General features: G+C 49.2%; 3 protein-coding genes across 4 annotated transcripts; 1 reads left to right on the top strand and 2 right to left on the bottom strand.

Annotated features, from left to right (window-relative positions):
- Positions 1-6,888: 6,888 nt before the first annotated feature.
- LOC119441315 (lysosome-associated membrane glycoprotein 1) lies at positions 6,889-62,520 on the bottom strand. 2 transcript variants are annotated; one of them, XM_049661148.1, is made up of 5 exons: positions 62,296-62,520; positions 51,322-51,549; positions 42,335-42,551; positions 37,787-37,969; positions 6,889-7,590 (listed from the first exon to the last, which is right to left on the bottom strand). In XM_049661148.1, exons 2-5 carry the CDS (start codon positions 51,481-51,483, stop codon positions 7,448-7,450), a joined length of 705 nt encoding a protein of 234 aa, XP_049517105.1. In that variant the 5' UTR covers positions 51,484-51,549; positions 62,296-62,520; the 3' UTR covers positions 6,889-7,447. The 2 variants fall into 2 exon arrangements, with proteins under 2 accessions (XP_049517105.1, XP_037561867.1); XM_037705939.2 differs by having other exon boundaries at positions 42,335-42,548; positions 62,296-62,518.
- Positions 62,521-94,773: 32,253 nt separating this feature from the next.
- Positions 94,774-101,716, top strand: LOC125942897 (uncharacterized). Its single transcript, XM_049661147.1, has 2 exons — positions 94,774-97,929; positions 97,963-101,716. Exon 2 carries the CDS (start codon positions 98,095-98,097, stop codon positions 99,100-99,102), a length of 1,008 nt encoding a protein of 335 aa, XP_049517104.1. The 5' UTR covers positions 94,774-97,929; positions 97,963-98,094; the 3' UTR covers positions 99,103-101,716.
- A 13,782-nt stretch (positions 101,717-115,498) lies between these two features.
- Positions 115,499-121,963, bottom strand: LOC125942899 (uncharacterized). Its single transcript, XM_049661149.1, has 6 exons — positions 121,910-121,963; positions 121,575-121,753; positions 118,732-118,886; positions 118,509-118,647; positions 116,992-117,852; positions 115,499-116,523 (listed from the first exon to the last, which is right to left on the bottom strand). Exons 1-5 carry the CDS (start codon positions 121,941-121,943, stop codon positions 117,700-117,702), a joined length of 660 nt encoding a protein of 219 aa, XP_049517106.1. The 5' UTR covers positions 121,944-121,963; the 3' UTR covers positions 115,499-116,523; positions 116,992-117,699.
- Positions 121,964-144,179: the final 22,216 nt, after the last annotated feature.

Consider the following 144,179-nt stretch of genomic DNA (forward strand, 5'->3'; position numbering starts at 1 on the left):
TGGCACCGGGATGCGTTCCGCGAACACGATGACCACGTAGATGCGCATGAGTGAGGTAGAGATCTGTAGAAAACAGGGGGCGTGCTTAACTGCTATACAAGTATCGTTGCCTGCAGCTTCGAATCGCCTGTGCAGCAATGATAGCTCGATCATTCTTGCAACGACTTATATCAGCAGGCCTGCCGCAAAAGGTCGCTGCTGTGGCAACGGAATGCATTCCGCGAACAGGATGACCACGTAGATGCGCATGATTAAGGTAGAGATCTGCAGAAAACAGGGGGGCGTGCCTAACTGCTATACAAGTATCGTTGCCTGCAGCCTCAAATCGCCTGTGCAGCAATGATAGCTCGATCATTCTTGCAACGACTTAAATCAGCAGGCCTGCCGCAAAAGGTCGCTGCTGTGGCACCGGGATGCGTTCCGCGAACACGATGACCACGTAGATGCACATGAGTGAGGTAGAGATCTGTAGAAAACGGGGGCGTGCTTAACTGCTATACAAGTATCGTTGCCTGCAGCTTCGAATCGCCTGTGCAGCAATGATAGCTCGATAATTCTTGCAACGACTTATATCAGCAGGCCTGCCGCAAAAGGTCGCTGCTGTGGCACCGGGATGCGTTCCGCGAACACGATGACCACGTAGATGCGCATGAGTGAGGTAGAGATCTGTAGAAAACAGGGGGCGTGCTTAACTGCTATACAAGTATCGTTGCCTGCAGCTTCGAATCGCCTGTGCAGCAATGATAGCTCGATCATTCTTGCAACGACTTATATCAGCAGGCCTGCCGCAAAAGGTCGCTGCTGTGGCACCGGGATGCGTTCCGCGAACACGATGACCACGTAGATGCGCATGAGTGAGGTAGAGCTCTGTAGAAAACAGGGGGGCGCGCTTAACTGCTATACAAGTATCGTTGCCTGCAGCTTCGAATCGCCTGTGCAGCAATGATAGCTCGATCATTCTTGCAACGACTTATATCAGCAGGCCTGCCGCAAAAGGTCGCTGCTGTGGCACCGGGATGCGTTCCGCGAACACGATGACCACGTAGATGCGCATGAGTGAGGTAGAGCTCTGTAGAAAACAGGGGGGCGTGCTTAACTGCTATACAAGTATCGTTGCCTGCAGCTTCGAATCGCCTGTGCAGCAATGATAGCTCGATCATTCTTGCAACGACTTATATCAGCAGGCCTGCCGCAAAAGGTCGCTGCTGTGGCACCGGGATGCGTTCCGCGAACACGATGACCACGTAGATGCGCATGAGTGAGGTAGAGATCTGTAGAAAACAGGGGGCGTGCTTAACTGCTATACAAGTATCGTTGCCTGCAGCTTCGAATCGCCTGTGCAGCAATGATAGCTCGATCATTCTTGCAACGACTTATATCAGCAGGCCTGCCGCAAAAGGTCGCTGCTGTGGCACCGGGATGCGTTCCGCGAACACGATAGCCTTGTAGATGCGTATGAGTCAGGTAGAGATCTGTAGAAAACAGGGGGGCCTGCTTAACTGCTATACAAGCATCGTTGCCTGCAGCTTCGAATCGCCTGTGCAGCAATGATAGCTCGATAATTCTTGCAACGACTTATATCAGCAGGCCTGCCGGAAAAGGTCGCTGCTGTGGCACCGGGATGCGTTCCGCGAACACGATGACCACGTAGATGCGCATGAGTGAGGTAGAGCTCTGTAGAAAACAGGGGGGGGGCTAGTGCTATACAAGTATCGTTGCCTGCAGCCTCAAATCGCCTGTGCAGCAATGATAGCTCGATCATTCTTGCAACGACTTATATCAGCAGGCCTGCCGCAAAAGGTCGCTGCTGTGGCACGGGGATGCGTTCCGCGAACACGATGACCACGTAGATGCGCATGAGTCAGGTAGAGATCTGTAGAAAAGAGGGGGCGTGCTTAACTGCTATACACCACTTCATCGTTGGGCCTGTTCCTTTCTGGGGTTTTTACGTGCCAAAACCAGTGGTGATTATGAGGCACGCCGTAGTGGAGGGCTCCGGATGAATTTTGACCACCTGGGGTTCCTTAACGTGCACTACAACGCAAGCACACGGGCATTTCTGCATTTCGCCTCCATCGAAATGCGGCCGCCGCAGCCGGGAATCGATCCCGCGATCTCGATCCTTGGGCCTGGCCGACGCGTCGATGGAAACGCCTGCACGTCGATTTTGCAGGTGCCATAAAAGGTGTTTCATACTTAGTGGTAGTCGACACTCATTCGAAGTGGCCAGAAGTATGTCCCATGACCACTACTTCAGAAGCAACCATTGCATGCATTCATGAACTATTCTGCAGATTTGGTTTTCCGGAAACATTGGTGTCCGACAACAGAAGCCAGTTTATCTCTGAAGAATTCCAAGTCTACCTCAAGCAAAGGGGTATAAGACATGTACGTACTGCACCGTATCACCCAAGCAGCAACGGCTTGGCGGAACGTTTTGTCCAAACCTTGAAGGCAGTGCTTTGCAAGACCCATCCGAGGATAGCAACTGCGGAAATAGCAGACTTCCTTTTGGCGTATCGAAATACACCTCGTGCTACGACAGGCGAAGCCCCTTCCACCTTGCTCCTGGGACGGCGCCTACGGACAAGGCTAGACCTGGTGCGACTATCGGTCGAGAACAAAGTGTCACGTCAATTTCGTCAGACAAGGCGTCACCCGTGTCGTGAGAAAATGTTTGGTGTTGGTGATGACGTTTGGGTGCGCAACTTTCGACCTGGACCAAAGTGGCTCTGTGCAACAGTTCTCGCCCGTACGGGACCTGTGTCATACCGTTTAAGTGTAATGACTCCACCTGGTGTTTTCCAGTGGGTACGTCACCAAAACCACATCCGCAAGGGTAACGCCCACACCACAGAGTTCACGCTACCCTTCGTGAGATGCCATCAAGAACCCCCAGTACAGGTCCCAGCTGCCGACTCAACCGATAACGACACCACGGCGATCATTCAGCGTGAACCGGTGGAGCCTTCAAACTCTGCAAACAAACATTGTTACCCACAGAGACAGCGCCGCCCACCTGATCGCTATGTGCCATAAACTGTTGCGGTTATACACGTGCTTCTCAAATAAGTGTGGGGGGATGTCACATATCTGTACACGTGTACTTGCGTCATAGCGTGATAGCGTTGCCTTGCCGTCAGGCGGCCCATATCGCGATCACATCACCCTCGCCCACTATGTGTATATAATCGCTGGCTTCAAGGCTGGGTGTGCATTTTGTCCTTGTATTCCTTGGCTGTCATTCTGCCACTTTAAGTTGCCACCATGCAATAAAGCATGTTCAAGTACAGTCTGCCTCTTCGTTCACGGAAGCCCCGGAACACGAGTTTTACTGTAGCTGTACCCTACACATCTATGAAATCTGTCCGAACCGTTTCAGGGACCCTTTAACTGCACGCTTCTTTTTATTGTGAAACATATTCCAAGCAAATATACAAGCAAGGTCATTCAAAACAATTCAAATACGTCGCAAATAAACTTGTAGTATTAAAATTTCTGGAAACACTATAATATGCGGTGCACTTCTCAAATTGCCACGATGTTGCAAATAATTGGGCAAAATGAACACATATAGATGAAATGCATGATATGCTGTGCCTCAAAGTGCACATGAATATTTATAGCACCCATTTTAGCTGTAGCTTTTGAGCGTATATAGGTATTTAATTTGAAAGAGCGATAGAATGAATGATTCAGTCTCACTGCAAAGTACATGACGGTGAAAGCATAATAAATTGGGAATTAACTTGCGATACTATAGTATGTTACTACTTGATTGAACAGCTGACAGCACAATTGTGACGCAGCTCAGTGTGCAGATTTAGGTAGAAGCGGAAAAACTGAAATATTGCGCTGCTGTGGAGCTTGAACCGGCACAGTGAGAAAAACGCCCCCCCCCGATTGTGACAGCCTGCAGAAAGCTGGCCAGGTACAAACCCGAGTTACAGCACGCTATCTTCTGCCACAAATATACATCATTGGACTTGTGAATCATCTGACCCCTCCTCGCCCGACATCAGTCCTTGGTGTCAATAAAGTGGTTTGCTGCTCCATCTGTCAAACTAGCACTGCTTGCGCAGCTGCTCAGCATAGGCGCACGTTTTCTGTCGCCTGCTGCGGTACCTTAGTGGCTATATCATCGCGCAACTGAGCTTGAGATTGTGGTTACGATAGGAGCGAAATGCAACAAAATTCATCCGCAATCTATCTACGGTCTACTTCATAGATTTGGCAGGTAAAACCCTTGGATGTATTTTTAACGTTTGCAGTTTTCTCAATTAACCTGGTTAAAGGCCTTAGGTCGTGCATGTATGCTCACGTCAGTCTAGCGCTACTTCTTTTTTAACGTTTTCTGCACGTTTTGTTCGTGAAATACACTCTACAACTGGACCTACAGGGCAACGACACGAGCTGCTAATGGAAATGTGCACCTTTCAGGATGGGAAACAGATCAAAGGAAAGGCAGTGCATGTGCGTGTTCTTTAAGTGCAGACTGTGTGGCCAGTTCGGGCGCTAGATATGCTACAACCGTATAAAGCAGAGGAAAGCACCGAAATGGCAATTTTATACGTATATCTGGATAAGGATCAACACATATCTTCTCGACGTATTTACAAAACGTTTTCTAGCCGTGTTAGCAAGATCTAAACTGAAAACAGCTTAACAAGACACCTAGGCGTCCTTTGTAGGACATACTCATGAGGTACATAAAAAGACATTTTGTAGCAGTCTTGAATAGTTGTAAACATCCCAGTCCACGTTGGCTGGTTGAAGACTGCTACTAATGTGTTTCATGGGCAGTGTTTATTACAACACACTTCGAAAAACACCCTTTACATATACATACAAGTGGAAGGCAACGGCAATGCTTAATGCAGTTCACATTCTTTGTGCAAGACAATACTACGAGCACACCACCGTGCCTTATAACTTGTTGCTTTATGTGTCACACGACATGCAATAGAAAAAAAAGTTTGATGTGTTAAAATAAAAGGAAAAGACAACTAGAGTTTTAAAGATGTATGCAACTTTCATGTGCACATTGGTGCCAAACTAAATTAAATTTGAATAGATAGTGTGCCAAGATGGGTACATCAGAGCGTGACAAAAAAAAAAGTAGGAATGTGCGGCAACTTCTAGCGAGATTAGGAACCTAAATGGCTACCCACCAAATTGAGGTCAAAATGTGGTGTGTTGTCATCACCCTAAAACAGCGTTGCATATAGGCTCCCTAGTCGGAGTTCAGTTCGTGAAACTGCTACCTGTGTCTAAAACTGTGAATGTATGACGTGGTGCGTGACGTAGTGTGCGCCTGATAAGGCGACCAAGGGGAAAGGATTGGCTCCCCTCCGTGCAACCACGCTCGTCGTCTTCTACAGCTGGCTCCCCATTGCCACTCATTATTCCAGCGTAAATTTCACTTCTCTTCTGTCGTCATAATGGGGAGGCCGCATGTACGGGGGGTATGAGCCATTGCTTAAAGGGGCCCTGAACCACCCCTCGGGCTTGGTGAAACATTGTAGTCCATGGGTAGCGTACGCTGCTGTGAACATCTCTGCCAAGTTTTGCTGTCGTAGGTGTGTGCGGAGCTCGCAAGCAGAGTGCGAAGTTGCCTTTCTTTCAAACACTCTCGTTTCAACAGAAGTCACGATCCCCACTCTCTTCTGTGTGCTTTATTACGTAATAAAGCATATTCCTATACGCGGCTGCTATTGGTTGTTAGTCGGCCATGCCGCGGCCGCCACAGGGTGCCGCGAAGAGTCCACTGTCTGCTCGCTGTGGACAACCGCGTTTGGCTTGCGTTTAGAGTGTCGTAGGCACCAAAACCGGAAGTCGTGGCATCTACGTTGAACTCGCTGTGGACAATCGCGTTTGGCTTTAGTGCGCCGTAGGCACCAAAATCTGAAGTCCTAGCATCTAAGCTTACATCCAAAATGAACTTTGAACTGCGCGCCACGGTGACATTTCCAAGGCGGAGCATTGTGACCCCACTCCACTCCACTCCGCCGTAGCCTTCGCAGTGTAAGGCATTAAAGGAGGAAGGCGAGCACAGCGGAGGCTGTGTTTGATTGCTAATAACTCTGCTTCTGCTGAACGCATTGAAGTACTTTTTGCAGCAAAGTATTTCTGAAATTTCCTATTTTCACTTGAAACGTCTTTCTCCAATATGCCGGTTCTCAAAAGCCAGTTTCGCCTTAATACAGCAGTGTTACATGGTGAAGCATATGAAGAGTGGGAGGGACAATTGTGATGGGAAATGTATTCCTCAATTACACACACGTGCATCCACCGTTTCCTATCACAGTACGAGCACTAATACGCCTAATAGGTGTACTGGCAGGCCTTCAGAGCTATTTCGGATGTGCCTGTGGCGATTTCAGCCCTTGGGGGCAGTAAATGGCATGTATTCTTTTTTTTTTAACTGCCCAACATTTCGGGCGTTTCCGCGGCCCCTATGGAGTCCGAAAAATCGGGCGTTGACTGTAATGGCTATAAACAGATGAAAATTGCTAGACCCTTGCTTTCTGCCTATCTCGCCATAAATGCACATACTTGGAAATTGGATGGCACGAAGTCCCTAATGTGCTCTAAGGGGGTTTACTTAGAAGCAGGGGCTACCTAACAGCCTTGGCCCATGAGCGTCGGTCGCTGTCCCGCCCTCTTCGGGCTGCTGGACGTCGTCATCCTCTCTCAATAGTTCGTGACCCTCTTCCCCACTACACTACATACAAGCTGAATGATGTGCTTAAACGACACCACGAAACGTTTCTGGGTGCTTCCAATTGGACTAACAGTTAATTTGCTCTACGCCTTTCCTGGATTCATTTGTTTTCTTGATGTGGTTGTGCACCAAAAGGATTTGCAGTTGGGCATTCCGAGAACACATTGTCTAGAAAGTAGTTGTTTATTGACTCTCAGTAAAAACACTCAAACACCCAAAAAAGTACTTCTGCCGGAGAGGATACCACTACACATCAATTGTGGCATGCTACAGCAGCCCCCAGTCGGGAGCAATGTTTTCCCTCCCCTCAAAGTTAAAAACCTAGGAAATGAATAGACTACACATAGGAGCCAACGCTTGTGGCTCCTTCCCTATATGTACACTCTCTGCAGTTCCAGAGGGAAGCACGAGCATATTACCTGAAAAAATATTTGTAGCCACACAAATCAATCGTCGAACTGCACAGATGCGGCCTCTCCAGTGCTAATAAGTGTCTCATGCCGCAGGTGCCAACACGCTCCAATAGGTGTGTTTTAGCTAGGCACCAATGCTACGATGTTCCACAGTCACAAAAATGCACACTCCTGCGTGTCTCATTACAAATAACAGGGAAGGAGTGGGAAAGCAGGCCTCTGGGCATCTCCATTTTCAGTGAGTGTTGAGAGAAACAAGTGAAACGTTAACGAAACGGAAGTGCCAGGAAGGGCATTTGAGAGGAAACTCCTAGACAGACTGGTAGCCCTTTTGCCGGCTCTTGCTGCGGCCAATGAGGTAGGCGATGAGCACAATTATCACCAGGGCTGCCAGTGCAGAGCCAACTGCAATGGGCACAATGTTGCTGATGTCGCCTGCCGAGCATTCCACAGCTGCAACAGAGAAAAGGACCTCTAAACAAACGGCACAGCTCAGATCACGGGTGATCATAGGAACTACGCTAACAATATTCACAGCACAAACATGGGCTAGACAACCATACTTTCCTTTTCAATAAAGGGAGGCGGAACTAAAAAGACGTGTGAAAAACTTGATAAAAGGTACCTCCTTTTTTGGCATACACAGAGGGCATAATCTATGTTCAGTACGTGTAACACAATCGAAACACATGCAATACACAGTGGTGGAAGAGCGGTTTCACCTTCTGGCACCCATCCTGGCGCAGGCAAAACACTGATTTGGCGCAGTCAAATTACAGGCCGGTGTCGGTTCTGCCAGTTTTTTCTAAAGGCCTAGAAAAGATATCTTGCAGGATAATTAACTTCTTGGATAAACATAATCTGTTAACGAACCATCAGTATGCTTTTCGCAAGTATGAATTCACTCCGCTCGCTCTACTAGAGCAAAAAGAATTTATCTTAAATAATATTGAAAAAGGTCTGTTTACACTAGGGGTCTTTATAGATTTCTCGAAAGCTTTTAATTCCATTAACCATGAGCTCTTGTTTTCTAAAATGACATATTATGGCATTCGTGGCAGTGCCCTTGACCTCATTAAATCCTACCTAAATCACAGAAAACAGTTTGTGCAAATAAACAATAAGGTATCTCAAACTCTTTCAGTTAACATTGGTGTTCCACAAGGGAGCATTTTAGGGCCCCTTCTCTTCAATATTTATATTAATGATTTAGTGAACATTGATGGGGACTCACATTTTATAATCTACGCTGATGATACTACGTTATTTCTTTCGTCTAAAAATCGAAATGATTTAGTCTCAAGGGCTAATATCGTACTGGAGAAATTATATAAGTGGTCAGTAGAAAATGGCCTATGTATTAATTCCTCAAAAACTAAAGGAGTGATATTTCAGGCTAAAAATATGCAGGCCATTTTGCAAGAAGACCTGAGGATTAATTTCTCTACGATTGTTGGGCTGATCTACTCACTGAACTTTCTCCCCCGTTCCGTTGAACACTTGATATATGTTTCCTTATTTATTAGCTACTTAAACTACTGTTGCCTTGTATGGGGTACGACTTCTGCAACTAACATTAAGAAGTTGCACCTACTACAAAAGAAAGCAGTTCATGCTGTATGTAACAAGCTGTACGACTTCCCATCTGCCTCCTTGTTTCAAGAGCTTAGAACTTTGAAAATAACTAATCTTATGGAGTACTGTCTAGCAATAGCCTATAAAAAGGAACACAAATGCAATATAAGCCTTATACAGTCAATAGCCCAACTCAACAAACGTAAAGCAACCTACACAACTAGATTTCCAGAATACTGGTACACACCTCACTAACGTACCAATTACGGAAAGCAAATACTATGTTCAAGACTGCCTAGGCTACTCAATGAACTGTTGAGTAATGAAATTGATGTACCGTCGTGTTCACCAGTTGATCTTTAAAACTCTGCATTCGCCGCTCAGTTTCTGTTGAAGCGATAGACCGCACGTACCTTCGCCCGCTGCAGCGTATGCGCTTGCTGCCAGCGTTTTGACAGTCGTCTGCAGTCATTCAGTGTGATCTATTCATGTTTGCTTGTGCACGCTCACACCACGCTTGTTCATTCAGTTAGTAATAGTCGGGCCACATTTTCCAACGCACGCTACACATGCAATGCTGCCCGGATCGGCAGTGCAGCGCTACAGGTGTGTCCCTTCGCACGCGCTGCCCACGGGAAGCGCTTCTCATCAACACCACCGTTTCACACACGCGCCTTCTCGTGGTCATCGAGTCTCTCTTCATGTCGGTCTACTTACGCCACAGCACACCTGCTTACTTAATCAGCTCATGTTTACTAGAATTCATATTGCTACCAAAGCCGCTCACCTTACTTCGTATGACATTGCTGTGTTGCTATCGCATTCATTGGTTCACCCTTAGGGCGAAACTGACATTTTTATATAGTCATTACGAAATATGTTGCTCCACCCTGCTGCTCGGATGTTTCTGGGTTCTTGGGACCAGTCAAGCTGCCATGAGCAGCTTTTTTTCCACTTTCCCACCACAACACTGTATTGCACATGTTTTGTGGAAAATAAACATTCATTCATTCATAAGTATTTTTGGCGCAGTGGCGAACATACATCTATGCACCAGATGGTCTCAATTTTAACTGAAACAGTCACTAAATATAATAACACCAGCTTTATGCACATCAATCAGGCATTTGAAATAAAATTGTTGAATTAGTAGTGTCCTTGCGCGCATTTTGCGGTATAAAGCTGCTTCTACCATTTCGGCTTTTCACAGGCAAGTGCGCATTCGTGGTGCTTGAAGCGAGCAAGAAATAAATCTAACATTGTGGAATAAGGGCACATAAGGAAGACAACGCCCATGGAGGTGCGCTACTAAGCCGAAATTAGAGTGAAGACTTGTTTACAGCTAACATGCGAAATCTCTCCTGCGTAACTTGGTCTTCGATCATGTGAATTTAAATTGGAACCTCTGCTCTTGCAATCATGCAAAGTAGCAAGAAAAGTCCCTCTAATATGAAAATTATGTGCCAGCAGCTGAGCCACGCTAGTACAAGATGTACCCAATTATAGCACAACTAGTGACGGTAAATTGCAATCTATGCTGAAGTGAAATGCAACAAAAGAGCAAAAACAGCCATTCGTCGGCTATGGCCACTCCACTGGTTGCTAGGATGATAGCTTGCTTCCGTTTCATCAGCGAGACAATGGAATGAAGCCTTTCTTTACATTTTCTTTAGCACAGGTGCGGTGCAATTTGAAGCTAAAATGCTGTTTTGGAACAGGATGGCGCAGCTGTTCCATTAGTGCCAGCACTTCCTAGGTACACTTACATGAATTCAATATTTGTTGCTTGCGAGGCAGCATATATACATGAGGAAGCATACAAATTACTTGAACAGGTGCGATACAAACAACTTCATTTCACTGTTAGAATAACAAGATAGGTCAAAGGATTCTTAATGCAACTTCTTTAGTAATCACAAAAGTATAGGATAACGGCCAAATTGATATTTTCCGTAGTTTGTGGGGATGGAGGAGCCTTCCCGTGCCTCGTCCCCTGGCTCGCGCGTTGTGCTTAGCTCGAGCTCTGGGAACCGTAACGGCAACATAGCAGACACGGCTAGCGTGCTTTGAGCCAACTTCCTGCACAAACCATGCTTCTCCCTCCCAGGTGCTGCACGAGCAAACTTCACCGGGACACGCCCAGATTGGCGGCCCCCGAGCGCCTCATTGCCACGGGCCCGCAACAAGTTGGTTACGTGGGAAATTAGCTCAAGCGCTTGGTGGACCGCTACACAGTTAGCCCTAGCACAGCAGGCGTGCGTAATCAATCGGTCTCGCGGTGAGCCTTTGCCCGTAAGCACTGCGACTGTCACAGTGTGCAGTATCTTGCGTGAATAAACCCTTGTCTGTTGGCGAAATGACTCCAGAGCCTTCTCTATGCTGTGTCGTAGAGTCGACGCTCGTAGAGCGAGCCTTGTGCAAACCCATCTCCACAAGTTATTTCTGGCGAGTGGCATACAGTTAACCCTCGATATAACGAACTTCCAATATAATGGAATTCTTCATATAACTAAGTATTTAGCTTTTGACAACCTCTTGTCTATAGAACACAATGTACAGTCGAATCTCGTTAATTGAAACACGCTTAATTCAAACTGCCGGCTTATTGCAACCGACGCTGTGGTCCCATCAAAGCTATGTGTATTTCAATAAGCGAAAACGCTCGGTAATTTGAATGCAAAAGCATTTGCGACAGTTAATTCGAACATACCACAGACCGACAATGCTCTCAGCAGTGCGCCAAATAACGCAGCGGCGCCTCCGACCGGCATTGCTCCGACACCGCCATAGAGCAAAAGCTTAGGAGAGACCCCTTAATGCAGCGGCGGAGGCCCAGTCTGGCCAACGAAACTGCCCACGCCGGCAAACACTTGCTTCCCGATAACGACAGACAATGAAACTTCAGGGAGCGGGTTAAGCTGGCGCCAGGCCGGCTGGACCGGCAGCGCCAGCACCCACACCAGCCAACGCTCGCTTCCCGATAACGGCAGAAAACGAAACTTCAGGGAGCGGGCTAATCGGCGCCGGCAGGCGCTCACGGAGACAGTAGAAGGGGAGGGAGCTGCGAGGGAGCCGAGAGAGAGGGGAGCCACCGAAGCGGCCTGAGTTGCCGAGGCCAAATCCGCTTTCCTGCGCCCTCCTCCCTCACCTTCGACAGTCTCCGCGCGCGTCTGCCCGTCGCCATCCACTCCCTGAAGTTTCGCTTGCTGCCGTTATCGAGAACCGAGCATTGGCCAGCGTGGGCGGCTGCACGCCGCGATATTTCACCACTCGCACCGTTCGTGCATCATGCTATGGTGCTCGAATACTTGAAAAATACGTCCTTTCTTTAATTCGAACTTTTTATTTCGAACAAATTTCCAGGCCCCTTCCAGTTCGAATTATCGAGATTCGACTGCATTTATAACCTTAATATAACAAAGCGTGTTTATACGCAATTTCAATATAACGAAATTTCACTGCCTTTACTGCAAAGGAATTCCGAGACAATAAATTTAAACTTCAGCGGATGCACATGGTCAAGTGAAAGCGGCTGCTTGCCAACACGCCTCTCCACGCCATGCGACGAGCGACCACCGAAGCGAAGCATGCTCCGTGCGGTAAGATCCGATCGCGCAGTGTGTGCTTTAGGTGAGAGGAGTTCTTTTTGGGGTTTTCCATGCCAAAACCAGTTCCGATTATGAGGCATGCCGTAATGGAATGCTCCAGATTAAATTTGACCACCTGGGGTTCTTTACGTGCACTGAAAGCGTGCGAGGGTGAGACAGTAAAGGTGGTTGCTTCACGCCACCGCGCACCCTGCTTTAGAAGTACAGTATAGACCACTTATAACATAACCACTTATAGTGCAGGACCAGATATAGTGCGGTCTTTTCAGACTGCCGTTAATTTTCCCTAGCACTCCATGTATACACATATTGCTTATAGTGCAGTTGCAGGAAACGAAATACCGGTTACAGTGCGGCTGCCTGGGAGTACGGCGAACGGCGAATGCTCCCCTCAAACGGGCGCCCCAAGGAGTGCTCGAGGAAGAAAGAAGAAGTGGAGGAGAAGGGCACGTGGTACGAACAAACAGCCAGTGAGGCTGAAACCGGAATCTTGAGTGCGAGTCGCGAAATATCACGACGCGTATAGAGAGTGAGGGCCACAAAACTGCCAACGCCGGCCAACACTCGCTTCACGATAACGGTAGTAAACGAAACTTGAGGGAGTGGGCGGTGCCAGCAAAGGGCGCACGCGGAGACAGTGGAATGTGATGGAGGAGGGCGGCAGGGAAGCGAATTTTGCCTCGGCAACTCCGTCCCTTTGGTGGCTCCCCTAGCCCTCCCTCGTAGCTCCCTCACTTTCGACTGTCACCGTGTGCGCCTGCTGCTCCAGCCAGCCCGGCGCCAGCTCCCCGAAGTTTCGTTTTCTGCCGTTTTTGGGAAGCAGGTGTTTGCTGGCGCGGGCAGTTTCGTTGGTCGGCCTGGGACAGGGCCGCTGCTTTCCTCTGCACCGTAGCCGCAGCGTGCAAGGTCAACACATGAATAGAAGGTAGAGGAAGCATAAAGGAGAAAGAAGGGTTCACTGCCATTTTCTACACGTGGCTACGGTAGCGTGTCCGAGACGTCTGCACGTACACGCATGTTCCGGCGCAATGCAGAATCGGCAACCTTGCCATTTGAGAGAGGGTGAAATTTCCGCCGCGTTTTTTCTTTTTGTTTCGTTCGCTCGCAACATTGAGGGGTCTCTCCTAAGCTTTTACGGAGCAATGCCAGGTCGGAGGCGCCGCCGCGTGGTTTGGTTTGAATTAACGAGATTCGACTAAATTGAATGCAAACGTTCAAGTCGCATTCGTCGACTGTCGCATATGCGTGGCGTCTCGGTGTACATGTTTTGCATATGTGCGGGCCTTGAAAATTGTTGCTTTGGTTATAGTGCGGATATTCGCGACTCCGGCGACTTACGTTATAAGCAATCCACACTGTAATTTGCCGTATGTGCAAAGAGACGTGCACATACGTGCTGAGACGGCGTGACATGTAAGCTTTCATCCCGCGCTTTTAGTATTGTAGGTTGCATAATCTCGAGTTTCAGAGACCCATTGAAGTAGGAGGCAGACGAAGCATTCACTCCATTCGCACTAAGCCACCTGCTGTTTGGTGTAGCGTTTCTCATTGAAAGAATTCAGCTTCGTCAGTAACGGCGCTGACTCCGATTTTGTCATTCTTGCGGATGGCTTTAAAGTGCAGAAACAACAAGGGTCAAACGTTGCATAATGCCATTTTCTAAAAGTCAGCTGCTCTCCAATACAGCTGTGTTACGTGGCAAAACATGCCAAGAATGGAAGGGGGCCACTGTCACGGGGCAGATTATATTCTTTAATCATGCACCCATGCATTGGCACACCTTCAGATTTATTTCAGATATGCCTGTGGCGATTCGAGCCCTTGGGGCAGTAAAGGGCATGCATTCTATTTTTTTGGATGGCCCGATTGTTCATACATTTTCGTGGCCCTTAGGGAGCCCGAAAAATCGGATGTTCACTGTACTGCACATGCAGCATAGCATAGCATGCCTTCATCAGTAGTCCTGCACACATCGCTCTCGTCTCCATTCCATATCTCAACTCTCGTTTCGAAGAGGCTAGCAATAAGGCAAAGGGCTTGCATTTTTCTTTTTTTGCCTTCTTCGTCCTGGCGCAGACACTCACTAGCCAGATTTAATGGTTATAGCCAATAATACTACTGTGGCGACACACTGCGCACAAACCGGCACAGCCTCCGCCTCGCCACTTGCTAGCCCGGCGTGACACGGCTGCATGCTGCACCACGCCTCCGATAAGGGGCAGCGCCACCGCAGCGTCACCGGAGGCTTACGTCACCGACGGTGGCTATAAAACCAAGCTGCCAAGCTCGAGAGGCTCTCCTTCCTTCGCTAACCGTTCGAGCGCAGCGGCGGTATGCTCGCCCCGCCGCTGCTACTACGCTAATAAACAGTCGTTATGCTTTATGTTGGGATGCGTCCTTCCATCGACACGGCATCCCACACAACCTTTAAAAAACATAAGCCATTTATTTTATCATAGGACACAAGAGTTCATGGTGCCAAGGCTGCTCATTACTGTTAAATCCAGTAATGCCACCATCTTTGTAAAATACCACACGATGGCCCCTCGTTCCAAATGCTGTTAGTAGGCACATAACGGTCTCTTTTTGTAGCTTTGAGTGACTTGTCACAAGACTACTTTTGGAGTGGGCACTGTGGGCTCGAAAATATCACATGACAGCGTGCCGACCCCTGGCTGCCACGCATTTACACAAACGGCAGATGGACAAAGAGGGGTGAACACATCACTTGCCAAGCACCTCCCGATTTGAGAACTTTTTACCATCAGCGCCGACCCCGGTCGACTCGGTGCTGTTGCGTCCTAAATCGGCAGGGCGCCACCCAGACGGCGACAGTCCCGACACCGAACGAGACGGGCAAACAAGCGCCCCAACAGTGCGCATTCCTTTGGTTGCTTCCCCCGATGCCACCCCCTTCATCAGCGGCCGCCTACCTGGCGACACGGCCCAACACCGGCAGTGACGCGATGACAAAGAAGCTCACTTAGAAGTGACAGACCACAACCGCCACCCTTCATTAGAAGCGGGGATTAGCGCGAAGGCCATTCTTCCGACCCTGGCAAGGTGACCGTCGGAGGGCAAGAAACTAAGTCACCGACTTTCATGGAAAGAGTGTGAACCCCGTTTCCAGATTGCCTCGTCCTTGCTTCAAAGGTTGACATCAGAGGCGGAGTTCGGTAAACAATACGACTGCTCTGATTGGCCGCACCAAGGTCATCCAATTCCCTGGTGTAGAGAACTAGAGAAGACGAACTGCTTAAAAGAGGCCTCTCCAAAGTGACTGGGAGAGCTCCAACTAGAATCTGACTACTTGTGTCAATATGTAAATTAACGTTTCCTTTTCGCTCCTACTCCTTGACGTACTCATCCCCATGCCTGGCGGATTCCCGACTTTATAACTCAACCCTGAGGCGCAACAGTGTCGAGTGGCCCGATGCAATGCCCCCGCTTTTGTCTGTCGCACAGATTGGCCTTAACGAGCTGATGATAACCCACAGTAACCGCCTGCCATAAAGATGGAAATACCCTGCTGTTTGCCAGAAGAAAAATTGGAGGACGCTTAAGCTTCACCTTTAAGAGTGGAATGCGATAGCATTCTAAGATCCCCGAATGCTTGTCAGGCTTCCCGACAACTGCAGCTTTTTTTTCTACACCTTCACCTCTGCTCATCGCTGTTGGTATGGTAAAAATGCTGGAAAAGAAGTTTGTGTTTAAGTTTCCTCGTTACAGAATTATGTATTCTCGTACATTCAAATTACAATTCGACGCTATCATGTCTGTAGGGTTGTGGTTAAGTTGTACTTTACAATTTTTTCGACAGATTTTACATTTAGAAATTCAATTTTGTCCACTAACGCCTTGCACCACGTGGAGGGCGTTTCATCAGAGAGTCAAAATCATCCACGGTTCAGCACGATTTTCTCTGCCACCGACGCCGGCGTGGCCATGCCGACACAGGACCCTTAACGCAATTGCGTTAAAACTGAAAAGTAGTACTTTCTAAGCAATAAACATTATAGTTCACCATTAAAAGGACCTTGAAACAGTTGGCGATTTTGCACAAACATACCCAGTGGTTATGGTAGGTCCTTCTGATCACTAGGCGATGCATTTAAGCACTCAGCGTAAAGCGTGTAATTTATTGAGTAAAAGCTCGTAAGTTCTCTACTCCATTCGAAATTTTGGATATTTCGAAGTAGCTGCCGTTCAACAAAGTATTGAAAGCAATATGTAACGCGGATAGTTCACACTGAAATCCGCACCGCCACCGATAATTCCGTGCCATCGTGGATGGAGCGCGGTGGCCACGCTGGTGTCGCTCTTTCCATCTTGGGCGCCCGTTCCTGCAGCAAGCGACTGCAGGGGCTCCAATAATAAAACGCACCTATGCCAATTCGCCGACAGACAGCTTAGTAAGCTGGTAAGTTAGCACACGACTAGAAAGGGTTTTAGGCGCAAAAAAAAATAAGACACAGACGACAGAATAGAAGACACTGACTCAAACTCAGTCTCTTTACGAGGACGAGTTTAGTTTCCTTGCCGATAGGAACATCCTACCTTATGTGAACTTGTACGCACGCATGCCTCAGGGCATATACAGTGGAACCCCACCCGCTTGTATATACAACTTTGAGGGGGCCACGCAAAACCGTTCTATAATCCGGGCGTCGTATAATCGAAGAACTAATATAGGCTCAGTCTTGCTCCACCAAAAAAATGGGTACAGATCGCCCGAATAAGTGCGCAGCATGAACCTGCACTGCTTCCAAGGAAGGTAGATTAAATTATTAAAAAATTACCGTATTTATGCAATTGTAAGGCGAGTTTCTTGTTTCACGATTTCGTTGCTTGAACGACCCTCGCACTACGTTCGAATAAAGACAAAATTGACCATTTTAAAACAAACGCTTTAAATCCCGTGATTTTCAGCGTTACATTGGCAACCTGTAACTTTACGTCTCGATCCAATCCACAGACAAGTCGACAGAAGTCAGAACTTGTTCTTGGTTGGAATTGATGCCGTTTTCGCTGTGCTTGTGGCTTGTTACGATTATGCAACGCTCTACGGCATTTTGCAGTTCGACTGTTCATTTGCGACGTTATGGCGACGCAGCACATTCAGTATGACGGTCGCTTCGAGAGACGAGCAATTTTTATGACCGAGCAGCTGGGAAAGTCGGCCGCAGCTTGGTGTCTCGAAGTCGACGATTTGTGGATGGCGGGACCAGCGGTAGGCCCACTTTAAATGCGAGACCAGTCGGGAAAGCTCTGTGGAAGTGGCTTGGTACTGACCTCGAATGAAATGATAGTGCGTTTTTTTTTTAAGAAGTACTTAGATCTCAAACAAGCTCGACGGCACGGAAGATGAGTCTCGGGCGATCACATTTGGAGATAGTTTCACTTTTGCAAGGCTCTGCTCGTCCCGACACCGAACCCCTCAAGTACACAGCCGACAGCTCTGTTGGGGCTGCTAGTGAGCTTAGGACAGTGCCAGAAACACTTATCAGGGACACTTTCAGTGCCGAGTCAAGCGAAATTTTGCGAAAGTGAAACTATTTACGCAAGTGATCGCCCGAGAAGACCGCCCAAAGAAAGCTCCGTCTCCTCTTCAGACGACCATGATGAGTGAGGAGAGCGTTTCCGAATTGCAATTTCTTGAATAAAGGTACCATTCGTTTTCCCGTTCATCTCGCGTTGCAATTAGTGGTTTTATTTTCTTTATTTCGCGCGACTAGAAAGTCGCCCATCCCTTTACAATCGCGGCCGCGTTACATTTGGGTAAATACAGTATTGCGCAACCGTTATCAGCCACCTGCAGTGTGCTTATGTGCCAGAATGTGCCTGCTTAGAACTTTTTTCTCGGATGGTACCAGAGAGGCGTCGTACGAAGCGAGTCAGCGTAAAATTGCGTTGTATAATCAAGGTTATTAATACATCATCAGGGGCGAAGCTTCTTAGGGTCGAGCCTTGTCCCTTGTCGCGCCGTCGTAGCCACGCTAGTACTCGCCGCTCCCGCTAGAGGCGCAGCTGTGCTCTTTCTCTCGCTCCCGACGCGCTCTCTCGTCCGTAGCTAGGGGAGCTGCGGTGCACAAGGGCGTTCGTTCCCGACGTGCACTCTCTGGTCCGTAGCTAGGGGAGCTGCGGTGCACAAGGGCGTTCGTTCCCGACGTGCACTCTCGTCCGTAGCTAGGGGAGCTGCGGTGCACAAGGGCGTTCGTTCCCGACGTGCACTCTCTCGTCCGTAGCTAGGGGAGCTGCGGTGCACAAGGGCGTTCGTTCCCGACGTGCACTCTCTCGTCCGTAGCTAGGGGAGCTGCGGTGCACAAGGGCGTTCGCGTCTCTCTCGCTCCCGACGTGCTCTCTCTCGTCCGTAGCTAGGGGAGCTGCGGTGCACAAGGGCGTTCGCGTCTCTCTCGTCCGTAGCTAGGGGAGCTGCGGTGCACAAGGGCGCACCTGTCTCTTTCCCTCTTGCTCCCGACGCACTCTCTCGTCCGTAGCTAGGGGCGCTGCGGCGCACAAGGGCGTTCGCGTCTCTCTCGCTCCCGACGTGCTCTCTCTCGTCCGTAGCTAGGGGAGCTGCGGCGCACAAGGGCGTACCTGTCTCTTTCCCTCTCGCTCCCGACGCACTCTCTCTCTCGTCCGTAGCTAGGGGCGCTGCGGCGCACAAGGGCGTACCTGTCTCTTTCCCTCTCGCTCCCGACGCACTCTCTCTCTCGTCCGTAGCTAGGGGCGCTGCGGCGCACAAGGGCGTACCTGTCTCTTTCCCTCTCGCTCCCGACGCACTCTCTCGTCCGTAGCTAGGGGCGCTGCGGTGCACAAGGGCGTACCTGTCTCTTTCCCTCTCGCTCCCGACGCACTCTCTCTCTCGTCCGTAGCTAGGGGCGCTGCGGCGCACAAGGGCGTACCTGTCTCTTTCCCTCTCGCTCCCGACGCACTCTCTCTCGTCCGTAGCTAGGGGCGCTGCGGTGCACAAGGGCGTACCTGTCTCTTTCCCTCTCGCTCCCGACGCACTCTCTCTCGTCCGTAGCTAGGGGCACTGCGGTGCACAAGGGCGTTCGCGTCTCTCTCGCTCCCGACGTGCTCTCTCTCGTCCGTAGCTAGGGGAGCTGCGGTGCACAAGGGCGCACCTGTCTCTTTCCCTCTCGCTCCCGACGCACTCTCTCTCTCGTCCGTAGCTAGGGGCGCTGCGGCGCACAAGGGCGTACCTGTCTCTTTCCCTCTCGCTCCCGACGCACTCTCTCGTCCGTAGCTAGGGGCGCTGCGGTGCACAAGGGCGTTCGCGTCTCTCTCGCTCCCGACGTGCTCTCTCTCGTCCGTAGCTAGGGGAGCTGCGGCGCACAAGGGCGTACCTGTCTCTTTCCCTCTCGCTCCCGACGCACTCTCTCTCTCGTCCGTAGCTAGGGGCGCTGCGGCGCACAAGGGCGTACCTGTCTCTTTCCCTCTCGCTCCCGACGCACTCTCTCTCTCGTCCGTAGCTAGGGGCGCTGCGGCGCACAAGGGCGTACCTGTCTCTTTCCCTCTCGCTCCCGACGCACTCTCTCTCTCGTCCGTAGCTAGGGGCGCTGCGGTGCACAAGGGCGTACCTGTCTCTTTCCCTCTCGCTCCCGACGCACTCTCTCTCGTCCGTAGCTAGGGGCACTGCGGTGCACAAGGGCGTTCGCGTCTCTCGCTCCCGACGCACTCTCTCTCTCGTCCGTAGCTAGGGGCGCTGCGGTGCACAAGGGCGTACCTGTCTCTTTCCCTCTCGCTCCCGACGCACTCTCTCTCGTCCGTAGCTAGGGGCACTGCGGTGCACAAGGGCGTTCGCGTCTCTCGCTCCCGACGTGCTCTCTCTCGTCCGTAGCTAGGGGAGCTGCGGTGCACAAGGGCGCACCTGTCTCTTTCCCTCTCGCTCCCGACGCACTCTCTCTCTCGTCCGTAGCTAGGGGCGCTGCGGCGCACAAGGGCGTACCTGTCTCTTTCCCTCTCGCTCCCGACGCACTCTCTCGTCCGTAGCTAGGGGCGCTGCGGTGCACAAGGGCGTTCGCGTCTCTCTCGCTCCCGACGTGCTCTCTCGTCCGTAGCTAGGGGCGCTGCGGCCAGTGATGCTACTGCAGACTTATGATTTGGAGCAATTTTTGGAGCATCAGAAATTTCATTTTGGAGCACTTTGGAGCAGGCAATTTGGCATTTCGGAGCAGCTTGGAGCAGCTGATTTTTCACATCCTGAAGTATTTCGAAAAAGCGAGTTGCAATTTACATTCAATTACCTGAATAATTGTTATGTTCTCATGAGAAGCTTCATAAACATTTCCATCTATTGCAGATATCGTGGAGAAAAAAATGCACTTGTGTGCATGCGACACACAGACACAAATTCATATCATTTCGTATATTGCTAGTTTTCCCAGATGTCATCGGTAATATCCAGAAACAGAAATGATGGACACATTGGCGGCACGCAGTTATTATAACCACGTCATGCTGCGCTTCAAACAAGCTACTAGTTGCGTTTCCAGAGTAGATAACGTCCGCCGATGAATCGCCAATTAACCTTGAAGCCGCGAGCCTCGGCAGAAACCGCACTTTGCCGTCGAGCCGCCTTGCAAGGCAGACGCCGCGTCAGCGCCGTGCGTGGCACTGCTAAAGTCACTGGAACCTGAAACTTTGAAAGTACCGCAACCGCCGGAGCGAGCGCAGGCAACACTGCGCGGAAAAGACGAGCAGCTCTTTCTAGGTTTCTAGGCTTGCTACAGTGAAGAACAGCACGATGGCTGCCGCAGTGGGCCCTGTGAAATCCACAAACAAAACCGCATTTCGTTTAGCTAGATACGATGTAAATTACAGGTACAGTAGCCGACGGATTTTTCGGACTCCAAAAATTCGGACTTGTTGGATATTCCGGACTTCATAGATGTGCCGGCACGATTCCCACAGAGCTAATGCATTTTCGCGAGCGATTTTTCAGACGAATCTAGGAGCCAATGTTCTATTTTCCGGACTAAATCGCTCGCTCCGAGCCACGCTACCCGATCTTGGAGGCCGCCATGTTGGATTTTCTGCTGGCTTGGCTTCCAGTGCCCTCCTGTATAGCCTTCAAGATCAATGCACGCACGCTATCCCCTCGTCTCCGAGGCCATGCCCGCACTTCCTTGGCCGCCAAAACGTTCTAGAAAGCTGCACTTGCTTTTCTTTTTTTTTTTTTCTTTTTTTCTTCTTTCTTTTGTTCAGTCCGTACGCTGTGTGCGGGTGAAAGCTTGCGAGGGTCAGCCAGCAACCGCAATTTATTCTCATGCACGCTAGAGAGGAAGGCGGCCGGAGCCGCGCGCGGACTTCGTTCGCTCGCGGGGCACGGGGAGAATGCGGCGGAGACGGTGGGGAGTTGCATTCTGCTCTTGCGGCTGCCGACGGAGCTGCCGCGCAGGCACCGTATCTTGAAAGCGATCTACTATGTGACCGAAGTGTGCGCCCGCGATCTGCGATGGGTCCAAAGGGCGTGCGCCGAGTGCCACTAGCTTCGTATGCGCCGTTTTTCTTTTCTTTTTTTTTTTCGACGTTCGCGTTGAAGCGAGAGAATAGACAGCGCGAAGGTCAATCTGCCCGCGGTCATCGAGCGAGATGTGTTCATGTAACCTGTGCACGCGTGACACCGTGCTTATTTAGTTAGTAAGCGCATATTTACAACTTTATACGGCCGATAAAACTAACATCGTGACTTCGTATCGCTGTCTATTAATTGGCTATCGCAATGATGCTCCGCCTTTTGGGCGAAAGTGCGACATTTTTCTTAAGCCGCTCTAAGCCTCATAATTTTTTCCTCCTTGGGGGGGTTCGGACTGCTCGATTTTTCAGTCCCCGCGAAGTCCGGAAAATCGGTCGGCTACTGCAGTCGGAAAGTGAAGCATTCAACTGTGCGCCACCCGTTCTAAATGCAAAGCGATCCCGATGCTCGTGTGTCACACAATATTTTTTTTTCGGATGACTAGGTATCAAGCGCTGCCACAAATCGTTTATACACGTAGATATTATCGCTTTCTAACGTGGCTACTGATTTAACCGCGCACGAAATGTTTCATACAGATCTATTTCTACGAAGATAAACGGTCCTTGACTGCACTACAAGAAAAGGGATGCTACAACAGAATTAACCAAGTCGTGTTCGTGTTTTTTTAAACACACGAGAAAATCTATATTTTAATTTTTAACATTGACAGGTCGATCGATCTTTATTGCAGTGGTTTTCTCACTACACTTTGTTATTTTTGACACAGCCGCCCGTATTCCGTCGCTCTTCGAGCCACATTTTGCTCGGTTCTGCATATTTCTGAGCATCTCCTCGCTTTGTTTACTCAAGGCAAACCGCAGTCTGCAAAGCAAATGCGCGAAGAAGCTTTTCCATCACACTATGGCATTTAGGGAGTTCGATGAAATACCGCAAGGAGCTTCTCAGCTTTGCGATATCAACAAGTTCACCAAGTGGGAGTGAACTTGTCGCTCTTTATCCGGTGCAGCCAGAGATAGCACGGCGCTTGCTGTCGCTCTTTCCGCTTCACTGGTATCGCAAAAAGCATTTTCCCGGACTCCCGGCGGTTGCTGCACCCGAACGTGCACCCGGGCATTTCCTTTCGTTTTGTTTTAAATCTACGAAAGTTACATATACACTAAATTATACAAAATGCAAAATCTGACGTCGTTGATGACTCGTACGCGCGGCGTGTGCGAGCGATGTCTGTCTGCTTCGCGGCTTAGATCCGCCATCTATAGTGGAAAGTGATCACCTGACGGCAACTGACCAATCGGCGGCGCGGCGGCTAATTAGAGAAAAGGGCTGCGGTACTTTCCAGGTTCCAGTGACCTTAATTGGGACGTGCGCGCTAGAGCTTTCTCGTCTCCTGTTTGCAGCTAAGGTTGCAACTAAGGCTCGCCCTATCGTCACGTTGAACGTTTTAATTCCCCGGTGGTGCAATTGGCGATAGACGTCGTCAAATCCGAGACTGTTTGGCGCAGTTAGGCGCAATTTTCGTCGATTGTATCAGGACGGCGCAGTAAATCCCAATTGGCGCACTTTGGCGCAGTTGGCGCAGGAGTGGAATCACTGGCTGCGGCGCACAAGGGCGTACCTGTCTCTTTCCCTCTCGCTCCCGACGCACTCTCTCTCGTCCGTAGCTAGGGGCGCTGCGGTGCACAAGGGCGTTCGCGTCTCTCGCTCCCGACGTGCTCTCTCTCGTCCGTAGCTAGGGGAGCTGCGGTGCACAAGGGCGCACCTGTCTCTTTCCCTCTCGCTCCCGACGCACTCTCTCTCGTCCGTAGCTAGGGGAGCTGCGGTGCACAAGGGCGTTCGTTCCCGACGCGCGCTCTCTCGTCCGTAGCTAGTGGCACTGCGGTGCACAAGGGCGTTCGTGTCTCTCTCTCTTGCTCCCGACGCGTGCTCTCTCTCTCGTCCGTAGCTAGGGGCGCTGCGGTGCACAAGGGCGTTCGTTCCCGACGTGCACTCTCATCCGTAGCTAGGGGCACTGTGGTGCACAAGGGCATTCGTGTCTCTCTCTCACTCCCAACGCGCGCTCTCTCGTCCGTAGCTAGGGGAGCTGCGGTGCACGAGGGCGTTCGTTCCCGACGTGCACTCTCTCGTCCGTAGCTAAGGGAGCTGCGGTGCACAAGGGCGTTCGTTCCCGACGTGCACTCTCTCGTCCGTAGCTAGTGGCACTGCGGTGCACAAGGGCGTTCATTCCCGACGTGCACTCTCTCGTCCGTAGCTAGTGGCACTGCGGTGCACAAGGGTGTTCGTGTCTCTCTCTCGCTCCCGACGCACGCTCCCTCGTCCGTAGCTAGGGGCGCTGCGGCGCACAAGGGCGTACCTGTCTCTTTCCCTCTCGCTCCCGACGCACTCTCTCTCTCTCGTCCGTAGCTAGGGGCGCTGCGGCGCACAAGGGCGTACCTGTCTCTTTCCCTCTCGCTCCCGACGCACTCTCTCTCTCGTCCGTAGCTAGGGGCGCTGCGGTGCACAAGGGCGTTCGCGTCTCTCTCGCTCCCGACGTGCTCTCTCTCGTCCGTAGCTAGGGGAGCTGCGGTGCACAAGGGCGCACCTGTCTCTTTCCCTCTCGCTCCCGACGCACTCTCTCTCTCGTCCGTAGCTAGGGGAGCTGTGGTGCACAAGGGCGTTCGTTCCCGACGCACTCTCTCTCTCTCTCGTCCGTAGCTAGGGGCGCTGCGGCGCACAAGGGCGTACCTGTCTCTTTCCCTCTCGCTCCCGACGCACTCTCTCTCGTCCGTAGCTAGGGGCGCTGCGGTGCACAAGGGCGTTCGCGTCTCTCGCTCCCGACGTGCTCTCTCTCGTCCGTAGCTAGGGGAGCTGCGGTGCACAAGGGCGCACCTGTCTCTTTCCCTCTCGCTCCCGACGCACTCTCTCTCGTCCGTAGCTAGGGGAGCTGCGGTGCACAAGGGCGTTCGTTCCCGACGCGCGCTCTCTCGTCCGTAGCTAGTGGCACTGCGGTGCACAAGGGCGTTCGTGTCTCTCTCTCTTGCTCCCGACGCGTGCTCTCTCTCTCGTCCGTAGCTAGGGGCGCTGCGGTGCACAAGGGCGTTCGTTCCCGACGTGCACTCTCATCCGTAGCTAGGGGCACTGTGGTGCACAAGGGCATTCGTGTCTCTCTCTCTCACTCCCAACGCGCGCTCTCTCGTCCGTAGCTAGGGGAGCTGCGGTGCACGAGGGCGTTCGTTCCCGACGTGCACTCTCTCGTCCGTAGCTAAGGGAGCTGCGGTGCACAAGGGCGTTCGTTCCCGACGTGCACTCTCTCGTCCGTAGCTAGTGGCACTGCGGTGCACAAGGGCGTTCATTCCCGACGTGCACTCTCTCGTCCGTAGCTAGTGGCACTGCGGTGCACAAGGGTGTTCGTGTCTCTCTCTCGCTCCCGACGCACGCTCCCTCGTCCGTAGCTAGGGGCGCTGCGGCGCACAAGGGCGTACCTGTCTCTTTCCCTCTCGCTCCCGACGCACTCTCTCTCTCTCGTCCGTAGCTAGGGGCGCTGCGGCGCACAAGGGCGTACCTGTCTCTTTCCCTCTCGCTCCCGACGCACTCTCTCTCTCGTCCGTAGCTAGGGGCGCTGCGGTGCACAAGGGCGTTCGCGTCTCTCTCGCTCCCGACGTGCTCTCTCTCGTCCGTAGCTAGGGGAGCTGCGGTGCACAAGGGCGCACCTGTCTCTTTCCCTCTCGCTCCCGACGCACTCTCTCTCGTCCGTAGCTAGGGGAGCTGTGGTGCACAAGGGCGTTCGTTCCCGACGCACTCTCTCTCTCTCTCGTCCGTAGCTAGGGGCGCTGCGGCGCACAAGGGCGTACCTGTCTCTTTCCCTCTCGCTCCCGACGCACTCTCTCTCGTCCGTAGCTAGGGGCGCTGCGGTGCACAAGGGCGTTCGCGTCTCTCGCTCCCGACGTGCTCTCTCTCGTCCGTAGCTAGGGGAGCTGCGGTGCACAAGGGCGCACCTGTCTCTTTCCCTCTCGCTCCCGACGCACTCTCTCTCGTCCGTAGCTAGGGGAGCTGCGGTGCACAAGGGCGTTCGTTCCCGACGCGCGCTCTCTCGTCCGTAGCTAGTGGCACTGCGGTGCACAAGGGCGTTCGTGTCTCTCTCTCTTGCTCCCGACGCGTGCTCTCTCTCTCGTCCGTAGCTAGGGGCGCTGCGGTGCACAAGGGCGTTCGTTCCCGACGTGCACTCTCATCCGTAGCTAGGGGCACTGTGGTGCACAAGGGCATTCGTGTCTCTCTCTCTCACTCCCAACGCGCGCTCTCTCGTCCGTAGCTAGGGGAGCTGCGGTGCACGAGGGCGTTCGTTCCCGACGTGCACTCTCTCGTCCGTAGCTAAGGGAGCTGCGGTGCACAAGGGCGTTCGTTCCCGACGTGCACTCTCTCGTCCGTAGCTAGTGGCACTGCGGTGCACAAGGGCGTTCATTCCCGACGTGCACTCTCTCGTCCGTAGCTAGTGGCACTGCGGTGCACAAGGGTGTTCGTGTCTCTCTCTCGCTCCCGACGCACGCTCCCTCGTCCGTAGCTAGGGGCGCTGCGGCGCACAAGGGCGTACCTGTCTCTTTCCCTCTCGCTCCCGACGCACTCTCTCTCTCTCGTCCGTAGCTAGGGGCGCTGCGGTGCACAAGGGCGTTCGCGTCTCTCTCGCTCCCGACGTGCTCTCTCTCGTCCGTAGCTAGGGGAGCTGCGGTGCACAAGGGCGCACCTGTCTCTTTCCCTCTCGCTCCCGACGCACTCTCTCTCTCGTCCGTAGCTAGGGGCGCTGCGGCGCACAAGGGCGTACCTGTCTCTTTCCCTCTCGCTCCCGACGCACTCTCTCGTCCGTAGCTAGGGGCGCTGCGGTGCACAAGGGCGTTCGCGTCTCTCTCGCTCCCGACGTGCTCTCTCTCGTCCGTAGCTAGGGGAGCTGCGGTGCACAAGGGCGCACCTGTCTCTTTCCCTCTCGCTCCCGACGCACTCTCTCTCTCTCGTCCGTAGCTAGGGGCGCTGCGGTGCACAAGGGCGTTCTCGTCTCTCTCGCTCACGACGTGCTCTCTCTCTCGTCCGTAGCTAGGGGAGCTGCGGTGCACAAGGGCGTTCGTTCCCGACGCGCGCTCTCTCGTCCGTAGCTAGTGGCACTGCGGTGCACAAGGGCGTTCGTGTCTCTCTCTCTTGCTCCCGACGCGTGCTCTCTCTCTCGTCCGTAGCTAGGGGCGCTGCGGTGCACAAGGGCGTTCGTTCCCGACGTGCACTCTCATCCGTAGCTAGGGGCACTGTGGTGCACAAGGGCATTCGTGTCTCTCTCTCACTCCCAACGCGCGCTCTCTCGTCCGTAGATGGGGCACTGCGGTGCACGAGGGCGTTCGTGTCTTTCTCTCGCTCCCGACGCGCTCTCTTGTCCGTAGCTAGGGGAGCTGCGGTGCACGAGGGCGTTCGTTCCCGACGTGCACTCTCTCGTCCGTAGCTAAGGGAGCTGCGGTGCACAAGGGCGTTCGTTCCCGACGTGCACTCTCTCGTCCGTAGCTAGTGGCACTGCGGTGCACAAGGGCGTTCATTCCCGACGTGCACTCTCTCGTCCGTAGCTAGTGGCACTGCGGTGCACAAGGGTGTTCGTGTCTCTCTCTCGCTCCCGACGCACGCTCCCTCGTCCGTAGCTAGGGGCGCTGCGGCGCACAAGGGCGTACCTGTCTCTTTCCCTCTCGCTCCCGACGCACTCTCTCTCTCTCGTCCGTAGCTAGGGGCGCTGCGGTGCACAAGGGCGTTCGCGTCTCTCTCGCTCCCGACGTGCTCTCTCTCGTCCGTAGCTAGGGGAGCTGCGGTGCACAAGGGCGCACCTGTCTCTTTCCCTCTCGCTCCCGACGCACTCTCTCTCTCGTCCGTAGCTAGGGGCGCTGCGGCGCACAAGGGCGTACCTGTCTCTTTCCCTCTCGCTCCCGACGCACTCTCTCGTCCGTAGCTAGGGGCGCTGCGGTGCACAAGGGCGTTCGCGTCTCTCTCGCTCCCGACGTGCTCTCTCTCGTCCGTAGCTAGGGGAGCTGCGGTGCACAAGGGCGCACCTGTCTCTTTCCCTCTCGCTCCCGACGCGCGCTCTCGTCCGTAGCTAGGGGCGCTGCGGTGCACAAGAGCGTTCCCGACGCGCCTTCTTTCTCTCTCGTCCGTAGCTCTGGATTGCCCGAATGCGTTCGTTTCTCTTTCTTGACGCGCACTCTCTCTCTCTCTCTCTCTCTCATCCGAAGCTAGGGGCGCTCCGGTGCACAAGGGCATTCGTTACCGACACGCGCTCTCTCTCGTCCGTAGCTCTGGTTTACCCGAATGATCCCCCAGTGCTTCGCCTACTCATCGTGCATGTCGTGGATATGCGGCGATTTTTTTCTCTATGGAGCTTTTGCCAAGACCAAACCAATTTGACGTAAAATGCGGATCGTCGCATGACCGGGGGGGGGGATGTATAATCAAGGTTCCACTGTAAGTGAAGCATCGGGAAAAATTGCGAGAGTGCACCAGTCCATTTCTTAATCTGTCGTCCGTTTCATTTTTTCCGCCTAAAACCATTTCTAGTCGCAGACAGCCGTTGAAAGCAGCGCGCGAGTTTGGGATCGTTCTGCGCATGCTTTGAAGAGAGCAGCTGATGGCACACATGTCGAAGTTGAGAGGGGACGGCATTTCGGCTGGTGCAGCGCAAGCGGCATAGCAGTCTCTTGTGTCCATGTCTGCACGCCGATCTATCGAATTGGCTACCTAGGTGGCGTTATAATTTTTCCAACTTTATGGTGAACAAAGGTTGTCCGTAATACAGTAGAACCCCTCTGTTATGTTCCCGGGTGCTGTGTTTTCCCGGTTGTTGCATCGTTTTCGGCCGGTCCCAGCCAACTCCCATAGAATCCAATGCATTGGCAACTCCACTGTTGCGTTGCAACTTTGGGATCGTTCCCACATCATACGTTGCGAACTGCCACCTCGCGCCGGCCCGAGCGGCCATTTTGACTTTTTATGTCGCTTGGCTTGGTGGCTTGACGATGGCATTGGCCGCCCGAAGTGCCGGGGGCGACAACCGACATATTTTCGGTTGCCGCCAGCAAAAGTATGGCCCTTGAGATCCGTACGACACGTTGTGGCCCTAAAATTGGTTTTGGCTCATAAGTGTTCCGTATAACGTATTAAGTGTTCCGTATAAAGATAACGCCGTAGCCGTGCGCCGTATGCTGTATGCGTGAGTTAAAAGTGTGTGAGGGAACCGACGATCTCGTCTAAATGTCGCGTTGCAAGAAAGAACAGCAGGGAGGAAGCGCGCCTGAGGAACCGGCGAGGGAGGGATAGCGGGCGGCATTGTACTGTACTCTGGCATGAACTGCCAACTGTGCGGCGACGCACGGTCGCTCGAGCCCATATCTTGAAAGCGATCTGCATTGGGGGCAGAGTCTAGGTAGTGTAGGTCCGTCCGTGGGTGGCTCGTAGCTTTGTGCGCGCTGCGTGTTCTGGGCGCTCAGTTTGCGTTAAAGCGATAGACAACAGCATAAAGGTCACTTCGGTCACTTCTGCAGCGACACTTCCTCATGCCAGCGTTTGACAGTCATCAAGTGTGATGTGTTGACGTTTGCCTGTGGGCGCTGACAAAATGCTTGTTGATATAGCTAATACGCAAATCTTTACTTGTTACTAAGAAACTCTCTCTCTTATATGGACGATAAAACTACTATCCTTACTTTGCATAGCTGTCTACCAATTTGCTATTGTAATCGATGCTTCGGCTTTCGGGCAAAACTACAACTTTTCACATGTAAGAATTAAAATACATTGTGTGCAGTTCAACACTACCCCCAATGCTAAATTTTTCCCGTTTCTCGGCTCTTGCGTTTCCCGGCTCTGTCAGGTTTTTTTTATGGTCCCGTGAAAAACGCATCAGCGCGTTTCTACTGTTGGAGTGTTGGTTAATGTGTTTATTAACAACAAAAAGGGAAAACCATGACAATTTATCACTATGCTGGACTCCAGCACCTCAGGCACACAGCAAGTATCGTCTGTTACAACATGCTCCTTGTTGACACAACAGAAAGTTGAGTCAGCGCTGTGTTGTCGTTTTTCCTTCTTATTGCCCGCATCTTGTGTTGCGCTGTTACAAATCTTACGATGCATCCCAACCAACTGGCCCAATTTTGCCGCCTTGCTGACACAAGTCAGTGTTGGTGTCGACCTTTCTTTACACGAGCACCATGAAGTGTTGTGGGCTCAGAGCATTGGGCACTCTATCTAATCAGTGCCAGCATCTATACACGAGTTTTGAGTGTTAGGCAGGTGGACTGGGCATTTTGCTAGATGAGCGGAGGTACAAGTGTGAGAGGCCTGCAGGGTGCAGGCACAGAACCAAGTGCTTTTACTGCTGGTGTAAATTTTCGGCAGCAGTGCAATCGTGGACTTGTCTTGAAATGTGTTCCAACACCCATTAGTTTAGGCAGCTGCACTGTGCATGCTGCTCACGTTTATGCCTAGAGCCCCTTCCTCACACCAGTACGGAGGGGCTTTAGAAGGGGCCGGAAACTCCCTATACCTCCCATGGGACGCTCGGTCCCATGCCGATGCGTGGCGGCTGCCGGATATCCTACTGGAAATAATTCACAAACAAAACAATGCCTCCATGACGTCACTGCTGAGGTCACATGGTAGAGGGCACACAGCCGGGAGGGAGGTTGCCGCTGAAGCCCTTCTTTCCCACTTCGCATGCAAGCGGACCGAGTTCGTGCTCCCTTGCAGGTCCGCTGGCTGTGCGGCGAGATTGGCCAAATCGCGGAGCGTGTATTAGAAAGCGCTTTCTTCCTACCAGGTTTACCTTGCAAGCTGCTATTCATTTTCTAAACCCCTGAGACATTGCTCGTATGCACCAGTGCCAAGCAATTATAATGAATATTTATCTAGCAAACCGTTCTTAATTACCAATATTCGAGGTTAATATATTACATTTCGTCATTTCGTGAAAGTAGTCACTTTGAAAGTGCTAACTTGCGGCTACATTTAGGGCTACACTTCAACTAGTCCACAGATATAGTGGGGGGTACCATAAAGAAAATAACTTCCTGGCACCAACAATCGATACTTTTTTTGTGTGTTGTGAAGTGGATCAACTAAAACTAGCCGATTTCTCGGCGAGCCAAAACTCAACACAAGTAAATGTTGAACACATTCGGTAGTGGAATAAGACTGACCTCCACGCAGTGCGAAAGTGACAATCTACACAAGCAATTTTCATGCGCAACGGAAATTTGTACATAATGAGTGAAAATAGATTCCAGAAGATCCGAACCAATGCGAAAATGATTAACCACTACAGCTGAGTCTTTTTTAACCTTGGCTGTGCATGTCGACAAGGAGTGAACAAAATGTATAGCCCAAAAACACGCACTCAGGCCCTTCATTACAAGTACAGTGTAGACCACTTATAACGTAAGTCGCCAGAGTCGCGAATATCCGCACTATAACCAAAGCAACAATTTTCAAGGCCTGCACATATGCAAAACATGTGCACCGAGCCGCCACGCATATGTGACAGTCGAGGAATGCGGCTAGAATGTTTGCATTCAATCGACAGTCGAATCTCGTTAATTCGAACCAAATTACGCGGCGGCGCCTCCGACCGGCATTGCAAGTAAAAGCTTAGGAGAGACCACTCAATGTCGCGCGCGAACAAAAAAAAAGGAAAAACGCGGCAGAAATTCCACCCTCTCTCAAATGGCAAGGTCGCCAATCCGCCTTTTTCATTTTCCTGTGCTGCCCTCTGCCGCACGCCACCGAAAACGTTTTGGTAGGGTGCCGGGGCTTTCGCCGGTTGATTTGTGAACCTGCGCCCTTGTTGAGTGCGCATCAGTTGTGCATTTCGTGGATCGCGAATAATTATTAATGGCTTCTGCGGGGCAGCATGTCGTTCCTGGAAGCCATGTAGCACTCACCAACTATATATATAGGGTGAGCAGGCGTGATAGCGCTGTTTTGTTACGCTGAGTACCCTCTGCCGGCGCGGCTGCTTTGGAGTTTGTTGTCGCTAACTCCTGCACTTGCACCTCGCTTTTCTTTCAATTCTTTTTGCACATTCTTGAGACATTTTGCATAAACAAGAAGTTTTCGAGCGTGCAGCCTTCCGCGTCGGATTTAGCAGAGCGGTGCGCTTGTTTACATCGACAGCCACACATCGTTAATTGTTAGCGTCCAAAATTGGGAAAAGGTGCATTGCTGATATGAAAAAAAAAATGTCAAAACGTCGAATAAAACACATACCGGCTCATATGAGCCGCGTTATTCCACTGCGAGATGAGTCAGTATGAGCGCCTGAGCTACTCAACGGTGACTGTGATCCAGTTACAAATATTGGGCTGTTAATGTATTACTTATTCCCGCTTTTCTTGAACTTCATCATACTTAGTTTGCGCTTGTCATAAAGCATTATTAGAGAAAAATGTGCTCACATAAGCGCTCATTTAAAGGCCGTGTTGTTCTCCCGCAAAAACTCTGATGCCATCGCTGACACCGTTGGTATATAAATGAGCAAGGCGGCTGTTTATGCTGCTGTACCGAATGTACCGTCTCTTGTTTCGCGTTTGACGCAGAGATAAACAGTACATCTCGGCAATTAAATGCGTGAGCATACCAACACGTAGAAACCGACCCATCTACGTTGCGAATACAAGTGGCAAACTACGGGAACGGTGACCTATACAGATGTTGGCACAGCCGTTGGGCACAGCGCTGTGTCGCCGCTTGCAGATTATTGTGTACGCGTCGTGCGAAGCGAAGAGTAGTTTATTTCAAATCGCTAAGGCCAGAACTGAACTATAAAAGCAGTTTCCTTCGTCCTAACTTGCATACTTTTCAGTACAGGTCCGCCGATAGCGGGTGCACGAACTCGACGGAGCCAGGCCTAAGCTTCGCTGAAATCAACATTGGCTGAAACTTCATGTTCACGGCTTGAGAGGGTCGAAGCCTTGCGCATTTCAACCTTTCAACTTCGTAGGCATGTTTTGACTTACTTTGAGCGCGATTATTTATATATACCAATGAAGGCGTTGCGGCTATCGCATTATCGGTTCGACGGCCTATCGCGCGGGTTTCGATCGAACGATGGTATACAGGCACGGCGATTTTATCGGTGCCGTGGACATGAAAGCCCGTCGCAGTACCAAAGCCAGTCTTTCGCTACGCACGCTTTCAGTACAGCACTGACGAGCTACCAGTGGAGTTTCAACGCGGTACACGGCACGAGTTGTCAGTAGCGCGCGTCTGAGCGCTTTTTTTCGGGGTACGTTTCCCCGAGATGGGGCCGCACGGCCGCGCGCGCGACTCTTCCAAAACATTTAGCAACTAATCCGCCAGGGCAGGGCACATGCGCCGTCGGGCCGTGAAAAAGGCAGATTCTGCGTTGCGCCAGAACATGCGTGTACGTGCCGACGTCGCAGTCACGCTACCGTAGCCACGTGTAGAAAATGGCAGTGAACCCTTCTTTCTCCTTTATGCTTCCTCTACTTTCTAGTCACGTGTTGACCTTGCACGGTGCGGCTACGGCGCAGAGGGAAGCAGCGGCGCTGTCCCAGGCCGGCCAAACCCATTTTCCAATAACGGCAGAAACGAAACTTCGGGGGAGCTGGCGCCGGGCCGGCTGGAGCGGCGGCACCTGCACGATGGCGGGCGCGCACGGCGACAGTCGAAAGTGAGGGAGCTACGAGAGAGGGGAGCCACCGAAGCAGCGGAGTTGCCGAGGCAAAATCCGCTTCCCTCCCTCCCATTCCACCGTCTCCATGTGCGCCCTTCGCCGTGATGTACCAGCGCCGCCCGCTCCCTGAAGTTACGTTTAGTACCGTTATCGTGAAGCGAGCGTTGCCCGGCATTGGCAGTTTCGTGGCCCTCGCTCGCTATGGAAGTCGTGATATTTCACGACTCGCACTCAAGATTCTGGTTTCAGCCTCACTGGGTGTTTGTGAGCACCACGTGCCCTTCTCCTCCACTTTGTCTCTTTCTTCTTCGAGCACTCCTTGGGGCGCCTGTTTGAGGGGAGCATTCACCGTTCGCCGTACTCCCAGGCAGCCGCACTGTAACCGGTATTTCGTTTCCCGCGACTGCGCTATAAGCGATACGTGCATACATGGAGTGCTATGGGAAATTTAACGGGAGTCTGAAAAGACTGCACTATATCCGGTCCTGCACTATAAGCAGGTTACGTTATAAGTGGTCTATACTGTATTTCATGGGTGACAGATAGGCTGCCGTCATGAACAAGTCGAGCGACACTGCTCTGTCAGTTCACTAAGGCTTGCACAGAACTGGTTTACTCATGCAAAATGAATTCCTGCTCGGAAAATAGAGTGCAATACAGTTAAACCTGGATATAACGAAATTGACAAATTCCCGAAAAACTTCGTTATAAAGATGATTTCGTTATATGCAGGTTCGGCACGAAAATTCGAAAAATAAACGTTTACCGTATTTACTCGATTCTAACGCACCCTAAATTGTAACGCGCACCCGTTTTCCGTTTTCGACGAAGCACTCATCCTCGGAATGTCACACCAGGTACCGGATGCCTGGACGCGTGTCGTTTCGCACAAGCGCGAGGCATCGGAAACGAAGAGCGAGCGTCACGATGGTGTCGTATAACGTTACAGTAGAACCTCGCTGTTACGTTCCCGGGGGGCTGCGTTTTCCCGGCTGTTACGTCGTTTTCGACCGCTCCCGGCACAGTTCGCATAGAACCCAATGTATTGGTAACCCCGCTGTTGTGTCGCAACTGTGGGACCGTTCCCGCATCATACGTTGCGAACTGCCACCCCGCGCCGGCCCGAGCGGCCATTTTGACTTTTCATATCGCTTGGCTTGGTGGCTTGACGATGGCATTGGCCGCACAAAGTGCCAGGGGCGACAACTATGACGTATTTTCGGTTTCCGCCAGCAAAAGTATGGCCCTTGAGATCCGTATTTGCTATATAAAGATGGAGTCCATGACGCGTTGTGGCATTAAATTGGTTTTGGCTCGTAGATATTCAGTATTATAAGGGTACGGCCAGGCTAGCGGCAAAAAACGCGCGTCATGCAGCGAGCACCAAGTTGCCGCGAGGCCATCGTGGCACGCGCCTCGCCGCGCGATAAGGGGTGCGATCTTGTACGCGTTCCAAAATGGAACCGAGGCGGTCCGTTCCATCGAGCCACACACGATTGGTCAATTTGATCGTCACGGTTCAAATTGACCAATCGTGTGCGGCTCGATGGAACGGACCGCCTCCATTCCATTTTGGAACGCGTACAAGATCGCACCCAAGATCTCCCGCACTCTCCGAACGGGCGAGCAACACCGCGAGCGCTCGTTTCATGCGAGAGACGACGATCGTCAATTGAAAACCCGGCACGAAGCGGCGGCGTTCCGGTTGTGATGGCTCCGTGACGTCACCCTTGTCGCTCTTGATTGGTTCATCTCGCGGCACGCGGCATTTGCCGCAGAACCAATTTCGCGCGGCACGCCGCAAGACCCCCCCCCCCGATTCCTGCCGCTTTCGCCGCGCGCGGTACGACGCGTTGCTGCGCGTTTCTGCTGCGTGTTTTTGCCACTAGCGTGGCCATACCCTAAAGCCCAAGGGCGATAACGCAGTCGCCGCGCGCCGTATGCTCCATGTGCTAGTGAAAACGTGTGAGGGGAGCAGACGACAGCGTCTAAATCTCGCGCGATCAAGAAAAGCAGGGAGGAAGCGCGCCTTCTTTCGTTGCGCTCGAGGCACCGGTGAGGGAGCGAGGGGGAGGCATAGCGATCTGCGTTGGGGCAGAGTCAGTGTAGGTGTGTCGGCGGCTCGTAGCTTTCTGCGTGCTGTGTGTTCTCGGCGCTCAGTTTGCGTTGAAGCGATAGACAACAGCACGAAGGTCACTTCGCTCGCTTCTCCAGCGGCGCTTCCACATGCCGCCAGCGTTTGACAGCGCGTGTCCACGCTCATCGAGTCTGATGTGCCACACCGTGTACCAGCGCGTTGGCAACATCAGCTCGAAAAGGAGAGAGTGCCAGCTTGGCGGGCGACGCCAGCTGCAGCAAGCGGCAGGATCAGATTTGAATGAAGGGAGGGAGGGGGAAAGGTCACACCCGCGGCGGCAAGATCGCCGGGTCCAGGGATGCAGGGCCGCCTCGCACACGTGCGCTCGCTTCGCATTCCATCGCGGCGGAAAAGGTGCTTCCGGTTGCTGCTCGCGCAAAAATGACAAAATTTTTGACGAAATCTCTAGGTGGTCGGAGGGGAAAATTCGTTATATCGAGGGGGTCTCCCGCTGCCCCTTCGTTACGTAGAGGTCTCAAATACCTGTGCTTCTATGGAGTAACGGCAGGGAATCGAAAAAGTTCGTTATATCCAGGAATTCGTTATATGGAGGTTCGTTATAAGCAGGTTTAACTGTACTTGTGTTTACCCGTGGTCATTAGGAAACCTTAAAAACTTTGCAGAAATGGAATTCCTGGTGTTCGAACACCACAGAGCCATGCAAGACATGTGATGCCCTGATTTAGCCATCTTCGTCTAATGGTTGGTTAACCTGGTTTCCTGCGTCTTCCGTTCGTTGCACGCCCGATCAAGCTTCTCTATCTTTCCCCATCTTCACACTTGGAACGCCAACCAAAGCAGACGACCAAGTGAGATCTGGCTTGTGATATCGCTGAGCGAGTGGCAAGGGCAAGCGGAGGCAAGCTCGACGGACGCACGATGGCGACCACTTCTCGCGCTTCGCCCAATTTAAAATTCACAAAAAGAGAAATAAGAGACAACCTAGGACGTCCGGCAACTGCTAGGAGCGAGCACGTTCCTCGAAACCGAAACTAGCTTTACTTTCCGAGGGCTGGCTTTAGTTTATGCCTCTGCCCATCGGTCGTAATGCCCAGGGCTGCTATCGTGTGCATGTTTGAAAAGCCGACGTTCAGTTTTGCCTCACACGATAGGCCTAGGCCACGATATCGGCGCAACCTGGGTAATCGCACGAGACGAAACCGTAAGTCGGCTTTTCGAACGCGTACAAGATAGCAGCCGAGCTCACCTGTGAGCGCTGCAACAGGACGCTTGCACGCTGCTTGGATAGCTCTTTTGGTCCAAGACAAGCGGAAGTAGATGACGTCGCATCATGGCGCAGAGCTAGTGAAGCCCCGATCGCTCGGCAAATAAATTGAGCAGAAGCATGGCTAGGGAGCAGGGCAACTTGTCCGAAGCTGTCGCTTAAATTGTGGCGCGAATGTTTTACTGTAGCTGTGCCCTACGCATCTACACAGGGACCCTTTAAACTGTAAACCCGATTGGTATTCAGGACAGCTATGCTATTCATTTTCAGAGGGGAAAAAAAGCACTTGATTCTATTTGACAGACATTCTATCGATAAACATGCGAACCGAGTAGTTATCAGTGCCGGCATACTAATTTGGTGTTCCATTTAATAAGAGTACAGCATCTCGATTTGCCTAAGCTACAAGATTCTTTTATGTAATACCATTAGCCTCCTGAGCATATGCAACATTATGCACTAAATTTGGAAGAATACAAGCTTGTGTTAAATTTTTCGATATTCGATTAGATATCTACTCAATACTCGCACACCCCTGGCTTGAGGTATTGCACTTCTGATTAAAATGTTTCGACAGCTCTCATTTTTTTTTTGTGCAACCCGATTATAACAAAGTTGGTTCGACTATAATTTGTTTAGTCTGCATACAAGATGCCAATTGTGACCTCGTTTATGTGATGGGTACAGAGACTCGTCCTGCTTTTTAGTGCCGTTACACTGTTTTGCCGTGACTAATGTGGGGCCACGAACACTTTTAAGCCACATCTTGTGGCTTCTTGTGAATCATTTTCCATGTAGTGTCACGAGAATAAATAAACTTGATTCATTCATTCATTCCTGTGTGAATGAAATAGACTAATGGCCGACTCCATTCGGACACCACAAGTGAGCAAGAACACGTAGCACAACCCATCTGGAGGATGCTGGAGAAGGCACTCACCGTCACCGAACTGTCCCGTTGTCTCCGCAGTAGTGTTCATGAAGGCCTGCAGCTGAATGGTGAGCACATCCAGGGTGACATTTGCACCCACGTAGACGGGCTGCTTCACGTTGCAGTGGTAGGAACGATCCTCGGGCACACTGTACAGCACCAGCGTGTTGTTCTCCACCGTCACGTGCTCCACTGCATGGACACAACGTCTTGAGCTAGAGGGTATCACTTTAGGGGGACAAGACATCACCAAAGTCTGTGGCAACCAACTAGACAAACAATAACACGACGGTGACAGCAGCACGTGCCTACACGCCAGGAGCGCCTTTTCTTGCTAGCATCTTGACAGTCACAGAAAAGTTGATGCGTCGCTACACGCGGACCTGCTCGTGCCAGATATTGGACACGAGGACAACCAGAATGGAAAGTATCGGGGCACTGATATATGATATCGGGAAGGCACTACATGATCTTCATTATTTGGCAACCAGCACTCAATATAAACACCCGGGTATTTCTAGAGGCACCCTGAAAATGGCCAAAAATTGTTATATAACATTCACTCATGCAAGGCCCACACTTGGTTACACTTTACTGGGTGTGGGTCTTACACAAGGCAGACTTATAGTTTCTTACCGAAGCCTCGAATTGCACTTGGACTGCTATGCAAAATACCAATCAGAGGTGGTCAACGATGAACACATTTACAATCGGCAACAGATTTTCAGGACAGGGACAATGCCGCGAAAATGTCCACATAAACAAATCGCGATAGGTTTTATAGAGCGCCAGAACAGCAGAATATTTAGTTTAATGGAGCCCAACACTAGGCATAAGCCTAAAGTTTACTTGAAATTTCGCGATGGCTGTGGCCATTGATGCATTCACCGTTCGCACAACTCGAAGTGCGTCATGGCACATTCCATAGGCAGAACAGAAGCGGAGGCAAAGAGGCTGCTTGCTCCCCCACTGAAATGTTGCATGCGCTCGGAGAGCAAGTACGAGGGCAAAGGTGCAGCGTGCGCCTAATTCCAGTGATTAAAACGTCAACTTTGCTGTCAGCCACCACTGCTACTCCACATTGAACCAAAATAAAAGGATATCCTTAACACTTGTGAAAGTTGGCATGGACTCATCGTGAAAGAAGGCATGCAGACATGTCGCAACACATGTGGCTACGGCGTCTGGTCCTCTCTTGTGTCTGCACGATGAAATCATCACACGACTTCCTTCACTTTTCACGCAGATCGAACTGCTCTCTGTTCTGCCATCGGATCACAGTGCACATGTTCACCCATTGGAATGCAGCTACTCTTGAGAGAGCCCTTTAAGGACACTTTCGAGTGCTAATGTTCGCCCAATAGAATGTGCGCGCCATTTGTGAAATGCAGAGCGTTGCAGCATCGATCCGGTGCATGTGCGCTACTGGTGAAAACGAGGACGAGCTCGGCGCTACAAAAAAGGATCATCGCGCATTCCGAGGACCAAAACAAGGCAAGTTTCCCCTTGGGAAGAACGAAGTTCTGGAATATGTCAAGAGGCTCCGGAGTCGAGGCTGTGCAGTGTCCCACAGCCAGAAATCCCGGCATTCCTGCTTGCGATTTTAAAGCCAGTAGCAGTTGGACGACTAGACTGATGGGCCGAAATGGGCTGTGCCTTAGAAGGCGCATGACGCTATGCATAACGGTTGCACGAGGGACTGAAATCAAAATACAAGATTTCCAGTCTGTCATTGTTCCGACAGGAAAAGCAGATCCTTCTCTCTCAGATTGGGAACACCAATCGGGTGGTTCTGAACTTGGACATGTCACGAAGCAGCACGGTGGAACTGAACGGTGCAAGAAGTGTGCACGTCAAGACAATGGGTGCCAAAAAACGGTGCATGGTGATGTTGGCAGTAACAGCCGATAGCAGGAAGCTGCCGTTTGTCGTTTTCAAGAGGAAGACGCTTCCCAGGAACTCTTGCCGCTGGTATCCATGTGTGTGCTCAGGAGAAGGGCTGGATGTTGGCGGAGCTGATGATGGACTGGTTGACATTTTGGGGACGGTGTCCGGAGGCTCTCCTGCTGTCACTGCTCGTCAACCGTTTCTGCGGTCGTTTGGAGAAGGGGATCCCAAATGAAAGCGCCTGACGTCCGTGCTGCAGCCCCTTGATCAATAAACCTCTGAAGGACAATGTGCGGTGGCCGAGGGAAACCTTACTCCAGCAGGCAAAACAAGGAGGCCATCTGGAGGGATTTCAAAAAGCAGCTTCGCAAATGCCAGAAATTCAAACAGCCTGGACGGCACAAAAGATGATGTACTGTGGACCAACGACAACGAAGCAACAGCAGCGAGCAACGTCAGTGAGGAGAGTGATGAGAGTTGATAGAAAGAGCACCAACAAATGGCCGGCTAGTGACATGAATAATAACAAAAAAAGTGGTTACATATACAGTTAAACCTGGACATAACGAAATTGACAAATTCCCCAAAAACTTTTGTTATAAAGAGGATATCGTTATATGCAGGTTCGGCACGAAACTTCGAAAAAAGAGCTTACCGTATTTATTCGATTCTACGCGCCCTCGATTATAATGAGCACCTGTTTTCCGTGACCAAAAAAAAGAGGGAAAAAAATCCTTTACACTACCACGGACCTCATGCTTTTATACAGAAATACAACTATCGCTCAAGATTTACTTCCAATACACTAAAGTTGCGATGAACAAAAAAGTTGCAGTTTCGGCCGAAAGGCGAAGCATCGATTGCGACAGCAAATTAGCAGACAGCTATACGAAGTAAGGTAGTAGTTTTATTGGCTGTATAAACTTGTAAACATTCGCTGTTTAACTAAATTGGTAGACTAATGCCTAAGCACACGTACTACAGCACATGGTCGAAGCTACGGGAGCTAGGCTCGAAGTGCGTAGGAGGCAGCCATATTGAAATGCCGATGGCAATATGGTAGCGCAAATTTATAATCGTACTCGATTCTAACGCGCAGGCAATTTTTGGAACGCTGAAAAAAAAAAAAAAAAAAATCTCTTTGGCAACATCAACTTGAAACGGACAGTGCCGGCTTGGCGGGCTAGGGCAGCAAGCGGCGGGATCAGGTTTGAATGAAGGGAGGGGGAAGGTCACGCCCGCGGCAGCAAGATCGCCAGGTCGAGGGATGCAGGCCCGCCTCGCACGCGTACACACACGTGCACTTGCTCCCGCCTCGCAGCCGCCGTGAATTCGAGCGTGCCCAGCGCGACGCCGCCACTTCGCATTCCGTCACGGCGGAGAAGGTGCTTCCAGTTGCTGTTCGCACAAAAATTACAAAATTAGGGGCGAAATTCGGTATTCCGAGGGGTCTCCCGCTGCCACTTCGTTACACGTAGAGGTCTCAAATACATGTGCTTCTATGGAGTAACGACGGAGAATAGAAAAACTTCGTTATATCCAGGAATTCATTATATGGAGGTTCGTTATAAGCAGGTTAAACTGTACAGTGGAATCCGAATTATACAACTTTGAGGGGACCACGCAAAACCGTCGTGTAATGCGGGTGTTGTATAATCGAAAAAACTAAGAATATCGGCAGCGACGCTCAGTCTTGTCCAAAAAAGGGGTACGGACCGCCTGAATAAGCCCGCGGCACGAAGCTGCGCTGCTTCCAAGGAAGGTAATCACATTATTTTAAAAATTTCCGTATTTGTAACGAGAGTTTTCTTTTAATTATTTTCGTTACCTGAACTCTATCCTTGCGTTACATTCTAATAACGGCAAAATTGACCATTTTAAAACAAATATTCTAAATCCCGCGATTTTTAGCGTTAAGTTGGCAACCTGTAACTTTACGTCTCGATCCAACCCACAGACAAGTCGACCGAAGTCGGAACTTGTTTTTGGTTGTAATCGACGTTGTTTTCGGTGTGCTTGTGACTAGTTATGGTGCTGTTGCACCCTACAGCCTTTTGCAGATTAACTGTTCATTTGCGACGTTATGGAGACGCAGTGCATTCGTTACGACGGTCGCTTCAAGAGACAAGCAATTTTGATGGCCATGGAGCTGGGAAAGTCTGCCGCGGCGCGGTGTATCGATGTCAAGGAGTCTACGATTTGCAGATGGCGGGACCAGCAGCAGGCCCACTTTAAATGCGAGGCCAGGTACTGACCCCGAATGAAATGATAGTGCGGTCTTTTAAAAAGTACTTAAAGGGATACGGACACAAAAGTTGGCAGGTGGTGTTTTGCGTCGGAACAAATATTGAACTGTTGAAAATGACGAATACAAAAAGCTGCTTTGAAAAAAAAGAACGAGAAACATCTTTTTTTTTTTTGCGATTTTCTGTTGCACCTTTCCTCCAAGCGGCCGCCGGCATAAGCTGAAATTTGACGTCATAACACCCACCTCTGCATTTGTTCAGTATTATTATATTGAGTGCAGTCAGAAGAAAAAAAAATGTGGTGTAACCTACAAAAAACCTATTTTCCCCACGGTATGGCTTATGCACATACACACAAACCGCCTGCCCCAGTTGTTCCAGCAGTGGCACAAAATGCGACACGGCTGTATACGCTGCAACCTACCAGGCTTTGCAGCATGTGGGAAGAGGGCCGGGCTGGTGGTGTAGTCGACGGTGACCCTGTGCAGGTAGACGGTGCCATTCTTGGCAAACACCAAGGAGAGGCTGTTGTTGCCAAAGCGCAGCACAAGGGACTGCTCGCCAAGGGAAGAGCTGCAGCTGCTGCGTTCGCGGTCGACCACCGTCTCATTGTCCAGGACCAGGATGGCTTCCCTCACCTGCTGGGAGAGCAAGCAGCAGCTCAGAGTGCGCTACACAAGTCGCTCGACAATTTTCGTATTGGTAAGCTTGTCCATTTCAACGGGGACACAAAGGCTTGCCTATATGCAAAGCATTGAGCACGCAGTTATCTGAACACTGCTGAAAGTTTGCCTTGTACACACACACACACACACACACACACACACACACACACACATCAGGGGGCTATTCTGCAAGGCCTAAGGACCTTGGTGCGTTCCGTGGCTCAAAAGAAAACTGGACATCACTGCACTTTGGATCGCACAAACTTAAATGCAGGCCAGTGCTATGTCATCTACACCGTGTGGTCATGTGCTATTCCCAAGGTCGCTGCCATTGTCACCCACAGCCGTGACGTGGCTCACCACACATAGTGGCTATGGCATTGCTGCTCAGGTGGAGTGCTCGGTGGGGGTCAAGTGCAAAAACGCTCGTGCACTTAGACTTAGGTGCACATTAGAAAACACCCGGGTGGCCATCAAACTTAATCACTAGGCCATGCATGGTGGTTTTGGCACGTAATTTAGTTTTATATGGCTCATTTTTTTGTCAATTAAGTGCAAGATCAGCAGCCTATATTCTGCTAAAAATCACCTTAAAGGACCCCTCGCCAAGCCCCATTGCAAATTTTAGTTATCCTATCTATGGATTGTTGTACCAAAATAAGTTTTTCCGACCAGTTTATTATTGGATGCTCTCAGCAAGGTCACTCAAGGCCATTTTCAAATTTGTCATGTCACCATAAAAAAAAAATTCCCGTTTACAAATCCAGCAAAATGATGCTGCAAGAACCCTTTGAGGGTCAATACCATTCTGTGTGGATACAAGGAATCTTGTTTTTTGCTCCATAGTCTGTTTTTCATTTAACGGCTTTTTTAAGCTGGGATTTCAGTGACCGCTCGCGGATCGGTACGTTGGACAATTAGTTTTGCTTTCGTCTCAAGGGCTGTTTCCGTTCGCTGCCCTAGTAAAAACTTATGTCTATCTGGTTTCTAACCTCTCAGAGGGTGACCACTAGAAGTTTGCTCGTCTGTTGCTCACAGGGGCATGACTACATCTGTTCATAGCCGGGCGCTGGTACGTATATACAAACGATGCTGCCATGCCCAGATTTCTTTTCTGAAGACTCGACTCGCAAAAACTGATTGCTCCTTAGTGATGGAACGAAGAACTACTGCAAGTTGCCGACTCCTTTGGTTTATTCTACATATGGTTTCGATTACGCTATAAGTTGTGCGCTGCTGCAAGTGAGTCGAGTGGCGATTCTTCCGGTGCAAACTACTTACTACCCAAGCACCCCCCAAATCAGAATATGTCTAATTCAGTGCACTAATTTTTTTGGTTCTTACTATAACAGGGTATTCATACCAGCCAAGTTCGACGAAACCAAATCCGGGAGATCTTCCGAATGGGGGGGGGGGGGGTTACTTAAAGAATTTTATGCAAATAACATTTATTTGTACTTTGTTTAATAAACATTGAAAGCACGTGCATTTACCTTCACATTTATATACTGCATGAGACTAAACTTATTGGCACTCAAACATACAAAAAACAGCCGATTTCCCAGTGGTAAGGAAAAAGTTAGAGGGTTAAAAATGAAGTACTTAATGAAATTTAAAATAAAACAATTCCTTGGTTTTTGTGATAAGCTAACTTCGGAGTTGGAAAATAGCCAGTCTGTATACCCTATGTAGTGAAGGCTCACATTTAAGGCGAGTCGCAGGATAATGTGGGCATTGCCCTCCACATGCCAGAAGCGCAGCTCATTGGTGCAAGCTGCTCCTGGACATGCCTTGACCAAAGGAGGTGTCATGCACCAGAGCAGCCAGGGACCCTCATCACACGAAATAAAAACTCCCCGTATTCTCTTCAACCAAGTGGTGCATTCCCAGAGAGCGTGCCACAATGCTGCTAGACCCGCATTTGTGCATGCCATCTTCTGGTTGCGATTGCGATGCTTCGCCTTGAAATTGCAGCCATTTTCGCAGTACTTTGCAGACACGACAGTGCGTGAAGCATGCTCGTCTATTTAAAGAACGGCCAAACCTTCAATGCGCTGCCGTCGAGCAACATTGCCGAATACTGTCAACTACAGTCGAACACACTTGCAACAATATTCAAGTGCCACGAAAATTCCATTGTTATAACCGGGTGACATGACATGGCAGAGCTGGTGCGAGAAAATAGCAGGCTCCACCTTCCTCCATCCGGCTGCCGATTGTGTTGACTCGTTTAACGACGCTTCCTGCGCGCTCTGATCGCGTGTGACAAGTCGCGGCTGTCGATCGCTTTGATGCGGATAAGTTCCGCTGTCACTGGCTAGGAGCTGGCGCGATGCGCGAAATCCGCCACCTCATCTTCAAGTTCAGGGTGCACCGCGCGGCGCCCGCGAAAAGAAGTCTTCCGAGCGTTGCAAACAGACAACTTGGCTTTTTGCATCCGCCAGTATCAGACGCTTTTTTCGGAAATGCCCAAGTGCCGCTGCGCAGACATGTTTCCGTTGATTTCCACGTATTCAATCACTTGAATCTTGAACGCCGCGGCGACCTGATGTCGAGTACCAGCACTCATTCTGTAGGTGGTCGCCAAATCAATTCCAAGAACAACAGCTGCAGCCTAGAATAAAGACGAAAAAGAGAAGAAGGCGTCGGCCGAACAGCGTCGGGTGTCGGTCAAGATGGAGGCGATAACGATGCAGATGCCAAAAGGTCAGCGGCTCCCACATCTTGCTAGACGACAATTGAGATTGTGCCAAGCACAGGTATATAAGTCGAGGAGTGACCTTTTAGCAATATTTTGAAAAAAAAAAAAAAAACTCAAACTATATTCTGCACCATACGGTATGGTTGGGTTCTGGAGACGAATCTAGTTATATTATCGCGAGAGCGTTAAGGGCCCTGTGTCGCAGAAAATCCGGTGTCGGTGTGGATGTCGGCGCCCCTAGCGGAGAAAATCCTCCCTAACCACCCAGACCACATGGCCCTCCGCATGGCGCAAGGTGTTAGCGAAGGAGAAAATCGTCCCGAACCACCCTAACCGTGCAGGCCCTCCACGTGGTGCGAGGTTTTCGCGAACAAAAATTTAATTTCTCACAGCGACATCTGTCAGAAAAATAGTAAAGTATGACTTAACCACAACCTACAGGCATGATGGCATCGGACTGTTATTCGAATGTACGAGAAAACAGTTCTGTTACGAGGAAACTCGAACACAAACCTGTTTTCCAGCCGTTCTACCATACCAACTACGGCACGTTCAGGTAGTTTACTTGCAAAAATGCTATCCAGATGGCGCTCGCATCCTCGGCAGGTCAATTTGGGACTTTGCCTGACTAATGCGTTTTGGACACGCACGTGCGCGTGGGGGGGGGGGGTGGAGTGAAATAAAAAAGGTCTAATGAAATAAAAAAAAAGGTCCAATGAAATAAAAAAAGGTGCTAGGGTCTTTACATTTTAATAAGAACACTTATACTGCCCCTGGAAAAATGTCTTCCCTATCATGCATTTGTTTAAAAGTGAAGCCAGCTTTACAGGGATCAGTGTAAGCTCGGTCTTTGTAAGCTGGCTTTCCCTTGTCAGTGTTGCAATGAAGCCTACTCGTAAAGAAAAATGCAATGCGAACGGGGCCCGATAACGCTATCACGTTCCAGGCAAAGCTTGGGTGTCCTCCAATTTTTTTCATTGGGAGGACAATTTTACTTCGTTATAATGAGGTTTGAATTCATGAATCTATAAAAATGTCAACAAAAATTTCACTGGCTTAGTTATACAGTTCAACCTGCTTATAACGAACCTCCATATAACGAATTCCTGGATATAACGAAGTTTTTCGATTTCCCGCCGTTACTCCATAGAAGCACATGTATGTGAGACTTCTACGTAACGAAGTGGCAGCGGGAGACCCCCCTCAAAAGAACGAATTTTCCCCGCTGACAACCTAGAGATTTCGCCCCAAATTTTGTCATTTTTACGCGAGCAGCAACCAGAAGCACCTTCTCCGCCACGAAGGAATGCGAAGCAGCGGCGTCGCGCTTGGTGTGCTCAAATTCACAGCGACTGCGAGGCGAGCGCATGCGCATGCTGTGGGAGCGTGCGCGAGGCGGGCCTGGATCACTCGACCCGGCGATTTTGCCCCGCCGCGGGCGTGACCTTTCCCCCCCTCCCTTCATTCAAACCTCATCCCGCCGCTTGCTGGCCTAGCCCGCCAAGCCGGCACTCTCCGTTCCCCATTGATGTTGCCGAATGAAGTTTTTTTTTTTTCCACGCGCTGGCAGCGCCACTTTTGGTTACTGTGCAAGTCTGCACTTCACTTAACTAACCTGACACTAGGTGACAATATATGACACCATCATGTCGCTCGCTCTTCGTTTCCGACGCCTCGCGCTTGTGCGAAACGACACGCGTCCACGCATCCAGTACCTGGTGTGACATTCCAAGGATGAGTGCTTCGACGAAGAAACGCAAGATATTGAACTTGTCTGCAGTTCGCTTTGAAGATAAGCCCGCACGGGCGCACACTTTTTCCACATCGCAGATCGCTTTCACGATGAGGCGGCCACCGCCAAAGTAAACGCCTCCCCTGCCGTGCCTAGCGCAGAAGCGTGCTACCGCCCCCCCCCCCCTTCTCCCTGACGCGCGCGAGATTAGACAGTTTTAGTTTAGCGCGCGCAAAGGCCTTGCGCACGAAACGCGCCAGTGGGGGCACGACTGCGCATGCGCTGAACCAGAGTCCTTCCATGCTTTTCTGGTCACGAAACTGCCGCCTCAGTTTCATATAGAGCCAGCGCCCGCTGCTAGAGGAGCGACCGTGCATGGGAGGGCATGCGAACGCTGCTACCGCTGTGGTTGTGTGTGGGGCAGCCTCGGTTACAGTGTACTAGAAGGTACACTGTACCTCGGTATTCTAGCTTTCTCAACTTCCATAACCGTCGGTTTACTTTCACGTAACTATTTTTAACATTCCACGTGCTTAAATAACTGCCTGATTGCGTCTTCTGCCATGATATGAGCGCCCGGGACGAAAAAAAAGCTGCTCATAACATGGAGCTTGCGGCGGTCTCGGACCAAAAAAAAAAAAAAAAAATTCTGGGATTTTGAGTCAGAACCGCCATACGATTATGAGGCACGCCGTAGTGGTGGACTCAGGATTAATTTTGACCACCTGGGATCCTTTAAAATGCACGTAAATTTAAATAAACGGGTGTTTTACATTTCGTCCCCGTCGAAATGCGTCCGCTGTGCACGGCCGGGCGGTCTCGGTCCATATTTCTTCGTCATCGCCGTTCGCCTCAACACTTCGGTAGGCTCCGCTGTTTAATATTTGCCTGAAATTAGACACCGCGCATTCGCACAAAGCGCCAGTGGTCCCACTTATCACCAGATGAAACCTATGGGCTGTTGCACCCCCGCAAGTAAGCGCCAACTCTCCGTTGCGCATAGCGTCAGATTGTTCACCGAGCACAGCTGTTCACTTTCTGTTAAATTGTGGGCAGTATCTTATCCGGAGATCAAAAGTATGAAATTGTTATTGCAAAAGACTGCTTCTGTAGAATGCTTAATGACAATGAAAAGGAAATTGAGCTGCTCCGAGCGCTTCAGATTTCTCTGCAAAACGATGCCATTTCTGAATGAGATTTAGGTAGGATAAATGCAAGACAAAATTCACTACTAGATGTCTTCGGTGCGACTTTTAGCAACGGATTAAGGCGAACGTGAAGTGTTAGGACCTGCACAGTTGAAACTAACTGTATTGTAATTAGGCAATTGCCTTAGCAAGCAGTCTTTTAGAAGCGTCAGTAAGCCCAACACTTATTCAAGCTGCTCGTGGTTTCGACGCAGAAGCGATGAGACTAGGTATTTTGGTTCTTAATGCGCAACTATTTACAGGATGTTAAAATGTTGTAATCAGCGGTCCTGATATTCTTATCATGGTCGAAAAAAAAAAACTGCTTTATAATTCGATTAAGAAAAGAAATAAAACGTGTTGGTGCAAGAACAACATGCAAGCATGATCATTTATTTATCATGCAAAATAAGTGGAGCGAAATACAAACAGCACAAAGAGGTGTCCGGTCATGAATGTTCCACCATTCACAATGCAAGAAGTTGTTAAAAGCACTGATATAATAAGCATAAAGAAAAAAACATCAAACGTGAGAGATATGTATTAAGGGGCAGGAAACAAACACCAGCAAACGAATGGCAATAAATGCACAATGCATAAGATTGTTTCTATAAACAAGAAAGTGTAAAGCATAGGCATTTCATAACACATGGCAAAACAACTCAAATGAACACAAGTAGCCACATCACAAATACAGCAATTAAAAAAATATGGCTGGTTAGAGATACCACTATTCCACTTCTTCAGCTGTTACTTAAACATGCACACACAACTTGCTCAACAAATCATAATGCAAATATAGGTTTGGGCTTCGTGAGGTACGCTGGAAGGCCTTCAAAAATCCTTGGAATGGCTTTAGTCTTCAGCGTCGGCTGCTCACGCTCCAGGGACACGGCGTCGCCGTTGATGTTGAAATTGTACGCAGTGACGATGTCGGAGGCGTCGAAATGTTTCGCGCATTCGAAGTTAAAACCGCCACCTTCCTGCCGCGGTATGGCCCACTTCCATTTCTCGCGCAGCTCCTTGTCAATAGGCAAACGGAACAACGACACCTTTTCGGTCGTGCCCTTGTAGCCGGAACGGCAACCCGGCACGCAACACGTGTTCGGCATCGTTGTCCCACCCCGCCACTTCAACTAAACAGTCCAGCACTCGAAAAATAGCGCAGCACATGCACAGAACGAACCCGATCACTCAGCTCGCCTCGCACTGCGCAAGCGTTTCGGTACGCGAACGATGCCCTCCGATGCGTAGTGGCGCCGCGTCGCGGCAGCTTTGGGCAGTGTATGAACTCTCCCATAGCGTGACGGCGGAGTTTCGTGACCAGAAAAACAGTGGAAGGACTCTGGCTGAACCTATGAGAGATGCGTGCGTTTGCGCGCTGGGATACGCGGGCTAGTTCTCCGGGCTTGCGTTGCGCTCGCTACAATCGTTGCGTACCCTACCGGCGGCCCTCTCGCAAGATCTCGCGCTGCCGTGAGCTTAAGAACATGGCGGCGACCGACGTCAAAACAAGCGGGTCAGTGGTCATGGCAGCGAGCAAATCCCGCGTGCATTTCGGTATCGCCCTCGATTTGGAGCTCCTTGCCTACGTGAGGAGCTTAAATCCATTCGCGGACCCTGTGCAGTGGGCCGCGATCGCTGCAAAGATGCAGGATATCACTGGGATGCCGTTTATTGCCCGGAATGTCCGCAGTCGAACGGAGCTCCTGCTATCCTATTACGCTGCGAAGGACATAGTCAACCTGAGAAAGTTCCGAGTGCGACTGCGTGAATTTTTGTTCGGCAATTGCTTTCGAATTTGCGCACCACACGATTGTTTCACCATCTGTTTGGATAGGCGAGCCGCCGGAGCAAAAGGCACAGTGCATCACGGCCGACCACCATCACTTTTTGAGCACTGCATATTTTGTAGGGGATCAGCAGCAGACGAACAAGTTCACTCAGATCCCGTTTCTCGAAGCGGAATTGTCGAAACAACGTCGACTCCACTTGGTCCACATCGAGGAGTCGCGAGCGGTATCGCAGCAGCTCGCTTTCACGATTGCGCCTTATTCTATGTCGACAAGGCTGCAGTCACCTTTCAAAAGCCACCGCTCGCGGGTTGCGAGCATCAGATCGTCTATTTCTTGCCATGAAAGAGTAGCCAAAAGGCGGCGATTCCACAAGATGCTTGACGGCATTCTCTTCCCTTGCTGCTGCTCGCCTGAACACAAAATCGGCGCGAACGGCGCAAAAAAGCTTGGCTATACGAGTTTACTGCTTAGGCACTCCGAGGCAAGGGTGTTCCGAGGGTGTGCGCTACTTGGCAAGGGTGTTCCGAGGGTAGCAGCTACTAGGCAAGGGTGTTCCAAGTAGCACTCCACGTTTCAGATGTTGCGCGCGGTAAACTAATGCTGTGGCGGACAGCCTCAACCGAAACGTACGTAGCGCGCCGCACGATGCGTACGTACCCTCGCAAGCTTTCACTCGCACACACAGCCTACGGCGCACGGCGACGATGTTGCCGTGTTTGAACTTTACACAGAACCTCAAAGCGACGTCCACGGTGGCGGCACAAATGCGCTTCGCAATAGGCGAGGCGTAAACTCGTGGGACGCGTCGTCTGCTCGGCACTTCCGGTTCAACCGCTGACGGTTCCGGCGAACGATCTGACAGCAGCTGACAAACTGACAGCAGCTGAGAGTTCAAAGCGGAAGCAAAGGTGCATCAGTTTCCCCATTGGTCGCATTATCTGATAAAAGAAGAAAAGGTTTCTATGCATCTGAATGAGGCAATGTCAGATGGCATGGTTCACTCGCTTTCTTCCCCCTTTGTTCCTTTTTCTTATTTTCAGTGCAGTGTGAATGAAGTCTTGTCAAGCACGAGGTTTCATGCAGCATGATGGCTGTTAACTTGTACGAGTGTCCAAAAATCTAGCATTCTCATCGCTGAAGTGGCCGACGCATGCGTTGAATGTGCATTGTGTCTGGTTATTCAGCAATAAACCGATAATTGCAGGACAGTGCTCTCACTTGTTCACTGTGTTACATCTTATCGAAGTGCGCTGCCCCATCACATTAGTTTATTCGGACTCCTATTCCAAAGAAATATTTATCCAACTAATTTTCTTGAGGTCAGACTCACCTGCTCATCAACTGTGACGTAAGTGACCCCGAGCTGGATGGCTGCCTTGAGCAGGATGCAGGTGTTGTTTGTGCCTGGCACAGTCACATTGTAGCTGTTAACAGTGGCTTCCTTGGGTGGTGTTGTGGTGGTAGTCTTTGGTGAAGCCAGTTGGCGTGGCATTGTTGGCTGTGGTCTCCGGGTGGGAAGTCACATTCTGATGAGAGTCTGGTAGCGTGGAATTTTGCGCTGTAAGGAGGTAGGCAGAAATGCCCACATCACATACAGGGGGTTAAGACATCTCTAGACTGTCCAGCCATCCTACTTAAGGAAAAGGGTTACATTGCCAGCTAACAGCAAAATTTAGTATAAGCTTGCACAGAGGGCAAGAAAATCTCAAAATGGGGCTTGTAATTATAACTGTTACAGTGCCATATTCAAGCGTGAACAGATGTTCCTCATAATTACACACCATACGAGACACACTTGCTAGAATAAATCTCATTTTTCTAGCATACGTTTTACTGGGTTTGTGGTGGCTTGGCAAGAGAGCACATTCTGCAAATAGTATTACAGCTGTGAACATCTTTTGCAAGTCATGCATGGAGTTTACACAAGCGAAGAGCCAAAAGCTCTCGCTCTCCAAACCCTCTTTTAACAAGGAGGCCATTTCAAGGCTATCTCGAGAGCCACCATCAGCCGACACCAAGGCAAGCGAGATCAGTGGTGCTTGTTCACTACTGTTGCTCCATATATTATTTGATGTAGTTAACTACAAAAAAAGACTTCAGTGAAAACGATGTATGCGGTTTTATGACGCAAGGGCCAACGATGGACAAAGAGTGCCAGGACACGGTGTAGTCCATGGTGCGGTCAAGGAACAAAGGTGTCCATGTAAAGTGGCTACTGTATAGCAGCCTACATATATTCACTGTAAATGGCATAAAATACGCTGTATATGTATTAAAACTACGACGACACACAAGGTGTACAATGGACATAAAAGGAACGCTACGAAGGGCGATGCACTAAAAGATGTTGGTGCCAGTAGCCTCACCAGGACACTTGAATACAGACAGTTGGACGTGCTACGAATATCCTGGGCTGATAATGCGAAATGTAGTAACGTAATGTAGCAAGCTTAAAACTGATTTAATGTCAAGAAATGTTTCTGTACCAAAGAACATGGCCGGATGAAGAGGAATGTGTTGTCTGTAGGCTAACAGGAAGTACTTTTCAGGTTTACCACAACATTCTAGCAAAAACATTTGACGACGGTTGGCCTCACACCACATCTACCACAGGTTGGAGGTTCACCACCAGTCAGCAAAAAATGTGCCACATCCCAAGTCGCCAGAATAGGACACAAGTTTCTAGTGAGGGCTCTGGCTTAATTACATGGAGCTTAATGGTTTCAGCGTCCCACAGGAATGGCTTGGTGTCTGTAGCAGGAACAGCTGTAGAAGCATTAATAGCTTTGTGGAGATTGTTGGCAAGCATATTACCCTCGACGCCCAGGAACCTAGCCCATTATGACATGTTGGTGAGATGCATAAATAGTGCACAAGAGGGAATGAATAATTACAGGACTTGCGCTTTTGCAGTTACATTGCTTATGGAGTCTATAAGACTTATTGACTTCCCCAGTGCTTCACCACGAACAGTGCTGGCACATGCTTTGGCCGTAATGTTAGATTCAAAGCAAGAGGGACCAACGTAAGATATGACTGATGCATCAGTAAAATTCAGGGCAAGAATGAAGTTCTAAAAAAGTGCGCTTGAATGTGTGATCCTGGAGCATGTTTTGTCCCTTCAATAAATGATGTGTCACATTCTGCCAGCTGGTGGTAGTAGCTTCGCTGGAGGCATTAGGCAGTTTTCAAGAAGTGGGACACCCACTCTTTCGCTAAGTATCGTAACTTACAGTGAAAAAGGCTGTCACCGAGGGTCTGTCATGGACAAATGTAGCACACGTCAAATCATTCATGTTGGCATAGCAAGTATGTTGAGTTAGAGTGCACTTTGAAGAAATGAGTGAAGCTCACGCATATTCTTTGTGCAGATGGAGTGACACTAATTCGATTCTATGAACAGACTTTGTATAGGACTTATTCTGAAGGCACCCGAGGCCTGGCGGATACCCAAACGGTTAATAGGATCGAGCATTTTTAATGCCCTCGGCGAGTGCTACACCATAGTACCATAATCCTAATGTCCTCGTACGAGGCTCTTGTTAAATGTTAAAAAGGAAGGTGATCCGACGGCGGCACGAGGCGCGGCTACTTAGTGCGACGCTACGCACGCCGCTGCCGCAAGGGGCAGCACCTGTTCTGGGGACCACTTTTTCGCTCGCTTTGCTGGCACTTTTATGGGTGCTTTATTTCAATGAATATATGTCGTTCGCCTGCTTAAAACGACCCTACTTGGTTGGAGGAATGTCCCTTTATATTTCTGATTGACTCCGACACGGCGAGCAGCGGCAAGCGCAGCGCGCCATCTGCTCGAGCAGACGATGCATCTCTCTCGTGTTCGAAATGACGGTATTTTGAGTGTAAGTGGCATAAAACCTACCTGCTCAGGATTTGGCGTCTAAATAACGAAAAATTGCATATCTTTGGGTATGGGTGTTTATATGCTGACGGAGGTCGTAAAATTATCCACTGTTGTGCCGCTTCTCCAAGGCCTCCTCAACACATGCTGCCCCTAGCGGCGGCGCTCACTTCTGGTCACACGAAGTGGCCGCTCTCTCGCCTGCTTTTGCCCCAGTGCGGGCGCGCCGTCGGAGCACCTATCTTCTTACACCGTGATCAAGAGTTAGTGAGGCAGAACCAATGGCCAAATCAATGAATCCGTACGAGTTATCCAGCAAGTTAAAATATGTAGGTTCTTTATTACACAGGAATACACAAGAGTTAACAAAAATTTTCTGCAAGTCGACCTCTAGTGTCCCACCGGGAGTCTCCCAAAGAGACTGTTATGGCCACTGAAATTAACGACTATTATGTAGGGTTCAGGAAGCTGATCGACAAGGCTATAAACATCGGTTTTATGGAGTTCTTGATTAGGTGGCAAGTATAACGAGTAGATGGTGTGCTGTTCCACAGCTGGTGCCAGGGCCGCCAATTGCGGGAGGACGTCCAGGTTATCACGTTCAGGTCACCACTTGTGGGAAAACCTGTGGTTTATGACCTCCGACATATTTCCTCATCGGTACAGCACAGACGAAATCACTGAACGCTGCTGGCCTGCTTGTTCCTTGTTCTGGCTCGAGCACACGGACCTGCATGCCTTGGCGCCACTTTGTTGTCGGTAAAACGCCGGTGGCTCGCCGTAATGGTAATTAACTTGTTCAATAAGGTTGCTTAAACTGACACTGCCTCAAGAGGCGTTTGAAGTTCTAAATACTGACATGCTGCACACTTAGCTATGATGGCTACACTGCCAGATGAGGCGATAGCACCGTCACTATCTTTACCCTCCCGAGCCTGGAACACAACTATGACATAGTCGCTCTTCAAGGTGGTTTTTATTGTCTAGTTATGTTACGAACTTGAAAACAATTTTTAAAATTTATATACCACAGTTAGAGGCCAAAAACTGCGTCTCCGTGTATATCTCATCATTGCTATAGTAAAAACTGCATTTCATTGCTTAAACGCAGAGATGAAGAAAATGTTACGGGGAAAAGGAATAAGAAATGTATTTACAGTGTATTTACAAGACTGGCAGCGGCTGACAAGATCATAGTAAGCACTGCGTAGTCCCGAGCTTCGTCTTCTTCAAGTGCTCTCAAAACGTCTTCTTCATCGCTCTGTCACATGACCCCCGGCGGCTGAAGCACCGACCCGGTGCTAGTTAGGAGGCGTTGGAGTGATACGGCTTAAGACGCGTGACGTGGACTACGTCGGAACGAGGCTGAGCCACGGTGGGGTCAAGAGGGGCGATTTCGTAGGTGACGTCGGTTACTTGACGCAAGACGCGGTAAGGACCAGAGTAGCGTGAAAGCAACTTCTCCGAGAGGCCAACGCATCGCGACGGAGACCAAAGGAGAACCAGGGCGCCCGGTGTGTAGTGGGCGTCACGATGGCGGGTGTCATATAAGCGCCGCTGATTTTCCTGCGAGTCCACAAGTCGAAGTCGGGCAATATGGCGTGCCTCTTGTGCCTGGATTATGGCGTCCCGGGCGTACTCTGATGCGAAATACAGGCTATCAGGCAGGAGGGTGTCGAAAGGTAGCGTAGGGTCGCGGCCAAACAAGAGGAAGAATGGAGAGAAGCCTGCGGTATCGTGGCGAGCAGAATTGTAGGCAAAGGTAACGAATGGTAATGCAACGTCCCAGTCGCGATGGTCAGCGGAGACATACATGGATAGCATCTCAGTGAGGGTCCGGTTGAGACGCTCGGTTAGACCATTCGTTTGTGGATGGTAAGCAGTAGCAAGTTTGTGTTTAGTCGCGCACGAGTGTAGAATGTCATTAACAACTTTCAAAAGAAAGTAGCGGCCTCGGTCGGTAAGGAGCTGTCGAGGGGCACCGTGGTGAAGGACGACGTTTTCTAGTATAAAATCGGCGACATCGGTTGCACAGCTTGTCGGAAGAGCCCGTGCGATTGCGTATCGGGTGGCGTAATCTGTTGCTACAGCAATCCACTTATTTCCCGAAACAGACGTAGGAAAAGGGCCTAAAAGATCAACGCCTACACGAAAGAATGGTTCTGAAGGCACGTCAAGTGGTTGAAGGCGGCCAGCAGGGAGCGTGGTCGGCTTTTTTCGCCGTTGACAAAGGTCACATGCAGCGACATAACGGCAGACGTCACGGTAAAGACCAGGCCAAAAAAAGCGCCGACGAACGCGGTCGTAAGTCCGTGACACGCCAAGGTGACCGGCAGTCGGCACATCATGAAGCTGGGCGAGAACAGTCCAGCGCAGATGCGAAGGGACAACTAAGAGTCGGTCAGGGCCGTCAGGGCGCATGTTACAGCGGTACAAGACGCCATCGTGGAGTTCAAACATTCGAAGGGAAGGGTCGGGCGTCGTTGAAGTCAGCCGTTGAATAAGGTCTTTTAAGAAGTCGTCCCGGCGTTGTTCCGCTCCGATATCGTCAAAAGCACTCAAAGAGAGAACGGTGACAGGAATGCCGGCCATAGAAACGTCAGGTGGGTCGACAGGATGGCGCGACAAGCAGTCCGCATCTTGGTGTAACCGGCCTGTCTTGTATACAACTGAGTAGTTGTATTCTTGAAGGCGCAGAGCCCATCGGCTAAGGCGCCCAGAAGGATCTTTCAGAGATGAAAGCCAACACAGAGCATGGTGGTCAGTAATGACTGAATTGCCGGCCGTACAAATAGGGGCGGAATTTTCCCACTGCCCAAACGAGAGCCAGACACTCGCGCTCAGTGATGGAATATTTGCGCTCAGCAGGGGAAAGAAGGCGGCTGGCGTAAGCAATAACACGGTCTTGTCCTTGTTGTTTCTGGGCCAGGATAGCTCCAATACCATGGCCGCTGGCATCGGTACGGACTTCTGTTGGAGCTGACGCGTCAAAGTGAGCGAGAATGGGAGGGGAAGTAAGCAGCCGGATCAGCTCAGTGAAAGCACGAGCTTGCTCACAGCCCCAAATGAAGGCAGCGTCTTTCTTGAGGAGCTGAGTAAGAGGGCGTGCAACGTCCGCAAAATTGCGGACAAACCGACGAAAGTAGGAGCAGAGGCCCAAGAAGCTGCGAACGTCCTTGGCGCACGTGGGCACGGGAAAGTCTTTCACTGCCCGGATTTTATCTTGATCAGGACGGACACCCGAAGAATCGACGAGATGTCCGAGCACAGAAATTTCACGACGACCGAAGCGGCATTTGGACGAATTGAGTTGTAGCCCCGCCCGACGAAAAACAGATAGGACCGTCGATAGGCGTTCGAGGTGCGTCGCAAAAGTGGGAGAAAAAACGATCACATCGTCCAAGTAACAGAGGCAGATAGACCACTTGAAACCGTGTAGGAGGGCGTCCATCATTCTTTCAAATGTGGCTGGGGCATTACATAACCCGAAAGGCATGACTTTGAACTGATAGAGGCCGTCGGGAGTAATAAAAGCCGTTTTCTCACGGTCCATGTCATCGACGGCAATTTGCCAGTACCCGGAGCGAAGGTCTATGGACGAAAAATATTGTGCTCCATGGAGGCAATCAAGGGCATCGTCAATGCGTGGTAGCGGATAGACGTCCTTCTTGGTTACCTTGTTTAGGTGCCGATAATCTACGCAAAATCGACAACTGTTGTCCTTTTTCTTAACTAGGACAACAGGGGATGCCCATGGGCTACAAGAAGGTTCAATGATGTTACGAGAAAGCATCTTATCAACTTCGTGTTGGATGATGTCTCGCTCGGTAGCAGAGACGCGGTAGGGTCGCCGATGGATTGGGCTCGCATCCCCGGTGTTAATGCGATGTTTCACAACAGATGTTTGTCCGAGAGGACGGTCTCCAAGGTCGAATAAGTCCCAGTACGAGGCAAGGAGGCAACGTAGTTCATTGGCACACTGGGGCGGAAGGTCGGGCGCGATCATTTTCATTAGGGCATTCAAGTCTGAAGGGGCAGGAGGCACAGCAAGAGTTGCACACGAGGAGTCGTCAGCATTTAAACCATTTATACTATGTGTAGTATATCTTCCCGACAAGACAGCACCGTTACATATGCAGTGACCATCCTTAACATCGAAGCCAGCGTCAATGCCACGTCGCTTATGTGCCTTCCCATGCAAGTCAACATGGCGAGATACAATTGATGATTGAATCCGGAGCAGTCGTATCACTCATGAGCTACGAAGACTACAGGAATTCTTTCACCTCCTCCAGTCACATCTTATACAAAACTACTCCGAACAAGTCATCAAGAACTTACGATCTTCCCAGGCAACAGTCCATTTACAAGGCAAGTCTGCATCAGTTAACTTTTAAGTTACTGAAAAGGGCTCGTCGCTTCTGGGACTGGATGCCATCAAAGCACTGGAGATGGTCCATCGGCAGAGAAACTGTCCTTTCTCCAGGTCTCGTCAACCCCACTGGTCTCCGACATTGCTTCGCGGCTGAATATTGTCCGACCTTAGTCAACTTGTATAGTTGTAGCGGACTTTGAAAATGCTCCGCAGGCCAACGCCTGTTCAACTTTGGTGGAGTGTTGGAATGTTCTACTTCAGTGGACTTGCACAGTACAGCAGACCGTGGAACTAGTACCATGCCTTAAATTCCGTCCTACTTCAACGTCAGTGAGGGTCACCCAAGTTCAAGAATTGTGACTGCAAGCTCCACGGAAGATCCAGGTGAAGTGTCACTTATGTGTTGATTTACGTGTTGAGCGCATGACAAAACTAATTTTTTCAATAACTGTACATGTCTTAAAGCATGTATTCCTACACATAATCTTGTTCAGCAGTCAAATGCAGTTACTACAGCTGTTCTTTCAGTGAATTCCCCATTACAATGCAGTTTTTCTCATTCATGAGAATTTTCCTATGCACCTCCTAAATTAGCTCGAATGAGTGTTCCATGTTCGGCCGTAAGGCAACAGAGTCGGGCTTGATTGCCAATGCAGACTGACGTGCCCAGTCAAAATGCATCACTCGCAGCGCCGGCTGCATAGCGCTTCACAGAATGTGTTCTGTTCAGGCACTAATGCAATGTCCGGCTGTGGTAGAGCACTGCACAGGCAGATTTTTTCAGCCCGGGCCTGGCCTGGGCCCGTTTTTACGTTAGGCTGCCTGCCCGAGCCCGACCACAAGTTTTATGGCGAGATTCGGGCCCGGAAATAATCTACGTTACCCGCCCGGCCCAGCCCGCCACCCCATTACCTCAGGCCCGAGCCCGGCTCGAAACCGGCCCGAGACCGAAAAAGACATGTTTTTCAGAGTCGAGACGCGCGAGGATAACTTGCTGCACGTTACATGCACACCACCAGAAAGTCAGAGCCAGGACCGGGCCCGGCCCAAGAAAAAACTGCCCTACCCGGCCCGGCCCACGGGCCGGGCCCGGGCTTTCGGGTAAGCCTGAGCCCGTGCAGTGCTCTAGGTTGTGGTGCCCAAGCAAAATGAAGACACCCGATGGGTGTGTAACTGAACCAAACGGTTCAATGCAGGCACTTTCTCAACAAAAGACTGCTGTGCCCCCAGTCTCTCATTGTTTCTTTTTCCTATACACATATCGGACATGTTTCCGAGCCATCGAGCTGTAAGAGACGAGTGTTCGCTTCCAGTAGTGCACCGATTGTAGTGCACATGGGTTTGCTCAAGTTATCACTTGCAGCTCCACCAACCCCTCAAATGACTGGCAGCAGAGACTGTGGGTGTGCCCACTTTGACCACATTTCACAAAGACGGACAGCATTACCAATTTGCAGCCTGCATAGTATCTCGTACATATTGATGAACTACGGTTGAGCGAGAGCTCACAATGAGTCGCCAATTCTGTATCACTGGCACTAGGAAGGGGCACGCAACAGAATGTGACAACGCAATTATCAGCCAGCGGTAAGGAGCGAAGGCGCTGGAGCGGCTCAGTTCTAATCCGGTCACGTTTCGCTGAGTAGAGCGGTTGAACAGCTAAGCAGGACTTTTCAAAGAGGCACCGTGCAAGTCAAACGCAGACATTGGAGCCAAAACCACGGTATGCCCAATGCGTCCAGAGCAAAGCACGTCAGAATCAAACACTTCATTAGTATTCAAGCTACCATCACTACCCTCCAGATGAAGGACTGCCCTTACGTACAACATGGCCGGTATTTTGTAGCAATGCTCATTCTATGCTAGTCTTATCCACTGCTCACGGCCGACTGATCCTGTTGATAACGTGATCAGACCGTCGCTTTGACTGCTGACCAAGCGCGAAAAGGCATTAGCACCCAGAAAAGGCATTGCTACAAAATACCAGCTGAAGTGTGTTAAAACATGAAAGTCACAGTGAAGGCTGAAGTAAACATATGCAGCAGCACCCCTAACAAGCTTGGCAGACTATGCAAGAGAGTAAAACCAAGCCTAACACAGCCCTGCTCTTACAAGCATGTTTTGTTGAGCCCAGGTTGCGTACAAAATTGTGCTCGCATGCAATCGCTGTTACATAGGCCAAGCAAGATGGCTCATCAATGATCTGCTTCGAATCTTATTGCCAGAGGTGTGGTTGCACCATTATGAATGGCAACATGGCTAATATGTACTGTGCACAGCGCACACGAGAGCCTTCAGCATAGTTGCACGTGGTGCCATATACATGGTGAATATCTGTCGTGCAAATCAAGCATTCGGTTGCAGTCCACGCTCTGTCCCATGGTTCTTTTACTGTTCACTTGAATTTTGTTTAGAATGCGTACCAGCCAGCCTAAACTAGATTCGTTGTTAGGCGGGTTTTAACAATGAAATGTACAGGTAAAAACTGCATATATTAACATATTCTTGTAGAGTTCAGAGCACAACTACTGCAAAAGAAGGACCTCAAATTTCGGCTGAGGTGTCCTCTTTTTCTAGAGGTGCTGGTGTCTGAACCTCAATTTTTCCTTCAATGCAGAACAACCCGTGCCTCAAAAGCTTGCACTCTACTTTCAGGCATGCTTCAAGGTCAGCAAAAAGACAAATGAAAAGGACAGGCGCTACCTTCCAACCAAATTCAAGCCAACTACCCATGCACACGGTTAATTCGACCTTGGAGCAAAATCTTGCACGCGATAGGATGTAACAATATTCATTTGCAGTTACAAGACATGCCGTTTGCTTGCCACTACCTTGTTTTATGGTTCTCGCGACAAGCTTTGCATTTATGGCTAGCATTCCCTGACCAGTGTGGTTCAACAGTAATGGTACAAACTAGAGGCTGTTGCACACAGCTGAATTAGTTTGGAGAATGACCGTGTCACAGTCATTCTTGCCATGCGTAACAAATGCAAAGCCACATGCAATTGAAGCGTTTTGGAAAATAAAAGCATGTGTGTTAGCCAGCCATGTGACAATGTAGTTCCTTGACTGCAAGAAACTTGTGTGCAAACTTGCATTTAACTAACCCACACATTTTTTTTTTTTTTTTGAAGATCGTTTCACGTGTGTCACCTGCCTGCATTCTCAAGGTTGGCACTCCAATGTGCTTCGGCAACAGCACGACGCTTGCACCAACTGGCGGCAACGACAACACTGACCGCATCCAGTCCAGCCAGCTACCTACCTAGCACGTTCCTGCACCAAACTGGCGACATTACGTCCCGTAATAGCCTGCGCAACTGTTAAAATATAGGCGAAACTACATTCGAGGCGAACTTCCCGCGATTAGTACTCGCCCGGTGAATTACAATGTGCCCTCAAGAAAGCCGCCAAAGTAGCACCAAAATTTAACGAGCAACGTTGCAGCAGTTAAATTTTGGAAAAGCAGATTTCGCAATCATTTGCGATCGACACTGCAGCAATGAAATGAAGTTACCTTGAAAACTGATTTGACGTTGCCTACGAACACCGATAACTATGGCAAGGAAACGAGCTGAACGACCGCGCTTCCACAAAACGACGGCAGCCTTGTGCGAAGAATGGGGGCGGCACACGCCGATAGCCGCCGCCACGTGACCGACAATCGGATACCGCCCGCCCCGGCGATGGACTGCGGGCAGCAAAACAACCCAAGCTCGGTGGCGGCGGCACCGAATGCGCAGGCTCGTCCCGACAAACTCTCGAAAGACAGCCACGAATAAACGCACTTCGATCTTTGCGCGGAGACGGACTAGAACGCACTCGCGCCGACCAAAGTGCGCATTGTTTGTCACGCGCCTGCACGGGGATGTCAGCTGGCTATGACTCGCCCTTGTCGCATGACGCATCCGTCCGATTAGGGATATGACGGCGGCCTTCACACCGCGTCCAACACTCGCCGTTTCTACGACGACGCAATTTAGGCAGGGGCAAAAAGACATCACCCGACGAATTGTAAGCGGACGTGTTGCGAAAACTCCCTCTGCATAGCAAAGCTGAGCCAAGCTCACCTGAAACAATTGCGAGGCAGGCAGCGAAGGCAATCGTCCACTTCATGGCAGTTCTTCAAAAACACCGCTCGAAGGTGTCAGCAGCTCGGGACTATGCTATCGACAACGCTATTACAGCGCACTGCAGACTTTTGTAACTACACCGTAAACGCGCACCGTAACCCTGCCACTGCCAGAGAACATATGATCAACGCTGTTCCCTCGGCTGTTGTCTTATACCCCCTAACCTTAGGCGGTAGCAAATGTGTGCGTCAACTGCACTAAATCACAAATAAAACACGCTAGCTATCCCGTATATGTTTCTGCAAAACTAAAAAAAATTCAGCTATTTTTTAATCAAATTTCAGAAACTACATTTTTTTTTTCATTTTTAGCTTAGATAAAGTGCCCTTTTTTCGTTCTCTAGTCGTTCTAGTACAGTGGCTAGAGTACACTTACTAGTGTGCCGACCGCCGAGCGTTTCCAATGGGAGACGCTGGCACCGCCGGTGATGCCTTCCGCCGGAGGCCACCAGACGGCGACACTCTTTGGGACCGTGCTAACCGAGTGGCGCATCAAGTGCGGGCGCTTGAGACTTGCGCCATGGGTGTTCTGTGCTTGCGCTTCGGAGTATGGGTGTTCTGTGCTTCGGATGCACTTCGCATACGGGTGCGTAAGCGCAGTCGGTTGCGGTGCGTTGTTGCTTTCGAACAAGTAGCGTATGGTGCCTCCACATGTCATTGCTGGGTTTCTTTCTTGTGCGCGCGGTTCGTACTTGTGTCTGTTCACGGATGGAACCGCGAAGTCGTCGCAGAAAACGAGGCATAAAGACGGCACCTGTTCTGTCCCATATTCTACGAGTGGATACCGCACAAACAACGAGCAGGTCTCATTATTCAGCGCGCCTGCTGACCCAGAACGTTTAGCCGAGTGGCAGAAGAATACAAAGAAGGCTGATCGAAGAAAACTCCGGCGGCTATCGTTTGTGAGAAACACTTTATTGCTACATTGAGCGCTCGTTCAAAATTACAGTCGACGGTGTGTCGCCCATGAAAAGCTGGCCTGTTTAATTAGCGGCAGTCGCAATAAGTGCCGTTAGGTGATTAAACAGATCATTAGTAAATTTATGGTAATTAGCTACAAATATTGGTGTGTATTTCGAATTTGTGGACATGTGTCGCATATAATAGTTTACTTTGAAAAAGTTCTACCTCTTCCTCGGAAACCACGTATTTATTTATTGGTATTTTTCGAAGAAACAGCCGGTATCGTGTAGCAGTAGCGTACCCAGGATCTCTGCCAGGGTGGGGGGTTGACAGTTTGCCAATACCATCTAAATAGCACTAATTTCAATTTCCTCACGGGAAATTGTCAAAAATGCGCTCTTTGTGAGTGTGCAGACGACTGCGCGTCTTACATCTTAGTTGCAGTACTCAAATGCGCAAGGAAAGAAAAGGGGTTAAACAAAAGAGGGGGGTTAAGTCGGCCTCAGGGGGGGGGGGGTTACAAGCCCCGAACTCCCCCCCCCCCCCCCCCCCCGTCGGTGCGCCACTGGCGTGTAGCGTACAACTGTGCGTACGATCGTTTGTAAGTGCAACGACATCATATTCTTTCGATTACGCTTTGCGCCACAACCAACGTTACGCAGCGTCGCGAAACTGGCAGGGACAGCCCAACGGCGTGTCTCGCACGCGCGCGTTGGCACCACCGTGCTAGCCACCATAACCGTGCTAGAGAGACCGTTTTCACGAGGGCGCTCCCGACGGTCTGGCGTGGAGAGTATGTGTCAGTGTTGCCTGTTCGGTCTGGACTGTGAGCTTGCCTTGCGCTTGCATTGCGGAGTGGTAGCTTCGCTTCGATGTTTCCATTTATTTTTGTCACGAATGACTTACGCTCGTAAATAATGGCATATATCATCAAAAGGCTACAGGCCAGCACTGTGCAATTTATGGGTGGACAAACAACCAGCGGAAAATAACGATTTTGGGGACTAAGTGTGTCCACAACACAGCACTCCGCAAGACCACTGCCGCGATGTGGTATGTTCACGCTTCGCCGGTTTCCTGCATCACCTGAGGACTTGGCATTTCAGTCTAATATGAACCAATGCACAAATCAGTAAAATAACGCATTTTGGTAAACTCTTTTTGGCACATTTCCCAACAGGTTGCGACTCTTCGATGCAATATTTTCTTGTATGTAGTGGCAGAGGCTACATTTGTTATTCTTTCAAACACGACTTCATTCCAGTGCCTAATTTTGGATCGTGATCGAGTCCGATATGGGTCGCATTTCTTGGTCGCGATTGGCTTCTTTGCTCAATCTGCGGAAGGAAGCCAATCGCGGTCGAACATTCCGGTCCAGATCGGTCTCGATCGCTATCAAAAGTGGCCGTGTGACACCGGTATAAGACAAATTGGAGCACTCTGCGAGAGAACTGATCGGTAAATACACTTCGCAACGATCTGGAAAAATCGTGTCCTATGGAAGATGTATGCAGACCCTGTGTCCACCAAAACATTGTCTCTGCATTCACACGCACCCTACGCGGCCCTGCCCAAAAGGTAATTAACTTCAACAGTGTGGTGCTGCATCGAGCTCACCCATCTTTGAGCGTTGTCTATGTGCTTGGCAAGCAAGAGAATGCAAAAACTAACGTCTCAACCTCATCAGTGCGGCCTAGCGCCAGTGTTAGAGTTCGGGAACCGTAATGCGCTAACTGTGCGTGGCGTAGAAACGCGCTAAATGAGCCCGCGCAAGTAAGAACGTAAAAAAAAAAAAAACGGTATTCGCATGAGTACGCGGACAATAGCATCATGCTTGCAAGAATAACAGTAACGAAAAAAATAAATTCGCACAGTCGATCAAGTGAAATACTTACGTGCGTGCAGAGACTTCTTCGCAGACCACTAAGCGCTTTTCACTCACGCTCAGTAGTGGTTTACTGTCATATGCATATGTATTTATTCGACAATTGTTAAGACTCAACATTACTTTATTATGAACATAGCACATTGAGACGGTGTAAGGGAAACAAGAGAAAGAGCAGAGATGGCCCTAACGCTGCAATATTATTGGCTTATTTCGCTTCAGAGATAGCGCACACGAACAATTCTTGCCGTACGCGATATCTTCAATACAAACTTCGCGCACGATCTACGTTAAGGTTCACCGTGAGCGAAGCTTGTTCCAAATTCAGACATTCGAAAGAAAAGCCATTCCAGGCAAACAAACGTAAAACATAGGTAAACAAATATATCTTTATAACAAGTCCTGTTATAATCCATATTGGGATTGACAGGATCTATAAATAAATAAATACTAAAAATAAAAATCTAGCACCTGGGCTGTATCAGTCGCGCTGGCATCTGTGATCACTGCCGCGCGTCGGTTCGCAGCAGGTACCGCGCTGCTCGATGGCCACGCATTATGCTTTGACATTTGGTTATAAGCACCCTGCACCGCACCAGATCCAATAAATTTTGCATGATTGAGCTGTTCAGCTGCGTCGGAAGCGTATGGAGTAACCACCGCATATCTATATACCAACCACTGACACGCGTCGTCGGGCCGCCGGCGCCTGGTTCTATAAGCATTGCCCGACAGCTACGTACGCGCCTGCTTTCGCTAAATGAGGCAACCCTCAATCGCGAAACGTAATGGTGGTCAGATTCAATCGACGATACGGTCACGTGTGCCCAGCAATAACAATGAAATATACCGCTGATTAGCACGCCAGGTAGATCTCGACGAAGCAGACGCGGCTGCCGCCGCTACCGACGAAGAAACACCACATCCACTGGCTGGGCTTGCTGTTGCCATGACACACTACACTGAGCGCTCACGCGAGCACGTGAAACATGTAACAAGTCAAGCGGCACAAGACAAGCGAAGCGGAAGAAAACAATCGAAATAATGCGCGGCGAAGATCACACAACCGACGTGCGGCCGGCCTGCTCTCGCAAGGCGCACAGTCCAAAATGGCGGCGACGCTAGACGTCGCTCGTGTCGGCCAATGGCGCTGCTCAAACATCGGTTTGTGAAAAGGTCTACAGCAAGGAGTTCTTTTATAACCTCCTTGGTCTACAGTCCCTACGGCTATCGCCGTCTGGTGGCCGCCGGCGGAAGGCATCATTCTCCGGGCCATGCTTTTCCTTCCTCCATGCTCCGGGCACGGCCGCCTGATTCTAGCCTGATTCGCGGGCACATCATAATTGGAATTATCCGCTCTTTATGCGCATGCGCTAGGAGTAGTGGGTGCAAGAGAGAAATGTGGGGACTTTCGGTCCCTGAAACTTCTCTTCGTCTAGGTACTTCGGGGACGAAAGTTGTTAGCGCCGTTCGTCCCTAGCCGAGCTGGCAGCACAGAATCGACAGAATGCGTGCCGGCAAGGCGAAGAAGCCGTGTCCGAGGTGAGTTTGTTGCGACGGTAGTATATTAAATTTTTATAGTCGCAGGGGGATAGGTTTGGAAGTGAGGTGTCTTCTCGGATGACTTTAGTGGCAAAGCAATACATCGTGCCGATGCATTGTTCATTAGTGTCGTTGAGCAAGGTCAACATGCCGCACACTTCAGGAGACAATGCTATAACAATGCTTCCCGTAAATCTGAATACAAGGCGCCGGATGGGGCAGATATGCTGCATACTTGTTTGAAGCGGCAAGCAGGAATGTTACATGTGTTTCTCCTTCTGCGTTTCGCAAGACCTACTGATGGAAAACTATATGCCCAACAATACACACGAGAGATACATGCTGCTTGAAGAACGAGAAAAATATTTGTTCTCCAAAGGGAACCGTACAAAATAACATAGTAGAACGAAAGCCGACACTGCGGCCGCAATGCACGCGCATCACCGAGCGGCATTAAAAATAAAATAATATAAAGAGAAAGCAAGGAATTCTTAAGGCATAAATACATGTCATATGCAATTATCAACACCATTTGAGCAGTCTGAACGCAAATATCAGCGCGCGAAGTAGTACGAATGACCCTGCCGAGCTGTTTCGCCAGCAGTTTCCAAAGGCGCGACCTTGATGCGGCCCAATCCACTTCGATCGCAGCGCCGCCACAGTATTTTTCCACATCGGGCGCCTCACTGCAAAGCATGCGCCGCCCCAGCCGCTCGTCCCGCTCGACCATATTCTAGTACACTGTAGTCCCCACCAAGTGGTCCCCACATTTTTCTCTCGCACCCACTACTCCTCGCGCATGCGCAGAAAGAGCGGAGAAATCCAATTATGATGTGCAAGTCTTCGCCACGCGCTCGCACCCCCCGCAATATTTTGTGGCCGAGTGTACAGTGGATAACCACTACTGTAGTGGAAGGTACAGTTGGTTCTTCATTCTATGCCATTAGTGCGACGCGTTTCTCACCAGAGGTACTTGAGGCACCCGCGTCGTCGGAGCACCTGTTCCGTTGGTGCTTTATTCTAATGCCTGTATTCTATGTGCCTGTTCTTACACCGGCGTGTTCCGGTGTTTTGTGCATGGTTTTGTGAAGTCTGTGGGAGTTCCAGTCGGTCGTGCTTTTCGCTTGCCTAGGCGTCCGCTGGACCCACGCTTCGCAGGCTGGGTTTGTGTTAGTATCCTTCGGTTTATTGCAGCATTGATTTTGTTGTCACAGGCTTAACGGCGTAGTAACAAGCTCAAAAGATGAAGCCTGGAGTAGTGGTCGCGGACGAGATGTTCCCCGAAGGTGCCGGACCTTACACCGACCTCGAAGAGGTATGTGTGTCACTTTCGAGTGTTCCATGGAGGGGCCGGAACGACGCGCAGATGACGAGCCCCACACGATGGCGCTTGTTTGTAATGTGTTCTTCACAATGCGCCCCGACACACGGCGAGCTCATAAAGAATGGCACTCGCGTGGCAGCACGAGCCACCGTGTTCGCGGGGTGGGCTGCTTTCGCACAAATGGTGCAGAATCCCCTGGGTGCTCAACGTTATATCGGTTTTCAGGAATGTCAATCCCACATTTACACATAACTGTCACGATTCATTTGGGGCTGCTTTTCTTCACTGCATTTAGTTTTTCGCGCAGATCTGTAGAAACCGTTTTCTATATTTACTCGCTCCTCTGGCAGTCACCAATTTGAAATCATTCAAAATTAATTAGATTGAATTCTAGTGCAGTCTAATTAATAGTGCATGAAGGCAGCACTTGGTGCTGTTACACCAAGTTAGTACAAAGCACCTGTTAGTCTACAAACTGTAGCAGGTGCTTTGTACGTACTAACTTATTGTTAGCTAATACAAGGTAAATAATGTTGTATGGTTTACGATGGCTTGCTTTGACAGCATCTTGTAGTCGTTAAGAACTTCTGTATTGCGTAACACTAGTAGCGATTTTCAAGGTTTGCAAATTTGCTTTGTTGACATACCTATGTGGAGGTGTACTGACTCGAACATGTCCCATTTTTCTTGCTTTTTTAGGTAGCTGCTGACTCCATATTTACAGTATGAAGCCTCAATTACCTGAGAGTAATTAGAGCACCCCTTTTGCAACCCTTTCAAAACATTCACCAAGTGATGCACAGCTTTGGACTTGAAAAAAGAGACTATTGATATTTCTGACAGTGTGGATGGAGGTGGTGGTCATGTGTTATCATAAACAAGTCAAAAGCGCACCAGTCAGCCAAGTGCAGTGTTAGAAGGCCATACAATGACAGAAAGGTGTTACGTTTGCCCTTAAAAATGTGCTTTCCTCTTGGAGACACCGAATAATTTGTTCTCTCCTCTTGAGCGCTAAATGGACTCTGCTTTTGGCAGCATGGTCGTAGTGTGCCAGTGATTGCACGACATCAGGTGTCAGTGACATTCCTTTTTTCACGTTCGAAGCTGCACTGCACTTGGTATGCACTTCGAACCGGACACATTAAAAGGCGAGTGATTATTTGTTGTGCTCTCAAGGCATTAAGGCTCCATAGCATAATTACTGGGTTGATAGATTTTTCAATAAAAAAGAAATTGATCAGCACTTCTTTTGTAATGTGCAACCTTTTCTAAGCCCAAACAACATGTTTGCTCACAGCACACTTTGCTGCATGTCTATAAGGATGCTGTTTTTGCATTTGATTTTTGTGCCTGACACACAAGAACTTTTTAAAGTGGCCTTGCCACTTAAGAGTGTGTAGAAGTGAGGTGAACAAAATATGACAGTGCTGCATGGTACATGCTGAGCACACTCGTAGTTTGCATCTTTAGCGGCCATCATCCATCGCTTCGTCTGCTACTGCCACCACCACGTGAAATCTCAAAGTAACAGATCATGTGCATTGATATTTTTCTGGCTGGCGACTTATGGCACACAATTGGGGAGTGCGTCGGCTAAACCTACAAGCTATGAGAGTGCACTGCCAGAGTGCTTTGCATGTACTTGCGACATGGACTCCTGTGTTCACTGTTGTAAAGCTCGTGGCTGCACACTGAGCTTTAAGAAGCATCTAGCTGCGCCAGCACGCGAAGAGAAATATTTCATTTGTTTAATTAGTGTTGCATAACATTTGCTTTAAAATTTGTGCAAATAGACCGGACATCACATGCCTCCTGTCGAATTTAATGAGGAGTGCGACGAAAACATACTGGGCCCAGCCAGACGCTCATCACGTTTGCTTTAAAAGGCTTTAATTGTATTTAATATACAATTTCCTGTTCTGCGTGGAATTCCATGCCCTCATACATGCCTGATCACAGACTGCGATAGGCGTCGCTTTCACACGCAAATATTTGCACATCATTGGACGGACAGACTCCCCGGAATGTTCATTGTGTGGTGTTATAGAGACTATAGACCATGTGCTCGTGGTGTGCCCTGAGTATGGGCATGAAAGACTCACACTGGCCGTCACCTTGAGGCATTTATATATAATAGCCCACTGTCGGAGGACCTCTTGCTAGGCGCAGGGCCACAGAGTTGGCAGAAAATAGAGGCAATGCACGCTTTTTCACGTTTCTTAGGCGACACGGGCCTGGACTCACGCTTGTGATAACATTTATGCAATGTGACCTTTCACCTAGTTCCTCCCGTTATCATCCCCCATTGTGACCCTCTTTCTTCCCCTTCCCTGTAAGGGGAAGAAAGAGCTGGCCAGATGCCCCATATTCCGGCCAACCTCTCTACATTTTCAAGTCAATAAACTACTTCTTGTGCAAATATTAACACCGATTCCAACGTAAGCCTGTTTCTCAGCCTGCTGAGCGCAGAAAGGTTAACCAAAGTAATATGGTGCTCTTGTCACCAATGACCCAGTGAGATTTCCAACAGATGTCAGGAATGCCTTCAATTTTCTTTAATTGCACGTTTAAGCTACTTTGGAGTATGTCTTAAGAAATGGAGTAATGCATTTGTTGTCGGTCTCGGCATGTGTGGTGCTAGCGGCTTCATTAACTTGGCATGTGTTGTGTTTATAGGGCTGTAAGTGAGAATGGTAGCCTTTTTGGAATGTCGAGCACCTGTGCAACGAAGGGCGGAATAATTTCTGTTGTGAGCTGTGCAGTGCATGATCTTTACAACGAATGATTTCGGAGGCCCCAAGCACTTCATTATGAAGGCATTCAACTGTATTCTTTTAACGGTTCATGAGTTGCAAGTATTGGTCGCTTCCTGTGTGAGAATGCTGCTAACAGGCGAGAGTCCCCGTTTTTTTCTCTCGTGCTCGCCGACGCTTCTTCTTTTCTTGTTCCGCCGGTCAACGCTTGTTTTCTGATTACATACTTCTTTGTGTGGCATGTAATACACCTTGCCTTGCTCAGGAGGGAGGTCGTCGACGATTTCGGCGTGACCAGCTCGTACGTACTCACGTATGGTGTCATCGTATATTTGCAGCAGCCCTTTCTGCCTTGTTAGTCGATTAAGAAGCTTCTGCAGCCTTGTGACAGCAACCTGTTTGTTGTCCGAAAGCTCAAATTCATCCTTCCAAGGCAGTGCTACTTCATACCTTCCGTTGCGATATGTGACGGTGCTCTGAAAATATTGCAGCACCTTGCTGACTTCATTGGTTCTGTCACCTGCATCAGAAATTCCAAGGTGATCAAGTTCCCAAAATGTCCGTAAGAAGTCGTTCTACTCGTATACTTAAGTTTTCAAAACGCAAACCATATTATGCCCGTTGCTGGCAGTGATGTCAAACAGGTGGTGCGTCCTTGAAAAGTCCAACCAAGCTTGGAATTCATGACAATCAGCGATTCATTGCCTTCACAACGTAGAACGTCGCCCGTCAAGACTCCACATTTGATCAGAGCCGATCAGCACGCTGATTCCGCTTTGCATGATGACTGATGCATGTATCGGTTCATCGGCTACGTCTCGTCCCAGTTTCGTAAATGAAGCAACAAAAGACGCTTCCATTTTAGTTTCTTCGATGTCTTGGCATATATGCGGAATCTCAATGGCGCTTAGCACAACCTCGATGTCAGAAAACTGACTGCGTAAGCGCAGCTCCACTATTCGTCGGTTTTCTGCCGCCTGGTCTGAGGCGCTGGCGAATGTGTTGAGAGCTATCTTTATAGATCCAACACACTTGAGGCCCAGGTGCGCACGTAGCAGCAAGTGTTGTCTCTTACCGCCCAGGCTCGAAATGTTTGCAGGAAGACGCAAGTCGATCCATCGTTGCTTCGTCGTCGTCCCCCTACCGATGCGCAAACTGTCGTGCTTGCTCTGTCGTTCTTGAGTCCTTGGTGCGAGCTCTGAGGGATCCTTTGTGGGTCGCACATACTTGAGGCATGGCGACCTTTGCACCTCGAGCAAGCGATCCTCCGTTTGCAGTCGCGTGCCCTATGACCTTTGGTGGTGCATCGGAAGCACCGTTTATCGTTCGATAGCACTTCCTTCTTTTCCTTCTTCTGCATCAGGGGCATATCCGCAGGGCAGGCTTCTGTGGAGTGCTGTCTTGATGTGCAGAACACACACATCTCTTTGCACGGTTGAAACCCACGATCTGAGTTCGTGTGAAGAACAGATGGACGCAGGCTGCTTCCAGTAGTGACTGCGGTATGGCTGGTTTGATGTAAGCTGACCGCCGCTGTCTCGCACGCTGCTGTCCTTATAGTCACTCTTCTCCAGGCTTTCCAGTTCGATCGAAAGGAGTTTGAGTAGACCGTCTAGTTTCGAAGAACCAGCAGCATTGTCCGCGGTAGCACTCTCTACTTGCGCAGCGCATGCACGATGGTAGTTAACTACGACGTCTCGAGGCACCGCCCTAAGGATGATGTCGCAGAGCATGGACGAAAACGACGACCTTTTCACACCCAATGACTCTAGGCCTCAGATGTTGACGAGCACGTGGTCGTAGAGTTGTCGGAGGGCTCTTGTGTCACCAGATGAACGAACAGGAGTCAGGTGTCCTAACCTTGCGAAGTATTCCTGCTCCTGGCGCGTCTTGTCCCCGAAGCGCTTCTGCAGCATGTCTATGGCATCCTTATAGCATCCTTCTGTAGTTGGAAGACCCGCAACCACTGAAGCAGCGTCTCCTTTGAGAAATAGTCGCAAATAATGAAACTTCTCAGTGGCGGTAAGACTCGCATTGTTGTGAACAATCTGTTCAAATTGCTCCCAAAACTCCACCCATTTACACACATCTCCAGAGAAGGGAGCGATCGTGAGTTTTGGTAGCTTGGCTCCCGTCCTGTCCGATGGTGACGCAATGGTATGGGTAGCCGACGTTGAACCCTCGGCTGCGTGCGCAGTGTCACTTGAAATGTCGTCCCGCCTGCTCGTCAGCTCAGCAAGGGTACACATCGCGTTGTTCTCATATTCCAAGACTGTTTCGTACTCGGCTTGGAATTCTTCGTCCGTGATTAGGCTCTCTAGTTCCAAATTTATCTTGTTTAGTTCGTTATTATTTGCATTCAGCCTCTCGTAGATGGAGTCGAGCTGCTCATGCGTTGCGGAGTCGCTACGAAAAAGGACACTTGCCTCGTTGATGATCCTTGTCGGTTGGTCTATCCCGGGTTTTGGCACCTAAATTGTGGAATTATGGCATACAGAAGCCGCAGAATAACTCGATTCCGTTGATCTAATGGAGAAAGGCTTTTAATAGCACTGATACAGGCCGTGAAGACCCTGCTAACAGGCGAGAGTCCCCGTTTTTTTTCTCTCGTGCGCGTCGACGCTTCTTCTTCTCTTCTTGTACCGCCGGCGCTTCCAGTGAAAACAACAAACTTGTGTTTAATCCTCGTAACAAAAATTGTAAGCATCACTGTAGAAGAAGTCTTAATCACTTTGCAGCCAGGACTGTTGCAAGGTGGTCAGACTTTGGCGAGCAAAGCAAATATTTTGTGGTGTGATGCTTCTGCTGGGAGAATGTTCCTTTGGCACTTTGACAGTGGTCTGCTGAGCAGGGCTCTTAACTCCATTGTCGTAATTATCACTCTATGCTGGATGATAAAGAGGAGACCTTGATTTGATTTGACACATTGAGGGGCAGCTTTAGTTGAACTGGGACATGTCTGAAAATGCCCTACCACAGTGGTGGCCTAGCGGTAGAGCATTTGCATCGTAGGTACTGGGTGCAAATCCTGGTAAACCCACCGTGTTTTTTCTGGTGCCTGGTGCCTGGCCTGGTGCTTGGCTTTTTGTGGGGGTTCACATCTCGAAATGGGGCCCAATAGAGATTTTATGTGAGAGGCATGGTCTCTGGGTGCCTCTTGTCCAACCATAGACGGCCTTGTTGAACAGCATCCGCTGCGACTGTGGGAGGGAGGCAAGTGCTGCCACCGGGTACCTAACGGCAGAATAAGTACAAGCGCTCTCCCGGACTGGTGCTCGGCCATTATGGGATCCCAACGCTTGGAAAAGGGACCCGAAGGCATCCCCATCTCAATAGGTGCATTTGCGGTGCCACATGGAAATGGCCGTCATGGGAGCGACCCAAACCTCCTTGTTTTTTGCTCACGAGGGTGTTGACGGGAATTTAGGGCTACACTCCTTTCCCGAGCCCCTGAAGAAAGCCCAACGCCAGGCCATGGTGCGCTTGTGCCCATTTGAACCAGTGGGTGTTGAACCCACAGCCGAGGCAGATGCTGCACAGTGAGTTGGCTGTGCGGCGCAGTGAAGCGGACTTATGGACCGATGGATGCGGTATGGTATGGTATGGTATGAAGAACTTTATTTGGGTCCTGAGGAATCAGTCTGGGACTGATGCGGGCCGCTCCCACGTCGGGACAGAGAGGCCGAGCCCCTCTGCCGCCACACGGGCCCTCTGGACAGCCCCGAGTTGGTCCGCCAGCACTTCACTGTGCAGCATGCGCTGCCACCACCGTTCACCTTGAGAACCATCACCGGCCAACGCCGAGCAGCGCCAGAGCATGTGTTCTAAAAGGATGCGGTAGCATAAGACATTTTTTTCTTGTCTAAAACAAAGATAACTCCGATTAAACTTTTTGAAATAAATTTATTTTGTATACCTTTCCAAATAAATTCGAGCATGCATTTTTACATGGACCGCATCAGCAATCTACACGTGCCGGAACATAGGGCATTTCACACATTTTGCAATGTTTGCACCTGTTCCACTTTGAAAGTCCATTGACCTCAGTACTTTTCTGACATGCTTACTGCCAGCCTTCGAGCCGCATGATACAGTTGCATGGTCCTGTAAAACTTGTAGAATTTTATAAATGTCAAAATTTGTGCAGAATCACCGTATTGCTTCACCACAAAGCACATTGTAAGACAGAGTAGTGGCCGCCAATGGGAGGTAATAAAAAAAGCACAATTCCTTTCCTAGCAACCAGCAGATATTTAAGTCCCCCCCGTGTAGTCTTGTATTTTTGCGGCTGTTCTTTTGCAGCCTAAATTTCGTCCACTATGGGAACATTCAAATCACCAAGAAGTAGGAATAAGTTTCTCCCAAAAATACTTTACGAGGGCAAATAGGGGTGCCAATATGATTGACTACAATTTTTTATAATAGAATCGGAGAGGGTCGAGTGCAGTGTCTAGGACATTTGGTGTGGAATGACCCCTATTGAAGGGGCTGTGAAACAGTTGTTGAACGCAGTAATGCAACATTCCCTATCTGTAGCCAAACATTGTTCTGCTATGCGTGCAGTAGGGAACTTTGCATTTTACTCTCTTCCGCTTGTCATGAGCCAATAAAGGAAGAAATAAAGAAGAAAAAGAAGTTATGAGGAGAACAAGAAGTCACGAGGAGTCAGTGGCAGAAATAAAGGAAAAAGAAGTTAGAAATAAGAGCGTCCAAATAAAAGGAATATAATATGAAAGCAGAAGCGCAAAAGTGCACGCGCAGCTACGTGGCCAATGGGAGAAGGGACACGTAGCCAAAGGGCCCAGCTACGCTCTGGGACGACGAGGGGCAGAACGACCTGGACAGGACGGGTGAATCGCGGAGACGGCGGCAACCCAATGGAAGCTGTTCTTGGCCTGCCGCGGCCACGACCCGCGAGCTGAGTGGACGTCCCACCGGAAGCCGCAGCTACAGGCTGACGGCACCGCTTCCCGGATTCCCTGCGGCTACGATCCGCAGGCTGGCGGTGTTGATCGGGCAATCCAGGCGCCTCGGTCACCCCACCGTCCTGACCCCCGAACCAGGCCAACCGTGGACCGAACGTCGGACACAGCGACTTCGAGTCTACGACGCATCAGCGGGCCCAACAACGTGTCGCCGGAAGCCGCGACAACGAGGTGACGTGGCCATGTCGAGGGACTTAATGTAAATATTTTGGACTTATGAGTTTTAATATCTGAGGACTCTGGGGATTGTGTATAATTAACTCGTGCTGTGAATTGTTTGTTTCATGTTGTTTTCTTTGTCGTTAGTTTTTCAATTATAAATGTTTGTCTTAAATGTGCGACTTGTCCCTGTCTGTCTTTAGTCCACCGAAAGTCGTGACACCGCTGCTTTATGCTGTAGATGCCAGCCCTTTGAGATAATCCACTCATTGCACTTTTGTTGCTCTTGGGTCAAATGCCAGTTTCGGGCGGTTACACCATGGAAAGGGAAACACGCAAGTTTGTCTTTAGGCATGGTCTGTGCCGTGAATAACACAATCCGAAAGAGCGGTTCAGTGAAGCGTGATCTCTTTTTCTTTCACATGTTTTGCCGACAGCCATCTTTGTCACCACAATCACTTCCGAGTGAAAAAAGTTGCAGCAGAACCCATTTGCGATAAGTGTTGACGGTATGCGTTAATATTCAAATCGATATAGTTACGCAAGGTATTGCCACTGTCTGAGGCCTGTAGTGCAGCGGGACTCCTCGGAGCCATCTAGCGCCACCGCTGCTTCCGAAATGCATGGCGCGCCGGTTCATGCAAATGTTGAGAATTATCTTCGCTTGGCCGCACTCTCGGTAGCACCTACTCGGTGACCGACGTTGGCCAAGAGCGGCATTCATGACACAGCTCGCTCAAGCACGTTTATTAAAGACCCCTCGAGTGTGGCGCAGCCTGCTAATGCACGGGGTTGCTCTCCTCCCTTGTGACGTGGGCTCATTTCCGGTCAGAAAGGACCTTTTCCATGGTTGTAGAGCGGCACATACCCATGCTTGCGTCAAATATGTGCATTGAAGAACAACCCAAGTTGGCATCAGGTTCACTAGGAGACCAGTGTTGTCCAGGTCGGCATCAGTGGTGCTTACATAGCCCATGTTGGCGTGTGAAGTGTGCAGACACAAGTGTACAACAGTGAACAACGTTTATTGGAAAAGAGGCTTTTATTGCGATAGCAATTATATGGACACTCAAAAGCAGATTTCTGCCGTCGCCGTCGCCGTGAGGTTCCGTATGACGTCATTTGGAGAAGAAATCGTCGCCGCGCGCCGAACGCTGTATGTGCGAGTGAAAGGGCGCGAGGGGCGCGTCTTTCACGGGGAGTGAACGCACGGCGGAGAACAAACGCGCGTTCGGCGCCGTGCTCGCTTAAGGGCTGCAAAAGTAGGCGTCTCTGTTCTCATTCACAATCACCATGTATGTAGAGCAAACGCGCCTTCTTTCGACGAGCGAGAGGCCGTGGGGGAGGGGGAGGGAAGGGAGCGACGTTTAGCTGCGGCACGCAGTGCCTATTTATATCAGAGGCTCCGGCAACAGTCACCAACGCCGCACGCATTTTGAGCGAACGCGGGCAAAACGCCGATGGCGTCTTCAACAGTTCTGCGTGTTGCCGATGTTGCTGCATGTCCAAGTTTATACAGCTGATAAAGCTAATATCATTACTCCGTATAGCTCTCTACAAGTTTGCTATCGCAATTGATGCTTCGCCTTTCAGGTGAAACTGCGACAACTTTTTTATAGGCGCTGGAAGTATGCGCAGTGGCAAGGAGGTGTGCCAGTGACGATGCATCATCCCCCTCAAGGCTGGTAACGATCTGGCGGTTTCTGGTGGACCTGCGTAACATGTTCTCGCCAGGATTGGAATCTTTGTTGGCATCACAATTTGTGCCGCTGACGTCACTTGTAACTTGATTGTTCTCTGTATCTGGTCTGCTATCTGCGTCTGGCCCACCTGGGCTCTCGTGTTCACTTTCGATCACTGGTGCACCAGGTTCCCAGGGGTGGCACCAGGATCTTTTTCATTGGGGGGGGGGGCTCAAAACACAACTTATGCGTTGTGTTTTGAGTATGTTTAACTCCCTTCCACTTTCCTCTTATTTTATAAATGCTCAATTCAATCTATCGGAAGTCCGAGATAAATCTTGTTACGTGGTCACTCAAGACTCCAATAAACATACACGGTGTTCCGCTTAAATAAGTGCAACGTAATGAGATATCCAGGCTGTGCATGTTCAAAACGTGGCTATCTTTGCTCAGCCCAACGCTTCTGTGCATTACAATGTCTCCCACTATTTCTGAATGTGTTTCTTATTTTCTTATATTTTTAAAATTGAACTATCTGAACTTTGTAGTTATTCGGCGTGCTATCTTTGCGTCAATTAATGAAAATAGGTGAAAAAAAAAGCGAACATTTATTTGGGTATGTTCAACACACTCGTCCGAGAGCTCAACAGGGTTGCGATGCGGATAAAAATTGCTCGGTGTCTAAAATTATTTAACAACAGCTTGAATGCGCTGAAGGCATTCTAAATACAGTCTGAATAAGCTATTCCAGCAATGCAGTAAGATATAAATTAAAAATTAGCACATTTACACAGCAGTGCTCTTGCTAAGAAAATGAAATTTTGCATAGTACATCGTACAGCACAAACATAAAAAGCAGTATTACTAAGTAATGAAAAAAACCAGGTACCCAGCAGCAACAAAATAACATCAGTTATCTAGATCACAATATAACTTCAAAAGAGTAATTTCACAGCAGAAGAGAGAACACTACTAAGCAATGTGCATATCAATTCCAACTTTGGTAAAGACGCGTTAGATTACAAAAAAAAAATTTAAACACCCTTGTGGCGCCGGCTGGTGATTCTAAATGCTGGAAATAATAAAATAATAAAAAGGAGATATACGGGAAATAACAAAAGCAGATAGAAGAGGAGAGAACTGCAAAAATAGAGGACACAGTAGGCATGTCAGTCAGTGTCAATTTTGGCCATACACTACAAGTTTCACAAACGCAAATATTAGCACTGTTCACTACACTAGCTACGGCACAGACGTCGCCTCGGTCAGCATCCTGTGGAGTGTCTTTCAAAGCGATAATGGGGACAGATGAATTCTCGAAGGTTTCGGCACAACCACAGATGTTAGTGCCTGTGCTGCGACAGTAAACCAACGAGGGTGGCGATGTGGGCTTGTTGGTCTGTCATGGAATGGTGATTTGGAATTTGGTCCTGCAAATAAATTTCTTTGTTGAAAGTTAGCGCTTGTCTTCGTTTCTTCTCGTGTCCGTGTTTTTATGCGCTTCCAAATTACCATTTCATGTGACAGTATCATAGCCGGGATTTATTTGATGGTGAAGCGGGTGTTCTGATACCGGTATATGTTTGGGTCCTATGCCCGTGCCCACACAATTTTCCTGCGAAAGCGCCCCAGAGATACGACGGGGTATCATTATACCGTCATACTAGTGCAGACGTAAACGTTGATTACTGTGCGCTGCATCAAACATGTCGAGAACACGCTGAATATATACAGTGGAATCTCGATGATACGAATCTCACGGGGTCACGAAAAATATTCGTATTAGCCGAAATTCGTATCATCGGAACACAATTAAAACTAGCTAAATTGAAGAGTCAGAGGTGAACTCACTCAGGCACACGCACGTAAAAAGCATTTACAGTATAGACCACTTATAACGCAACCGTTTATAGTGTAGAACTGGCTACAACGCAGCCTTTTCCGACTCCCGTTTACCCTCTCATAGAACTCCATGTATACGCATACCGCTTACAGTGCAGCCGCGTGAGACGAAATACCTGTTATAATGCGGCTTCCGCAGGAAAATCTTGCGGACAAGGGCGGTAGCGAGTACGCTTCTCAACGAGGTGCGCCCACCGATGGGAGAGGAGATCAACAAGGGCGATGCGGAGGAGGAGCATGAGACGTGGAGCATGAGTCCAAGGGCGATAAAGTCGTCGCCGCGCGCCGTATGTGCGAGTGAAAGCGCCCGGGGGACGCGTGCCTTCTCAGAGAGCGAACGCACAGCGGAGAGAAAACGCGACTTCCGCCGCGCGAAAGGCTGTGCAGGTATGGGAGGGAGGGGCGGCTTCTACTCTGCCAACAAATGCGTTCTTGTACTTTGCGCCTGTGCTGACTATCGCTGTTGTCGCGCGCACCGTATCTTGAAAGTGATCTCCACACGGCTCTGACCTTTGTATGCGCTGTGCTTACGCCGCTCAGTTTCCGTTGAAGCGATAGACCGCACGAACCTTCGCTTGCTGCGGCCGCCGCAGCGAGCGAAGAGGCAATAGGAAAAGGAACAAAAGCGCCGCCGCTTCAAACTCTTCGCGCCCTGTCTGGCGCCGCGTCTGCGCTTCCGCACCAAAAGAGAAAGGAAAAACGCGCGTGACTGCGCGCTGTTCTCTTTCGCGGCCGTCGGTGGGGCGGCGTTTATTCGTATCAACCGACGCGGGTCGAAAATCGATTCGTAACAACCGTTCTCTAGCACGTTGCAAAGTAATGGGGCTCGGCCGGGACCTCAGAAAAATTCGTATCATCCGGACATTCGTATTAGCCGTGATCATATCATCGAGATTCCACTGTATCTTATTGGCAAGAGATCGTTCGACCACAAGCCCAGTTTGGTCGCTAGGGCGGTTATTCGTCATCTTGCCGCGAAAGTAAGTCTTCAATCTTCGAAGGCACCAAAACGTGCACTCGCAAGATGACGATTCTGGTATCGTCACGGCGAAAACACCTAGCTTGTGCAGTTCGTGGAACGCTAGTTTATGCACAGACGAGCGCAAACTACCGACAAGGTTTATTGACCACCACACGTGTTTATACTATGTTCACCATTACCGCTGCACATGCGCACAATGTCTTCTAAGAAAGGACAGCTCTTTATCGGACAGGTGTACTGAAGGTGTGTCGATACAGGCTGAGCCTAATCAAGATGTCTTTTCGGCTTCTATTATCTCACGGGTGAGCCTATGGTCACTTCTGCTGACAACGGCACACTTTTCAAAAAGAGGTTTACATTGACAGAAACGGCAGTGCATCGCCAATCAACCGTCACGTGTCGTTTTTTTTTACGTTTAGCGCGTGTTCTTTCAAACATTCATTCAAACATCTCCCCGTCTGCCCCATGTATTGCTTGCCACATAGCGGGATACTGTAGACTACATTAGTAGTACGGTGAACAAAAAGGTCCTTGTGCTGCTTATTGCAGCCTCTTTGATTACGAACGTACCTCTGATTGCAGAATTTAATGAGCTTTTGTGGTGCCGAAAACACAACATTAACTTTCGAGCGGCCGGCAATCTTTTTGATATGTGACAGCCCATAAATATGAGGGATGACAGCCACTTTCTGATGTGTGTTGGGGAAGAAACCTGTGACCGATTAATCTCCATGCGCAATTTTCGGAGCAAAGATTCTGCAACAGAACACTGCACATGCAGCATGAAGGCTGGTGTTTTTCCACTGGGCAGAGAGGTGTGGCGATATTGAACGAGAATTCAGTCCAATCGGCCTTGCAGTGTGCCGCTAGCATTCTTGCGAAGTCCCTGCTTAATCGTTCGCACTGCCCTCTCTGCTTACCCGTTTGATCGAGGATGATGAGGCGCGGTGCGAAGGTGGCAAATTCTGTTCTCTTTCATGAACGACTGAAACTGCGCACTACTGAACTGTGGTCCATTGTCAGAAACGACGGTTTGGGGCAGGCCAAACCTACTAAACTGATTGTAATGCTTCGATAGTACGTGCCGCGCTGGCTATCTTCATTGGGCTCACCTCTATCCATTTTGCATGCGAGTCAACTGCGATGAGCAACATCTGTCCGTCAATCGGACCGGCATAGTCTATGTGCACCCTTGACCACTTTTCTCCAGTTTCCGGCCACAGCACAGGCTCCTTGGCAGGTGGCATGCTGCTACACTACACATACAGGGCAAGTGTTTACAACACGTTCAATGTCCCTGTCCAGCCCAGGATACGAACAGGTTGAGCGCGCCAGCTTCTTCATTGACGTCATTCCTTGATGCGTGTCGTGCAGCATGCGTAATACGGCATTCCGCGCGGCGACCGGAATTATTGCTCGGTGGCCCCAGTAGACAATGTCATTACTGCAGACAAGTTCGCGTTTTTTGAAAAAGAATGGACGCAACTCTGGATTTAATCCCGGTAATTTCCTAGGCCAGCCGTCGCGAATATAGCCAGCTACTTGTTTGAGTGTGCTGTGTGCTACCGTCATCCGGGCCAACTCACTTGTCAACATCAGCGTGGTGTCAAGTTGGTCAGCGAAAAGTGCAAACTCACGGGTGTCGTCGTTGATGGACTCCACGGTACTGGCATCGTGTGGGCGGCGTGCCGGAAGGCTGCTCAGGGCATCTACTACCCGAAGATTATCTCCTGCCTTGTACTCGATCTTGTAGGTGTATCCGCTGAGCAGTAAAGATCAACGTTGAATTCGCGCGGCTGTCAGCACAGGTACGGGCTTCTCTGGGCTGAAAAGTCGCAGCAGTGGCTTGTGGTCTGTAATTAGCATGAAAGTGTTACCCAGTAGGTATTCCCAAAATTTGGTCACGCCAAAGACCACTGCCAGCGCCTCGCGCTCAATTTGTGCGTAATTACGCTCTGCGGCTGTTAGAGTGCGCGAGTGAAAGCCGACGGGCTTCGCCTCTCCGTTGACCCGGTGGTATAACACAGCGCCGATGCCGTAAGACGGCGCATCTATTTCTAACATGAGGGGCTTTCCCGGATCATAGTGTGTGAGGAACTTGGTGACCTTTATGAGGCGTTTCGTTGCTTTGACAGAGGCTCCTTGCCTTGCTCCCCACTGCCAACGAGCGTTTTTCTTTAACAATTGGTGGCAGCACGGTGCAGCGCCGCTTCTGCGCCTGCGCGCAGCGTCGACGCTACTAAACCGAGCGCCAGCGTGATAAGAACACTCTCGCCTGACAGAAGACATAAACTGTGTGTGTTCCCGCAATCAGTTCAGTTGTTGTTACGTCTTTCGTGCGGACGCATTAAAGTTATGTGTACCCACATCTGGTGACCCACAAAACTAACTTACCGCACCGCCATGACCGACCAGGAAGCTCTCGCCGCTCTTCGCCAACAAGTACATCTTCAAGAGCAACTTGAGGCCCAACAACAGGTAATCAATAACCAAGAGCAGCAACTCCACTGAACAGCAGCAATGCACCCAAAATGAACCACACTCATCTGACAATTCTGCACAGCCGCGCTCGGGCCATGCCCCCAAAGCTCTGCTCCAGCGGGCGCCACCATTCCAGCGGCCACCGCCAACACGGACGTCTGTTGCGTCGCCGTCAAGCTCCCACCCTTTTGGGCAGAGTCACCTGAGCTGTGGTTCGCTCAAGTCGAGGCGCAGTTTTCCCTGACGCGTATCAATCAGGACCGGATGCGCTACGACTACATCGTCGCCACCTACACTCTCGCTACGCAGCTAAGCTCTGCGACGTACTCGCAAGTCCTCCAGCTCACGACTGCTACCTGCACCTGAAGAGGGAACTAATTCGGCGGCTTTCACCTTCAGAAGACGAGAAAGTGCGTCAGAAGCCTCTCCACCGCCGCCATCCCTTTTCGTCCACGCCACCGGCGCCCCACAACCCACCAACGAGCTCGCTAACAGTATCGACGAAATCGCCTGTCAGGTGGATTCTATTCAAAGGCATCTGGATCAACGCCCGACGTTGCGTCCCGGAAAATGACGACGGCCACTGCTACTACCATTGTCGCTTCGGTGACAGAGCCCGGAAATGCCAACCACCCTGCTCAGTTAGACGTCAGGGAAAATTCAACAGCAGCCCGTAGAGACGGCCGCGAGCTGCCAACTTAGAGGCCATCGCATTTTTGTCACCGACCAAGTCAGTAAGAGAAGGTTCCTCATCGACTGCGGTTCTGACATCTGCTGCTTTCCCCGAGCATTCCTGCACGGCAAGCGCCCTTGCACGTCGTTTGAGCTAAGTGCGGCGAACCATTCTAGCATAAGACCTACAGTGTGCTCCGTCTCAACATCACCCTCAAAAACCTACACTGTGAATTCCCATGGAATTTCGTCATCGCCGACGTCGCAGAGCCAATCATCGTGTCCGACTTCCTGGCGTACTACCATCTTTTACCCGACTGCCGGCATGACCGACTTATTGATGCCACAACAGGCCCCTCCGCGCCGGGCCAATGCACGACCACCCAACAGCCCAGTGTTAAAGCTTTTGCCGTTGAAGATCAATCGCCATACCACGCCATCCTTGAAGAATTTCCCGACCTGACACGACCCAGCGGGCATCCTCGAGAGGTACGCCACTCAACCGTGCACTACATCCGCACTACTCCAGGCCCCCCGGTCTCTTGCCGAGCCCGTCGCCTAGCTCCGGACCGCCTTCGAATCGCGCAAGCAGAGTTTGAAGCGATGCTCCGCGAGGGTACTGCCCGCCGCTCGGAGGGTGTCATGAGTGAGTAGACAGCGTCAAAGCACTGCGTAGGAGCGTCTGCTCCACACATCATCGAGTCGCCGACAAAGACGACGATGTTGGCGGGCGGTGGCACGAGCGACCAGACGAGGGAGAAAGAGAATCGACCAATCAGTGGTCGACACGAAACCACAGGATGTGGTACGAGGAACGAGGAGGAAGAAGAAGAGACTGGGGCGCTCGAAGTGAGATCGCTCGGAGTCGGGGTGCAAGGATCGCTGGTGTCGAGGTCGGTGTCGTCGGGGTCCAGACCCGAACCCGAGAGCCTCCAGGCTGTCCCTGGAGAGATCCACCGAGCGTAAGGCCCGGTTATTCCTGCTCCTCTTGCTGGTCCTGCCGGCGTTCCTGTTCCTGCTGGCGTTCCTGCTCCTCTTGCTGGTCCTGCCGGCGTTCGTGTTCCTGCTGGCGTTCCTGTTCCTCTTGCTGTTCCTGCTGGCGTGCCTGTTCCGGTTGGTGTTCCTGTTGCTGTTCCTGAGCCGCCGTGCGGAGAGCAGAGGTCACCTGGGGGTGACCAGAGGCCTGGAACGACGCTGGCGAGAGGCGCCAGGGCGAAGCCGCGAACCAGGGAACCGGTACGGGCGCCGCTCAGCTGTAGCGGTCGGGCTTGGTCGGTCTTCGACTCCGACAACCTTGGACTCGGACGTCCGGGTTGGCTCTACCGTGCGTCCGCGTCCCTCGCATGCCACTGCCCGCCACGTCACTACTGCCGTCAACGCAAGTGCCCGAGTAACTAAGGCTCGATGATTTTTGTTTCTTTGTTTTGATTGAGACTCTTCTCGCGTGGACTAACGGGGTTAATTGTACTTTTGGTTTTTATGTACTTTCTGTGTTCTGTTTAGTGTTCTTTTCTTTTCCTCCCTTTCTTGCTTTGAATATTAAGTTTGTTTTGAAAAAGAAAATGGCTTTGTCTTCCCTGAACGGAGGCTCTGCCTCAGTGTAACAATTCACTCCCGAAGAACCTGACATCACAGAGGGGCCTTGCGCCTCACCGCTTCATTTGGTGCGGGAGAAGACCAATAGCTGGCGCCCCTGTGGAGATTATCGTGCCCTCAACACCCGTACCATCCCAGACAGGTACCCCGTTGGTCATATACAAGATTTTGCCCACCGCTTACATGGCAGCACCGTATTCTCAACTGTTGACCGGGAAAAGGCCTGCACACAAATTCCTGTGAACCCAGATGACGCCCCGCGGACCGCGATCATCACGCCCTTCGGCTTATTCGAATTTCCTTCATGAGCTTTGGCCTCTGCAATGCGGGACAAACCTTCCAACGCTTCATCGACGACGTCATCCGCGGCCTAGACTTCTGTTTCGTCTACCTAGTCGACACATCCTGGTCTTTTTAAAAACCCCAACGAAAAAGATCACCGCCAACACCTTCGCCAACTGTTTCAACGCCTCGATGACCACGGCTTACTCATAAACGTCCAGAAGAGCACGCTTGGCGCCCCCGTCGTCACGTTTCTTGGCCATCAAATTTCTTCAGAAGGGACTACACGCTTGCGTGACCGTATCTCGGCCCTTAAGAACTACGCGTGGCCTGTCACAGCGAAAGACCTCTGCTGTTTCCTGCGCATGCTCAACTTTTACAGGCGCTTGTGCCTAAAGCGGCCGCATATCAGGCCCCTCTTCATGACGCGTTGACTGACCTACGAGGCAACCATCCTGTCACTTGGACACCACTTTTGACTCAAGCGTTCGAAGACTGCAAAACTGCCCTCTGCAACGCCACCCTACTTTCGCATCCCAAGCCAGAGGCTCCCTTGGGCCTTTTCACAGATGCATCTAGCACCGCTGCTGAGAGAGTATAGCCCCCGTATTCATTAACGCTCCTCTACTCAAGTCGAGGAGCGTTTATGAATACGGGGGTAAGGCGGAGAGGCCAGAGCGTCTTACACCAGCTTACACGGGCCGTAACGCGCTAGCACAAACGCGTTAGAAACGCGCAGTCTTTTGTTAATGTTGGGTATTTATTATCATCGTGGTGCGTGTGTGCCTGAGCGCTTCGTGGCGTAGTGGTTAGCGCCGCGCGTTCGGAATGCGAGGGGTCCCTGGTTCGATTCCGCGCTACGGACACAACTTTTGGAATTTATTTTTTCATAAAAGTAGACGTGGCTACCTACTACGACGACTACTACTACATACTACAGAGGAGGGACAGACCCACACCCTAAGGAGCTTCGCCCCTAAAACGTCGGACAGCTTCTCTTTTAACAACTCCCAGCTGGTGAGCGTGTGTGTAATGCCACGTTTGCGGTGTTACGTCGAGGTAGAACACGACATTGGCCAGCATTTTGGTCAGATCCCACCTGCTCACCTTGCCGACGCGCTCATACATCTTCAACCATCACGGACCATTCTATCAACCATACGTCACCAGCCATCAACCATACGTCAACACCATTGAGGCTGTTGAACTTGCCGGGGTCTTGCGGCTGAGGTAGCACAATGTACTGGGTATGCATAGTCGGTGACGTAGCTGCAGGGTGCCTGCCGCTTGATGCATGTTCCCAGGCTGGGTGAGACGTCCCCTGCGGAGCTCCGTGGCGAAGACGTGAACCCTGCACCTCTCACCAAAATGTCATGGATATAAACTATGAATGCATGTTTCCAGGCTGGGTGAGACGTCCGCTGCAGAGCTCCGTGGTGAAGACGCGTACCTTGCACCTCTCACCAAAATGTCATGGATATAAACTATTTAACCCGCCGTGGTTGCTCAGTGGCTATGGTGTTGGGCTGCTGAGCACGAAGGTCACGGGATCGAATCCCGGCCACGGCGGCCGCATTTCGATGGGGGTGAAATGCGAAAACACCCGTGTACTTAGATTTAGGTGCGCGTTACCCCAGGTGGTCTAAATTTACGGAGTCTCCCACTACGGCGTGCCTCATAATCAGATCGTGGTTTTGGCACGTAAAACCCCATAATTTAATTTTTTAATATAAACTATTTACGAGGTATTTACAGGAGATAAACTGCAGCTCAGAATAGAGAGAGGCTGTTGCCCCTTCGTCGTCTTCTTCGTCGTCGACATTGTCTGCTTTCCTCACCGTAACAATATGAAGAAACTTATTTCTTTGACCTTATGTTTTAGTATTGGCATTTAATATATATGGTAAACCGAGTCATTTATTGCTTTTTTTTATATTTCTTTACAGTGATCATGTGTCACATGCCAAGCATGTTGCAGTTGATTGGTCTGACTGTCATGTGATAATGCATTGCAGGCTGGAGGTTCTGGGGGCCTTCTGATGGACCTGGCTGCAAATGAAAAGTCGGTCCATGCAGACTTTTTCAATGGTATGTCGCAGAAAATGGAGGCATGTGTGTCTCACGATGCTGGTGGCACTGGGCCGCTCTTAAAGTGCAATCTAGAGGGACAATTTATAGAATTTTCTTAAAGGTATGGTTTGGCTGGTCTTGGTTGCATGGTTGCGCAGACGAAGCTTTCTTTGAATTCATGACAAGTCACGGTTCTCCTATAATGAATTCAATGGTGCTTTGTCACGGCTAATAGAGTGTGCAAAATGCTGTTTATTTTTTGCGTTATTTTGCAACCGCTTCATTTTTTAAAGGGACACTAAAGGCAAATATTAAGTCGGTGTGAACTGTTTAAATACCATTCCAGAAACCTTGCAGCGCTTGTATCATGCAAAGAAAAGACAGTGTACGACAAAATTGCATCTAAAGGGTCCGCATACCTTTATGGCAATTCAAATCTGCCATGCCAGTTGGTGGCATTGGTGACGTTGCATGCGCCATCACCGCCTTTTTTTGCCGTCTGTGAGCAAAACGGTGCCTGACAGACGGTACAATGCGCCGCTGCAGCTGCTTTTGGTCAAGTGGTGTTAACCGTTTGTGCATCCCGCGCCATCACATGGAGGTGGAATTCTCTGCTACTTGCAGTTTGTGCGAGTTTCGCGAGCCAGCAATACCAGCGCAACACTACGCGATAACGGAACTACTGAAATGTCAAAGCGCGGGTGGCACAGAGTCGAGCAAAAACTAAGCCTTTTGACCGCCCGTGTCGTCAACGGTGTAATGTCAATGAGTTTTTTTTTTTTCTAAAAATGCAGTAGAACTGGTGAAGTAGCATTTTCTTTCGTCAATACAATGATGCCTTTATAACGAGTGGTTGAGTACTAGCGACAGAATTTAAATGAGGAGTGTCTTTGTCATCAGGCAAGTACTTGGTTGCCCCGGGGGAGTCTCTAATCGTGTCCTGCATTTATTTCAATTTCTCGATTACTAAGGCTCCGTTGGTGATAATATTGATGCCTTAGAGATACTCGAGCGCTAATCCATCACTTTAGCTTGACTTGGTCAATGTAATGTCCTTTAGTGCCCTTTTAAGACATTAGAACTGACACGCAGGTTTATAGTTACATTGTGTGATCAGCGCCAAGGAACCGGAGTAGCAATTTCTGTTTTGTTCTTGGTAGATGGTTGCGAGTGCTGTTCCAGACTATTTGCAGAACACGGACTAGACTCGACTTGAGAATATAGATAGACCAATGTGACTATATAGACTTTTTAGAGTAGTTAGTCTGCGGAACATAATGTACAATGTTACTGCTCACCTTCTGAGTGCAACCAAATGCTTGAATCACCACAGGAAGGCCAGTTGTGTTAACTGTATAGTATAACATTGTGCGAATAGGAGGCGAAATGGGGCGTTGTACAATGGAGAAAGTATTTTATGACACTTATGCGATCTTCGTGTGGTTTTCAGCTTCAAGAAGGGCGCAAGTTTACATGTCGTGCAGACAGCGCCTTTTAGGTGGTCATGATTGACAGCTATCAAATATAAATAACATGGTTGGCTGCTATAGATGAACGGGTATTTGTAAAGATTAGCTACTGAGCTCTTAAAAACAACGTTGGGTACAAAGCCTTAAATATAGAGCAGTGACATCTTTTGTCTCTCCCCCCTGTTGTGCTCTCTTCTTGACCGTGGTTCCACCAACTTCGTTGTGCCGTAGCAGACAATCTTTTGCCGAGCATAGGCATGCATAGCACTGTAAGCATTGTTGGAAGGGTTGTTTTGTAAGTGTGGTATTTTATTTGTTTTAATAAATATTCCATGAAAAGCTATATAAACTGTGTTAATTGCTAGCCACGAATGCATCATGTACACTGCAAGCACGCAATATGTACTGGTGTTTGGAAATACCAGGAATAGTATGAAACAAGTTAGGATTGCTACCGCCCGTCAGCTAGTAAACCCCCATGCATGCTAAATATTCTACATCATCCTAGCTGAGTTAATTCGTGGCACTGTTCAAGTAAGACAATGGTTGTGGTGGAGGCAGGCTGGTAGGAGGCTAGAACTGTAGCTGTGGCAGCTCTGTGCAGATACCTTGAGTGACCACTGTCCTGTCAGCTTTCATGCATGCTTGCTGATCTTCTAAGCACGTACAAAGACTGCGATGATGTGCAGTACTGCTAATGAAGGCTCTAAGGCTAGAAGGTGACACAAATACGCAGTGCCACTCATTGCCTTTTGCATACATGGAAAATGAACTCCATTCCCAAGCATTGGACAAGATGGAATGCTTGGCAAACTGCACTTTGCATAAGCTAACAAAAAATAAATTATGTGGGTGTAAGGCACTGCCTTTCCCACAAATATATAATATAAATATATTAGTATATACCAATCTCAGGCCGATACTGAGGCACCTAGCAACAAAAGAATTCAAGGAAGTATACTTAGCAGCGTACGTTCACTTTAACGGCGACATTGAAAAAGAATATCAGCAGTTCCTCCCCAGTCGAGGAAGCGAAGCTTGTCGCGTTTCTTCGGTGTTCCTTGGAACGAATTGCACTGACGACTACCACGTTATGCTCGAACCACAACCGGTCACATGCACTGCAGCTGGCTCTGAAGTTCCGGTTGCCCCGCAGGGGCGTCTGCGCAAGCAGGCGTTTGGTGAGTTGCGCCACCACGTACCCGAGCACATGGGGGTTGGACCCTCCCGCATGTAGCCGTGCGCGGCTTAGCCGTGTCTGGGGAAAGGGGGATCCTGGGGGTTGAGCCGATGCCGGGTGTTTTGGACCTTTAAGGCCCCCCGGCGGAGGCAACACACCTCTTCGGCCTCTGCTTCACATAGACCGCACCCCTGGGCTGACCCACCCAGGGGAAATCGGCAGTTGCCTTTTCCTGTCCTCCTCTTAAATCTTCATCTTTCTCTCTCACTTTCAATCTATCCTGTCTTCTTCTCACTTCCTTTTACTTCCGTTTTCCCAGGCAGCTAGGGTTAACCTTGTGTGGGTAGCCAACCTTGGATATTCCATATTTGGCTATAGTAGTGGCGTACAGCTGGCGTTTGCAGGACCAATCTTTTCCAGGTATTGCAGCGTCCCCTAGTTGGGCTCCATGGTGGGTGGCTGGCGCTGCTGCCGAACATTCACCTATACTTATGGCAAGTTCTTTTTCCCCACTCACTGATCGCCGTCTGAAACGAGGGTGCACCGAAGATGTTTTCCAGTTTTTTGGACGTCAAACACAGAACTTTCCCCGATTTCATGTGATCCACTCAGAAAAAACAGACAAATCAGTACGAACAATCTCACCTTTCCTTGTGTCAAAGACTGACTGATATTTTTGGACCAGGCTATAAAGCATCCAGGATGGCAAGCGGGGATCTCCTCTTGGAGCTCCGTGATCTGAAACAATACGAGAAACTGCCCAATCTAGTGTCATTTGGAGATGCCCGACTAAGAGTAACCCCACACCGTACCATGAATACCACCCGTGGCGTTGTCTCGGATGATGACCTGTTGCAGCTGAGTTAGGCTGAACTCCTTGAGGGTTTCAGTGACCAGAATGTCATCAATGTTAAATGGATTAAAATGAGGCGGGATGGCAAAGAACTCCAGACCAAGCACTTAATACTTACTTTCAATTCAAGTGTTCTGCCCGAGTCTATCGAGGCCGGGACATCAAACTTCGTGTAAGGCCATACGTGCCAAATCCTCTGAGATGTTTTAAGTGCCAGCGGTTCGGCCATAGTTCCCAGAACTGCCGAGGCCGCCAAACTTGTGCAAAATGCAGTGCTCCTGAACATTCCTCCGAGTCTTGTGAAAGCTCTCTACATTGTGTTAACTGTGATGGGGACCACACCGCCTACTCGCGGTCGTGCCCATCCTGGAAAAAAGAAAAAGAAATAGTAACTATTAAAGTAAAGGAAAACATAACTTTCAAGGAGGCACGCAGGCGGGTATCGCACCTGCCGAAAACCAGCTTTGCCGAAGTGGTGCGTCAGGGGGCAGCGCCACAACGGCTTCCGGCGGCTGTCTGGCACACGCATAGTGAGCCGGCGGTGACGCCATCCGCCCCTTCGGCGGCTGCAGCTAGCGCTGCTCCGCCATCTCGGAACAAGGGGCCATCGACCTCCGGGCTGGTGGCCTCCAAGGTCCCGTCTCTCGAGACGAGGCCTTCACGTCAAATGAACCGCTCGCAAGAGCGTGTGTCCAGCGCGTCGCAAGATGCAATGGACACAACAACCGGCCAGACGGCGCCACCAGCGCCTAAGGAGCGGCGCGATTCTATCGACCGCTCCAAAAAAGAAAAATCTCGTGTCATGGCGCCTGGAAAAGGCCCGTGAGCCAACATTGCATTCTTGAACATACAGCATAAAACACTATTCAAATGGACACACAAATCCTACAATGGAATGTGAGAGGACTTCTCCATAACCTCGACGATATCACAGAACTCCTCCATAAATATAAGCCAAAAGTGCTGTGAGTTCAGGAAACGCATGTAAAACCCCAACAAACAAACTTCCTCAGACAATATGCTATCTTTCGGAGGGACCGTGACGACGCTGTCACCCCGTCCGGTGGAGTAGCAATAATAGTAGATAAGTCTGTTGCTTGTCATAACCTTTCTCTTCAGACGTCCCTTGAGGCGGTATCTGTGCGAGCAATTCTCTTTAAAAAATTAGTAACCATCTGTTGCATTTACATACCGCCTCATCACCAACTTAGCAAAACAGAGTTCTACAAGCTGACTGACCAGCTCCCGGAGCCCTATATTATAACCGGTGATTTTAATGCTCACAGTACTTTGTGGGGAGACTCCCGGTGTGATGCCAGGGGTCGACTTATTGAAAACTTTTCGGTAACATCTGGTGTGTGCCTCTTTAATAAAAAAGAGCCCACATATTATAATATCCACAATAATTCATATTCTTCTATAGATTTAGCGATTGGCACTGCGAGCCTCCTTCCTTACATAGACTGGAATGTTGTCAAGAACCCATTTGGGAGCGACCACTTTCCTGTAATGCCTAACTTAATATAGGAACATGATAGTCCACCCCACGCCCCCCGTTGGAAAATACCGTCCGCTGATTGGAAAAGTTTTAAAGAGTCAACATACTTATCAGAAGATTTTATGAACAATTTTAATATTAAAGACGCAGTAGCGTATTTTACTGGTTTTATAATCGGCACAGCGGAAAAATTCATTCCGCAAACAAAAGGTCTCTCAGGTTAAAGACAGGTCCCCTGGTGGAATGAGGAGTGCAGACTGGCACGAAAGAAACAGAAGCAGAGCATGGGGTGTACTCCGTTGCTCTCCGACTGCGGAAAATCTCATAGAATTTAAACTGGCAAAATCACTGGGAAGACGGACGCGGCGACAAGCAAAGAGGGCTAGCTGGGAGAGGTTTCTGTCTGGCATAACATCTTACACACAAGAGTCTAAAGTATGGAATGGCCTTAGAAGGCTAAAGGGGCAGGAAACCCACCCATTACCACTTGTCAATGAACAAGGGAACGGCTTGAAGGACCAGGCGAATGCTCTCGGTGAACACTTTGAGCGTGTGTCGAGCTCGACGCAGTACTCCGAATCATTTCTGAAGCACAAACAGATAGCTGAACGCAAGGCACTCGACCGCAAGTGCACAAAGAACAACGCTCATAACCTTCCTTTTAGCATCGCTGAGTTAAAAGCTTCTTTGAACATGTGTAAAAGCTCTGCCCCGGGGGCCGACAGAATCATGTATGACATGATTAAAAACCTCCACACAGACACATTAAGGACGCTCCTAGTACTTTTTAATAAAATGTTTACTGCCGGGTACCTTCCAGCTGCATGGAAAGAAGCTGTTGTTATTCCAGTTCTGAAGCAGGGTAAAGATCCCTCCTCTGTAACAAGCTACCGCCCAATAGCGCTTACGAGTTGCCTTTGTAAGCTTTTCGAAAAGATGGTTAATCGCCGTCTTCTACATTTTCTGGAATCGAACAAACTGCTTGATGCGTGCCAGTGTGGCTTTAGGGAAGGCCGGTCGACGACTGACCATCTCGTACGCATTGAGGGCATTATTCGTGATGCCTTCATTCATAAACAATTCTTTCTATCGGTATTCCTCGATATGGAAAAAGCATACGATACTACCTGGCGTTACGGAATATTAAGAGACCTTTCCGAAATGGGAATCCGTGGAAACATGTTTAGCTTAATTGAAAGCTACCTTTCTAACCGGACATTCCGTGTTAGAATTGGAAACATTTTGTCTAGGCAATTTGTCCAGGAAACTGGAGTGCCTCAGGGTGGCGTCCTTAGTTGCACCCTTTTTATTGTCAAAATGAATTCATTGCGCTCCTGTATTCCGCGAAGTTTATTTTATTGCGCATATGTTGATGACGTGCAGATAGGATTCAAGTCATGTAACCTGTCCATCTGTGAGCGACAAGTTCAGCTAGGCCTGAACAAACTGTCTAAGTGGGCTAATGAGAATGGATTTAAGCTCAATCCCCAAAAGAGCTCCTGTGTCCTGTTTACACGAAAAAGATGCTTGGTCCGAGAGCCCATTATTGAACTCCATGGAGAACGCGTTCCTGTGAATGCAGAACACAAATTCTTAGGCGTCATACTAGATTCAAAGCTTACCTTTATTTCTCACATAAAGTACATTAAAGGTAAATGCCTAAGAACGCTAAATATCCTTAAAATCCTGTTGCACACAACGTGGGGTAGTGACAGGAAGTGCCTCATGACTCTGCACAAAAGCCTTATATGGTCGCGGTTAGACTACGGTGCTATAGTCTACCAATCCGCTTCACCCAGCGCTCTGAAGATGCTAGATCCTGTGCACCATCTAGGTATCCGCCTCGCGACCGGTGCCTTCAGAACAAGTCCCATACAGAGCCTGTATGTAGAATCAGATGTGTGGTCTCTTGAACTGCAGAGGACATACTCTAGTTTCTTATACTTTCTGAAAGTAAGTTCCAACTGTGAACATCCATGCTATTCAACGATAAACGATACAACGTCTAGTATACTTTTTCAAAACCGACCTTCAGTGAGACAGCCCTTTTCACTTCGTGTAAGGAAACTGAGTGAGGACATGGGTATTCCGCTCCCTACACATGAAATAATGGCTCCAGCAAAGCCGCTTTTGCCATGGCTGTGGCAGGAGAAAGTGTGTGACTTATCATTTGAGGAAATCGCGAAACACGCTTCAGAAGTACACATTCGTATGCAGTTCCTTGAACTCCAGTGGAAGTATTCTTGTCCACAATTCTACACAGACGCATCGAAGTCACACTCCGGCGTATCATATGCAGCTGCTGGTCCGTCATTTTCAGAATCCGACGTCCTGCACCTGGAAACCAGCATCTTCACTGCAGAAGCTTATGCAGTGATGGCGGCTGTGAAACATATTTCACACATAACGCTTTCCCATAGCGTTATGCGGAAGTTTCATGAGCAGGTAGAAAGTAATGAAGGAGTGGCAGCAGTTGGCTGGCCGGTTCCCAAACAGACGCAACGCAGCGACGTGCCTCTGATTATGTTCTCTGATCCACACCGCTCTCTTCCTATCTTCCTATAACGTTAGATCTAATATTTTTCGTTCCATCGCTCTTTGTACGGTCCTTAACTTGTTCTCGAGCTTCTTTGTTAAACATCCAAGTTTCTGCCCCATATGTTATCACTGGTGGAATACAATGATCGTACACTTTGCTTTTCAACGACAGTGGTAATCTCCCAGTCAGGATTTGGCAATGCATGCCTCTGTATGCACTCCAACCCAATTTTATTCTTCTGTAAATTTCTTTCTCATAATTCTTTTTCATGATTCATGATGGTAATGGATATAACCAAGTAATTGCGGTTCCCCCTTCAACTTTGTTGTAACGAGTTATTTACCCGATTCTAACGTGCACCTTTCTTGAGAAAATTGGGCAGGAAGTTGCCTGCGCAGTGCAGTTGGACATGAAAGCAAAACCGCATTCATGGTGTTCATACACTTTATCACATAACATGGATGTATCGCGGCAAAGGTGATCATAAACCGTGCAGCAAAGTTGAGTTCAGCAAGCTGGCCACCGAAAAATTATGTGCGCATTAGATTTCTACTTTGTATAGGAGCTTTAATGTAATTTCTAGATTGGTTTTCTACTTTGGGCACATAGAAAGTAGGCGCGCCTCTGATTCGGGGGCATGCTATAATAGGGCAAATACTGCCAAATGTATCACCGGTGTGTTCTTTCCGCATCTTGTTTAATTCGGACCGTCGGGGGGCAATTCAGTCAGTGTTGTCAGTCCCATCAGGGTCAAATTAACAGACGTTGACTGTATCAGGCCTTTACTCTTGTCATTGCTGATGCGAAAAAAAGAAAACTCCCAGACCCTTCGTCCATGTCCAGTTTTGGCGTGCTGTGTTTGACAGCCTTCACGGCCTCAGCCATCCAGGAATCTGTGCAACACAAAGGCTCATCCCGGACTGCTTTGTGTGGCCAGGAATTAACGCAGACATTCGATGCTGGGCGAAGACGTGCTGAACATGTCAAGCAGTCTAGGTGACTTGTCACATGCGCACAGCACTGCAGCCATTTCAGCCACCAGAGCGTTCCTTTGACACCCTGGGTATTCTTCCGCCTTCTCAGGGATACAACTACCTGCTCACGTGTGTCGATCGCTACTCATGGTTACCTGAGGCGACGTCGATTCTGGACATCGCTGCCAGGACCGCCACACAGGTGTTTGTGGCCATAGGGGTCTCGCGCTATGGCTGCCTACTGCGCATAACTGACTGCGGCCTACAATTCCAGAGCAACCTGTTCTCTGCGCTAGCAAGGCTTCTGGGAACGCAGCTCCAATACACTACGGCTTACCACCCAGTGAGCAATGGAATGGTGGAGCGTCTGCACCGCCAACTGAAGCGGCCAAGTTGGATAGAGTGCACTGGATGGAGAAGCTCCCTCTCGTTCTCAGCCTGCATGCCGTGGTAAAACAAGACCGTGGAAATGCTGTACGGCTCTACAATCTGCATACCGGGAGAATTCTTTGGTGAGAAACCAAGCCCTTATGCCAACACCTTTACAACACATAGAAAAGCTACATTCCTGGTTGGAGCACCTGCAATCCAACGTGCCACGTGTCAGCTGCAACCAAAGAGTGTTTTTCTTCCCGGCCATGAATGTGGCAACCCATGTGTTCGTGCGATGGGACACAGTGAAAGCGCTATTGACTCCTGTGTACGATGGGCCTTTTCATGTGCTGTCGCGGTCACAAAAATCTGTGACCATTCGTGTTCGCGACAGAGAGGAAGTCTTTTCTCTTGACCGCATGAAACTGGCTCACCTCGACGACTAGCGCACGCATTTGTTCGTTCTTTTTTTTTCTTGCTCCGCCGTCTAGTGCCTGCACAAAAGCCTTATATGGTCGCGGTTAGACTACGGTGCTATAGTCTACCAATCCGCTTCACCCAGCGCTCTGAAGATGCTAGATCCTGTGCACCATCTAGGTATCCGCCTCGCGACCGGTGCCTTCAGAACAAGTTCCTGGAATCTTTTGTGTTGTGTCGACGAAATACCTAATGCCTTTCTCGTCAGGTACACTGAATGCGCTAATACCTTTGCATTATTTACCAAAAAGTTAACAGTCACTTTAGTCACGTTAAAGAGGATGAAGGCGAAAGCCTGCACCCTCATGAGACTTTCATTAAATTACTTGACACCTTCATTCGAATTACTTCCTATTACTCTACCTTAATTAAATGTGTTGCCCTTGTGGCGGTCGCCAATGCCGGGAGCTTGAATTACAGCCCACAGGACGCAACGCAATCCGTTAGATGCCTCCCCTTTACTCATGTGTTTGTGTATATTTGTGCGCTGGCGGCGCATGGGCCGTACGCTGCCAACATGCCTCCATATGTTATCTCCCGCACGCCACGGGAGAGATGCAGCCAACACGCCCCCTTCATGTTATCTTTTCTTTTCTGCAACGTGCTTTCCCTTTTGAAATATACCAGACTCGTCCCAAAACCTTCACGGGGAGCCAACATTTTCTTTTCGTTCCCGCTGGGGGCAAGTACGCTACAGCCTTTCTAGTCTTGTGATAACCATTCAGAACATGCAAAGAAAATTAGTCGATCTCGAAGACGAGCAGACAATAAACTCCTTGTGCTTGGCTTACCAGGACCTGCTGATAGAGCATTCCAATCTCTTACAAATACCGTAGCATTCGAAATATTTGAAAACACGCTTGGGATCAAGGTCGAAAGAATTTACCGGATAGCACAAAAGAAGTGGAACAAGAATAGGCCACTTGTGCTCGGGTCAACCGCCCACCGTGACAAGATTAGTGTATTCAAAAGCCCACCGTGAAAAGATTAGTGTATTCAAAAACTGTTGTAAACTTGAAGGGAAGGATATCTCCATTGCAGAAGATGTTTCGACTGAAAGGAAATAAGCAAATAAGAAAGCACCTATGGGAGTGCACTGCAAATGTAACAAAAGACATCTGAAAAGTGAAGTTTTCACATGGACAAGGTCATCATAAATGGTGAAATGTATGCTCAGCTCAGCCAACAAAAAATCTAAAAAGAAACAGCGAACCTTCTTGTCCACTGAAGGAAACTTCTGTGGCATTAATCTAAATGCTCGCAGCATCGTAAATAAACTAAGAGACTTGCAGAGCATCTTAATGGCACCCAAGCCACATGTCATTGTAATAACAGAAACTTGGCTTCTCTCCAGTATATCAGACTTAGAGATAATACTGCCAGGGTACAAAATTTATAGAAATACAGAGATTATCGAGGAGGTGGAGTTGCTTTGTTGCACAAATCATTACAAGTTCAAATATTACCCGATTAGCAGAGGCATTGAATGCATCATTGTGAAAGTGTTCTTGGATTATTTCCCTCTTGTAATTGCTGGATTTTATCGTCCACTTAAGTGTGACATATATTTTGATAATCTTATTGAATTTTTAGGCATTTTCTTAGATTCAGACATGCACTGGAAAACTCGCATTAAACAGCTTTGTTCCAAGCTTGCCTGCGGATGTTATATTCTTCTTAAGGCTTGTGAAAGTTTCGAATATCCCGTCCTACGCATTCTGTACTTTTTCTTCATTCAGAGTCGCATATCTTATTGTATTGATTCACGGGGAAACACTTTTATAACTTACCTTGATCCTGTATTCCGTTTGCAAAAACGCGCATTAAGAATGATCACTTCTTCTAGGTGTACACAATCCAGTACGTACTTGTATAGCTCATTGCATGTGTTGCCAGTGCATGCATTGTATGAATTGAAAATTGCTGAGGTCATTCATAGTATTATCGAAACCAATGATTCACTTCCAATTACCTTGTTTAAAATCCCATTACGAAATACAAGAGCTGCAACTCAGTGTCTTAATCAGTGTTTTAATCTGCCTCCTTGTAATCTGTACGGGAAAAGGCTCATGGAATTTAACAGTGCACTAATTTGGAATTCTCTGCCAATACATATGAAAGAAGCCCATAACTTCAGGTCCGCTGTGAGGAAATACTTTTTTTGAAAGCTACAGTCGATAAAAGTACACTTCTTTTTATTTACATTCCTGCCTAAGTTGTGCATGTCAATTTCATTGTTATGTATTATGTCTGTTTTGTTAGTTCGTGTGTGTGAAGGATAAAAGAACACCGAGTTTATATTTACCTTCGTGTATGAGTTATGTTAATATTATGCATTATGTCTGCTGTTTCAGTTTGCTCGTGTGCTGCATTTTATACACTAAATTGACTATGGACCCGGGACTAACCAATTGGTCCAGCAATGCTTTCGTATTTTGTAGAATATGTTGTAAATAAAGATGAATGAATGACTGAAACATAGCAAGAATCTTTTGCTTGCTGGCAATTTCAACGTCCCGTAAGTCGGTCAAGCGATTTCCCTGATGCCCTTTGCGCGGCCACAGAACTTTTAAGTGAGATTGTTCTTTTCCCTGGGCTGACTTGTAAAACAATTGACTTGCGCACAGTACTCATTACATCGTTTCCTTGTAAACGACCACAGCCTTGTCCCCAGCTATAATCCGACTGCTGTCATATTCGAAGGAATTTCAGATCACAGAATGGTATGTCTCACGTACCATTCGGATTAAAACCCTCTAAAAGACTAACACTTAATTCCGATGTTCTCACATGCTAGCGATGTCAGTACGATGCATCGGACACCGAGTCCTCTAAATTTGGATCTTTTTCAGAACCTGAGTGTTTGCTGATAGCTTTGGTGGTGCTTCAAAAGTCTTGTTCACAACTGTATCGACACTTATGTACCCATAAAGTGAAAAGGTTATCCATGGATGACAAGAGACCTCGTGCATATAGGGCGAAACTGAAAAGAAATAAGAGAACACGAACCACACTAATCAAAGGCTAACGCTGATAAGCTAACCGACCTGCGTCTACTGCTGAAAAGTGGTATTTCAAAAGCTAAAGAACATTATAAAGATATTTATATGAAAGATTTCTTTAGTCATGCCCGGATAAGTTCGGATGATACTTATCGCCAAAAGACTTGCTCATCCGATACATGTGTTGACGGTACCATACTGACTGATAAACTGAAAATTACAAATGCTCTGTTGATGAAAGTGATGGCAAAACACCGCGCACAATCATTTTGGATGGATAACATTCCACCCATTAGCGACAGCAACATAAACATAGTTGTGTGCTGTATTTGCTTCTTGAGCTTGATGTAATCAAGTCGCCAGGTGTCGACGAAATACCTAATGCCTTTCTCGTCAGGTACACTGAATGCGCTAATACCTTTGCATTATTTACCAAAAAGTTAACAGTCACTTTAGTCACGTTAAAGAGGATGAAGGCGAAAGCCTGCACCCTCATGAGACTTTCATTAAATTACTTGACACCTTCATTCGAATTACTTCCTATTACTTGTTTTCTCCCACCAAAGGTCATAGGTTGGAGTGCCCTAAATAACTCTACCTTAATTAAATGTGCCTTAATAAACTTTGCCCTAAGTAACACCAAGGGTCTGAGTCCTACCAAAGGTTGTGGGTGCGAGTGCCTTTAACTTCACCTTAACACCAAAGGTGAAGTGTTCGACTCCCCCAAAGGTCCCCCAAAGTGCCTGAATTAACTTTTTCATAATTAACTTTGCCCTAACACCTAAGTTCGTGGGTTCGATCCCTACCAAGGGTCGAGGGTCCCTTTTGATCAGCTCTCTGCCTTTCTCTTTCTCTTTCTTCTGCAGCGTTTTGTTCAGCTTTCTCAGCTCTTTGCCTTTCCCTCTCCTCTGCAGCGTTTTGTTCAGCTTTCTCAGCTCTTTGCCTTTCCTTCTGACTCCCGCCAAAGTTCGTGGGTTTGAGTGCCTTAACTCTATCTTAATTAAGGTAAGAGTTAATTAAGGCACTCGAACCCATGTCCTTTGTTCGTGGCACAATTGTGGCACCTTAAAGCCCAAACTGCATGAGAACGATTTTGTGCGCGACGGCTTCGAGCGATGAAATGGGCCGTCCCGCGAACAGATCGCACGTTCTTGTCGCTCGATTGCTCGGTTCTGGAAATATAGAATTCGTCACTCATCTCCCGGAAGTGCTATGAGCGACTAGACAAGAGCACAAAGCCAGAACAGGATGTACATCAGTAAAGTACTACCGACTGTCGCAGGGAACAAGCAAACAACTAAATTTTAATACGTACAAGGATAAGAACTTAGTGCAAGTCCATTAGAAATATTGTGAGCGCATTTTGTGTGAACGCTGCTCTTTACAGGAAAACACATCAACTTCAATTAAAAAAGCACGTGCCACGCCAGTTTCGGCGTGTATTTGCTGAAAAATGAAAACCTATTCTCAAAAGCAACTGGCTGATTCAGTGGATAGAGGCATAACTTACGGGCAAGCGACAGACAGTAGTTTTCAATGACGCAGAATCCAACTCATCTGAAGTTCAGTCTGGAATCCCACAAGGGTCAGTCTTGGGCCCCTCTTTTTTCAATTTTTTATTCATGACATTGTGAAGCATACACCAGTTAAAATTTGAATGTTTGGAGTTGACTGCATAATGTATCGAGAAATTCGCAGTAAGGAAGATCAGGCTGTTGTGAACTCATCCTTATCTGCTATGAAAACATGGTGCTTAGAAAGAAAGGTGACTATTAATCTAATGAAAACAGTATCAATGACGATAACACGCAAAATGAAGCCGTTAACTTTTGTATACAGCATTAGTGGTCATGACCTGTCGTCTGTTAGTGAATACAAATACTTCGGATTAGTGATCACGTTACATCTTAGGTGGACTAACCATGTAGCTTATGTAAAAAAAAAGGGACCATAATGAAACTTGGGCACTTGAGAACTGTGGCTAAATCTACCAGGAACATAAAATTATTAGCATATAAAACCATTACAGTAAAAGCTCGATGATACGATCACGGCTAATACGAATTTCCGGATGATACGAATTTTTCTGTGGTCCCGGCCGAGCCCCATTACTTTGCAACGTGCTAGAGAACGGTTGTTACGAATCGATTTTCAGCCTGCGTCGGTTGATACGAATAAACGCCGCCCCACCGACGGCCGCGAAAGAGAACAGCGCGCAGTCACGCGCTTTCTCTCCTCTTTTGGTGCGGAGGCGCAGCGCTGGACAGCGCGGACTCCGCGACTGGGCGCGAAGAGTTTGAAGCGGTGGCGCTTTTGGTGCTTTTGTACTTCTCCTTTTCTGCGAGCCGTCAGATGGAGTGGCTGCTGCGCTTCGGGCCGCGTTCTTCGTGTTTGCGCCATTTTTCCTAGTCGCAGCGAGCTATGTCTCGCAAGTGGAAAGCATTCTCCTTTAAAGAGAAATTAGACATTCTTCGAAAGGTCGATGAGGATCCCAAGAGGAAGCGGACGGAGTTGGCTAAGCAGCTAGGCCTCGCAATGTCAACACTGAGCACAATTGTTGCACAGCGAGACTATCAGGAAAAACGTGCTTTCGTTCAACGTCAACGCGAAGCAAGCGAATTCGAACGCGCTTATTTCGAACATACCGCGCACCGACAATGCTCTTAGCAGCGCGCCAAATCACGCGGCGGCGCCTCCGACCGGCATTGCTCCGACACCGCCATAGAGCAAAAGCTCAGGAGAGACCCCTCAATGCCGCGCGCGAAGGAACGGAAAAAAAAAAACCCTCGGCGGAAATTTCACCCTCTCTCAAATTGCAAGGTCGCCGTTTCTGCATAGCGCCGGAACAAGCGTGTACGTGCCGACTAGAGTGTTCTAGACAACCGTATTCTAGCACACAATAGTGCCGACGTCTCAGCCAGGCGGATAAAATGGCAGTGAACCCTTCTCCTCTATTTTCTAGTCGCATGTTGACCTTGCACGCTGCGGCAGCAGCGCAGAGGGAAGCAGCGGCGGAGGCACAGTCGGGCCAACGAAACTGCCACGCCCGCAAACGCTCGCTTCTCGATAACGGCAGAAAACGAAACTTCAGGGGGCGGCTAAAATAAGCTGGCGCCAGCACGGCGGCGGGCGCGCACGGAGATGTGCGCACGGAGTCGAAGGTGAGAGAGCTACGAGGGAGTTGAGAGGGAGGGCGAGGGGAGCCACCGAAGCGGCTGAGTTGACGCGGCCAAATCCGCTTTCCTGCCGCCCTCCTCCCTCACCTTCGACGGTCTCCGCGCGCACCCGTGTGCCGGCGCCGCTTTGTTTTCTGTCGTTATCGGGAAGCGACCGTTAGCCGGCGTGAGCAGTTTCGTGGCCCGCGCTTGCTATGCGCTTGCGCGCCGCGATATTTCACGACTCGCACCGTTCGTGCATCGTGCTATGGTGCACGAATACTTCAAAAATACGTCCTTTTAATTCGAACAAATTTTTTGGCCCCTTCGATTTCGAATTATCGAGATTCGACAGTAGTTTTAATTGTGTTTCGATGATACGAATTTCGGCTAATACGAATATTTTTCGTGACCCCGTGAGATTTGTATCATCGAGCTTTTACTGTATTAGAATATGCTGCTCCTGTCTGGAACCCTTACACCCTATCAAACAGAAGCATAATCGAAAACATACAGTGGAAATAAGTTATTCATTTTTATTTCTTATCACCGTCACACATCAGTTAGCGCTCATCTACAGGGTGCGAACCTCGAAACTTTAGAGGTATGGCGGTATCGAGAGAGGCTCAAAATATTATACCTAATTAATCGCTAACACATAAAATAGATAAAAACTTGTATATGAAAACATGTAACCGGCTGCCAATGCATTCATCGCATTCATTAAGGCTAAATGAGTACAGTAGAACCTCATTGATACGATCCCGTTACGTGCGATTTCCCTGCACCATTGTTTGCGATCGAGAACACAAAGAAATACCCAATAGAGTTATGCTTATTTTTTTCATACATTCCCGGAAAACACGATTTTTCAGCACCAACGTTCATTACATCGCCAAAGTGCGATCATACGATACGTTTCCTGCTGCTACGTCCCATGTAAACACGAAAAGGGGAAAATGGGCAAGGTGCTTGCGATTGAAAAACAGCAGCCACCCGCCTCATCGGCTTTCTCGCAATACTCTCCCGTCCGTCTCACTTGAAAATGCCGGCGCGCACTCAATTTCTTATTCCAGTACCAGCAATTCTCCCGGGTCGTTGCACGCCGCCTTCACAGCTATCGCCGCCAATCTTATTGCGATGAGCATCTATGTGTTTTACAGCGTGCAGGGCGTAGTGCGGTTGGTAGTAGGCGAGAATCGGCTACGATAATGTATGCTTTTAGTAGGTGATAATTCAAACACCGCCGTTTCCTGCTGCAGTCGGCGCGATGTGAGCGTCATGTTTCGCTTCGACCACCAGCTCAGTTTCATTTCGGTTTCCCGCATGTCTTTAAACACTAGCAAAACGAAACATGTCTTGGGTTGGCAAAGCCCCACAGGCTTGACACGCTCTGGCGTCTCGTTCCTCTTGCACAACGATTCCCGCAATGCGAAGCGCGGGTGTCAAATACAGTTGAGTCGGTCAAAGTTCTTTAGTTACTTCGGATCTTATGTTTTCTAGGTTAGTACATTTTTCCTCGCATTTTTTTCCAGAATGTATGAACGAGGTTCTACTGTATATGTGCCCAACCAACCTATTCAGACAATTGTTTTTCCCCTTATTCATTCATGACTAGAACGCCCTGCCTGAAAGCCCAACCACATCTTCCTTTGTGCACACACTCGCAAAGCTATGACCTAACCTGTTTTCAAGGGTATCTGCTGTATTCTAGATAGTGTCGTCACCGTCAGACTATTTTTATGTCCACTGCAGGACGACGGCCTCTCCCAGCGATCCCCATTTACCATGTCTTGCGCAGCTGATTTGAACTTGCGCCTGAAAATTTCCCAATTTGAATTTTCTGCCATCCTTGACTGCACTTCCATGCCCTTGGCACCCATTCCATTACTCCCGCTACTGCGGGTTACTATCAGAAAGAAGGTAGAAAACAGAATGTGACAACTGGACCAACCTCACGTGGAACCAAAGCGGCGTGACACTGCAATAGACATGTATAATTTTGCGAAAGCACTTTGCGTGTGGTATGTATTAAATTTGCGGAACGAAAAGCGTCATCTCGGTCTCAGTGATGCTCTGCCCCAATTGCATCATTATTTTGAGAAATAGTATTGCTTTCTATGCCATTAGAACTTTTTCCACTCATAGTTATGACATTTAATAACCACAGACTCGCAATTGTACATATAAATTCGCACGTTTCTGCTTCTGTATTGTATGCAGGCTGCTCAAATGCCTTTTTGTCCTGTCTTGCACCAGACATGCTCTTTAACTGATGCACAAAAAGTGTCATTAATAATAAAGATTTTGAGCATAACTACATTTTTGTAAACTTGTAAACCTTTACGGATGGTCAAATATTGCTGCATGGATAATAAGTAAGCCTCTGCTGTATCTCGCTTAACTGTTCGTGTGCTTATTTGGTTTTGCAGACTTCGACGACCTGTTTGATGATGAAGATCTGCAATGAAGTGAGGGTAATCCTCTGAATTATTGCTCTGCATCTTTCTGCAAGTGAAATTTGAATAAAACACCTTTCCTCCCTCTGGGTTCCTTTGAGCGTTCAGCAGAAACATTTACAGAGTAATTGTCAAATGCTCATGGAGATATTGTTGCGCAGTAGTGCCAAAACTGTGACATTAAAGGGACACTAAAGGAAATATTACGTGGACTGTTAAAATATCGTACCAGAAACCTCGAAACGGTTGTTTCGTGCCAAGAAGAGATTTATTCGAAGAGAAAATTGCGTGTGAAGCATCCGTGTACCTTTAACGCAATTCAAATCGCCCGCCCGAGCGAGGAGTGGTGACGTCATGGCCATATAGTGACGTTGTGCCGCCGGCGAGCAAAACGGCGCCCGCAGATGGCGCTACGACTTTTTTTTTCTTTCGGAAAGCGCAAACGTGCGGCCAGAAACAGAGCCGACGGTAGTGCGAAAACGGAAGTATGGTGGCTAGCCACCATAGCGGAAGGTAAAGCGCGCATCGAATTGTGAACACGGTTATCGTCGACGCTCGTCGCAATAGACCAACTAGTTGACGACCCTGACACATTGGCTCTCGATGCTGGGCTCGATTGTAGCTCCGATGAGCGTGACATGCTGCCGCCGGCGTCGTTGCGTACTACGACGGCGGCCTCGACACCGGCTCTTCCGAGTGCGAAAGCAGCGAGGACTCCAGCAATGCGACGTCGATCGCCGAAGCTGGTCACCGTCTGGACGTGCTGTCGCGACTCTCAAGCTGCTAGCAAATTCAAGTGCGAGTTTAGCGAGCCAGTAACACCAGCGCAGCACAAGTGACAGTTTTTTTTTGAGGAGTGCCTTCGTCATCGGGTAAGTACCGGAATGTCCTTGGGGAGTCTCTTATCGTGTCCTGCATTTAGCTGAATTTCTCGATTACTAAAGCTCTGTTCGCGATTATATTGACGCCTTAGACGTTCTAGAGCATTACTCTATTACTTTAGCTTGACTTTTTATTTAACTTTAGTGTCCCTTTAATAATCTCGCTTCTTATTCTGGGAATGTCTGCCTAGAAACACAAGCAGTGCACGCTCAAATACAATGATAGTAGTTATCATTGGATCGGAACTGAGCAATTCCACGTCCGCTTGTTATTTATACATTAACCAACACCTTCCAGAATCGCTGGTGCTTGCGTACAGCTTTCCAAGACGTTAATAACTTCACTGGAGCATCGACCGACATTCTGGTCAGCGTCATGATGAGGAATGCAGCTACAAAAGTGGCAACAAGTGCATGCACACATGATGCTCGGACTCTTGTCCGAGCATCATGTGCTAGGCTTTTTCGATAAACTCCTCATAGCTGCTGTTGCCAATCACAACAAATGCGTACAGTAGTTACAAAATGCAGTAGCAAATAATAAACAGCAGGGGCTATGCTAGATTCGTTCGGATAGCCTAGCAAATGGTGCTCGTACACTAGAATGTTACACCAGAATGTCTACCCTCGCTACTTTCGCAGGTGCGCTCCGCGGCATGGTGTTGGCCAACGTGCCAGTTGATACTTCTGTAAAATTATTAAAATATTGGAAGACTTGAGTGCTCAGCGATGCAAGCATGGTGCCCCGAACGCATATGGCTGTTAGTGGGTGCTAAGGACACTGAGCTGATCAACTTTAGCATATGATGAAAAACGTCGCAGTTTCGCCCGAGAGGCAAAGTATCAATTGCGATAGCAAATTTACTATAAATAGTAGAGCTATACGGAGTAAGAATATATTTATTGGCTGCATAAACATGGACACATTCGCTTACTAACAGTAACTTAACAAGCATGGCGTCAACGCGCACAAGCAAACATGAATAGATCACGCTCGATGACTGCGGACAACCACTGTCAAAATGCTGGCATGAGCAAGCGCGCAGCAGCAGCGACCTAAGGTTCGTGCGGTCTATCCCTTCAACGGAAACTGAGCGGCGAAAGCACAGCGCATACAAAGGTAAGAGCCATGTGGAGATCCCTTTCAAGATACGAAGTTAAACATTTCAACAGAATTACCTGTCTGGTTGGGAAAATTGATTAAGACTTAGAGATTGACTCCAACCAAATAAGGGAATTTACTAGCCCGACGTTTTGGAACCAATTCGGCTTCTTCTTCAGGGGGTATTCTTCGGAGGTGGCGGTGTGCCACTTTTAAAAGGTCCATCGTAAGAAAGGAGAGGAAGGGGGAGAGAGCGTAAGATGCAGAGACACTTGACAGGGCACCTGTTCTAGACAGACGAAAGAGGGGGGGGGGGCTTCGGCGTCTCAGGTCGGCTGGGTTGACTGATGCTGGGCGCCCTTTAGTCGCGGGAATGCGTTGACGAGGGACGGGGGGGGGGGGGGGGGGGAAGGGGGACGAGATGTTTAGGTGTTGCTGACCTAGAGCGGGGGGTCCTTTCTTCCCTTTGTCACGTCTGCAAGGCCATGAACATACGGCTCCTTCTTCAGAGAGTCTTCTTCGGAGGTGGCGGTGTGCCACTTTTAAAAGGTCCATCGTAAGAAAGGAGAGGAAGGGGGAGAGAGCGTAAGATGCAGAGACACTTGACAGGGCACCTGTTCTAGACAGACGAAAGAGGGGGGGGGGGGGGGGGGCTTCGGCGTCGCTGGTCGGCTGGGTTGACTGATGCTGGGCGGTCGCGGGAATGCGTTGACGAGGGACGGGGGTGGGGGGGGTGAAGGGGACAAATGTTCATGGCCTTCCCGCAGTTTATATTACCCGCCGTGCTCTGAATGTGCCATGAATCCAGTAGTAGCCTTTTTGTCTCTGTTTGGAGGACTTGGGTTTCTTGGAAAGAAATCTTGTGGTCGGCATTTTCGGAATGTTCGGCGACGGCGCTGCGTATTCGGTTGAATGTTCTGACGTCATTTTCATGTTGTCTGATTCTTTCTTTTAGAGTTTTGGTTTCCCCGATGTACGACGCCGAACAGTCGGCACAGCTGATTTTATAGACGCCTTGAGCTTTTTCTTTTGGTGGACGGTCTTTTGGGTTAGGAATGAGGATATTCAAAGTGTTCATCGGTTTATGCGCGACTTTGAGGCGAGGCCTTTTTTCAATATTCGGCTGAGAGCTTCGCTGGTACCTTTTACGTATGGGATGGACACTCGTTTCTGTGGTCGAGGGGAAGTCAACGGTTGGAGGTCTGTTTTTTCTTTTTTGTTGTCGGGTTGTTTTTCGAATGAATTCCGTTGTATAGCCAAACCTTTTGAGTTCGTTGAGAACCGTTCTCCTTTCTTTCTTTTGATCTGATTCCAAGTGCAATGAGTTTCGATTCTTTTCAATAAAGAATTTACGACCGATGCTTTGTGGTTTGCCGGATGGTTGGATGCGAAGTGTAGGTAGCGGCCTGTGTGGGTTGGTTTTCGGTAGACTGAGAATTTTAGATTGCCGTTGGTTCGTTTAACTTGTACATTTTGGATTGCTGTTGGTTAGTGTAACTTGTACATCTAGGAATGGTAACGATCCGTTTTGTTCGCGCTCCGACGTAATCTGTTTATCTGGGTCTATGGAATTTAAATGGCTCTGCAGGTTTTCGACTTGCGACTCCTTCGCGGTACAGAAGCAATCATCCATGTACCTGAGGAAAACTTTTGGCTTCGGGGAAAAAAAAGAAAGTACTCAGAGCTCTGTCTTCGATATTTTCCATATTTAGGTTAGCCATGGTGACGGAAATTGAGGCCCCCATGGGAGTTCCTTTCACCTGCTTGTAGTAGCTGCCTCGGAAGGTGAAGTAGGTATTTGACAGGCATAGCTCGAGAAGGCGGCAGGTCTCGTCTACACTCAAGGGGGTTCTCTCGTCGAGTGTGTCGTCGCGTTCCAGGGCATCCCTTGTTGCGGATATAGCCACGGCCGCTGGATAAAAAAAATCGCAGCATATCCACGAAGTGAATGATGATAAGTGGGCGAAGCACCGGGGGATCATTCGGGTAAACCACAGCTACGGACGAGAGATAAAGAGAGCGCGCGTCGGGAACGAGAGAGAAAATTACACCACCTTCCCCTAGGGGAACCCTGAGTAGTATGCGAAGCAGCCATGGGGTCGACTCAAGGTAGTTTTATCAGCTGTATAATCTTGGACATGCAGCAGCACCAGCAACGCGCAGAACTGTTGTCGACGCCGTCGGCGTTTTGCCCGCGTTCGCACCGAACGCGTGCAAAGTGGAACCGGCAGCGGAACCGGAACGCCATCTAGTGAGCACTTCATAAAACTACAGGTGGCTACATACTACTACTACTACTACAGAGGAGGGAACGACCCACACACTAAGGAGCTTCGCCCCTAAAAAAGGTGCGCCCTGTCGCGCGCATCGAAAACGGTGTGATCCGCCGCGGCGCCACACGCCGGGGTCTGTTGTCTGGCATCGGCATGGCAAATGCGTTAGGAACGCGCTTGGAACGCCGTCGCGCGTGCAAGCCGAAGCGTTCCATCCCCCTCAGCTAGCGCCGTTCGGCACAGCCAAGCGGCCGACAATGCAACTACGGCCGTCACGTTCGCTCCCATAGCAGCGCGCCCGACGCGGCAGGCCGCACCTTTTTGTAGCGTTAGCTACACTGGCCTAGCCAAGCCCGTTTCCTGCGGCACATCAAGAGCCGTGCTGCGCATGCGCAAGGATCAGTGATGTCACACGGCTTGCGCACCGGAGCCACCACCTCTCGCGCACTCCGCCGCCGCCGCGCGCTACTCACCGCCGCCGGTCTGCGCATTCCAGAGGAGTGACGTCGTAGCCGTGGTAGACGCACTGGCGCCGGCGCGCGCTCCCTGTGGAGTCGCCGTCTGACACTGCGCTGGAGCCGCTGCGCTTCTGACTGGCGTTTGCCAGTGTGGTATAGCCACGTAGAAGGAGAACGCAAATGCTGCTCAACAGCGCGAAGAACGGAGAAGCTTGACTCATCGGATCCCGAACTAGTTGCCTGGCAATTAGCGGTTGAGCGTAGGAGACAACCAGGAAAGCTAAGAATAATCAGCTGAACCTTTGCTAACGCTACGTATATCCTGGCATAGCCGAGCTAAGCCACTGCAACTTTTTTTTTATTGCGATAGCAATTATATGGACACTCCAAAGCAGATTTATGCCGTCGCCGTGAGGTTCCGTATGACGTCAATGGAGATGAAATCGTCGCTGCGCGCCGAACGCTGTATGTGCGAGTGAAAGGGCGCGAGGGACGCGCGCTTTCACGGGGAGTAAACGCATGGCGGAGAACAAACGCGCGTTCTGCGCCGTGCTCCCTTAAGGGCTGCAGAAGTAGGCGTCTCTTTCCTCCTTTACGATCACCATATATGTAGAGCAAACGTGCCTTCTTCCGACGAGCGAAAGGCCTTGGGTGGGGGGAGGGGAGGGAAGGGAGGCGACGTTTAGCTGCGGCACCAAGTGCCTATTTATATCAGAGGCTCCGGCAACAGTCACCAACGCCGCGCGCATTTTGTGCGAACGCGGGCAAAACGCCGACAGCGTCGACATCAGTTCTGCGTATTGCCGGTGCTGCTGCATGTCGAAGTTTATACAGCTGATAAAGCTACTATCATTACTCCGTATAGCTCTCTACAAATTTGCTATCGCAATTGATGCTTCGCCTCGCTGCCTCCAATTCCGGATCGTTTCCACATCTGGCCACCAAGTGCTACGCTCTGCGCAGTCACTTCGGATGGACTACAAATATCGCCAGCATGCTGCAATCACTCGGGGCACGCCACCGCGACTATGCTGGCCACGAGAATGCTCTTTTTCATGCATACCGCACTCTTATGTATCGTCACGTGAATGCTGTTCTGCTTTCAAGGCAGCTGTTGCGACCTGGACTATCAGTGGGACGTCTAGCGACAAACCGACATCAAAGTCAACGCAAGCAACGCCAGGCCCTACTCGCTGCCTCCAATTCCGGATCGTTTCCACATCTGGCCACCAAGTGCTACGCTCTGCGCAGTCACATCGGATGGACTACGAATATCGCCAGCATGCTGCAATCACTCGGGGCACGCCACCGCGACTATGCTGGCCACGAGAATGCTCTTTTTCATGCATACCGCACTATTATGTATCGTCACGTGAATGCTGTTCTGCTTTCAAGGCAGCTGTTGCGACCTGGACTATCAGTGGGACGTCTGGCGACAAACCGACAGCGAAGTCAACGCAAGCAACGCCACCGCCACTATGCTGGTCACGACAATGCTCTTTTTCATACATACTGCACTATTATGCATCTCGTCACGTCAATTCTGTTCTGCTTTCAAGGCAGCTGTTGCGACCTGGACTATCAGTGGGACGTCTGGCGACAAACCAACAGCAAAGTCAACGCAACCAATGCCAGGCCGTACTCGCTGCCTCCAATTCCGGGTCGTTTCCACAACTGGCCACCAAGTGCTACGCTCTTTGCTGTCACTTTGGATGGCCTACAAATATCGCCAGCATGCTGCAATCACTCGGGGCACGCCACCGCGACTATGCTGGTCATGAGAATGCTCTTTTTCATGCGTACCGCACTATTATGGATCGTCACGAGAATGCTGTTCGGCTTTCAAGGGAGCTGTTGCGACCTGGACTATCAGTGGGACGTCTGGCGACAAACCGACAGCAAAGTCAACGCAAGCAACGCCAGGCCCTACTCGCTGCCTCCAATTCCAGATCGTTTCCACATCTGGCCACCAAGTGCTACGCTCTGCGTAGTCACTTCGGATGGACTACAAATATCGCCAGCATGCTGGAATCACTCGGGGCACGCCACCGCGACTATTCACGAGAATGCTCTTTTTCATGCATACCGCACTATTATCGATCGTCACGTGAATGCTGTTCTGCTTTCAAGGCAGCTGTTGCGACCTGGACTATCAGTGGGACGTCTGGCGACAAACCGACAGCAAAGTCAACGCAAGCAACGCCAGGCCCTATTCGCTGCCTCCAATTCCGGATCGTTTCCACATCTGGCCACCAAGTGCTACGCTCTGCGCAGTCACTTCGGATGGACTACAAATATCGCCAGCATGCTGCAATCACTCGGGGCACGCCACCGCGACTATGCTGGTCACGAGAATGCTCTATTTCACGCATACCGCACTATTATGGATCGTCACGTCAATGCTGTTCTGCTTTCAAGGCAGCTGTTGAGACCTGGACTATCAGTGGGACGTTTGGCGACAAACCGACACCACAGTTAACCCAAGCAACGCCAGGCCGTACTCGCTGCCTCCAACTCCGGATCGTTTCCACATCTGGCCACCAAGTGCTACGCTCTTTGCTGTCACTTCGGATGGACTACAAATATCGCCAGCATGCTGCAATTACTCGGGGCACGACACCGCCACTATGCTGGTCACGACAATGCTCTTTTTCATATATACTGCACTATTATGCATAGTCACGTCAATGCTGTTCTGCTTTCAAGGCAGCTGTTGCAACCTGGACTATCAGTGGGACGTCTAGCGACAAACCGACAGCAAAGTCAACACAAGCAACGCCAGGCCCTACTCGCTGCCTCCAATTCCGGATCGTTTCCACATCTGGCCACCAAGTGCTACGCTCTGCGCAGTCACTTCGGATGGACTACAAATATCGCCAGCATGCTATAATCACTCGGGGCACGCCACCGCGACTATGCTGGTCACGAGAATGCTCTTCTTCATGCATACCGCACTATTATGCATCGTCACGTGAATGCTGTTCTGCTTTCAAGGCAGCTGTTGCGACCTGGACTATCAGTGGGACGTCTGGCGACAAACCGACAGCGATGTCAACGCAAGCAACGCCACCGCCACTATGCTGGTCACGACAATGCTCTTTTTCATACATACTGCACTATTATGCATCTCGTCACGTCAATGCTGTGCTGCTTTCAAGGCAGCTGTTGCGACCTGGACTATCAGTGGGACGTCTGGCGACAAACCGACAGCAAAGTCAACGCAAGCAACGCCAGGCCCTACTCGCTGCCTCCAATTCCGGATCGTTTCCACATATGGCCACAAAGTGCTACGCTCAGCGCAGTCACTTCGGATGGACTACAATTACCGCCAGCATGCTTTAATCACTCGGGGCGCGCAACCGCAACTATGCTGGACACGAGAATGCTCTTTTTCATGCATACCGCACTATTATGTATCGTCACGTGAATGCTGTTCTGCTTTCAAGGCAGCTGTTGCGACCTGGACTATCAGTGGGACGTCTGGCGACAAACCGACAGCGAAGTCAACGCAAGCAACGCCACCGCCACTATGCTGGTCACGACAATGCTCTTTTTCATACATACTGCACTATTATGCATCTCGTCACGTCAATGCTGTTCTGCTTTCAAGGCAGCTGTTGCGATCTGGACTATCAGTGGGACGTCTGGCGACAAATCGACAGCAAAGTCAACGCAACCAACGCCAGGCCGTACTCGCTGCCTCCAATTCCGGATCGTTTCCACATCTGGCCACCAAGTGCTACGCTCTTTGCTGTCACTTTGGATGGACTACAAGTATCACCAGCATGCTGCAATCACTCGGGGCACGCCACCGCGACTATGCTGGTCATGAGAATGCTCTTTTTTATGCCTACCGCACTATTATGGATCGTCACGAGAATGCTGTTCCGCTTTCAAAGGAGCTGTTGGGACCTGGACTATCAGTGGGACGTCTGGCGACAAACCGACAGCAAAGTCAACGCAAGCAACGCCAGGCCCTACTCGCTGCCTCCAATTCCGGATCGTTTCCACATCTGGCCACCAAGTGCTACGCTCTGCGTAGTCACTTCGGATGGACTACGAATATCGCCAGCATGCTGCAATCACTCGGGGCACGCCACCGCGACTATGCTGGTCACGAGAATGCTCTTTTTCATGCAGACTGCACTATTATGGATCGTCACGTGGATGCTGTTCTGCTTTCAAGGCAGCTGTTGCGACCTGGACTATCAGTGGGACGTCTGGCGACAACCCGACAGCAAAGTCAACGCAAGCAACGCCAGGCCCTACTCGCTGCCTCCAATTCCGGATCGTTTCCACATCTGGCCACCAAGTGCTACGCCCTGCGCAGTCACTTTAGATGGACTACAAATATCGCCAGCATGCTGCAATCACTCGGGGCACGCCACCGCGACTATTCACGAGAATGCTCTTTTTCATGCATACCGCACTATTATGAATCGTCATGTCAATGTCGTTTTGCTTTCAAGGTAGCTGTTGCGACCTGGACTATCAGTGGGACGTTTGGCGACAAACCGACATCAGAGTCAACGCAAGTAACGCCAGGCCGTACCCGTTGCCTCCAATTCCAGATCGTTTCCACATCTGGCCACAAGTGCTACGCCCTGCGCAGTCACTTCAGATGGACTACAAATATTGCCAGCATGCTACAATCACTCGGGGCACGCCACCGCGACTACACTCTTAATCTGGTTCCAGATAAGTTCCAGCTAGTAAGCGGAACTTTTTTGCAAAAAAGTTCCGCTTACTTAAGTGTAACTTGCGCCCCAGATAAAATATATGGAACAGTGTTTTGGTTATTTTTATTGGGTTCTATGCGCAGCAGCGTTCCACTTGTTTATTAGCTGGATCATAGCTCCAGTAATTCCATTAGTGATATGCATAGCACTGTTCCACATACTGTTTGGAACGTTTCGCACACATTTTCTATAATTTTACCTGTAATTGTTTCATGAAAACATATCTGGGCAGCGTTGCAGTAAAGCAACAACTGTTTTATAAAGCAATGCCTTTATATTATAATAAAAATTGTCTTGAAGTTGACAGTTCAGCTATACAACAAATTTATAGTAGTCAATGCTGACTTGTCTAATTTAAATGTCATATCAGTTTAGTTATACCAGACATGTGAATGACGCCAAATGTGGTCTACATAAGCTGGTGGCATGAGATGACCAATCAGTAAGTCACCCATTTATTCGTTGCGCCTAAAAATGGCAACATAAATTTTTAGGTGCATGTGCACGGAAACAGCCATGCTATCAGTGAGTGCTCAATATAATGAATGAAAGAATTTGTGAAGTCTTGAGAATGGCCGCAGTAAAGGCTGCAGCATTTGCATTCGGGTGTCATGCCTAAGATTTATTGTAGATGCATGTCATATTAAATGAAATTGCAGTGCTACACAATCTGTGAGACTACAATCGCGATAGCTGACGCCAATGCTTTACGTGGGCATGATCTGAAGGCTGAATTCTATTTCTGAATGCACTCAACCTTATGAAATGCTACTTACAGAGGTACAGTACTAACGAAGCCTGATATTCTGGCTGACAGTACTGAATAAGTAAACAAGGATGGAAAACACTTTTGAACACTTTATTCCACAGAACACTTTCTGCAGCACGGTTATGTGCAAACAACTATTTATATAATACAAGGCCAGCTTAAAGAATAAACATTAGTACACAACTATACAGAAGTCTGTGTAGCAAGAACATCAAGACAGTTGGAATAAACAGGAAAACCACAATAAACAAGAAGTAAATCAAGTATTGGCATATAGTATTCAGTTCAATGAGTTTTTACTTATACAGATTTGTCAATTGCCAATACAAATGAGCAGCATGCACTGGCTGCTCATATCACCCAAGCAACATAAAAAACATTAAGAGAGCTTGTCTGAAGCAGTCAGCTAGCTACATATTCAGTTTGCAGCCTGGCTAGCCTTCTACCTTGTCTTTGTCAGGTAGCTTTTCAGCTGCTTCAACAAACCTTTCAGCTTTTGGGACATGAAGCACTCCTGAAATGTTTCACTCTTTAACAGTATGCTTTGTAGCAACCCTAAGGTCTGTCCGAATGCATGTGGATAGGAGACATCTAGTACGAAATATATAGTCAAGCATAGGATTAATGCATGCTCAACGGAACATCCAGGCACAAGATGAACTGTCTGTTGCTTGCATAAGATTCTTTCGGCTCCCGGTTCCATGACAACACATGGCCCTGGAAGGAGCTTGCTGGCATCATGTGGGTCCTAAAGAAAAGTTTATTTAGTTCACCTCTATGTACATCATTATCATGCAAGTTTTTTAGCATTTTCACATTAATATAAACAAGCACAGTTTTGTGCCCTTTCTACATGTTTACCCCTTTAAATAATAAAATATATTCGGTCATGCAAAAAAATGTGCGAAAAAAGTAGGACTAAGGAGGTTACTTGTTATGCATTCGTTATTTAGGTCAAATGTACTGCATTTCTTGCAGGCTGCATATGCCATAACACTTAATGTACTGCAAAGGGCTGTTTACCTTAAGGTGTTTTAAAATATTTAAGCTAATATCAGTATGAAACTTATCGGTGTCAAAGTCCTTTTAATGTGTACTTTTAATGTGTCAAAGTCATTTTAATGTGTTTTAATGATTAGAAACTTTAATTACGGAAAGGATTAGGCACCTGAATGCAATGAATTAACGTTGCTTATGTCTCCTCCTAGGTATTCACCACAGATATTAAAGCAAATTCTGCTTTTTTAGGACGCAGATAGCAGTCAATATCAACAAAGCTGTCCATGTTGAGTTTTTCCCGGATTTTATGAAGCTCACTTTCCATAGCGTGCAGTGATGCCCCAAACCTAACTTCAGCCTCCATGCCAAGCTAAAAAGACAGTATACGCAATCATTCAAATGCCACATTCGCTAAGCCCATAGCCTTTTTCTAAAAGTAGTCTAAACAAACACTCAGTACGTTTTTTGAATCACGTTGGTTTGTTTTGGGCACATTTGAACTTTTCAAAGTGCTTTTGTAATGATGAGGCTTTTATTCTTTGTAATGAAATGTCTCAGGCGCCCCTTTTTTTTCCAACACAATCTATATTTTTACAAAAACATGTTCCTTTCAATTCATTTTCTTACTTTCTTGCTTACTGCAAAATAGTCTGAATCATTAGGATTTAGTCTGTTCTGGTGCTGTTTCCTTCCTTGTAGTTTTTATGCACTGTGCTTGCAAAAGTACTATGTACTAAGAATGTCTGCTCTCAAACCTGTCTGCAAATACTTGTCTGCATTGCAAACAAAATGCAGACAAGCGTGCGGCGTGCTGTTTTTGGAAAGCCTAATAAGAATTCAACGTAAAAATTTTCGTTCAATAGCCACTTCAACAGGCAAAACAGATTGAAAAAATGTGAAGGCATTCATGCAAAATGTTACTCGTTTATGTAAATACGCTTACCACAGCTGCATTCAAAAAGTATACAGGGAGTTCCTCGACTGGATTTTTCTTCCGTACTTCAATGGTTGCATGCAGCAACATGTTCATTCTGGAGAGATCAATTCTTTCTGGGTCTGTCACATTTTCTGAAATCGCCTGTGCACCAATAAGCCATATTAGATAAGGGTTATGTAACAACTGCCTGTTCATTAGGTCACATTAATTAATGACATGCAAGACAAGCAAATATACGTGTGGAACAGTGACATATCTGCAGTGCTGAGTGTTAATATAAAATGGGAAGCCTTTTGTAGCATCAAATAAAAATGGCCTGCAAGGCTGACTAAAAACTGCGACCCTCACCTTCAACTCACGCTGTGCTTCATCGCACGAGATATCAATTGATTGTTCAGAAGTGTTTGAGGTCAGCGTCAAAAGGGATTTCATTCGCAATTTTCTTGTCTTTCTTGTGCTGCTGACTGAATGCATAAACTCCCTCTGCAAGTGGACAAGTAATAAATACGAACCTAAAAAAGTCACAAATCTGCCAGATTTCTACAAATACCACAAAACAAAGTATATTTCCTATGGTTACAAGCCGGAAATGGGGTTTTTAATATACTTGGTGCTCACTGTAGCAAAAGCAGCAAAACTATGGCCAACTTATGGTGAACGAGATACAGCCGCCGCAACATTAAATTGATCCTCTCCTATGCTTCATGCAAGCTTTTGTGATCAAGCAGATGTTTCAATCAAATGGCCCACCAAAGCTTTTTCATTCCAACCATAAGGAATGATTTAACCAAGCTCACCCATCCAAGCTGCTGAACTGCTGCAGTTCCTTTTGTTTCCCATACCATTCGTGGATAGGCGTCACTTAGAGCTTCTGCAAAGGCACAGTAGTTCCACCTTCTGACAGCAGAGTTAGAACTTTTAATCAAGTTGTTCTTTCTGAAAGAGAATTTGCGTAATGCTCAGGGAGAGTCCTAATTATGAATATGCCTCACAGGATATGACCATGCAAATTTTACTCACTCAAGGAATTCAATGACCTCATCTCTTAGCTGTGCTGTCATGCGGCGGCGTGCCATAGTAAGCATTTCTTGGCCATGGAGCAGTGGATTTAAGTATGCAGAGAAAGAGGGAAGAAAGTTTTTATCCCACTTCCGACAAGTCTGCTTGGTGGCTTCCTATGGATGGAATAATGTACACAATGAATGACACCAAGTATTAAAAGAAATAAAAGTTCATAGTAATAAATTTTATTTCATTTAGACAAAACACCTAAGAAAATGTTAAAAGGGACGTTTGACAACAGAAATACTTTCATGAGCAGTCATTCCTATATCCCTTATTAAATGAATGCTATAGAAAAAGCTTGCCACTGCTGAAATTTCAAATTTTATTTAGGCTAAAAATGTGTTACTTCATTTTCTAGAATGATTAGAAACGTAAACACATTTTATGCTAGTAACTTATATGAATGCACTTAACAAAATCATGGGTACTTGCAAGCTACAGCAGGTGATGGAAGAGCCAAACGACAGCTAAGTACAAAGTGTTATCCTGGCTAAAAAATGGCAGGTCAACAGTTACGGCAAGGAAGAATAATACCGAGGCAAACAATAAAAAACACTGTCGTGCTTGTATACATAGAGAGGCCAAGACAGCAAGAATTTCTTTTTAGACACAACTAACTCATGGTTTGTCGCCCTCAAAACAAAACAGTTCAAATTTGTGTCAAAAGCTTCCGTGACCATAACATGGCATACAAAAAATACCTGTTTCAAAAACTGGACAATAACAGTGATTTTCAAAAAGCCGGCATCACCAGATACAGTCTGAGTCATCATAATGTCATTCACCTTAATAACAACATTGTCACACATTACTGATTGCACTGATTGGCCAACAGAATCTAGTGAAGAAACTGGTTGAACGAAGGCAGGCGACAAAGGGTAAGGTATGCCGCTTTGGTCTTCATTTGTGCCATCAAGAAAGCTCATTTTTGCTTCTCCGTTCCCATGCCACATTGAATGGGACAAATTAATCTGGAAAAATTCGCTTACTGAAAACGGAACATTTTTGAAATTGAAGAGCTTTTTGGACTTACTTAGGCAGTGCATTTTTCCCCTCATATCTCATAGTCCAATGATGGTGGCCTGGTCCATACTCCTTGATCTGGTCCACCATGTGAATCAACATGTGTAGCTTTGGCGTGAAAGCTTGCTCCCCATAACAGCTGAGGAACAATTTTTGGTGGTTGATAATCAGCGACTCGAGCGTACCCAATGCATAATTTGACAAATAAGAATCAAGCATTCGTATGTCGGCCCCAAGACATTAACAGAAACAATGTTGTTCAAAATAAGCGGGAGGTGCACTACAAGAATGGCTGTTGCACTTGCTGATGACACAAGCTGTAATGACGCATCGAACATGCGTGGGTACTCACTGGTACGGATTGAATGGTGAAACTTGAATGCCTTTAAGGAATCATTTAGTTGTTTTCGACTAAATGAACGAAGGGTGTGTATTTGGTGACGCATAAACAAAGAAATTTCTTTGGGTATTATTCCTTCTAGAAGAATATGCATAGGGTCAAAGAGCACGTCTCGAGTTAAAGAGAACCCTGTAACTAGACCAAGCACAGATGGGCCTTTAATACCTGAAGAAGCTGACACCTCTTTCCGCTCAGCCTTGTTTTCTGTGCTGAGCAACTGCTGCACCTTGGCTTCAATTTCCCTGTCTGTCCTCAAAGGACAATCTGAGTGTAAAAATATATTCGGAAAATCACAAGTGCGTGCCTTACAGCGTCGGCATGCATACCGCACATTTGGTGAAAAAGATTCTTTAAAGCCGGCTATAGCACTGCTTGCGAGACTGTCACCCAGAAATGCTACCAGGCCCCCTTTTGCCCGTATCTCTCCTTCCTTCACTTGGACCGAAATTCCTCTGCCTGCCAGCTCATTCATGGCTTCGACAAAATCCTGAAGTAGTTCAGTTTTAGTGGCTGATGTCTTCAGGTCTCTTGAGTTTGCAACAGCAAGAAGGAAGATAGAATTCAGCTGCGACCTTTTGGAAACTGGAAAGTTTGCAAATGTAACATAAAACAGTGTAAGCTTTCCACATGTCCCCCTCTTCATTCCCAAAGGGTTAGCAATTTCTACGTCATCACAGTAAAGCATGACCCCTAAAGCATTCTCCTGCTTAAACTCAGCACGACTCTTAAACCTGACGCCATCACAAATATCTCTGAGAAAACCATCTTCAGAAAAGGAAAAGCGTCGCTGGAGGTAAGCTGCTCCTTCAGGATGTCGGAATAAATTTTGCAAGAGGGACTTCAATGGTACATAGTATGCCCGACTACCATTTGAAAGAACAATCTCATTGGGTTTGACGTAGATGCAATTCGCTTCATACAAACGTTTTCGTGCTTTGTCACTGTTTAAATTAAAAACATCAAAGTGCAGGCCTTTCGCATAAAACAAATTTGATACACCTTTCACAACAGTATCCACGACTGTTTTTGAACATCTGTGTTTGCCCTCAAGCAGCCTGCACAAATCTGACATCCTGTCCTCATCACTAAGTGCGAGAACATCCGGTTCTAATGAAGTATCCATATTTAAGCTCTCTGCATAGCTTTCTCCAGATTCTAGGCCACTTAATTCAGTATGACCATGAATTTCCTCTGATATCTGTGCAGGTCCATGGCATTCATCATAGTGTGTCTTGTAGCGGCTAAGTGCAGCAAAAGTTACCTTACAAATGGCACAGCTGTATTCCTTAATACCAGGATGATATTCTTTGACATGCTTAGCAAAACGACTGAAGTAATATGACGAAAAGTCGCAGTGTTTACACAGGTAAGCTACCTGAGCTGTGGAGCTCATGGGAGTAGCAGCTGGTTCTGGTGGCAGAGCACTGCTCGTGTGCTGCGTTGTCATGCGGTTCACTTGGCCGTCTGCGGAGCCTTCACCACAGTCTGTTGAAGCCGGAAGGCTTGTTTGCATGGGCAACATATTAGCTTCCTCTTGAAACTGTAGCCAACAGTCTGCGCATTCAAGAAAAATAGAAAGAAAGCATTTGATCAATTAGGTGTAAAATCACTAAAGCCAAAAGTATGTTTACTTCCAGTAATGAAAATTTCTTTTTAAAGTGAGCTTATTGACAGAAGCTTGTAAGAGAGTGTTAAAAAAAACTGGATTACCTTTGTTGTAGTTGTGCTGTCCTTCCAGCTCCATTCGGGTGGAATCTAATAAAAGATTTCATATATGTGTAGATACACATTTTCATTAAATTGCACATACACCTAATACAAGCTCAGCAATGCTTTACATGATGCTACATCAAATCATCCGAGGTGTCTCTTTGCGCTGTGCATACAAGTTGGAATTCTACTATGGTATTGATATTTATTGCTGGTGCATACTAAAATACATTCTGGATATTGCATAGCACATCCAGTTTGATCAGGTTAAAAGCAGTCAGCCTAATCTAATCTGCACCCTAAAGAGCACTTGCATAATATAGTTCTAAATGAGGTAGGCACCTTGGCTACCAAGAATAAAAAACAAGGCACACATGCAGAAATACAATGCACAAGAAGGCATCGAACTGGGTAGAAATTAAATAAAAGCACATTAAACGGAATATTTAAAATTTATGCAAGTTGTTCATGCGGTTGAAGTTGAATGCAGTGTACAAGGCATGCAGAATTCACTTTTGATTTTTTTTTTGCATTAGGTTCAGAGTGCATATTTTTTTAATGCTTTTATTTAAATTATGGTGAAACCAGGCTACACTGCATAGTTTTACCACCAAGTGAGCCATAGGAAACGAAACGGCCAAATAAATTTGCTACTTTGCTAAATATGTGCAGACAAGTGACAGCCATCCTTACTCTCATTAGCTCTCTGACTGAAGGGGGTTAAGGCTCCATGCGCAGCTGGAGAGTGGCCGCAGAGGATGCACCACCCAGGTGGTAGTTTATCATAGCTGATTATTTGAGCTGTTCGCCGAAATCCTCCACATTCACAATCTGTGCAGCGTCCTCTTAGGACACCTGTTATGTCTTCTGACAATGTCGAGCAGGCCATGGCGTGCAAACACGCGGGGAACCTGCACTGCAAATCAGCTTGCATTAGTTCTATAAAAACAAAAAAACAAAAAACTGATAAATTTATGTAAATAAGGTTGATTCGTTATAAAACCCTTGGCAACAAACTTACTCTTATTTTCATGCATAAAATCATTTAATTTGTGGAAATAGACTACAATCCTGAGCATTTCACTAAGCCTTTTCTTTTTCGCAGCCATTCAAGAATGGCTTCGAGTAAGACGAGATTAGCAAACCAAAAATGCAGAAGTATTTCTCAAATTGCCTGTAAGCAATTATACGGAGCAGAATTATTGGAAATTTACCTGCATGCTCTCTGTATACAACCAGGCTTACTTTCTTAATGTTTCAGGTGAAAAAAAAATGCTGCAAGTGCTCATAAAGAACTTTTTATAACTACTTTCACCGCCGATTCTATACTACATAGAGCACAGCGTGAATGAGACGAAAGCACGAAATATATGAAAAACTTCGAAATTTAATTTGAAATGTGGACGAAGTACCCCATATTTTAATGTAAATTTCTTGATGTGATGCTACCGCTAACTTCAGAAGCAGAACATGTGATCTGAGCCACCCCATTTCTCCGACCCATAAATAGTGTGTGTGGATAGCTCGACATGTGGGTAGACGCACTTGGAGGCATCTATTCTCCCTAATGCGAGATCGCATGCTGTGCCACTGGACCTCTTCGATTATCCGTCCCTGACAGCCACGGACTGCCCGAAGCAGTGCTTTCAACCAATGAGTGTTGCGTGTGCAGCTTCTTGGACGGTCCGGGACTGTCAGAGACGGATAATCGAAGAGGCCCACTATCGTGGCGTCCGATAACGATCGCGTTGTCCATCTCGGAGTCCATGGCAGGAAAAATTGAAATGTCTTGTCGGCACCATCGCAGTAAGTTTGTTATTACGTTAACAGTACTGGACCATAACATGTTTACATAAGAACACTCAATATAACCTGAATGTTTCGGGAATGGCGCGCTAAGATCATTAACTTTCGATTATTTTTCTCAGATAAATTAGTGCGAGGGCACTTTTGATGAGATTGCACCAGCAGTTATACCAAACGTCACCGCACAAAACAAAGACGCCAAACAACGCATCAAACCACCACACCGACAACTAGCTTGTCACAGATACTACAAACTAGAAAGCCGTAGGGTGGCTGTGCGCGCTCCGTACTCGTCCGCTGTACACTAGAAAGGTTCCCGAGGTCAGCAAGGAATGCAAAAAAAAGGCATTTGAAAGGTCATCGTGAATTGTACTGGCTCGCTTACGCAGGCCATCCATGAAAGCGAACGATATCATTCATTAAAGCTTGCGTAGAAGGCAGTGTTTTACAAAGACCTCTCAGTGAACCGGGCTTAGAGCTACGCACTACTAGCTGATTTCGAAGTTAGAGTGCCGTAAGGCGCGAGAAAGGTATAATCCGGCGTGACTGAATCCGCACGAGCGCCGCAGGCGCGAGAAAGTCTATGCGACGTACACACAACAACGAAAAAAGCGCACCGCGACTTTTACAACAACTTTTACACCAGTCAGAACCTTGCCCCACAGTGTGTCCCCCCCCCCGTCACGAGCGTCAGATCAAGTTCCGAGATTTCTCGACAGAATCTGCCACATAAAAGAGCTAAATGACACAGAAATTATGCTCATGACAGATGCTGCGTGTATTCATGCGGCCCGCTGCTGCGCGCCGAAACTCTCTTTATCCCGCGGCGGTCGCAGAAAATTTCAAGCCACACAACAAAGACCGAGCACAAAGCCAGCGAGGAGAACGGCGGAAAGCATGCAAGAGATCCCAATTTGTTCTCCGCCTTGTCGCTAGTTAAGAAATAGTACAAACATTCACCACTCACCTCTGAGAAGTGACCGCAGGATGAAACGTCCTAAGCGTCGAAGCCAAACTTGTTAGCGATGGCCCCAGAACATCCGGAACAATCTACAAGCGCGAGCAAAGTTTCCAAACCCACTACCGGCATAGAAAATGGCTGGCTCCTGTAGCGTTCTGTGTGACAGTCTGTGCGGAACTAGTGAAGCACTTGTCGCCGTAACTCCGTAACCACTACAAGGCTCCGCCAGTGAAACTCGGTCGGTAAGAGCGCATGGATATGCTCTTTCATTGCGATAGCAATTATATGGACACTTGAACCGGATTTCTGCCGTCGGCGTCGTCGTCGCCGTCGCCGTCGCCGTGAGGTTACCTATAGATAAAATCGCCGCGCGCCGTATGCCCGAGAGGAAGCGTGCGGAGACGCGCGCTATCACGGAGAGCGAACGCACTCAATCTCCCACGCGCAAGCAAGGAAGCAGGAAGCCAGCGCCGGAGGGAGCAAGGGGGGGGGGGGCACTTCTCTGCCAACAACCGCGCTCGTCGCTCGCTCGCACCGTCTCTTATCTCCACACGGCTCTGACCTTTAAGTGCATTCGCCGCTCAGTTTCCGTTGAAGCGATAGACCGCACGTACCTTCGCCGCTGCGGCGTATGCTTGCTGCCAGCGTTTTGACAGTCGTTGTCTGCTGTCATTCAGTGTGATCTCTTCGTGTTTGTGCGCGCTCACACCACGCTTGTTCATTCAGTTCGTAATAGTCGGGCCACACTTTCCAACGCACGCTACACACGCAATGCTGCCCGGATCGGCAGTGCAGCGCTACAGGTGTGTCCCTTCGCACGCGCTGCCCAGTGGAAGCGCTTCCATTCAACATGGATGGATGGATGGATGGATGAGGCTGAACCCTTTAAATCGGGCGGTGGCATACGCCACCTAGCCATGACCATTAACATAATTTGTACTTTGTGGTGGGTGAAATTTCACCCCTGCCTTAATTTTATCCACCAATCAGATAACCTCTGTTTGGTTATTTCTACCCGCTTAAAGTCTATTTTGCCTTCACTGTCCCTAAACCCCAATGCTTTGAAAAAGTCAGCCCCGTTGCCTTGCACTGTAGGGTTAAGCCCCTTACAGAAAAGTATGAGGTGTTCAGCCGTTTCCTCTTCTTCTCCACACGCACAGCACAACGTGTCTATACCTTGGTACTTGACTCGGTACATCTTAGTCCGCAATACTCCCGTCCTGGCTTCAAACAACAAAGAGCTTCCCCTAGAATTATCGTAGATATTTTCCTTGGCAATTTCTTGCTTGAAAGTTCGGTATGTGCCCAGTGCTGATTTCGTCTGCATCCCTGTTTTCCACAGACCCCTCTCTGTTTCCTTAACCTTTTTCTTAACCGCTGTTTCCTGGTTTGCACCCCTCCTGCAGTCCAAATATTTGATTGACAGTTTTCTGGTCAGCTTCCTCCATTTTGTATCAACATTCCTCATGTACAAATAACTGAAAACTCTCCTTGCCCACCGCTTTTCTGCCATCTCTCTCAATCGCTCCTCAAATTCTATCTTGCTGCTGGCTTCCCTGCCCTCGAATGACGTCCATCCCATGTCACCCTGTACCCCCTGATTTGGTGTATTTCCGTGTGCTCCCAGAGCCAGTCTACCTACCCCTCGCTGCTTAACTTCCAACCTTGCTCGAACTTCTGATCTCATGCACAGGACCGCATTGCCGAAAGTCAAACTAGGGACCATCACCCCTTTCCAAATCCCTCTCACCACTTCGTACCTATTGTAATTCCACAGTGCCCTATTTTTCATCACAGCTGCATTTCTGCTACCTTTAGCCGTCACATATTTTTCATGTTCCGTTAGGTACTCAGCCCCATTGTTTATCCACACTCCAAGATATTTGTACTTATCCACCACCTCCAGCGTAACCTCCTGTATCCTATGCTCGCTGCCCTGATTATCATTAAAAGTCATGACTGCCGATTTTTCTTTACTAAACTTCAAACCTAAGCTATCTCCCTCTTTACCACAGATGTCCATTAATCTCTGCAAGTCTTCCTTGCTGTCAGCCATAAGTACAATGTCATCTGCATACATCAGTCCTGGTAATGACTGTTTAATCCATTCTCCCTGCTTGAAATAGGAAAGGTTGAAGCCAAGTCCGCTCCTCTCTAATTTTTTCTCTAATCCTTGTAAATACAGCATGAACAACAGAGGTGACAGAGGGCACCCCTGCCTAAGCCCCTGCTGTATCTCTATAGGCCCAGATACCTTGTTTTCCCATTTTATAAGCACCTTGTTACTTTTATAGATATCTTTTAAAAGATTTCTTACTCCATCTTCCACCTCTAGAGTGCCCAGTATGTCCCACAAATCCTTTTGGATTACACTGTCATAGGCTCCCTTGATATCCAGAAAGGCAAGGGTGGCGCCAACCTTTCCCTTTCCCTCAAGAACCACTTATCGCTTGGAAGAACCGACCCTTGGCGAGTTACAATGGGTATAGGCGGTGAGCGTTAACACAAGTTTGCGTTGTACCAAAGTGAAAAAAAAAAAAAAAAAAAATTGTGGTAGAGGACGCGCTTCCAGGCGAGACAGCGGGACGGCACCGTTTCACACGCGCCTTCTCGTGGTCATCGAGTCTCTCTTCATGTCGGTCGACTTACGCCGCAGCCACCTGCTTACTTAATCAGCTCATGTTTACTGCAATTCATATTGCTACCAAAGCCGCTCACCTTACTTCGTATGACATTGCTGTGTTGCTATCGCATTCATTGCTTCGCCCTTAGGGCGAAACTGTGACATTTTTTTTCTGAGGAAATCCGCCGGAGGGAGACACGGCGGCGCTTTAGTCGTTATTTTGCCAGCGCCAGTCCACCCTTTAGTGTGCTTTGCCCCGTTGCAGCACTACAGTTGTTTCGTGATCGAAGAAAGGGCTCATGGGAAGGAAAGAGGTAGAGGAGGTCAGTAGAGTGAAAGAAGAAAGCAAAAAGCAACAGCGAGGGCTTGGCGCCAACCTTTCCCTTTCCCTCAAGAACCACTTATCGCTTGGAAGAACCGACCCTTGGCGAGTTACAATGGGTATAGGCGGTGAGCGTTAACACAAGTTTGCGTTGTACCAAAGTGAAAAAAAAAAAAAAATTGTGGTAGAGGACGCGCTTCCAGGCGAGACAGCGGGACGGCACCGCAGTGGCCGGCGTCGTAGCTGACCCTTCGCCGCGTTATTCCGCTGGACGCTCACGCGGTGACGCGCGGTCTTGAACGGTGCTTCAGCGCTTGTATAGCACAATCTTGCGAAAATAATATTGCCTGTTTCTCTTGTGGCGTCTTTGCATGACGCTGTTCTCCATCTTTTCTTTGAAGGTGACCGCACGTGATCCGCAGCATGGAGGCACCGAATATACTTTGATATTCGTACAGGCGCGTACGTTACAGTTCTTGTAGAGGAAGGATACGCCTGCGAAAGATAGGATATCGTATTGTGGGCTCATTCGGTCGTTTTTTTTTTTTAATTTACTTGGGTTGCCACGCGGCATAACTTCACAATGAAATTAAATATAAGCGTGTAGGCCCGTTTCAAGCAGATACCCCTGAAGGGATTTATAAAATGTGTAGTCCATGACCTCATTCGAATAGACACTGCGTTTCTGGTGGGCGTTTGGATTTAGATGTTTTGTCTTGCATATAAGATCAAAGAAAGAAAGCGCGAACTTGTGTAGAAGTTTGTTTACATCGGTTAAGATGAGCACAACTCCACGACGGCTTTTTGGTATACTATTTCATCTGTACAAGTCGGTCAGCGTAAATATTTCACCCTTCTTGCGCGCACCGAATGTTTCCCCTGTGTTGACGTAGTAGCTTCAATTAAGGGTTTAAAATACCGAATTGAAAGTCGCACGTTACAGCATACTGACCCATGAAGTCATTGATATGGTTGGATGCTCTAGACGAAACATCTTGCCAGCAGTGCACTTTGCAGCGTTCCGTCGATCGCATAGCGCTGCTTGGCGCGTTAAAGCCTTAACTTTGCTCAGCCGAAAGTGGCTGGCCGAATCACGCGCCTTCTGGCCGTCAGAATAGGTGGCGCAAACAGCGCTGCTTACAAGCATGTGTCAAATGCGTGAAATTTAGCTAGGGCTTCCACCGGATGAAGCGACAAACGACACGTCACTTGAAATAAATCATCTACATTTCATAACCATTGTAATCTATGTGATTGCATAACGTAGAAAAAAAAAAGAAGAACCAAAGCGTGAGCTGTCATTATAGCGAAATTATAGAGAGCGAGAAAATACTCTTAAGTATGCCATTACCCGCATTAAAATCTGAAAAGAAAATATGAACTTAACAAAACTGAAATTAGTCGTTTCGTTGGCACGTTAAGTAGCTGATACGCATGGACATAAATGTTCATATTGGCATGCATTCAGGCGAAATTCAGTAACGTCCATGCGTGAGGCTGTTCTTATGTAGTGGCCTTCGTGAAATAACAACTTGTGCGTGCAAAAATTTAACTTGCATGAGTAGTAGGCCATGCATGGGAAATGGCCCAAACCACTACCAACCACTCAACTTGTCAAGCCTCTTATTGTTCAGGAATTAATGAGTTTTTCCATAGTTACATACTTCAGGTATAATCTGAGGCATTGTGCACGTGATGGATTGGAGGACACCATATCCTGGCGGACTTGTCACCTCCTCGGTTAAAGGCTACACGGACGCTCATAAGTTATATAGCTGGAACATGAGAACCAGATACGGCGTTGCGTCACAGTCGTAAATGGAACAAATCACAAAACACGAAATTCGGTAACCGGAACAAATCACTGGTTTCGGTTAAGTATGACTCGTTCCAGTTAACTAAGCAAAAAATAAATGAAAAGACAGCTACTGTTTCGGATAAAACTCGCGAATGAACTCGGATCCACATAAAATCCCCGCCGGTTGCGGTTAAATTGTCTGAAACATTGTTTTAACTGGAACCTATGTGGAACAAGATTAAGAGTGTATTCACGAGAATGCTCTTTTTCATGCATACCGCAGTATTATGGATCGTCACGTGAATGCTGTTCTGCTTTCAAGGCAGCTGTTGCGACCTGGACTATCAGTGGGACGTCTGGCGACAAACCGACAGCAAAGTCAACGCAAGGAATGCCAGGCCCTACTCGCTGCCTCCAATTACGGATCGTTTCCACATCTGGCCACCAAGTGCTACGCCCTGCGCAGTCTCTTTGGATGGACTAGAAATATCGCCAGCATGCTGTAATCGCTCGGGGCACGCCACCGCGACTATGCTGGTCACGAGAATGAACTTTTTCATGCATACCGCACTATTATGGATCGTCACGTCAATGTCGTTTTGCTGTCAAGGCAGCTGTTGCGACCTGGACTATCAGTGGGACGTTTGGCGACGAACCGACATCACAGTCAACGCAAGCAACGCCAAGCCGTACCCACTGCCTCCAATTCCGGATCGTTTCCACATCTGGCCACCAAGTGCTACGCTCTGCACAGTCACTTCGGATGGACTACAAATACCACCAGCAGGCTGCAATCACTCGGGGCACGCCACCGCGACTATGCTGGTCACGAGAATGCTATTTTTCATGCAGACCGCACTATTATGGATCGTCACGTCAATGTAGTTTTGCTTTCAAGGCAGCTGTTGCGACCTGGACTATCAGTGGGACGTTTGGCGACAAACCGACATCACAGTCAACGCAAGCAACGCCAAGCCGTACCCACTGCCTCCAATTCCGGATCGTTTCCACATCTGGCCACCAAGTGCTACGCTCTGCGCAGTCACTTCGGATGGACTACAAATACCGCCAGCAGGCTGCAATCACTCGGGGCACGCCACCGCGACTATGCTGGTCACGAGAATGCTCTTTTTCATGCAGACCGCAATATTATGGATCGTCACGTCAATGTCGTTCTGCCGCTCAAGGCAGCTGTTGCGACCTGGACTGTCAGTGGGACGTTTGGCGACAAACCGACATCACAGTCAACGCAAGCAACGCCAAGCCGTACCCACTGCCTCCAATTCCGGATCGTTTCCACATCTGGCCACCAAGTGCTACGCTCTGCGCAGTCACTTCGGATGGACTGTTATCGCTGCAGCGTGCATTGGTGACTGTTGCTGGAGCCTCTGATATAAATAGGCACTTGGTGCCGCAGCTAAACGTCGCCTCCCTTCCCTCCCCCTCCCCCACGGCCTCTCGCGCGTCCGAAGAAGGCGCGTTTGCTCTACATATATGGTGATTGTAAAGGAGAAAAGAGACGCCTACTTCTGCAGCCCTTAAGCGAGCACGGCGCAGAACGCGCGTTTGTTCTCCGCCGTGCGTTCACTCCCCGTGAAAGACGCGCCCCTCGCGCCCTTTCACTCGCACATACAGCGTTCGGCGCGCGGCGACGATTTCATCTCCAAATGACGTCATACGGAACCTCACGGCGACGACGACGGCGACGGCGACGCCGACGGCGACGGCGACGCCGACGGCAGAAATCTGCTTTTGAGTGTCCATATAATTGCTATCGCAATAATATCGCCAGCACGCTTTAATCACTTGGGGCACGCCACCGCAACTATGCTGTTCACGAGAATGCTCTTTTTCATGCAGACCGCACTATTATGGATCGTCACGTCAATGTCGTTTTGCTTTCAAGGCAGCTGTTGCGACCTGGACTATCAGTGGGACGTTTGGCGACGAACCGACATCACAGTCAACGCAAGCAACGCCAAGCCGTACCCACTGCCTCCAATTCCGGATCGTTTCCACATCTGGCCACCGAGTGCTACGCTCTGCGCAGTCACTTCGGATGGACTACAAATACCGCCAGCAGGCTGCAATCACTCGGGGCACGCCACCGCAACTATGCTGATCACGAGAATGCTCTTTTTCATGCAGACTGCACTATTATGGATCGTCACGTCAATGCTGCTCTGCTTTCAAGGCAGCTGTTGCGACCTGGACTATGAGTGGGACGTCTGGCGACAAACCGACAGCAAAGTCAATGCAAGCAACGCCAGGCCGTAATCGCTGCCTCCAGCTTCGGATCGTTTCCACATCTGGCCACAAAGTGCTACGCTCAGCGCAGTTACTTCGGATGGACTACAATTACCGCCAGCATGCTGCAATCACTCGGGGCACGCCACCGCAACTATGCTGGTCACGAGAATGCTCTTTTTCATGCAGACCGCACTATTATGGATCGTCACGTCAATGTCGTTTTGCTTTCAAGGTAGCTGTTGCGACCTGGACTATCAGTGGGACGTTTGGCGACAAACCGACATCAGAGTCAACGCAAGTAACGCCAGGCCGTACCCGTTGCCTCCAATTCCAGATCGTTTCCACATCTGGCCAGCAAGTGCTACGCTCTGCGCAGTCACTTCGGATGGACTACAAATACCGCCAGCAGGCTGCAATCACTCGGGGCACGCCACCGCAACTATGCTGGTCACGAGAATGCCCTTTATCAAGCAGACTGCACTACTATGGATCGTCACGTCAATGTCGTTTTGCTTTCAAGGTAGCTGTTGCGACCTGGACTATCAGTGGGACGTTTGGCGACAAACCGACATCAGAGTCAACGCAAGTAACGCCAGGCCGTACCCGTTGCCTCCAATTCCGGATTGTTTCCACATCTGGCCACCAAGTGCTACGCTCTGCGCAGTCACTTCGGATGGACTACAAATACCGCCAGCTAGCTGTAATCACTCGGGGCACGCCACCGCGACTATGCTGGTCACGAGAATGCTCTTTTTCATGCAGACCGCACTACTATGGATCGTCACGTCAATGTCGTTTTGCTTTCAAGGTAGCTGTTGCGACCTGGACTATCAGTGGGACGTTTGGCGACAAACCGACATCAGAGTCAACGCAAGTAACGCCAGGCCGTACCCGCTGCCTCCAATTCCGGATCGTTTCCACATCTGGCCACCAAGTGCTACGCTCTGCAGAGTCACTTCGGATGGACTACAAATACCGCCAGCATGCTGCAATCACTCGGGGCACGCCACCGCGACTATGCTGGTCACGAGAATGCATCTTTTTCATGCAGACCGCACTATTATGGATCGTCACGTCAATGTCGTTTTGCTTTCAAGGTAGCTGTTGCGACCTGGACTATCAGTGGGACGTTTGGCCGACGAACCGACAGCAAAGTCAACGCAAGCAACGCCAGGCCGTACTCGCTGCCTCCAATTCCGGATCGTTTCCACATCTGGCCACCAAGTGCTACGCTCTGCGCAGTCACTTCGGATGGACTACAAATATCGCCAGCATGCTTTAATCACTTGGGGCACGCCACCGCAACTATGCTGGTCACGAGAATGATCTTTTTCATGCATACCGCACTATTATGGATCGTCACGTCAATGTCGTTTTGCTTTCAAGGCAGCTGTTGCGACCTGGACTATCAGTGGGACGTTTGGCGACAAACCGACATCACAGTTAACGCAAACAACGCCAGGCCGTACCCGCTGCCTCCAATTCCGGATCGTTTCCACATCTGGCCACCAAGTGCTACGCTCTGCGCAGTCACTTCGGATGGACTACAAATATCGCCAGCATGCTGTAATCACTCGGGGCACGCCACCGCAACTATGCTGGTCACGAGAATGCTCTTTTTCATGCATACCGCACTATTATGGATCGTCACGTCAATGTCGTTCTGCTTTCAAGGCAGCTGTTGCGACCTGGACTATCAGTGGGACGTTTGGCGACAAACCGACAGCAAAGTCAACGCAAGCAACGCCAGGCCGTAATCGCTGCCTCCAATTCCGGATCGTTTCCACATCTGGCCACCAAGTGCTACGCTCTGCGCAGTCACTTCGGATGGACTACAAATATCGCCAGCATGCTTTAATCACTTGGGGCACGCCACCGCAACTATGCTGGTCACGAGAATGATCTTTTTCATGCATACCGCACTATTATGGATCGTCACGTCAATGTCGTTCTGCTTTCAAGGCAGCTGTTGCGACTTGGACTATCAGTGGGACGTTTGGCGACAAACCGACAGCAAAGTCAACGCAAGCAACGCCAGGCCGTACTCGCTGCCTCCAATTCCGGATCGTTTCCACATCTGGCCACCAAGTGCTACGCTCTGCGCAGTCACTTCGGATGGACTACAAATATCGCCAGCATGCTTTAATCACTGGGGCACGCCACCGCAACTATGCTGATCACGAGAATGCTTTTTTCATGCAGACTGCACTATTATGGATCGTCACGTCAATGCTGCTCTGCTTTCAAGGCAGCTGTTGCGACCTGGACTATGAGTGGGACGTCTGGCGACAAACCGACAGCAAAGTCAACGCAAGCAACGCCAGGCCGTAATCGCTGCCTCCAGCTTCGGATCGTTTCCACATCTGGCCACAAAGTGCTACGCTCAGCGCAGTTACTTCGGATGGACTACAATTACCGCCAGCATGCTGCAATCACTCGGGGCACGCCACCGCAACTATGCTGGTCACGAGAATGCTCTTTTTCATGCAGACCGCACTATTATGGATCGTCACGTCAATGTCGTTTTGCTTTCAAGGTAGCTGTTGCGACCTGGAATATCAGTGGGACGTTTGGCGACAAACCGACATCAGAGTCAACGCAAGTAACGCCAGGCCGTACCCGTTGCCTCCAATTCCAGATCGTTTCCACATCTGGCCAGCAAGTGCTACGCTCTGCGCAGTCACTTCGGATGGACTACAAATATCGCCAGCATGCTTTCATCACTTGGGGCACGCCACCGCAACTATGCTGGTCACGAGAATGATCTTTTTCATGCATACCGCACTGTTATGGATCGTCACGTCAATGTCGTTCTGCTTTCAAGGCAGCTGTTGCGACCTGGACTATCAGTGGGACGTTTGGCGACAAACCGACATCACAATTAACGCAAACAACGCCAGGCCGTACTCGCTGCCTCCAATTCCGGATCGTTTCCACATCTGGCCACCAAGTGCTACGCTCTGCGCAGTCACTTCGGATGGACTACAAATATCGCCAGCATGCTTTAATCACTTGGGGCACGCCACCGCAACTATGCTGGTCACGAGAATGATCTTTTTCATGCATACCGCACTATTATGGATCGTCACGTCAATGTCGTTCTGCTTTCAAGGCAGCTGTTGCGACTTGGACTATCAGTGGGACGTTTGGCGACAAACCGACATCAAAGTCAACGCAATCAACGCCAGGCCGTACCCGCTGCCTCCAATTCCGGATCGTTTCCACATCTGGCCACCAAGTGCTACGCTCTGCGCAGTCACTTCGGATGGACTACAAATACCGCCAGCATGCTGCAATCACTCGGGGCACGCCACCGCGACTATGCTGGTCACGAGAATGATCTTTTTCATGCATACCGCACTATTATGGATCGTCACGTCAATGTCGTTTTGTTTTCAAGGTAGCTGTTGCGACCTGGACTATCAGTGGGACGTTTGGCGACAAACCGACATCACAATTAACGCAAACAACGCCAGGCCGTACCCGCTGCCTCCAATTCCGGATCGTTTCCACATCTGGCCACCAAGTGCTACGCTCTGCGCAGTCACTTCGGATGGACTACAAATATCGCCAGCATGCTTAATCACTTGGGGCACGCCACCGCAACTATGCTGGTCACGAGAATGATCTTTTCATGCATACCGCACTGTTATGGATCGTCACGTCAATGTCGTTCTGCTTTCAAGGCAGCTGTTGCGACCTGGACTATCAGTGGGACGTTTGGCGACAAACCGACATCACAATTAACGCAAACAACGCCAGGCCGTACCCGCTGCCTCCAATTCCGGATCGTTTCCACATCTGGCGACCAAGTGCTACGCTCTGCGCAGTCACTTCGGATGGACTACAAATATCGCCAGCATGCTTTAATCACTTGGGGCACGCCACCGCAACTATGCTGGTCACGAGAATGATCTTTTTCATGCATACCGCACTGTTATGGATCGTCACGTCAATGTCGTTCTGCTTTCAAGGCAGCTGTTGCGACCTGGACTATCAGTGGGACGTTTGGCGACAAACCGACAGCAAAGTCAACGCAAGCAACGCCAGGCCGTAATCCGCTGCCTCCAATTCCGGATCGTTTCCACATCTGGCCACCAAGTGCTACGCTCTGCGCAGTCACTTCGGATGGACTACAAATATCGCCAGCATGCTTTAATCACTTGGGGCACGCCACCGCAACTATGCTGGTCACGAGAATGATCTTTTTCATGCATACCGCACTATTATGGATCGTCACGTCAATGTCGTTCTGCTTTCAAGGCAGCTGTTGCGACTTGGACTATCAGTGGGACGTTTGGCGACAAACCGACATCACAATTAACGCAAACAACGCCAGGCCGTACCCGCTGCCTCCAATTCCGGATCGTTTCCACATCTGGCCACCAAGTGCTACGCTCTGCGCAGTCACTTCGCATGGACTACAAATATCGCCAGCATGCTTTAATCACTTGGGGCACGCCACCGCAACTATGCTGGTCACGAGAATGATCTTTTTCATGCATACCGCACTAGTTATGGATCGTCACGTCAATGTCGTTCTGCTTTCAAGGCAGCTGTTGCGACCTGGACTATCAGTGGGACGTTTGGCGACAAACCGACAGCAAAGTCAACGCAAGCAACGCCAGGCCGTAATCGCTGCCTCCAATTCCGGATCGTTTCCACATCTGGCCACCAAGTGCTACGCTCTGCGCAGTCACTTCGGATGGACTACAAATATCGCCAGCATGCTTTAATCACATGGGGCACGCCACCGCAACTATGCTGGTCACGAGAATGATCTTTTTCATGCATACCGCACTATTATGGATCGTCACGTCAATGTCGTTCTGCTTTCAAGGCAGCTGTTGCGACCTGGACTATCAGTGGGACGTTTGGCGACAAACCGACAGCAAAGTCAACGCAAGCAACGCCAGGCCGTAATCGCTGCCTCCAATTCCGGATCGTTTCCACATCTGGCCACCAAGTGCTACGCTCTGCGCAGTCACTTCGGATGGACTACAAATATCGCCAGCATGCTTTAATCACTTGGGGCACGCCACCGCAACTATGCTGGTCACGAGAATGATCTTTTTCATGCATACCGCACTATTATGGATCGTCACGTCAATGTCGTTCTGCTTTCAAGGCAGCTGTTGCGACCTGGACTATCAGTGGGACGTTTGGCGACAAACCGACAGCAAAGTCAACGCAAGCAACGCCAGGCCGTAATCGCTGCCTCCAATTCCGGATCGTTTCCACATCTGGCCACCAAGTGCTACGCTCTGCGCAGTCACTTCGGATGGACTACAAATATCGCCAGCATGCTTTAATCACTTGGGGCACGCCACCGCAACTATGCTGGTCACGAGAATGATCTTTTTCATGCATACCGCACTATTATGGATCGTCACGTCAATGTCGTTCTGCTTTCAAGGCAGCTGTTGCGACCTGGACTATCAGTGGGACGTTTGGCGACAAACCGACAGCAAAGTCAACGCAAGCAACGCCAGGCCGTAATCGCTGCCTCCAATTCCGGATCGTTTCCACATCTGGCCACCAAGTGCTACGCTCTGCGCAGTCACTTCGGATGGACTACAAATATCGCCAGCATGCTTTAATCACTTGGGGCACGCCACCGCAACTATGCTGGTCACGAGAATGATCTTTTTCATGCATACCGCACTATTATGGATCGTCACGTCAATGTCGTTCTGCTTTCAAGGCAGCTGTTGCGACTTGGACTATCAGTGGGACGTTTGGCGACAAACCGACAGCAAAGTCAACGCAAGCAACGCCAGGCCGTAATCGCTGCCTCCAATTCCGGATCGTTTCCACATCTGGCCACCAAGTGCTACGCTCTGCGCAGTCACTTCGGATGGACTACAAATATCGCCAGCATGCTTTAATCACTTGGGGCACGCCACCGCAACTATGCTGGTCACGAGAATGATCTTTTTCATGCATACCGCACTATTATGGATCGTCACGTCAATGTCGTTCTGCTTTCAAGGCAGCTGTTGCGACCTGGACTATCAGTGGGACGTTTGGCGACAAACCGACAGCAAAGTCAACGCAAGCAACGCCAGGCCGTAATCGCTGCCTCCAATTCCGGATCGTTTCCACATCTGGCCACCAAGTGCTACGCTCTGCGCAGTCACTTCGGATGGACTACAAATATCGCCAGCATGCTTTAATCACTTGGGGCACGCCACCGCAACTATGCTGGTCACGAGAATGATCTTTTTCATGCATACCGCACTATTATGGATCGTCACGTCAATGTCGTTCTGCTTTCAAGGCAGCTGTTGCGACCTTGGACTATCAGTGGGACGTTTGGCGACAAACCGACAGCAAAGTCAACGCAAGCAACGCCAGGCCGTAATCGCTGCCTCCAATTCCGGATCGTTTCCACATCTGGCCACCAAGTGCTACGCTCTGCGCAGTCACTTCGGATGGACTACAAATATCGCCAGCATGCTTTAATCACATGGGGCACGCCACCGCAACTATGCTGGTCACGAGAATGATCTTTTTCATGCATACCGCACTATTATGGATCGTCACGTCAATGTCGTTCTGCTTTCAAGGCAGCTGTTGCGACCTGGACTATCAGTGGGACGTTTGGCGACAAACCGACAGCAAAGTCAACGCAAGCAACGCCAGGCCGTAATCGCTGCCTCCAATTCCGGATCGTTTCCACATCTGGCCACCAAGTGCTACGCTCTGCGCAGTCACTTCGGATGGACTACAAATATCGCCAGCATGCTTTAATCACTTGGGGCACGCCACCGCAACTATGCTGGTCACGAGAATGATCTTTTTCATGCATACCGCACTATTATGGATCGTCACGTCAATGTCGTTCTGCTTTCAAGGCAGCTGTTGCGACTTGGACTATCAGTGGGACGTTTGGCGACAAACCGACAGCAAAGTCAACGCAAGCAACGCCAGGCCGTACTCGCTGCCTCCAATTCCGGATCGTTTCCACATCTGGCCACCAAGTGCTACGCTCTGCGCAGTCACTTCGGATGGACTACAAATATCGCCAGCATGCTTTAATCACATTGGGGCACGCCACCGCAACTATGCTGGTCACGAGAATGATCTTTTTCATGCATACCGCACTATTATGGATCGTCACGTCAATGTCGTTCTGCTTTCAAGGCAGCTGTTGCGACCTGGACTATCAGTGGGACGTTTGGCGACAAACCGACAGCAAAGTCAACGCAAGCAACGCCAGGCCGTAATCGCTGCCTCCAATTCCGGATCGTTTCCACATCTGGCCACCAAGTGCTACGCTCTGCGCAGTCACTTCGGATGGACTACAAATATCGCCAGCATGCTTTAATCACTTGGGGCACGCCACCGCAACTATGCTGGTCACGAGAATGATCTTTTTCATGCATACCGCACTATTATGGATCGTCACGTCAATGTCGTTCTGCTTTCAAGGCAGCTGTTGCGACCTGGACTATCAGTGGGACGTTTGGCGACAAACCGACAGCAAAGTCAACGCAAGCAACGCCAGGCCGTAATCCGCTGCCTCCAATTCCGGATCGTTTCCACATCTGGCCACCAAGTGCTACGCTCTGCGCAGTCACTTCGGATGGACTACAAATATCGCCAGCATGCTTTAATCACTGGGGCACGCCACCGCAACTATGCTGGTCACGAGAATGATCTTTTTCATGCATACCGCACTATTATGGATCGTCACGTCAATGTCGTTCTGCTTTCAAGGCAGCTGTTGCGACCTGGACTATCAGTGGGACGTTTGGCGACAAACCGACAGCAAAGTCAACGCAAGCAACGCCAGGCCGTAATCGCTGCCTCCAATTCCGGATCGTTTCCACATCTGGCCACCAAGTGCTACGCTCTGCGCAGTCACTTCGGATGGACTACAAATATCGCCAGCATGCTTTAATCACTTGGGGCACGCCACCGCAACTATGCTGGTCACGAGAATGATCTTTTTCATGCATACCGCACTATTATGGATCGTCACGTCAATGTCGTTCTGCTTTCAAGGCAGCTGTTGCGACTTGGACTATCAGTGGGACGTTTGGCGACAAACCGACAGCAAAGTCAACGCAAGCAACGCCAGGCCGTACCCGCTGCCTCCAATTCCGGATCGTTTCCACATCTGGCCACCAAGTGCTACGCTCTGCGCAGTCACTTCGGATGGACTACAAATATCGCCAGCATGCTTTAATCACATGGGGCACGCCACCGCAACTATGCTGGTCACGAGAATGATCTTTTTCATGCATACCGCACTATTATGGATCGTCACGTCAATGTCGTTCTGCTTTCAAGGCAGCTGTTGCGACCTGGACTATCAGTGGGACGTTTGGCGACAAACCGACAGCAAAGTCAACGCAAGCAACGCCAGGCCGTAATCGCTGCCTCCAATTCCGGATCGTTTCCACATCTGGCCACCAAGTGCTACGCTCTGCGCAGTCACTTCGGATGGACTACAAATATCGCCAGCATGCTTTAATCACTTGGGGCACGCCACCGCAACTATGCTGGTCACGAGAATGATCTTTTTCATGCATACCGCACTGTTATGGATCGTCACGTCAATGTCGTTCTGCTTTCAAGGCAGCTGTTGCGACCTGGACTATCAGTGGGACGTTTGGCGACAAACCGACAGCAAAGTCAACGCAAGCAACGCCAGGCCGTACTCGCTGCCTCCAATTCCGGATCGTTTCCACATCTGGCCACCAAGTGCTACGCTCTGCGCAGTCACTTCGGATGGACTACAAATATCGCCAGCATGCTTTAATCACTTGGGGCACGCCACCGCAACTATGCTGGTCACGAGAATGATCTTTTTCATGCATACCGCACTATTATGGATCGTCACGTCAATGTCGTTCTGCTTTCAAGGCAGCTGTTGCGACCTTGGACTATCAGTGGGACGTTTGGCGACAAACCGACAGCAAAGTCAACGCAAGCAACGCCAGGCCGTAATCCGCTGCCTCCAATTCCGGATCGTTTCCACATCTGGCCACCAAGTGCTACGCTCTGCGCAGTCACTTCGGATGGACTACAAATATCGCCAGCATGCTTTAATCACATGGGGCACGCCACCGCAACTATGCTGGTCACGAGAATGATCTTTTTCATGCATACCGCACTATTATGGATCGTCACGTCAATGTCGTTCTGCTTTCAAGGCAGCTGTTGCGACCTTGGACTATCAGTGGGACGTTTGGCGACAAACCGACAGCAAAGTCAACGCAAGCAACGCCAGGCCGTAATCGCTGCCTCCAATTCCGGATCGTTTCCACATCTGGCCACCAAGTGCTACGCTCTGCGCAGTCACTTCGGATGGACTACAAATATCGCCAGCATGCTTTAATCACATGGGGCACGCCACCGCAACTATGCTGGTCACGAGAATGATCTTTTTCATGCATACCGCACTATTATGGATCGTCACGTCAATGTCGTTCTGCTTTCAAGGCAGCTGTTGCGACCTGGACTATCAGTGGGACGTTTGGCGACAAACCGACAGCAAAGTCAACGCAAGCAACGCCAGGCCGTAATCGCTGCCTCCAATTCCGGATCGTTTCCACATCTGGCCACCAAGTGCTACGCTCTGCGCAGTCACTTCGGATGGACTACAAATATCGCCAGCATGCTTTAATCACATGGGGCACGCCACCGCAACTATGCTGGTCACGAGAATGATCTTTTTCATGCATACCGCACTATTATGGATCGTCACGTCAATGTCGTTCTGCTTTCAAGGCAGCTGTTGCGACCTTGGACTATCAGTGGGACGTTTGGCGACAAACCGACAGCAAAGTCAACGCAAGCAACGCCAGGCCGTAATCGCTGCCTCCAATTCCGGATCGTTTCCACATCTGGCCACCAAGTGCTACGCTCTGCGCAGTCACTTCGGATGGACTACAAATATCGCCAGCATGCTTTAATCACTTGGGGCACGCCACCGCAACTATGCTGGTCACGAGAATGATCTTTTTCATGCATACCGCACTATTATGGATCGTCACGTCAATGTCGTTCTGCTTTCAAGGCAGCTGTTGCGACCTTGGACTATCAGTGGGACGTTTGGCGACAAACCGACAGCAAAGTCAACGCAAGCAACGCCAGGCCGTAATCGCTGCCTCCAATTCCGGATCGTTTCCACATCTGGCCACCAAGTGCTACGCTCTGCGCAGTCACTTCGGATGGACTACAAATATCGCCAGCATGCTTTAATCACTTGGGGCACGCCACCGCAACTATGCTGGTCACGAGAATGATCTTTTTCATGCATACCGCACTATTATGGATCGTCACGTCAATGTCGTTCTGCTTTCAAGGCAGCTGTTGCGACCTGGACTATCAGTGGGACGTTTGGCGACAAACCGACAGCAAAGTCAACGCAAGCAACGCCAGGCCGTAATCGCTGCCTCCAATTCCGGATCGTTTCCACATCTGGCCACCAAGTGCTACGCTCTGCGCAGTCACTTCGGATGGACTACAAATATCGCCAGCATGCTTTAATCACATGGGGCACGCCACCGCAACTATGCTGGTCACGAGAATGATCTTTTTCATGCATACCGCACTATTATGGATCGTCACGTCAATGTCGTTCTGCTTTCAAGGCAGCTGTTGCGACCTGGACTATCAGTGGGACGTTTGGCGACAAACCGACAGCAAAGTCAACGCAAGCAACGCCAGGCCGTAATCGCTGCCTCCAATTCCGGATCGTTTCCACATCTGGCCACCAAGTGCTACGCTCTGCGCAGTCACTTCGGATGGACTACAAATATCGCCAGCATGCTTTAATCACTTGGGGCACGCCACCGCAACTATGCTGGTCACGAGAATGATCTTTTTCATGCATACCGCACTATTATGGATCGTCACGTCAATGTCGTTCTGCTTTCAAGGCAGCTGTTGCGACCTGGACTATCAGTGGGACGTTTGGCGACAAACCGACAGCAAAGTCAACGCAAGCAACGCCAGGCCGTAATCGCTGCCTCCAATTCCGGATCGTTTCCACATCTGGCCACCAAGTGCTACGCTCTGCGCAGTCACTTCGGATGGACTACAAATATCGCCAGCATGCTTTAATCACTTGGGGCACGCCACCGCAACTATGCTGGTCACGAGAATGATCTTTTTCATGCATACCGCACTATTATGGATCGTCACGTCAATGTCGTTCTGCTTTCAAGGCAGCTGTTGCGACCTGGACTATCAGTGGGACGTTTGGCGACAAACCGACAGCAAAGTCAACGCAAGCAACGCCAGGCCGTAATCGCTGCCTCCAATTCCGGATCGTTTCCACATCTGGCCACCAAGTGCTACGCTCTGCGCAGTCACTTCGGATGGACTACAAATATCGCCAGCATGCTTTAATCACTTGGGGCACGCCACCGCAACTATGCTGGTCACGAGAATGATCTTTTTCATGCATACCGCACTATTATGGATCGTCACGTCAATGTCGTTCTGCTTTCAAGGCAGCTGTTGCGACCTTGGACTATCAGTGGGACGTTTGGCGACAAACCGACAGCAAAGTCAACGCAAGCAACGCCAGGCCGTAATCGCTGCCTCCAATTCCGGATCGTTTCCACATCTGGCCACCAAGTGCTACGCTCTGCGCAGTCACTTCGGATGGACTACAAATATCGCCAGCATGCTTTAATCACATGGGGCACGCCACCGCAACTATGCTGGTCACGAGAATGATCTTTTTCATGCATACCGCACTATTATGGATCGTCACGTCAATGTCGTTCTGCTTTCAAGGCAGCTGTTGCGACCTGGACTATCAGTGGGACGTTTGGCGACAAACCGACAGCAAAGTCAACGCAAGCAACGCCAGGCCGTAATCGCTGCCTCCAATTCCGGATCGTTTCCACATCTGGCCACCAAGTGCTACGCTCTGCGCAGTCACTTCGGATGGACTACAAATATCGCCAGCATGCTTTAATCACATGGGGCACGCCACCGCAACTATGCTGGTCACGAGAATGATCTTTTTCATGCATACCGCACTATTATGGATCGTCACGTCAATGTCGTTCTGCTTTCAAGGCAGCTGTTGCGACCTGGACTATCAGTGGGACGTTTGGCGACAAACCGACAGCAAAGTCAACGCAAGCAACGCCAGGCCGTAATCGCTGCCTCCAATTCCGGATCGTTTCCACATCTGGCCACCAAGTGCTACGCTCTGCGCAGTCACTTCGGATGGACTACAAATATCGCCAGCATGCTTTAATCACATGGGGCACGCCACCGCAACTATGCTGGTCACGAGAATGATCTTTTTCATGCATACCGCACTATTATGGATCGTCACGTCAATGTCGTTCTGCTTTCAAGGCAGCTGTTGCGACCTGGACTATCAGTGGGACGTTTGGCGACAAACCGACAGCAAAGTCAACGCAAGCAACGCCAGGCCGTAATCGCTGCCTCCAATTCCGGATCGTTTCCACATCTGGCCACCAAGTGCTACGCTCTGCGCAGTCACTTCGGATGGACTACAAATATCGCCAG

Source organism: Dermacentor silvarum, chromosome 2 (assembly GCF_013339745.2).
Source record: "Dermacentor silvarum isolate Dsil-2018 chromosome 2, BIME_Dsil_1.4, whole genome shotgun sequence".
NCBI classification, from domain to species: Eukaryota; Metazoa; Arthropoda; class Arachnida; order Ixodida; family Ixodidae; genus Dermacentor; species Dermacentor silvarum.

What these genes read in the sequence shown, in the direction of transcription:
- LOC125942899 (XM_049661149.1), bottom strand. Translation starts at nt 121,943, where the DNA reads ATGGAGCTGGAAGGACAGCACAACTACAACAAAG. An exon ending in CCATGAGCTCCACAGCTCAG is followed by an intron (nt 118,887 to 121,574) that starts GTAGCTTACCTG and finishes TTCCATCCATAG; the next exon opens with GAAGCCACCAAGCAGACTTG. An exon ending in GAGGTCATTGAATTCCTTGA is followed by an intron (nt 118,648 to 118,731) that starts GTGAGTAAAATT and finishes ATTCTCTTTCAG; the next exon opens with AAAGAACAACTTGATTAAAA.
- LOC119441315 (XM_049661148.1), bottom strand. Translation starts at nt 51,483, where the DNA reads ATGCCACGCCAACTGGCTTCACCAAAGACTACCACCACAACACCACCC. An exon ending in CCCACATGCTGCAAAGCCTG is followed by an intron (nt 37,970 to 42,334) that starts GTAGGTTGCAGC and finishes GTGTCCATGCAG; the next exon opens with TGGAGCACGTGACGGTGGAG. An exon ending in AACGGGACAGTTCGGTGACG is followed by an intron (nt 7,591 to 37,786) that starts GTGAGTGCCTTC and finishes TCTCTGTTGCAG; the next exon opens with CTGTGGAATGCTCGGCAGGC.
- LOC125942897 (XM_049661147.1), top strand. Translation starts at nt 98,095, where the DNA reads ATGGTGAAATGTATGCTCAGCTCAGCCAACAAAAAATCTAAAAAGAAA.